The sequence below is a fragment of the Spinacia oleracea genome, chromosome 5, assembly GCF_020520425.1.
Source record: "Spinacia oleracea cultivar Varoflay chromosome 5, BTI_SOV_V1, whole genome shotgun sequence".
NCBI lineage: Eukaryota > Viridiplantae > Streptophyta > Magnoliopsida > Caryophyllales > Amaranthaceae > Spinacia > Spinacia oleracea.
Window position 1 is genome coordinate 10,677,326 of NC_079491.1, and position 141,723 is coordinate 10,819,048.

The window sequence follows — 141,723 nt, forward strand, 5'->3', positions numbered from 1 at the left end:
GTCATGTCGAACGGTGTTGGGATTTCATTAGCCTGTGTTTAGTTCATAGGATCGATTTTCATTGAATATAAATTATTTGGACTTAACTGATACTATTTAATTCCAAGTTATTTGTCTGAAAAAACTTACTTTATATTTGTGTTTAAATTGTCTTAAAATAAACTTATTTTGTACGAAGTGTGAAATTATCTAGAAAATAAAATATTTTGTCATAACTTATCTAAACAAATTTTGTTTGTAACAAGAATAATTTAAACGAGGTTGGAGAGGCGACATATACATGAGTACGCTAATAATTTCGCATCAGATAACAGGGGCACGGTATACCATTGTTCTTTTTTCTATACCGTTTTTTTTTTTTTTATACCATTATTTTCATTTCTGATAACATCGAAAGTTTAATGTATTTACAGATTTGTCATGTTATATATTTGTTTTGCCATAACAGTTATGCAAAAACAGTTCCTCCTCCCTAAATAGTTGTACCTACAACTTTTTTATAGTACAGTCAAGAAATTTCCTATATTCACACACTTCAATTTTCAAAGCAAGTCATATTCAACCTTAAAAGCTAGTGAAGTCCAATTAACTCTTAGAAAATTCACCTTATAACGCCTTATTATTTGTGAAGAGAACATAATCTTAATTAGTCTATGATCTATGTTGCCGTCTTTTATGTTACAAAGCTACCGACCTTTGAAAGTGTTTAAACAAAAAAACAAAGTAAATACATGAGTGAATGTGATGTACAACATCCATTAAAAATAGATCCATGGAAACTTCCATCAAACGGGCAAAGACTCATGAGTAACTGCTATGACATCTAGTGCTTGCATAGTTGCATGTATCTTAATATCTGTTATGGAGTAATGGCTTAAATGCTACGCTATAGAAATACATTAATCCGTAGTATGGTCGTATTGGTCATGGGACCATGGACGTCATTCCTTACCTTACCCGCTTACCGCCGTATAGTCGTACACACGGATATAAGCTTATAGCTTTAATTTGATCGAGTCCTCTTGACTTGTACTCTATTCAAAGTACTGCTTTCTCTATCTTTGATACACGAGCAACGCTAATAATTTGATGAGTTCATGCATCATGCGTGGAAGAGAAATACTACCTCCGTTCCTAAATGATCTTTACGGTTACTATTTGCACGGTAATTAAGGAATTTTGGTGAACATGTGATGGTGGGGTAACAAATGGAAAATGAGTGGCTATAAATTGTCCAACAATGTGAGTGGGTGAAAACTAATATTAAAGTATTGTGAGTAGGTAAGTTATGGTGGGCCAAATAAGAGTAAAAATGGAATAAAGTAGGAGTGTAAAGAACTTTCAGGAACGGACTAAAACGGAAAGCGTAAAGAACTTTTAGAAACGGAGGTAGTATATTAATATGAACTTATATGATAGACAAACTATCATACAAACTGGAAATATTTCAACTCAATAAAACCAGGCCACGATGAGCGCCTTGAAAAATGCTCTCCTTAAACTTCACACAACTTTGTACTACCTCCGTTTCAAAAAGATCTTTACAGTTACTATTTGCACGAACTCCAATGCAATATTTAACTACTAATATATCCAATTTCGTATGTGAAAAAAATATTAAATTTGATATTCTGAAAATACGTACCGAGACCAATCTAGCAAGATCTTACATGTAACATTTTGATTTATATAATAGTGAGAATTTACGGTCAAAGTTTTTATACTCTGGACAAATTTTCCAAAGCGTAAACAACTTTAAGAAACGGAGGTAGTAGAAAATAGACTTGATTAATGGGTCAGGTTATGATGAAATCTTATCAATAATAAACTAGTTTTTGAGCCCGTTCAATGAACGGACAATTATATAGTGGTTGTTAAGCCGTCTTTTAAAGTGCTAATTTTATCGGGGGCTTGCGTTTTTAGTGGGAATAGATGATTCATATAAAGTTGAAATTTGAAAAAAAAAAAATAGATGGTGAATTAATTTAAGTGTTTCAGAGGGAGATGGAGTGACCGAGTGGAAGCGATTGAATGAATATATGAATTAAATTGTGAATTGATGTTTAATGAGGAAGATGAAGTGAAATAGGTGTTGAAACTGTAAAATATTTCGTATTACAAACAACGAAATGAAAAATTGAAAAAAAAAAAAAAAAAAAAAACAAATTTATGGATGAAAGATATATGAGGGTGACATGTGTCAACTAATCATATATGGTAGGGTGATACGTGTCAACTAATCATATATGGTAGGGTGACACGTGTCAACTAATCATATATGGTTATCCTCTTTATTGACTAGGTATTGATTGACTAGGTATTGATGGGTTGGGACAAGACCGGTCAAGGTAGTTTGGCAAATGGACCGGTTTTGGTCAATCGACCGGACTTGGTCCGACCTATTAAGTAATACTCGTATACAAAGTATCAAATAAGTAATTATACTCTGTATTTTATCAAGCAATGTGTGTACGTGCAAACCAAGTACTCCGTAGCAAATATAACACATACCATAACAAACAGATGTTAGATTACCAATAGACACAAAAACATCTCGTTAAGGGCTGATGTATATACTTCTCCCATTTCAAAAAAAAAATGCAACACTTTTAGTTTTATGATTATTCATATACCAAATTTGACCAATATAATTTTACTAATTATTAAAGCAAGTGTTATCAAATAAAATGTCATTGAATTGATTTCATCATGTACTTTCATAAAATTACATTTTAAGCTTTTTTTAAAACAGAATAATTGGTCAATGTTATATTTTGACAAACGTGTTACTTAAAGTGTTGCAATTTTTTTGAAACAGAAGAAGTTTTATTTAATGGGACTGACCCGATCCAAGGCCCGTGAGTTCGAATATGCCTAGTTGAAAATTACTAAAGTTAAACATAATCTATTTTTGTTGAAGTCGTAGTCACTAATCTTTCAAGTTAAGGCTTGTTCTCTACATATTTTTGTAACTTTTACCCACTTTTTTGGAAAAATTGATGGATAAATCTTTAACGGGGTTAAAATAATGGGAAAATTACCTTAAATAACCCAATTTTTTGACGATTTTTCTACAATAATCCAATCTTTGAATTATTATCTAATAATCTAACCTTTGCGCCCAATTATCTTTCGATAAACGTACATAATGACTGGGAACTTGTCAAGAAGGTCAACTTTAAAAAAAAAAAAAAAAAACTTCCTCCTTCTCTCTTCCCCTCCCACCCCCTCCCCCCATTAAAAAAACCACCACGCCACGATCAAATTCGGCTACCCTCACAACTTTACTCACCTTTAGAATGAACCTTCTTCAACAATTATGTTCATGCTACAATCATTGTCCATGGCCAAGGACTCAATCTCACAACTCGCTTCTATACAGGCGGGTAATTAAGGAATAATCCATTTGGACACGTACTACCTTTATATCACCAAACCCACCCCATAATCGTGTCATAGACTCATTGTTGGTGTTTGGTAGAGAGGAAACAACATCGTCTTCCTTATTGGTGTTATTACCGAAGTGGAAGACGAATAGTAGAAGCAAGCGTAAGTCGACGACAAAGGCATTGAGGAGAGAGGAAAGCTTTCAAAAGTCTTGGACAATGGTGATGAAGATCGACGATCGACGATCGACGATGGTGATGATAATGTTGTGTTGAGGATGACGAATTGAAGAGGATGGTGCAGAGGAAGATGATGTTGAAAGCCACCATTTTTTCCAGATAAGTACGAGAAAGAGGAACAAGGATGGGTATAAAGGTGGTTAAATTTAAAGGAAAAACAAATATTTTATAATGGACTAATAACACATTGCCACGTAGCCCGGTAGTTTACAATATCAAGTTGGTGATCTGTTGGGTGCAATAAAAATTTAATGGGGGTGCAAAGCTTGAATTATTTTAAAAAAATGGATTATTAATGGGAAATCGTTGAAATATTAGATTATTTAAAGTAATTTCCTAAAATAATTAATTTTATACATTACTAGTTTTAAGCCTGTTCAATGCATAATTTTGTATAATATGTTGTATAAAACTTATAATACATATAAATATATCCGACTAATACTTTAACAAATATATCTGTTTTAACTATATACGTAGTATATTAAAATTGTGATTTTAAATGAGTTTTTTACTAAAATAAAAAAATTATCACCAAAAATTAGATTAAGTTTTTGTGTACCACTTATAAATTTCAAGTACGTGTGTTCCTATAATTTTTTTTTTTTTTTGACAACAAATAAAATCAATCTTGAGTTGAGTTCGAAGTTGGAAGTGAATTCCGGCTCGTGTGATCGTGTGTTAAACCAGTTCAACTGTTTCTATTAATTGGGCTTTTTAGGTTTCTGTAAACGGAAAAAAAAAAAACCCCAAATTCAAAATAATAAAAATAAAACCCTCTCACACCTTACCGCCTCTTCATCTCACAAACCTCTTCTAAAACCCTAAGAGAGAGAAAATCAACTATATTTCATAACCTCTCATCATCAATGACGTCTGAAGCAGAACCCGTCACAACGGAGGACATGGAGCTTGAGAACGCCACGGGCAAGAGAGACAGAGAAGAAGCGGGAGAGGCAGCGGCGGTGAACGGCGGTGATGCGAAGAAGCAGAAGGTGGAGGAGGAGAAGTCTGTTGAAGAGGAGAGGATGGAGAAGTTGGAAGGAGGTGAGGAGGAGGAGAAACCCGAAAAAAGCGGCCCGGTGATTCTCGGGCCGAAAACATTCGGGACGTCTGTTGAGATGTTTGATTATTTCTACAAGTTGCTGCATCACTGGCCTACTAATATTAATTTCAACAAGGTATTGCTAACTTTTTTTGTATGTTGTTGTTTTGATTATTATGTTTGTTATTTTTATGTTCTTTTGAAATTAATGTTTTGATTTGCTAGGTTTGATGGGTTTGAACAGCTTTTCTTTTTAATTTTTTTTTTTTGTTTGATTGGGAAGTTTGATGTTCGTTTAATATAGAATAGGGAAGTAAATAAGTTTTTAATTTGTAGAAAATGAATATAATTGTTACAAGTTCTGATTCTAAGATGAGCCAATGAGGTTGTGTAAGGGGAGGTGGTTAGTTGAAAATGCCGTGAATAAGGTGTAATCAGTAAAGAGTATTTCGGAAATTGGAGAATTTATACCTTCTTCGTTTGTTTGGCATTGTCGTTGATCAGGTTTCATGATACAATGATGTTAATTACTTGAATCGTTGTTGTCACTACTCACTAGGGCAACTAAGTTGGATTGAAGAATGCCTTATGGACAAGGGAATCAATTTTTAGTGTAATTTGCCTGGTAGCCCCTGTTTTTACAGGGCACCTGCTGATTGTGTTGGAGGAGGCTTTAGTAAAACTGAAGGTAGAATTAAATTAAAACTCGAATAATGGATGGCTGAACAACTTTTTTTTGTAACCTTATTTTTAAAAAGTTTTAAAGACTCCTACTTTTTTATTTGTGAATATGAAATTTTCCCCAATTATGAAACTTTTTTTCAAATTAATACCAACTTTATTCTGTTCTTCAAGAACTTGAGGTTTAGGTGTAACTATCGAAGACTCAAATCACTCATTTTATTTATGCTCTCTTTCTTTTTTTCATAGAAAATTATGTTTTGGGAAAGATATAAGATATCTTATCCGTTTCCACTGGTTCTGATTGTCATAAACTAAGGTTAGTAGTTCTATCTTAGACCGAATCAGGGTGAATGTGAAATAGATGAATCAATTTATAGGACATCTGATACATCTTTCAAATTTGTTTACCCTCCTCTTTATATCATGTTGGCATTCTAATTTCCTGTTAATAAAGGTAACGATCGGTTTATAAGGTCACTCTAGGAATGTTTTCAGTGAAATTTTTGGGGGTAGTTTTCTTTAGGGTGCAACAATAGTTACTGAATTTCTTGCCTGTTCTGTGCCTTTTCTTGTTTTTTTTTTCGAGCTTTTACATGTGCGACTATGCATGCTTCTTTCTTTGAGTATATCGGACCAAATTTCAGGAAATGGGACAAGCATGTCTTACCAGCGATGTCAATCCAATTCTTAATTGTAGTAAATTGGTATCGTTTTGTCTTCTTTATAGATACAGTAGTGGTTTTGTTTATTCCTAAATTACTTGACATATAGTTATCATTAAAGAGAAGTAATTGTATTACCTTTTTCATTCGCCTAACTTGAGGATGATGGCTAGTATCATGGGCTTGAATTATGCTGGTATTGACATGTGTCTTTGCGAGTGTTTATACCAACCTGTCTTCTGTGCCAGATGGTTTGGTTGTTGGCTAAGTTGATAGGAGTACTTGGCATGCATATTTTGGAGGAGTGTTAATTCAGTCTCTGATTTTGTGTTATGAATTCAATTTTGGTAAAAAAAAACCTCTATTCAGTTACGGACATCATAAAAGTCTCTTATCACTCTATTGCTTTCTTATTGCTAAGTTCTATGTAATCATCCGGTTCAAAGAAAAATGAGAACTGATAGGTTATTTTTCGGGAATACACTAAAAGGATCCAATCTAAACAGTAAAGTGGTGGTTCTTCTTGTCATCATTATTCACTTCTTGCTCAATTAGTTAACTTTGAACTTAATTTTTATTTTTTGTCCGAAGATTGGATTTTGTTGGCACATTCCTGAGAAGAACAAAATCAAAAAAATACTAATGGTTCTACGTACTTCTCCTGTTTCTGCATATTTTACTGATGTTGTCAAATTCCTTGGTTTTTCTCCCTTCAAGTATGAGCATCTGGTGCTGCTGGAGCTGATAAACAAGGGTCATCCAGAGCCAGAAAAGAAGGTCGGTTCAGGAATCAACGGCTTTGAGATTCGCCAACATCCCGAGTGGAAAAGTCGATGCTTTTTTGTGATAAGAGCTGATGAATCTGTAGAAGACTTCAGTTTCAGGAAGTGCGTGGATCACATCCTTCCTTTGCCAGAAAACATGAAGATTAAAGGTGATGTGAACAAGGCACTTGGTGGTGGAAGGAATGGGGGAAGAGGGGGTGGTCGTGGCCGTGGTCGAGGAAGAGGAGGCGGGGGCAGAGGAGGGGGTGGCAAGTTTAGAAGGTGATGAAACTGGCCTATAAAGCTAAATTTAAAAGTTTGAAGAGTTTTATTGCCAGATATGCTGGTGCTACTAGTCCTAAGTAGTGTTTTGTTGCACCAAATCTTTGTAATATCAAATTTTTGGCTTAATTTTATGAATAACTCCTTTCTTTTAGGTAATATCTTGTGTTATAACAAAAAGTGTTTGAACTTTGAAGGGTATATTACCCTGTCCTATTTTGGGAGCAGATTATTCATTAGGCATAAAGTTTGAGCAATTAGACAGAGAGTGCAACCTTGATTATTCCATTATTCCATTAAGCTCATATTCCGTATGATACTAGCGGTTACTTGTAATTAAGCTCATATGATGCACGGATGTGTCTATTGGATTTGATAAGTTTATGGTGCTAAGCTCATATAGCAGAGGTGTTGAAAGCTGACCCGATCTGAGTTTGACCCGACCAAACTCGTTTAGAACCCGACCCGGGATGACCTGGTCCGTTTTTACCCGAATTGAACTTGACCCAGATTTGACAACAATTGTCCTGAAATTGACCCGAACTGATTAGATCAGACCTAAACCCGATTTAACACTGGAACCGGGATAAAAGCTCTAACCAACTGAGTTATCCACCAACGTATGTCCATTGCGCTCACTTTACATGCATATATAAGATATAACTATAGCCATCCATCGTCATTAGTCCGTTCCGTTAAACACAATGATGGAACAGTGAATGCACGTAAATGCTCCATCAAAAAGGATTTGTACGTAAATGCGTAAAATTGCATGAGTGTACATTGATTAGTACAATTAATGCATTTCACAACCTTAAACAGCCAAGTTAATTAATTATTTTGAAAACCCAAAACAGTCAAGTTAACTATATACTCATTTGCAATTTGCAAATCATTTTCACATTTTCAATGCACCGAGAAACACCGCTTAAGTTGCGTTTTTTTCAACAGATGAAACCTAAACTTACACGAAGTATGAATTTATTGGAATTGAGTAAACTAGATTGACCTGATAGAACCTGATTAGACCCGATTAGAATTTATTGGACGCCTCCTTCAAAAAAAAAAATTATTGGATCCGATCAAACCTGATTTCAAGAGAGTAAACTTGAGAGAGTCAACTTATAGGATCTGATTGAAACTTACTGATCTAATAAGATCTTATCTGAGCTTATTAGACTAAAACTTTTTTTTTTTAATATGACGAGGACGCTCTCGGCTCCTTTTCTCTCTTGTAATTCCCAAATTTCATCCCCCATTGTAAGATTATAAAGTATTACTTAGGATCCCGTTATTTTACACTCTGTACTTCGTAGAACTGTAGAAGTGTTTAATTTGTACAAAAGATTTTAATCCATTTTTGACATACACGTTTAGGCCTTAATATTTAGCAATTGAGGAATTACTTGGAAAATGTTAGAAATTAATTACAATTGTGATCTAATGAGTAGTACCAATAATAATAATTTTAGTTAATGTGATGAAACTATCATTATGCCGTCACATAAATTTAATAACAATAAGCTCTTTATATTCCTTCTTCATTTAGTTTTTTGTGATTGTATATATAACACTTGTATAAATTCATAAAATACGACCCTTGATAACCATTTACATTCTGATGCTCTCTCTTCTTCCTTATGTGGAGCCATAATCTATCACGTTGGTCTCTTCCCAAAAATGATGAACTACTCTCTATTCAGTCTCATCAATATCTCGATCCCAAGTAATTCTTTTCTTTTTCCGCTTCTTTTTATATATTTTATGTACAATTCTGTTTATCCATTTTCCTATATCATAGTTAGCTTTTTATAATCTTATTTGTATGATCTTGATTATAACTTTAATTTTTTTTGTTGGGTGAAGTGGATATAATATCCCATTTGATTGGCAACATGAGCTTCCCTTAGAAATGAGCAGCATAGATGCAACTCCATTGATGGAATGTTTTCCTGATGATCCTTCTTATCCGTTCTATTCATCGTTGGATATTATGTCAACCTTCACAATTCCACATGTTATCCAAGGTATATAATCTTCATGCTAAAACATTGTGAGTACATTTGTACGTAGTACTTAATTAAAAAAAGTGACGACAAACTCTTGTAAAAGACAGTATGACAAGATTCTTATTTATCATATTATTGAAGATACAATATTAATGGAAAAATATTATTTCTTCCGTCTCTGTTTGTTCTTCACGTTTTCCTTTTTAGGTGTCTCAAAATATTCTTTACATTTTCTTTTATATTATCACATAATTGCTTTAATATTCTATCAAAATTTGTGTCCAATGATTATTTAAACCAATTAAATTCATTGGGTCATTTAATCTTTCACACTTTTCCAATGGGACATTAAATTTTTCTCATTTTACCAATATCATAATTTTGATAAAAGTGAAAACATTATAAACAAATGTAATTTTTCTTGTTTAAATAAAAAAATAGAGGAATCTCAATGCACATTAATTAGTCGTTAATAAACGTGTAAAAAACCAAAGGTAAAAAACAAAAAAAGACGGAGTGAATACTACTCCCTCCGTTTCTTATTGTTGTATCCGTTTCCATTTTAAGCGTTTCATATTGTTGTATCCATTTAGAATCTATTCTATTTTTGGACATACATTTTATCCTAAAATACCCTTACATTTCTATCTAATTACCAAAATACCTAAAGATTCTACCCATATTCCCACCTAATTTTCCCCACCCATAATATTTAATTCTTTTCCCTTCCCCATATACCCACTCTCTCACCTCCTTTATCACCCATCATTATCACTCCTCTCTCTTACCATATTTCTTTATTATTTTCTCACTCCTTTATTTATTATACTCTCTTACACCCAATCATTTCTCTTACACTCAATCATTACACTTATACCCATACAAATTAAGATTTCAATTTTCTTAAAAATCACACCAGATTCCAAATGGATACATCAAAAAGAAATGAAGGGATTACTTGACAAAAAAAAGTGACAATAAATTCTTGTAAAAGCCGATATGACATGATTCTTTTAAATTCTTGTCATAAATTCTTGTAAATTCTTGTTATGTCGTGGTGATGTGTGTATTTTTTTTTTTTTTTTTTCCATGCAGATACTAAAACCATATATGATGGCTACGGAAATGGATTCGAGGGGTTGCATGATTTGGAGTTAGAGAAAGCACCGCCGCTGCCGCCACCACTGCCGCCGCCATTGGGATTGTGCCATGATGATTCTAATCATCAAACCAGGGAAGATCTTGTTGAAAACAAGAATGTGTTTCAAGAGAAAGAAAATAACAACAATGTTTCAAAGACACTTACAAAAGAGATAATTAGCCAGTATTTCTACATGCCAATAACAAGGGCAGCTAAAGAACTTAACGTTGGCTTAACATTGCTTAAGAAAAGATGCAGAGAGCTTGGCATTCAAAGATGGCCTCACAGGAAACTCATGAGCCTCCAAACATTAATCAGAAATGTCCAGGTAATTTAATCAATTTTTTTCTAATTAATTAACCTACTTTAATCATGTTTATCATTTTGTTAATTATTACATTAATTCTACTTACTATTTAATTTGAACCGATCCTCCCTAAAATCTCGTACTCTATTTAATTATTTTGAGAAGTGTTAAATGTTCCTAAGTGGAATTGTAGATTAACTACCCACATTATTATGGTTTTGATAGTACATAATTAAGTTTGATTAAATGTGTATGGAGTGGATGTCAATTAATTATCTTAGTTGGTATAGTCTTGACTGAGAGGTGGTACCCCAAGCCTGAGATCAGTCCGTCTATACACAGCTATGCCATTTGATTGACGTATTACCTTTACAGCTCTCTCTCCACACTACACCCTTGAAAAAAGTATACATAGAAACGTGCAAGTAAAAGTATTATTGATAAAATACACGTTCAGAACGACTATATATAGGATAATAAAATGTACTAGTAGAATACATGCACTTATATCAAACTATATGTATTTGGATTTAGTTGTCGCATTACTAGAAATGTGATGATAATTTTGTCGATCTAATTGCGCAAACGAACGTATGCATGCAGGAAATGGAGAAGGAGGGAGGAGATAAGAATGAAGCAAAGTTAAGAGAGGCGATACAAATATTAGAGCAAGAAAAGAAATTGATGGAAGAAATGCCTGACCTACAACTTGAAACTAGAACCAAGAGGCTTAGACAAGCTTGCTTTAAGGCTAATTACAAGAAAAGAAAGCTAATCAACAACATGAATAATTACGATATTAGCCCTCAATCGTCTTCTTCGGCTAGCACTTCTAATGATAATGCTAATTACGAGATTAGCAAGGGTAATAATGATGATTATGGAGATGATGATGAGGATGTTATGGATGTCATGAACTTTCCTTACTTTTGTTCATGATTTATTTCTTTTAATTGGAAGGGATAATCAAGAGAGTTACATCTTGTAACTCTGTTTCAACTTTTGTTTAAGTTAATTATTACCATAAATTAGATGGTATAGGAAGAAACGATGAATGCTTCTAGTAATGTATGTAACTTTTATTTTTATTCCTAATAACAAGAATACGTGATAATACACGTTATTCTTAGGAGGTATAGCCGTATATGACTAAAGATTAAAGATGAAATATTTAATTTATGACTAGTATGTGCCCATGCTAATGCACGAGATTTCTATACACTTAGAAATTTAGTAAAAAAGGTTGGTAGATGATAGATAATATTTTAAACGATATAAGACAATTAAAAACGTTGGTAGATGCTTAAGGCTAGGAAAAATATCATTTAGATATATGTAGTTTGGTGTTTTTTTAATCAATTTCGTTTTATTATAGCTAGCTTGAAATAATCTTATTGGTATTGTATGATTATATTGGTGTGCTAGTCAATTTTTACTAAAGTAATATTTTTTTGATACTACGTATCTATTATATTATACTAAAACAAACATAAGGAATGACACATATATGTCACTTTCTTGTTCAAAATTTTCCCGCCAAAAACTCTTTCCTAAAAAAATACATATATACTTTATTCTTTTTTTTTTCCTCCTTTTTTATAAATGTTTATATATGGAAAAAAATTACAGGATTATGGAATATGACATTATCAGACAATTTTAGTAATATTCTAGTCAAATAGTCATATCAATAATAGAAAATATTATTACTCGATATTTTGGTCAAATTAGCATGTTAAAATTTATACTTCGTATAATGCGGAGAAGGACATAATTGTACGAAGTATATGATAAAATAAGTACGTTCGAGATTTATTAATCACACAATAGATTTAAGTGACAAATATTTCAATTAAAATATTTTATAAAAAAGATGATCAAATAATAATTTTCAATATCCGTGCATACACGGGACCTATTCTAGTCACATATGTTTACATGTCAATTGTTTGTTAAAAATATGAATTTTCATAATTATATTTTGATTGATTAATAAGATAGTCTAGATTTTCTCCCTTTCCCCTCTCTTACCCCGGGAAAACTTTCACTTTTTCCATCTATTTCATAACCATTTTGACCATCATTGACCAACACCTTAACTGTCCACCATCGCTCGACTTAACCACGCCGGCCACCAAAACCACTCAACTTTATAATCTTCCATCCAAAACCACATGATGCATGCACTTAACCACCAAGAAACTCTAACCAACCACCAGGAAATTCATCCTAGTTCAAACCATCGGCGAAAATCTATCAACCAACTCAACCATCCTCGATATCTCCCACCTCCCCCCCCACGACCCAAAAAACTACCCCCTTAAAACCACCTTATAAACCCACATCCACCACAAATCACCCACCCACTACCCTCCCTAAAAACCCATCCATAATCGCGGATTTTGGTTGCAAATGGTTATTTTCAACCTTGAAAACTCCGAGCTTTCATATTCGAACTTGATTTCTGAAAATGAAATTGGCCAGAGAGGTGTGAGATGACAATGCTAAGAGAGGAAGACGAAGTCGCCAAAGCTAAGAGAGAAGAAAAAGTCACTGAAGTTAAGAGATGAGAGGTTTCCAGTGTTGAGAGAGAAAGAGGGAGCAAGTTAATTTAGGACGTGATAATGTCAAAATGTTAATTTAGGACGTGATAATTTATTATGGCAAAGAGTACGCTTTGCTTTTCATTCCCCTTATTTCCTTTTTTTGACGGCATTTCCTTTCCTCTTTGAAAACCAAACTCTCTATAAGAAACTAAAGAGGGAAAAATATTTATAATGTTTTCTTATTGAAAAGGGTAATAAGAAAATATAAACGAAGTTTATAAGAAAATAACACGCTTATATAAAATTTTAATCGATTTGTATCGATTAATAATTTTCAAAATTTTAAACTTTTTTTTATGTATAACACATCGAATTAATAGAATCAAATTGTAGTAATGTAACTGATTGTATGTGCAAAAAGATCAATATTAATTCTATAGCTATTTTTATGAAAAAAATATCAATATTAATTCTATAGCAATGATGAATATGTAAATCTATATTAACAAAATTTAATTGACTCTATAATTTTTTGATTTCCCCAATTTATTTTAAAAGTTTTGAGATTTTATTAAAATAGTCAAACATTTTTTACTTGAATATTCTACCTTTTAATTATAGAGTATTTCTATAAGTTGTGAGATTCCTTTTATCAATTATATATATATTGATGATTTAATACATTGAATTTCCTTTTTAGCCGGTGCATGAGAATTGAAATTTAGATGTTTGAAAGCCTCACATTGACTAACACTCTGCTTTAATAATTCGGATTTTTCATGAAATACCCCTGAATTTTGGCGAAATTCACCAAATGCCCCTCGACTTTCAGAAATTCATAAAATACCCATTTTTCAATACTTAATGTACCAAATACCCTTATGACGTCATCAATTCTAATTAACCCATTTAACTCACCCATTAACCGATTTATTCCCAATTAATCCACTACACTCCTAATTAACCTATTTTTTTCTTTTCTCTCTCCCCCACTTTTTTCTTCCAGTTTCTTCCATGGATCTCCCACCTCTACTAGAATGGTCGACTTTCCATCCGCCATCGTCGGCGCCAATTAAGCAACAATAACAACATTAGCAGCGACGGTGGAAGCAGGTCGGCGACTGATTTTCTTCGGTTTTTGGCTGCACCACCAACTCATTTTCTCTCCCTCTGTCGCGACAAGTCCACTCCATCAACCCCATCAACAACTCCGACTAAAATTCCTAGAAAAGGGTGTAAGCAAGAGAGCCTCAAATCTGCATTTTATCAAAACAAGAGAGGCTTGAATTGGGGGAGAATTTTAAGGGAGAAACAACCTTTTTCTATTTGATGTTATTGTTCAATTTTCTCTAAATCTCTTCTAATTTCTCTTCGAATTTTGGTTTCAATTCTTCGAATTTCTCTTCGATATTCTTCAAATTTCTCTTCGAATCTATGGGGTTTGTTAAATTGATGAAATTCGTTAAATTCGTTCAATTGCTTTGACTTTTTTGTGTGATTAAATATGATGGAACTTGGTTTGGCTTCAATGGAAAAAAAAGTAGTCATGATTTAATGGTGAGCTGATGGAAGGAGGAAGGAAGGAGGAGAGAGAGAAAAAAAGAAAAATGGGTGGGTTAGTGGGTTAGTGGGTTAATGGGTGGGTTAATTAGGTTTGTTAATGGGTGGGTTAATTAGGTTTGTTAATGGGTGGGTTGATTAGGGGTGTTAATTAGGAATTAGATGGGTTAATTAGGCGTTAATTGGTCGATTATAGGTATGATGACGTCATTAAATATATTAGTTGTATTAAGTTTTGAAATAAGGGTATTTGGTACATTAATTATTGAAATATGGGTATTTTATGAATTTCTGAAAGTCGGGGGCATTTGGTAAATTTCGCCAAAACTCGGAGATATTTCATGAAAAATCCGTTAATAATTAGATATGATAAGTCAAGGTGTTGAGCAGTGGACTCAGCCTTCTTTTTCATTAAAAAAGTTCTTTTGTGTGTAGACTCTAGATCCCCTCATTTGTTTCAACAATTAAATGTATCACTAAAATAAGACAACTGCATGTATGGGTGTGCAAAAATTGGTCCTGACCGAAAAAATGGACCGGACCGAACCGATCCAAATCGGACCGGACCGGACCGAATTGAAGGTAATCGGTCCGGTCTTCGGGTCGAGAAATATCAATTTCCGGTCTTCGGTCCGGTCCGGTCTGGTTCGGTCCAAAATCCGATTTTGGACCGGATCGATTTTTTCTTAATAAAATATAAAATAAACTATTTAAAAATTTAATTATCTCCTTTAATATGTTGTAAATATTACTATATTATGATATATTTTATTTTAGCTTCCAAAAAAGGCCTTAAACAATTGGGTTTTTATACATATTTTTTCTTCTTCACCATAAATTTTAGAAAAAATAAAATATATAGAGAAATAGGTCTACAACCGGTCCAAACAAACTAGACAATAGATTAAACAAAGATGTGTTTGTTTAATAAAGACGTGTTTGTTTAATAAAGATGTGAAACAAACTAGACAAGAGATTAAACAAACACATCTTTATTAATAATAAGTTTTAAAAGATCTTGAAACATGAAAGTAATTTTAAAAGTTTTTTGGTTTGTAACTTGTTAATAGCTATTACGAGTGTTAAAATCCTTCAAACTCGAAAAATTCTGTTTACCAACCCGAATCCAACTCCGTCTTTAATAGATAGAGTCTATAGAAAAACTATGATTATCGCTCGAAAGTCGTTCTTTCATATTTGCTCCCCACATATAAGGGAAAACGTGAAAAGGTGCACCATACAACATTACACCCGGGTGCACTTTTAATGTACAAAGCTTTAAAAAAAAAACATGTAGGCGCCAAATATTACAGTCCTCTATCCCACCTTCGCGGCTACGCCTATGAAATATGAATCCAACTTCCCTCCTCCGTCGTCGTTCTTCTTCCATCCCAAATTTCTTCTCCTTCCTCTGCTTTAATCGTCTCTTCTCCACCTCCTATTCTTTCTCTCTCCTCGAATCTGCAACTCTTCCCAACTTGCTTTCTGCAAAACCTAGCATTGAAGAACATCATCAATGGCAGCAAAACCTAAATTCACACCTCCAGAAAAGAGAACACTTATTTTCTCTCCTTCAATCCTGTTCCCATTACACCCATTTCCTTCAACTACATTCCCAATTCACCCGCACCCATTTTATCCAACATCCTCGCCTCTCTCTCAAGTTTCTCGCTCGAGCTGCAAGAATTTGCCCTCAGAATATTTTCTATCTTTATCGGATTTTCACTCAGATTTCAATGCCTAATTTTTCGCATTATAATACCATGATTAGGGCATTTTCTCTTAGTGATTTTCCTGCTGACGGGGTTGAATTTTATCGGAGGATGAGGCGGGAGGGTGTAGTGTCAAATTATCTTACTCTGTCGTTTTGTCTTGATTGTTGTACTAAGAATTTTGGCTTGATTGAGGGGATGCAGATTCATGGGAGGGTTTTGGTTGATGGATATGTGAGAGATTGTGTTTTGATGACTTCTTTGATGGAGTTGTATTCCCTATGTGGGCGATATGATGATGCATGTAAGGTGTTTGATGATATGCCTCACAGAGATACCGTTGCTTATAATGCGTTGCTTTCTTGCTTTATGAACAATAAGAGGACTAGAGATGTTCTTTCTGTTTTTAAATCTATGCAGACCCTGGAGATAGATTGTAGACCTGATGAAGTTACTTGCTTGCTATTGCTTCAGGCTTGTGGTGATTTAGGGACACTAGATTTTGGTAGGAGTATCGTAGGTTACATGGAGAAATATGGTTATGGTAATTCGATGAGGCTAAATAATGCTCTCATTACCACGTATTCCAAATGCGGGAGTGTGGATGATGCATATCGAATCTTCGAGAGCATGCCTGCCAAAAACTTGGTCTCGTGGAGTTCGATGATATCATGCTTTGGGATGAATGGATATGGTAAATATGCCATTGAACTTTTTTGGGAGATGTATAGGATGGGCATTTCCCCTGATGCTAAGGCTATTACAGCTGTTTTATATGCCTGCAGTCATAGAGGGCTGCTTGATGAGGGTTTGTTGTTTTTTGAGAAGATGACTCGAGAGTTTGGGATACTTCCGAATATCCATCATTATGGGTGTGTTGTTGACATATTAGGCCGTGTTGGTTCACTTGACCGAGCATATGATCTTATAATGTCAATGGAAGTTAAACCGGATGTAAAAGTTTGGAGGACCTTGCTCACAGCTTGCAGAGTACACAAGAATTTTGGCATGGCAGAGCGGGTGATTGAGCATATAATGGAACTTAAGGCTCATGAGGCAGGGGATTATGTTCTGTTGTTGAATACTTATTCTTCAAATGGAAAATGGGATAAAGTGACAGCAGTAAGGAAGTTTATGGAAGAACAAGGAATCCTTACAACCCATGGATGTAGTACTGTTGAACTAAAAGGAGCAGTGCATGAATTTGTTGTTGACAACGTTTCACATCCACGCAAGGATGAGATATATGACATGCTCAGTGAAATCTTACAACAACTGAAGATTGCTGGATATGTGCCTGAGGTGTCATCAGAATTACATGACTTAGATATGATAAAAAAGGAACTCACAGTTTCTTCTCATAGTGAAAAACTAGCCATTGCTTTTGGGGTCCTCTCCACTCCGCCTTGCACAACAATTAGAGTTGCCAACAGTGGTCGGATTTGTGATGATTGCCATAACTTTGCTAAGGTTTTTTCTGCTGTTTATAATCGGAAAGTGATAATCAGTGATCCGAATAGGATTCATCATTTTAGAGAAGGAAAGTGCTCCTGTGATGACTGCTGGTAGTTATTTGCTGGGAAGATAGTTGTTCACTATGTTACTTGGATTCGACTCAAGTACTCCTGCCACACACGAATACATGTCCAAGTGACGGACTAGGATATATGCTGAAAAAATTCTTTGATTTTGTCCCGAAATGGAGTGTCAAGTGTCCATATGCATGTTGAAATATCAGTGTCATTGAGTAATGAAGAGTCCGAGTAAAATTGGTTTTCTACTATTAATGTTATGGCTAAAATACAGTCAGGTTCACTACCGCAAGCCTTTTGGTTGGCACAATTTGGACCAAAACAGAAATTGCTGGTTGGTTGGGGGTATCTTTGTCTTGGAGAGGCTTTTGCTTCACTAAGATTGAACTCAATTGTTTGGTGCACAAAGCACACTAGACGGTTAGGCAGAAGATGGTAGACTTGGAATTCCAACTAAAGCTTCTCGAGTACATATATGTGAACTTCGGGAATGTCTTGGTCATTCATAATTCAAGAGCTCCACAAATGAAGTTGATACTGAGCTGTATGGTAAGTTTTTGATACAAAAAGCCGAAAATTTTATGAAGTAATGAAACAACTTCATGATTACTCCTAGAATCAGTTACCTTGGAGTCCAAGATCTTGAGGATGATATCTGAAATATTCTAGTGAATTCATTCTTCAAATAGTAGGCAACTTGCTAACAGAAACAGAATTTCTTGGGTTGATTTATATACTGTAACTGTGTGTTGTCATGGTGATTCTTATAAATTTGGGAAGCATATATTCCAGAAGAGAAACTAGATGAATTGCAGCTTTCGTGCACTTTGTTTGGTGACTTGTATCTATATGTTTGATATCTCCAATGTGCAGATTCTATTTTTTCCGTTTGTTGCAGAGAAGACTAATATTTACAGGAATTTTCCACAGAAGAACAGGGAATTCAAATAAAATCAATCAACCAGAGGAAGCCTCTTACCGTGCTGCACAAGTATCAGGTGCTGCATGTTTTATTTACTTCTCTTCTAAATCAGTTTGATATCCGGACTGTGTGAAATGCTGACTGTTAAGCATACACAGTTCTAGGAGTCACAGGTATACAAATGAATTATCGCATTAATCTCCCTAAGTTTATGCAGCTACAGGTTGCTTGTGGACAAAAGCCACCCCTTTGTCAATACTAGCTTTGAGTTCAGGCTTCACAGCCTCCAACGCCTTGGCTTCAAACTCAGTCAATCCCTGCAACTCTGATGATATAAAAGCCTCAACCCCTTTCTTGCCAAGCTTAACTCGCGAGGCAAAGAAAGGAAGCTCAGTCAAATTAGACTCTACATAAGCACACTCATAAACATCGGCATCTCCATCCAAAGCCCTCAGAGATGACTCCACAAATCTTGCAGCAGCATATGCCATTGATAGCGTAGCAGAACCTTCCCCAGCCTTCGCCTCCACCACTTCTGTCCCTGCGTTTTGGATTCTCAGAGTTAATTCTTCCACTTCTTCATCGGTGAAACTCACTGACGGCCTCATTTTCGACAGGAGTGGCAAAATTGTGATTCCGGCATGCCCACCTACCACAGGAACATCAACATCAATCAGCCTCAAGTTTTTCTTCTTAGCAACGAATGTATTTGCTCTGACAACGTCCAATGTGGTAACCCCGAAAAGCTTCTTTGGGTCATAAACTCCCTTCTGCTTCAGCACTTCTGCTGCTATGGGAACCATGGAGTTCACTGGATTAGTTATTATGTGGATGTAAGCTTGGGGGCAATTATCAGCAACAACCTCGATCAAACTCTTGACAATACTGGCATTTGTGTTGAAGAGATCATCACGAGTCATACCAGGTTTCCGTGGGACCCCTGCTGGAATGACAACAACATCCACACCCTTTAAAGAGTCAGCCAGCTCAGAAGTCCCAGTAAAACCAAGCACTTGAGCTGGTGTATTGCAGTGAACAAGATCTGCTGTAATTCCTTTCACATTGGCTATATCATATAGATTTATGTCTGAAACTAAGGGAGACATTTTGATCAGAAGCGAGAGTGGCTGTCCAATTCCTCCAGCAGCACCAAGGATAGCCACTTTATAACACGATGCTTCAGGGTTTAACCGATATTGGGAAATCTTTTCATACTTTTGGGTTCTTGGAGAAAAAGTTCTTACTAAAGCTGTATTACTTTCCTTTCCTAAGAAAGAGGTTACTGATTCACAAGTCACATCAATTGCAGCAGCCTTGAGGCCACTGAAACCCCTGAGAGGGTATTGGGAATTTAGAGTTAGAGTTGCCGGCTTTATCTGACGGGGAAGGTTGGGTTTAGGATTGACATAGGTGGATGCAATTGAATAGGTAGCTGCTGTTCTTGTTGCCATTTCAAAGTCCTACAGAATTTAGAAAACCAGCATGTTGGTAGACATTCAGAAGCTAAATTGGTCAAGCATGGAATTACAGAAACTGTGAAACCTGATTACTACATCGAGCCACTTGTTGCTATTGGTAATACCTCAAAGCTTTCTCATTTCATATTATTTAATTCTGCAACAATGTATAATTACATGCCACTTTAATCTGCTAAAGCAACAGTACTTGTTATAGTTTTCCTTATCAATATAATTAGTCTTAAACTCTTAATATCTTGCCTGAATGAAAGTTGCAATACAATATTTCTATGCAAATTGCAGCTCATAAACGAAAAGAAAATCGACTGATGATGAAGTTTAAAAGAAGAGAGAGAGATAGAGAAAGAGGATAACCTGCTAAAGGCAAACCGTAGGCAAGGCCTTGGTATATCAGTGGCTGGAGACGGACCAACAATCTGGTAGCAAGATGAGCAACTACAACCCCCTGTATGTGTTACCCTTTTCAGCTCTACTAGTTTCTAAATGCCATTTATTTTTTTATTTTTATATGATGGAAATTTGCTGTCCATTGAATTTCGCTATCATGAATTATACTTCGTCTATAGGATAGAAGTTCATAACCATATCCTTTTTAGCTTCAATACCCAACCAAACCAAGCCCGGCCCAGCCCGGCCCACAGGTCCTCTTTTCAGCTAATGTAAACTTATGATTTGAACTTTAATATCTTCAATGCTTCTAATGGGCTAAGTTGGTAGCTTGGTAGGTAAACGTGGACCTGTCCGGATTAGATTTGCCTCGCGGTTAAAGCCGGTGAATTTTGGGTTGAATAGTGTGATCAACCATGAAACATCATTTGTTGCATTTGGCTCAAGGATGAGCCCTGGTGAATCTGATTAAACTTTAAGGTTTATTTTTTGATAGTTAAAGGATATAAAAAAGGTAGATAGTTTATACATGGTTGATCAACCATGAGAATGAGAAGTAGAGGTACAAAAATGCTAATCAGGTCAAGTTTTTGGTTTTAAGCTATTTTGGATTAGGAGATGGTTGTTCACGACTCATAAACTTTTAGGCTCTTTGGGTCAACCTAATGGAAGATAACATATTTTTAGGTGATCTTCGGTTGACATTAAAAAAAAAACCATGGGAAGTATGACTTTTTACTTCCTAGTGAGTGGAAGAGTGTTGGATTGTTTGCTTGACAAAAACATGGAAAATCGCACTTTTAGGAAGTTCAACTTCTCACGAAATGGAGGAAGTTGCTTACCTAGATTCCTGTAGGTAAGTGAAACTTCCCATGGAAATTTGCTTTCTATGTTTAACCAAACATCACTCACTTCTTAGAAAATGCTTATACATGGGAAAAAGTTCTTCATAGTAAATTATTTTTTCCATGATCAACCAAACGACCTCTTTGTGTGATCAACGCATGTAATATTTTATTAGTGCTTATCAGGTAGAAAATTCATGGTTGGTTGGCAAGAGTGTAAAGTGGAAGAGTGTGACATTGTTTAGTTGGCAATAACATGAGAAGTTGCAGTTCATATGAAGTTTCACTTCTCATAAAATAATGGAAGTGTTTCCTAGGTCTTAGATAAATTCAATTTCTTATGTTCAACCAAACATCCTCAACTTCCTATAAACTGAGTATATATGAGGAATTATTCTTCTTGGGAAATCTTTACTTCCTATATTCAAGTACTCAATCAAATGGCTTCTTCAAACGTGTTTGTATCATGATGGTAGCAACTACTTCCTCCGTCTTTTAATACTCGCAACGTTTGTTAGTTTCGCGCATGCCGATGCACAACTTTGATCATTTATATCTTAAATTCTCTTTATGCAAAAATTATAAAAAGTTGATATTTTGAAAATACACATTGAGACGAATCTAACAAGATCCCACATGACTATGTTTTATCTTATATAAAAAACACTACGAATAGTCAAAGTGAATTATATGAATAGTGGCAAAAGTCCAAACGTTGCGAGTATTAAAAGACGGAGGAAGTATTAACTATTTTAAAATTGGGAAAAGTAAAGAGCTTCCCGATTTTGTGGGAAGTAGAAATTTTGAGGACATTGAACAAACCCCCTTCGCTATATCCTATGCCGTAAAATTAGAGATTAGTATAATGTCCATTGATAGAGTAACCATTTTTCTTAGACCATACAAATCCTTGTTGAGTTTATATTTAAAAGATCCATTAGTTGAAGAAAAATCTGTGTTCCAAGTCAGACCAAATCTGTATCATACTGAACAGCCTTCTATGTATCAACCATTCAACCGTATGGCCGTCTTAACTTGCACAATCACTCTAGTAACAAAACCCAGTTTACGCTTGGATGCCAAAGAAATTTCTATGGATCAATGCCATGAATGATAATCTCCTGCACTTTACAATTTCCCCCACACTCAAAAGATTTTGTAGTTGCTGATTGCTGATAATATTTCAGTTTTGACTTGAAAGCTAAAGGAATCCCAAAAGTTGAAAATGCAAGATATACATAATTCATAACAGCTTAAGCCTTAAATATCCTGTTAAGAAAAAACAAGTTTCTCTACTTACATTACATTTTCATGAAGCACTCCTGATGAAATTAGCAGGAGTGCAATTGATATCACCAAATGATTCACGGCTCTCAAGCGTCTATCTTCTCCATCTCTCTCCTCAACCCATAAGCTCTCACCAAACTCCCCACCGTCCTCACTGCAAGCTTCAAGTCATCCAATGGATTCCCAGGTACCACAGTCTTGTACAAATAACTGTCAAAAGTCATCTTCTGCACATATTCATCTGCACACATCTCCACAAACGCTTCCCTTGCTGGATCAGACCTGTAAAACACCTTCTGCAACACATCCAACACCTTGTAAGTTGGCCAGTACTTCTTGTCCCATTTCTGCAAATACTTCCTCAAATCCCCTTCATCCACCAATCTCTTTCCATTCTCAGAACCCTCGACAATCGCCTCAGCACACATCCTCCCACTCTTGGCTGCAAAGTATATCCCCTCACCTGAGCATTTTGTCACGTACCCTGCAGCATCCCCAACCAAAGCTACCCGGTCTTGAACTCGTTTTGGGCGAGGGTGTTCCGGGATGGGGTGGGCTTCCACTCGGATGATCTTTCCACCCTCAATCTTGTCCATGGCTCGTGTTCTTGTTGCTAATTGGAACTTCTTAATGTCTGACTTGTGGGTTACAGTCCCTGTCCCAACTGCTACGTGGTCACATTTGGGGAATACCCAACCATAGAAGTCTGGTGAGACATCGTCCCCTACATACATTTCAGCTAGGTTCTCATAGTAGGTCATCTTCGCATCAGGTATCCTGATACGCTCCTGAAAATGAAGATATCATATATAAGACCACTATTCTTCAAATTGCCGCTTCTTATAATACATAAGATTATTTCCCACTTATTAAGGGCAGGGTGAGATTCACATTTTTCATTTTCGATACAGTTGAACATCAAATGTTGTTGGGTTAGCCAAATTGATTAGGACAACATGATCTAACCTTCCAATCTTCCATTATATCACAAGTAGATTATCAATATTTACCACTTACCAGCCACCAACAACTAATTAAGTAACCAATTTTTATGCATATATCAAATTGTAGCAACAAAGGTGTTCAGCAATTATGCTTACAACATGGTAAGTTCAATTCTAGCTTGATAATTATGCTTAATGTCCAAAATCAAAAATTTCCACAATACATCTTTTTACTTGAAATTTACAAGTACTAAAACTACCAACTACAATTAATCCAAGACAAAAACCAAACAAGAAGTTCTTGCTTCATCTACTTGTTTCTTACTACAAAGTTTAAGAGTGTAGATGGCAATTAGCTCATATACTCCCTCCGGTCCCGGAATAGTCGCAACGGTTTGACTGAACACGCTTGGCAATGCATAACTTTGACCATCAATATCTTAAATTTTATATTATAAAAACTTATAAAATATTTATATTTTGAAAATATATATTAAGATGAAACCAAAAATATATTATATTATATGCTAACATTTATTTTCATATACTATAAATAAAATAGGGAGTATTTAATTCGGGTAATGAGTAATTTGGTTCAATTTTGGATCACTTTGGCCTAGTCATATTCAAGTCTATTGACAATGTTAATCATATGAAGTATCAATTTTGGTCAAGGGTCTATACAGATAAAAACTTATTAGAATTGAGGCCTTAAAACAATAAATCAACTAACCTGAAAGGCAATAGCATACTCATAATCCCCAGCAGAAATAGACTTAGCAACCCGGGAATTGGCCCCATCAGCTCCAATCACAGCATCCACCTCCAATGTCCGCTTCTCACCAGCTGCACCAGTCTTACTATCATAAGCCGAATAATGCAACTGGTAAGGAGCATCTGATGTCTTGGGAATATCCATCTTCAAGAACAACCCATTGATTACAGTCGCACCTGAATCGGAAGCCCTATCACGGAGGTACGCGTCAAGTACCTCCCGTCTAACCATACCAATGTACTCATGCGGCTTTAGGGTTCGGCCAATGTCAACCGCCACATTTGATGGGGAAATCATCTTCATCTTGGTCACTTTCCTGTCAATTATGTCTAGTGGCAAATCGAACTCTCCTACCATACAAAGTGGGATTGCTCCACCACATGGCTTGCAGTTGTCGAGCTTTCGTTCGATTAGGAACGTCTCTATTCCTCCCTTGGCTAGTGTCTCCGCCGCAGCGCCTCCGGCTGGTCCACCACCAATTACTGCCACACGGAGGTTCCGGCCTTTCAACTGTTAAATAACCCAGAAGTCTAACCCATCAGTGAAAATTAACATAATCTATGAAATTTAAAATTAAATCACAGTAGGTGAAAAGATAATCCATGCAATTTAATACTCTATGTTTTGTACTGTCTTGAACACTCTAAGCATAAACTATTAAGAAACTAGTTTTTGGCGAACATTCTAAAATAGTATACTTGACTATTAATTGGAAGTATGAGAATTGACAATACCTTAGGGCTGGTGATGCTGGCCTTGATTTTGGGGGATATTTTGACAGTTTTAAAGAAGGTGGTGGTTTCAGGGGTGGTGGAAGGTGTTGATTGGCGGAGGCCGGTGAAGGGTTTGAATGTCATTGAGGAAGCCATGGTGGTGGAGAGAGAGAGTGTGGTGGAAGTGACAAGTGAGAGTGTGATCAATGTTGATGATTTTTATTTTTTATTTCAGTTGTATTTTTAGTGAATTTTCTGGTTTAGGATATGGTTTGGGATATTTGTGGGTTTTTGGACCGTTGGATTGTGGGGGATGGAGGGTGAGGATGGATTTGGGAGATTTTGGTGATGGGTTGTATAAAGTGTACGTTAGTAGATTTCCTGTGTCTGGGCCGGGGTGGTTCATATTTTGCCACGTTGCTAGAGGTTTTGCCCGAGCTCTGCAATTTGTCTTGGCTAGCATTGAGTTGAAGCAACCAATGCATGATTGCCACGTGTTAGGCCCTAAATCTATGTTGTTCTATTAATCCTATCCTAGCCATTTTAATTCTGGTGGGTAACGAGAGGGCTCGTCATAGGAAGAGGATTTTAACTGGTCCGTTTATAAATTTTTCGGATTTTTCATGAAATACCCCCGAATTTTCGCGTAATTCACCAAATGCCCCTCGACTTTCAGAAATACATAAAATACCCCTATTTCAATATTTATTACACGAAATACCCTTATGACGTCATCAACCCTAATTAACCCAATTAACCCACCCATTAACCCATTTTTCCCCTAATTACTTTTTCGTTTCTCTCACCCCCTTCCTCTTCCCTTCCTTCCATGGAAGTTACTTTGCTGCTACTCTGCCCTTCGTCTTCGTCGAACCCGCAGCCCAGAAACGACCAAATCACCTCCTCCAAACGATGGCGCCGCCGGTAATTTCGCCGCTAATCAGAACTTCCGTTGAGTTCACCGAGTCGAACTCACAGCAGAGGTGAATCACTCGATTGAACGATTCCGACCATTTTTCTTCAATCCTTTGCATTTTCTTCCAAAAAGAAACCCCACAAACTACCAAATCGTTCGAATTTGATTTTCTGTCAAAACGTAATCCCACAAACTACCAACAAATTCTAAACGAACTTCCCAGCTTTACCCAGAATTCACATTAATTAAAATCCAATTAAACACAAAGCTAACCCAAATTTCAAAATTGCGAAAACAGTAAAGAGGAGAAGAGGGTATACTATTGTTCCTATGATTAATCATCTCTAATGATGTTGTCAATAGAGGGTGATGAACTATATATCATCTACCATAACATGATCGACGGAAGAGATTCCTTCCTGCTGCTGTTGTTGGGCTGCTGCTACGGCTGGTTCAAGAGGGTTTCCATGTCCCGCATCCTAGTCCTGGGAACGCAAGTGAGAAGAAATATGGAATGAATTAAGAGAAAATTGAAGAGATTCAGAGAAAAAATGAAACGGTGGCAAGGTGGTGGAGGAATCTGGGTTGCTTGATTCGTGAATCGGGGTTGTTTGATGTTTGAGGGGTATTTTAATAGCAGTGGTGGTGGTTGTTACGGTGGCAGGAGGAGGAGATTTTGAGGGGTTAATTGAAGAAGGAAGGGGAAGAGACCAGTGAGTTAATGGAAGAAGGAAGGGAGAGAGAAAAGAAAAAGAAATTGGTGGGTTGGTGGGTTAATGGGTGGGTCAATGGGTGGGTTGTTAGTGGGTGGGTTAATTAGGGGTGTTAATTAGGGATTAGGTACTTTAATTACACGTTAAGGGGTTGATTATGGGGTTGATGACGTCATTAAGTATATTTGGTGTATTTAGTTTTGAAATAGGGGTATTTCGTGTAATAAGTATTGAAACAGGGGTATTTTATGTATTTCTGAAAGTCGAGGGGCATTTGGTGAATTACGCAAAAATTCGGGGGTATTTCATGAAAAATCCGTAAATTTTTTGTACTCGTAAAATCGTTAATGTCAGCTTGATATTATTTAAGGACTAACTATTAACAATAAAACCATATTGTTAACACGGAACCTATATTATAATTATTAAAACAAAAATCTCATATCAACACATTTTTTTATCAAAAAAGATAATTAAGAATAGCTACTTGATCGTTTAGTTTACGGTATGAAAGTATAATCCAAGTAATACAAACCAAATCCAAGAAATAATATGATAAAAATATTGTAACATTAATACGGGACGGGGGGAAGCATTATTTTTTGACTTATCGCCCTTGTCATACGAAAAATATTGTGGTGGTCAGTTTTAAGGAGGGACACAAGCTGTGGCGCCGTGGCGGTGTCAGGATTTTCTCCTTAAGGGTTCGAAATCTTCAGACGCATATAATGAAATCATAATCCAAAATCTAAATTACAACTAATAATTCGTGGGGCACATATTCTATTACAATAACATTAAAAAAATTACAATTAAACTTGACGAGTTTTCATATTTTTAGGAATTGGGGATTTTGGGTTTTGCTCTGCCTATTCGAGTCGTGGCTTTAAGTAAGTAAAAAAGAGAGTTAGAGTTACCGTTTACTATTTTCGAAAACCAAAAAAAGAGAGGAAAAGCCGAAAGAAAAATGAAGAAAGGGATTTGATCTCCTGGCCTTGGTTTGGTTAGTAAAGCAAAAACCACTGCAGCGCCCCGTTTGTTTGTGTCATATACTTTTTTTACGCATAGCACACCGGTTCACCGGAAGCTAAGCCCCGACTACATCCGTATCCGACCCGGGTCGCACACCTTGCTTATGGTGGGTGAGTCTTCCAACAAAAATTTCTGCATACGGCGAGACTCGAACCCGAGACCTCCCTTAAGCGGCATCAAGCTGCTTACCACTTGAGACAACTCTATGTTGGTTGTTTTGTGTCATATAGCGCGTTACTACTACTTGAACTTTTTTTTTTGAAAAAAAATCTATCAGATTTGTTTTTTAGCTAGTAAGGGTTCAGTTTAACCCACTGAACCGTTACTAGCACCGCCACTGGACACAAGGGAAGAAGCCCTTAGCGCATAATAGTTTGCGTTCAAAATGGCCGAGCATAACCCTTATTCAGTATTAAATAATGCTTAGTTGGTATTTCCTCCGTTCTTAAATAGGAAGTTAGTGTCTTGTTTGAAGAAAAACACGGCACGTTATTAAGAAAACTGAAAGGTGTGTAAGAAATATAATGATTGTGAGTGTTTTACGGGAAGGGAGAAAAGTAGATAGTTGTTTATTGATAAAGTATAAATAAAAGTGGATAATCGAATAGAGTTATCAATTAGAATAAACTTGTATTTCTTTGTTGTTACACAATTCAGAACAACATAACTCTAAGGAGGAATTCACACTTGTCTATAATGGATGCAAGTCACTAAGAGTTGAGCAACCCTTGCAAGAGGGGGTTGAAACTGAGGGAGTAGGCATGAAAGAGGGGAGGGGGTAGTTTTGAAGAAAATGTAAGACACTAAGACTAGGGAAGTGATAATTTAACAGAATATTCCGTAATTAGCATTTTGGGCAATGACTTGTGTATCACTTGTTAGTTTCCTACCTGAAATTTCCAGAAATGAAAACCTAATCCTCACACAAAATCTTTTCTCTAAAGTTTCTTACAAAATCATCCTAGTTCTTGCCAAATTATCTTTTATGTCTCCCCGTTTCTACATAAGTTGGTCGGACATTAAACTATTAGATTTTTGCTAACTAAACCACAAGAGTCATTAAGTCATGTCCTGTACGTTGTACGGAGTAGTAGTATAAAGATTGCATTCTGTTTTACAACGGCCGAAGTGTTCGATCGTATTAATTGCTCCGTATCAGATTCGACTCCGAATAATGATTGAGAGCCATACACAAAAAAGAGAGACTATAAGCACATTGCAATGAACCATATGACATAATTTTACTCAAATACTTGTAATATTATCTCATACTTCCCCTGTCACGTACTCTATCTAATTAATAAGACTGAGTTTATTCGTAAAATCCATCAGAAACCAGTACTAGGTTAGTGAATTGACAATTTTCCCGACATTTTTAAAATAGTACTTCGTACTTAGTACTCCATATTACGTGTATGTGACTATCATTTTCGTGCATAGAGTATAAACTAATATCAAAACTCTCAAATACGGGTAACAAAGATTGAAAAAAACCCACACAAAAAAATCTGACAAAGATGGGCGTAGACTATGTGGGTGTCGATAAATTACTGGTAGGTCAACTCATATTTCCTGGACCAACCTCAAACATTTACACAAACTTAGATCATATCAAATGTTATGTCGACCATTAAGACATTACTAAACATTGATTATTTCCTAAAATAACAATATTACAGAGTTTATACAAGTTTGACAAAAATTCTTTGAATTTCCTTGACTTGTGATGACGCCAACTTATTTTCTGCTCCTTTAATTATTTGCTTCTTAAGCAAAACACGCCATTCTCCTTAGTATTTAATTCAAGATTTTGTTAACATTTTACCTAAATTACCCATAATATATCTCATGAAAAATAATCTAGTTATTAAGGTTAGTTGTAGTAGGTTTGATTTTCTTAACAGTTTGTTCATCCAACTCTAGCTCTCTTAAAAACATTGTTACTTATGTTCAAATATTCTTGCCCATCTTTATCTTGGTTAGAAATGTCTTATCATTCTCATACATGTTTAAATTAGACCCCAATTCCCCCTCAAAAAAGCACAAACTTCATCCATACAAAGTTTCATTTCATTGACAAGCTATAAACTAAAGCCAAGTATGAAGTTTGTGGCGACATTAGCGTTGGTGATCATAACGATCCTAGGCAGTGTCATTGACGGGTATAATTGCAAGATTGTACAATTCATCTTTGGAGATTCACTATCGGATGTAGGCAATAATGAATACCTCCCTAAAAGTCTTGCAAAAGCCAATCTTCCTTGGTATGGTATCGATTTTGGTAATGGGTTGCCAAATGGAAGGTTTACTAATGGTCGTACTGTGTCTGATATTATAGGTATATATGTTATGTCTTGTACTACTATGTGTATGTAATACTTCTATTTCAATGCTTAACTATGAAGTTTAACGCGTTACATATGCAGGGGATGATATGGGTCTACCAAGGCCACCAGCTTTTATGGATCCAAATTTGGATGAAGATATGATTTTGAATAATGGTGTTAATTATGCATCTGGTGGTGGTGGCATCTTGAATGAAACTGGTGGTTATTTCGTAAGTGTTATCAACTTTTAATCAATCTTAATTAATACTTGTAAGATTTGCAAGCAAAACTGGTCTTATATTCTTGTGTTTGTAGATTCAAAGGCTATGTATGTACAAGCAAATCGAGCTTTTCAAAGGAACACAGGAGTTGATTGCTCGAAAAATTGGCAAAAATGAGTCTCGGAAGTTTTTCCAAGAAGCTCGCTACGTGGTTGCATTAGGAAGTAATGACTTCATTAACAACTACCTAATGCCAGTCTATAGCGATTCTTGGACGTATAATGACGACTCTTTTATGGATTACTTGGTGGGAACCTTAAGAGATCAACTCAAGGTAACTTTGCACTTATACTCGTATTACTCCCTCTGTCCCCTTTTGTTTGCCCCATTTGCCATTTTGATCCGTCCCTAAAATATTGTTCCATTACTAAAAATATACATGGGATCACAACTTTTACTCTCACGTAAACTACATTTGGTCCCACCTTTTTTGTCTCTTTTCAATTCCGCACACCCAACTCTTAATAAAGCATATTTAGAGCATGGAGCAAACAATTAGGGACGAAGGGAGTACGAGCTGAAGTACTTTAAGTCGAACTTGAATATGACTTAACTCAAAAATTAATGTGACTAATATGTACTATGCATTTTGTGTAATAAGAAAACTAAAAGTAGAACTGAACATGATCGACCCCAATAGACCAGAACCGGTAACCTAACCGAATAACTGATCATTATATCGGTTGTATGGATGTTTGTAGATGTTGCATGGCTTAGGAGTAAGACAGTTGATGGCATTTGGGCTTGGGCCCATGGGTTGCATCCCACTACAAAGGGTTCTGAGCACATCAGGGGGATGCCAAGATAAAACAAACAAGTTGGCCAAAAAATTCAATGATGCTACAGACAAGATGATGAGAGAACTCTCACCAAGCTTATCTGGTGCTACCTACAAATTTGGTGATGCCTTTGATGTTGTCAATGATGTCATTATCAATCCTTATAGATACGGTAAGTACAACTATAAACTATTTCCGTTCCTATTTAATAGGCCGTTTCTTTAGGGACGGATGTTTTGCGTAAGACCCTGTTCTTCTGAGCTTAGCTGAACTGAACTGAACTGAAATTAACTGAATCGAACCAAAAATAAGTACTAGTACCACTTTTTTGGTGTAGAAAGAGCCACAAGGCTAACATTTTATAACATAATCTGTCAATTCGAGTAAGCACAAAGTTGTGTATTTCATGTCATTTGTTGATCTCGGTCTAAATTGAGTTGGTGGGTTGTAGGTTTTACAAATTCAGATTCGCCATGCTGTTCCTTTGGGAGAATTAGACCAGCCTTAACATGCATTCCAGCATCAATATTGTGCAAGGATAGGAGCAAGTATGTATTTTGGGACGAGTATCATCCGAGTGATAGTGCTAACATGATCATTGCTAAGGAACTCATCAAGAAGTTCAAGTTTACTAGGGTTAACCAAGACGACAATGGTCAAGGCGCTCCTTCCCCTGCACCACAATCCGGTCCTGTTGCTGATGGTCCTGCTGCTGCTGATTCTCCCTCGGCATCTGATGCTCCCTCTGCTGCTGATGCTCCCTCGGCCGCTGATACTCCCTCTGCTGCTGATGCTCCCTCTGCTAATAGCTAATTAGTTTCCCTAATCAAGTAGTGCATTTTTAAAGTACTAAGTTTACTATAATTATTATTATTGATGTGGTTTGTTACTGGTAGGTCAACAAAAAAGGTCTATAAGTTGTAATTGAGGTATTATTTTGTGCAACTAATGTGTAGTTGAGCACATTTGGTGGAGTTTTAGTTCTTTACTCCTTGTCTTAATTTCAAACTTTATATAGGAAGCGAAAGTTATCGATCACAACGACATGACCTTACTTGAACATGATTTAATTTGTTATATTATACAGGATCATACCTCGGTTTTAAAGGAAGTTAACAATGACACAAATTCATAATACTTCGTATTAAATTAGTATGTGTCTAATACTGGGTTCCAAAGTCAGTTGATCCAGCTCAAAATTTGACAGATTCAACTATATATGAAGGGAAAACGCTTATAACCTACATAACGTAGCCACGTAGGTCCTAAATCATACACTTCTACTACCTCGATCAGTTTCAAAAAGATTTTTACACTTACTATTTGCACGGACTCCGATGCAATGTTTGATCGTTAATATAATCAATTCTATATGATAAAAGGATATAAATTTTGATATTTATAAAATACATTTTGAGACAAATCTAACAAGATTATCTCATGATAATTTTTTATAGATATAGTGGCGAGAATTTATGGTTAAAGTTTTGATTTTTGGGCACATTTTTCAAAGCGTAAAGAACTTAATGAAACAGATGTAGTATGTAGTATGTAGTATGTAGTATAACATACTCCATAAGACCATAACATTATTCTAATGCATAAGATATTATATGACGTATGACGTATCAACTATATAAGTTAACTACATCAATACCTAGTATTTAAAAAGGAATACCATGAATTATTAGATGACATGTGTCATCCCATCTTTCCTCCACTAATTTGATTTTTTTTTTTAAACATTTCCTTTGTTTCACAAATTATTTTATAGCTTAACACCACAATTCATCTTCCTCATTCAACATCAATTCACCATTTAATTCATATAACTTCTTCCACCCCATCTCCCACATTAACACTCGATACTAATCCACCGTCTAATTTGTATATTTTTTCAACTTTCAACCCACTTAAATTACAATCTCTCAACCATGGTTGTTAAACTCCCGATTCGGATCTTACGATCCTACGATTCTACGATCCATGCAAAAATACGCCACCGATCCGGATCTTAGGTAGGATCTTAATGTAGGTAGGATCTTACGATCCTATCTCGTTAAATTTTTTGAGTGGTGGGATCTTAATACGATCCTACGATTCTACGCTCCGATCCAACGATCCGATCCAACATACAATATTCCAGGATAATAATTTTTTTATTACTAAATTGTTCATAATAACATATCATTAGAAATATCATACTTTTATATCAATAAATTAGTTATAAAAAAATATCTTATTCACTTAAAAGTACAGAAAATTCATATAATTTCAACAACCTTGCACATATCTTATTAATTGCTCTTGAATCTACACAAGTATTAATCTTATGTGAGAAAAAAATGATATTAAGTATTAAGATTACATGAATACATGATTGTACATTTTATTTTAATAATATAACCATTATTTTTACTATTTAGTAGGATCTTACGATCCTACGATCCGATTCTACCGATCCGATCCTACCCCCTTCATCGATCCAAAGTAGGATCCCGATCATGACAACCTTGCTCTCAACAAAATTAGCACTTTAAAAGCGCTTAACAATCACCATATAATTACCCGTTCATTGAACGGGATCAGGAGCTAGTTATCCTAAATACGGAGTAGCTACGAGCCTACGACGTACAAGGATGAGTGATTTAACTCATTATTAACGATGTTACGGATGTGTATTTGCTAATTGCCATAACAACAAAGTGATTTCATAGTAACAAGAGATCAACACTTTTAGTAGGTTGCAATAGTTGACCATCTAAAGTAAAGTTGAAGACTTTCCTGAGTTGTTAGTCAACTACTTTAGAGGCAGATGAATGAAGAAATTAAAAGTCAATAATCATCATTATAGAAATTAAACTCAAAAGTCCTGCTCCCAAAAAAGATGAAGCAAGATCATTATGGTAACCTATTTATAATTATCAAGGTAATTCCATTGATTTTTTTTGACATGTGGTCAAAATAAATAATCAAAACAAGCGGGTGAAATGATGATTCAAAATTGAGGAAATGACCCAAAAGAATAAGTGCTTGGATTCTTCGGAAAATAATAATAAATAAATACTTGAATTAACAGGCAGTAAGTAATTTATTCTAGGTTAATAACTAAGGTCGTGAGTTTGAGATTTGGACACGCAACAACGTTTGTTGAGAGAGCTTTTCCCAAATAAGATGTCATTTGATTTAAATCTAAATTAGTCGGAATCTAATACAGGCTCTGAGTTACTTGATGCATTGATTTGCAAACAATAAATAGAGGCATGAAAGTGGTATGAAAATGCAACTTTAGAGTTCAGAGTAGCATGCCCAAAAGTTGCCGTGAAAAAGTTGCAACTTAAACTGCTCAAATTGTCATTTTGTTGCGCATTAATTTGCTGGCGAAAGCTGAACCGTTCTTAAAAAAAGGAAGATTTAGTTAAAGTTATGTTAATTTTCAATGGGTTTTGCCATGTTAGTGAGTGAGTTAGTGAGTGGTATAAAAAGCCTTGAGACAAAAGAAGACATGCATCATCGATAGTGGTCGCACATTGAGTGGATTAATACTCAATTTCCACCACTTCACAAATCTGTCACCTATGAGATCGTATATCGTAACCAACAGATATTTTAAATCACTTGCTTAAATTAATTATGGATCATATTATTACTAATCACATTATTAATAGTCTACACGACTACGCGCTATTTACTTGCATGCATATTGTGTGCGCTTCTGATCGACATAGGACTGCTATGGACAAGTTGATCAAGAGAGTTATTAGCCAATGTTTCACAAAATGCCAATTTTGTTTTTCATGAAGTTAGTTTTTTTGATGCAGAGAAATCCACAAAGTGTAAGACGATAAATGATATAGACGGGATTTGATCTCAAGTTTTAGACATCATCCCCTCAAAACTTAACCAACTAAACTAGTTGACATCCACATGAATTTAGATAACATAACGTACATGGACAACTCATGGATTTAATACAGAATAGGTGTTAGTTTTAAGGTATTTGGCCATTGATCACTTAGGTTATCAAGTTAACATGTCTTTCTTATGTTATCAAATTATACTAGTACATGATACAAATGATCCTATTGTTTTTGTAAATTTCATACAACCCTAATAATATCTAATCCTACTAATTAGTTCAATACTTCAATGTAACTTTTTTGGGAACTTAGTTTTATGTACTTAGTGAACCAAACAACATTTTTCATCATACTCAGCAATGAAAAGGAACTTAATTACTTGGTAACTTACTGAGTCCGGTAAATCAAACAATTAACCACACAATTATTGTGATCGGCATCCAAGTCATAGTTATAACTTCTATCATGATCTTAAGAGAAAGGTTGAGCTGATTTTTGTCAATGAAATGAAGCAACAATTACAAAATTCTCATAGCTTATGAGTTATGATAACAAACAAATAAAGCAGCACAAGTTTATATAACCTTGTGATAACAAGTACATATCTTTGCTAGACTCGACCAGCAACAATTATATGCTGATAATTAAGTAATAGCATTTCCCTAATATCTATCACTTCATATATTTACACACGTACATATGCTACATATTAGTATCTAGGCATTACCATACATGATAATATTAGTGGTAACAAAAATCACTACGTTACATATACTACTGCGTACGTACAATCGTTCTTACTAAATCACGTGGTACGACAAATTATTAGTATACATATGAAAATATATATACTTCCTAAGCTAGAAGTATATCATGGACCATCTCGTGGATGCATCTCAAACATTCAAACTAAGGCCTGGCCGGAGTGTGGCGGTTGTTAGCTCCAGATCCAGGGTAGTCTTCGAGCTGGACATCAGCCAGCTTTCGCTGTTCCATGAAAGTCCTCTCTTGCATTGCCTCTACAATATCCTGTCAGTTTGATATTACTGTCAGTTTTCAGTTTGATATTATTGCCAACTTATAAAACTTAATTTCTAGTATAAATTCAAATTGATGGCGTGTTTGATATTACTCTCAATTTTCAGTTTGATTTTATTGTCAACTTATAAAACTTATGCTTTGTTCTGTTCACCTTATTTCCACTTATTTCAGGAAAAAATAAGTTCAGATAAGATAAGTTCATGAAAAATAAGGGTTGACCAAATACAATCTATAACTAAAATAAGTTTTGATAAGTTCAAACAAGTTCAGATAGATTCAGATCGAAAATGATAAAGGTCGCTACATGCGACCTTTAAGCTGTGTACAATGATGACATGACATGTTTAAGATAAGTTCAGGAAAAATAAGTGAAAATCAGGTGAATAGAACGCACACTTAATTTCTAGTATAAATTCAAATTGATGGCATGTTTGATATTACTCTCAGTTTCAGTTTTTGATGCGAAGTATAAAACAAACAAGGCCTAAAAAGCAGGGAATTGAAACATAGTAAATCAGTCTGACAACAATAGAGAATGTGTGAATGAAAATATACCAGATGAGAATTCATGGAAGCTTGAAATCTTGGAAGATTTTCTTGCATTAGACTCTTTGTTCCTAGAAAATCACAAATACTAACTATAATTAGTTCATCAACAATAAACAAGAAATCAATCACAAGTTAGTATGATCAACATAATTATCGCCCTAATTAGTAGAAACCTTACTTGTTACTGGGACAGCATTTGAGCCGATGATGCAGCAAGAAAATCCTAGAACAAATATTAATAAAATTGCAAGAATAGTTTTTGACAATGCCATATTATTAGACTGTAAGAGTAAGCTAGTAGAAAAAACCCTTGTTGAGGTGGACTTTGGTGTTGGCTTTGATCATTTTTAAGGCAAAGTGGTGCAATTTATATACATTCTTCTAATGGGCTAAAGGAAGGTGACTGTTTGTTTGGTTAGACTAAGCAATCAATATCAACAAAAAAAAAAAAAAAGTCAAATAATAAAAGTTGTAATTATGATGATGAACATTGAACATGGCTATAGAAAGAGATTGTCTTAAAAACAAATCAAGCATTATAATTATTTTTCATGAGTTGATTTTTGCCAAATCTAGCTTTTGTATGGCATTAAAAAAGTCAAAGATGGGGTGTTAAATCAGCAAAAAAAGATAGTGTAGCCTTTTTAAAAAATGATAATGGTTGAAGATGGTGATGGAGCAGGCAAGATGTTAAAGTTGGTCACTCGTTATTCAAGTGGATCCTGACAAGAGCATGATGATGATGAATAATTCATGATGATGATCATGGATGTTAGTTTGCAACTTGTTGTTCACACTCTTTATCTCTCTCTATATGGCATGATTACTGATTAGGATCATTTTCTTGTGTTGCTAACTACGCGTACATCAGAGGTAGGGATGGCAATGAATCGGATTCGGATCAGATAGAGATTCACTGACATCTAACCATTTATCAATTCGCTCCACCCACATCAATCTATCACCCGCTTAACCCATCACCCACATCCACCCATCCGTCATCCGCGGAAGAAACGGGTGGATCGGGTGAATAACGAATGAATGTTTTATTTATAAAAAGAATTACATCAACTCTAATATATATGGAATAGTCATTTTTATTAATAAAAAAATATTTTGTATAAAAAATAATAACAAATGCTTTTAGAAAATTAATTTGCAACAATTAACCTTTCATGGATATATATTATTTTATTATAATTTGGTTTAAAGGTATATTAAACGGATGGATGAGATGATAAAAGGATAGAGCGATGGTCATTCGTATCCAACCCGTGTAGTTGGTCATTTGTCACCTGTCACCTGCATCTCATCCGTGTGGATGAGATGATAAAAGCATAGAGCGATGGTCATTTGTCACCTGCATCTCATCCGTATAGTTCGGGTATCCTTCCATTTAATAATTGCGGGTGGGTCGGGTAAATGGATATCCATTTGGTATGACCATCATATTATACCTTCTTGGGAATTTGAATAAAAGAATGCAAATACTAACAAATTGGATCAAACAAAGGTTATCTACATCAAAACTATGATAATTGAATAGATTGATATTGGAATGCAACAAGTCTCTCGCACGTAAATCCTTATAAATGAACCAATTATACAAGAATTCACAATAGGAAAACAAACATATGATAAACCAAAGAAAAGAATCTCACCATAGACAAGCGAATAGATTTATTGTAATGTATGAAAAGACAAAACCTGAATTAACCCAAGAAAAAAGGAAGATTAATATATTCTCTCAAGATATTTGAAATTTTCCACCTTCAAGACCAAAAAACAGTTAAACCCTAGAAAGAGGGGAGGGAGCCCCATGATTCTACTAGTATAATTTGATGGTTTATTTCCATTCATGAATTCTAGATCCATCAAAATTAAGCTTAAGATTCAAAGTCAAAAAAAACAAAAAACAAAAAACAAATTGGCATTTAACTTTCAATAGAATTTCTCGAGGGTAACACTATCTACTCCGTAATTATTAACCATACAAATCTTGTAACTTTGAAGGTCACAAGTTCACACATCGTTATCTGTTCATGCTGAAGTGGTTATTTCCTCGTCTTTCTCTTCTCTCAAATGTTGATTTGCGTCGTTAAACTGACTGGCCTACAAGTAGACGTTGGTTCAGTAGAGATTTTCCGAAAAACAAAACACTACTCTCTCTGTCCCTTAATACTCGATAACTCGAACCCTTTTAACTTCTTGCACTATTCACATAATTTATTTTTACCCTATTTTATTTCTAGTATATGAAAACAAATGTTAATATATAATATATTGTTGGCTTAATCTTAATATATATTTTCAAAATATTAACATTTTTATAAGTTTTTATAATATGTAGTTAAATATATTGATGGTCAAAGTTATACATTGGCAAGTGTGTCTAATAAAAAATGTGCGAGTATTAAGGGACGGAGAAAGTGTTTGATTATTGGACATGAACTCATAAAGGCTAATGTACAACCTGGGTCAAAGCTATTATGGGCCTGTGGGCCAAATTGTCCTTAGTGAAAAATCAGGCTTCTATCTATCTCTCTGTCGGCCTGCTTTGAACACTGCATGACACATTGTAACCCAAATCCCAAGGGCTAAGGCACGCATGGGCCGGGCCAAAATCTCGAATGTCCATTTAAAATCAACAAACGCTTATGGCCTTCAAACACCACATCGGCACATCCCATATAAATCATCGTGAACTAAATTATTAATCTAGTGTCTATGAATTACTTCTTCCGCTCTAAAATTATTACATGGGGAAGTGCATAGTTTAAGGGTATATTGTCATTTTTTTTTTTTGGTGCGAATCGATCCCAGTATCAACCGAAATCGGGATGAAAGCTCTAACCAACCAAGCTATCCATCACTCTCAGGGTATATTGTCATATTGGTTGCTATCGTATATTTTTCAAGAGAAACGTTGTTAAATACATTACATATTTATGAAACAGAAATTGACATTTGTATTAAAATACGAAAAACTGAAAAAGTGACGCAAATTCTGTTCCATGGCACACATGAAACACACCTCAAACTTGTAACTTTAGACAATTAGTATTAGGAGCACCATCTATTTATTTATTTATTTTTATTACTATATAATTCTAAGTTTCTAACACATTTTGAAAAGCATACATTTTCTAACACTACCCCCCCAAACCCCAATGGTTATTGTTGGGCCAGATTTTCTGTCAATAATTGTAATTTACCCAAATAAATACTCAAATGTAACATACATTTGAGGTTTGTGAATGTATTATAGAGGATTCCAAAACTTCTCTTAGCTATAATTGTTCCAATATTCTTATTGGTCATTTTATCCAATAAGATGACAATTAGTTAATATAGCCAAATAACATGGTTGGCATATCATAGCTTGAAATGCCACATCAGCTTTTTTAAGCTACGTAACTCTCAACTATTTGCTGCTTCAATAGTTAGTTACTTGTCGATGATTATTTTTACCCTTTTTTTAACGTTTCCAAGCAAAATTTTATTTCTTCCATATTTTCAAGCTAATTAGCTCTACATAGCTAATTTGCCAAATAAATTAAAGCTAATTTAAAAAATGTGCAACAATGATCTAGCTACTAGCTTAACATTTATAATATTTGCAAGCAAGTTGCTAAAAAGCTATAAGCAACCGTTAAATTTGATATTTTGATCTAACTAATACAAATAAACGAACATCTAGCAACTAACATTTAGGCATCGAGCGTCTAATTGTAAAAAATTTGATTTGGTGCAGATCAAAGAAACTACGTGACCTACATGGCTACATTAAACGCATGCATGCTTAATGTGTATATTGTCCCTTTTTACAAATTTGTACAAAATGTTTTCATTATCAAAAATTGTAAAGTCAATATATGAATTACAATTTATTTGCATAGTTTTTTATTTTTTGGAAGAATTTTTCTTTTGTTTTATTTAAAGGTAAGAAGAGCAACACCTTTTGTAGGTAAACCAACCCTCTTCAACCGGACAAATTAAATCGGAATTCTTTCGATCAAGAAATTGTACTATTAACGACGAGAAATCCCGTCGCTAAAAATCAACAATTGTTGATTAACGACGGGATTTTTCGTCGCGAACCCATTATAAAAGGGGGCCGTCGTTAATGGAAAATCCCGTCGTTAACCCGTCGTAAAAGACATTTGCGACGGTTATTCTCGTCTTTGTTGGGTTGTTATCCCCGTCACAAAAGCCCTTTTACGACGGGATTTTTACCCGTCGTTATTAGGTTGTCATAAAAAAATACAAATTCTTATAGTGTTAATTTTCAGACCAAGACAAAGTCCTGGATTTCGATTTCAATCTGGACCGGACCGACTTTGGTCATATGCACATTCTTATAGGTTATCGTATATATTGATGAAGTTAAATGTAATTTAAATTATTCCAATCTTGAAGTTCATGATTATCTAGAACTTTAACAAGTATGCTATCTAGCATCTAAAACAATTTATTTGTATACTTTAATTTAGATTTTAGAGTCATGATCCGATAAAAGATGTTCTTTACAAGAGGCATAGACAGCCGCTAGTATAACAACTTATCCAATCGATCTTAGTTCTCAATCCCACTGAATAAAATGTGTCATAATGAGATCTACCATTAAACATATACTCAGTCCTACATGGATTATATATACTTGGCTCACATGACTTCCAAGTTTAAAATAACCCTGTTCATTGGATTTTTTACCTGAAAGCAAACTATTATGTATGTATGTCAATATCAACTTTTCTCTTTAATTTCACACGCGGCCATCTCTTATCATCAACTGTAAATTTAATATTTTATTAAAATAATGACAATACCGTATTCAGACAATCTTATTGTATCAGACCGTCTAACACTTACAGAGTAATTAACTTTCAAATCATGCTCAATAATATGCTATCCATGCTGGTGTGGTCGTACGGTATAGGTACCCCTATCCATGTTGGTGTGGTCGTACGGTATAGGTACCCCTATCCATGCTGGTGTGGTCGTACGGTATAGGTACCCCATCCGGTACTCTCTATTATTGCCCTTTGGAAGCTTATCAATATTTATAATTTATGCAGTTACGTAAGTTTTGTTTGTTTCGTCTTAAAGAATAATGCAAACTGTCCCTATATAAGTAAAAGTTGATTTTTTTCATACCCAACACTCAAACCTGCGACCTTGGTTATTGTGCAAGAGACCATGCTCCTTAACCACGCACGGTAAACCTAGTCGGTATTACGCTGATGTGGAAATACACTTTTGAGCTTTGGAGTTATTGTTTCCATTAGAATAATATCTTGATTAACTAACCATGATTTATTAAAAATACAGCAGCTTTTCGGTAGGACCGCCCTACGGGCGCGTGTAGGAAAGACCGAGTGAGTCAACCACGCGCGCGTGGCCTCACGCGCAGTATAAGTAGATTTTTTTCTCTCTCCTTCATTCTTCTCCTGCAATACGCTATTCTTCATCTTCTCTTTGGTTTCTCTTTTCTCTCTCCTCCTCCTCCCACTCCCACCTCATTTTCTCTCTCTTCTCTTCCTCCTTCCATCGCAGCCACACCACCGTTGAAATAGTGGCGAAGCAACAGTGATGAAGTAGGTTTTCAGATGCCGACGGCGACGCAAGACCTAGATCCACACGGAGTAGCGGCGCTCGATGTAGATCGGAAAACTGCGGAAGTTAGGTCGCCGTTGAGGTAATTCTTCAATCTCTATCCAAGTCTCTCCTTCATATTCTTCACTTAGTTAGGTTTTTGATAAATTTTGTTGATTTTTTTCAACGTCTTTGGTGGGGAGGCTGAAGAAGGAATATGAAGAGTGAAGCGAAATCGCTTCGCGACGGAATCCACGGCGGTGGTGGTTAGGTTGGCGGAACTGAAAATGGCGAGGACGGCGGCGGCGTTGTCTCGGAATTAGGTAACTCTTTCATCTCTCTCCTTCATCTCTCCTCTATTCTTCAGTTATTTTAGATTTTGATTTTTCAAATTAATTTTTGAAATTAATTTAAGTGAATTTAGGTTTTTGATTTTAGGTCTTTTTTGCCTCTGATTAGTTGCGGTAGCGGTGGTGGTTTATCATCTGAATTCTTGATGAGTCATGGATCCATGATTAATTTGTTGTTGCCATTGTTTCTTCAGTCCCGCCAACCACCACCGGTGTATTCGTCGCCTCCACCGTGCTATCAAAGAGATTTCTCATATTTAGTTATGTTTTTGTTGTGTTTATTTTTCAGTATGAATTAGTTAAGTCATGGTCATATTTAGTTAAGAATTTGATTTGTTTAGTTAAGCTTTGTGGAAGTTGTGGGATTTCTCAATGATTTTGGGACAGACATGAACGTGGACTAATATCAACAAGAAGAGATTGACTGGTTCTAACCTAGTGAACTGGTAAAATTCAGGGGTTGTACTGATAATTCTTTTTTGTTTGTTTTAGTTATATTTTTGTTATACTTAGTTAAGAATAATATCATGTTAGTTAAGAATAATGTATGTTTAGTTAGGATTAAATTTGCTTTAGTTACATATTACAATTAGATTTGTTTTATCAATCTGGTAACTGATAATACACCCTCAAACTCCCAGAGTTCTGCAACTACACGCATTGTTGCTGTCAATTTGGTGTACAAGGCAGGAAGATGGATAATGATCCTTCCACATTGCAGCCCCGGCATGGACGGCATTACAGTGTTTGTGACCGAGCTATATTTGGCCACAGACCGAGTGATATCAGGCAACATACGACTCCATCATGAGTACTGCTGCTGCTGGTGCTGCTCTTTCTCTCTGCAGTTTTGTTACTCCCTTTGCAAACTGGAGAACATCCTGCAACCGTATTTCCCTTTCGATTTAGTAATATGGCAACTGCTGGAAAACCCTTCACCATTAAATAAAGTTAGGGAGTACATGGAACTGCACTAGCTGCACCTTCTGTTGGTCTGACAGAGAGTTCAGCAGCCTGGTTGGATAAGGAGTTGTCAGGTGGGCAAAAATTGGGAGGCCAGACTTTGAGTTGTTGAGATGATTGTTGATTTGGTCTGCCTCTTGAGCACTCTCTAAGCGTCGACGCTTCATCAAGCTTTAATGTGCTTGTTTTTCTTTAATTTCATTTAGTTATTCATGGAATTAGTTAAAAGATAAAGATGTATTGTTTTTAGTTATAATATGTTATGTTTAGTTATAAAATGTAATGGTTTAGTTACTTCTTTTATTGGAATTTAATTAAGTCACTTTGTTTTAGTTATACTTGAGTTATATTTAGTTAATAATAACTTTCGTTTAGTTATGATTAAATTTGTTCTAGTTAAGATTAGATTTGTTTTTAAGTTAGAATTATTTTGTTTATGGAATTGAGGACTATCATGCCGTTTAGTTTATTTCCGGGTCTTATTCCTCTTTTACACACCAAAAAAAAAAAAACTCAATTGCTTAACTAAAATGGTTTCATTGTTTAACTAATTGGTTTTATTGCTTACTTAATTGGTTTCATTACTTAACTAATTGAATTTCAGGTGTAACAAACTTTATATTTGTAAATTATTTAATTTGTTCCATTGATTAACTAATTAGTTCCAATGCTTAACTAATTAGTTCCAATGCTTAACTAGTTGTTTCTATTGTTTTAACTAATTTGTTCCATTGCTTAACTAATTCGTTCCATTGCTTAACTAATTATTTGTAGTGCTTAACTAATTGAATTTTAAGCTTAACTGATTGGTTTCATGGTTTTAACTAATTCGTTCCATTGTTTAACTAATTGGATTTTGGCCTTAACTAATTAAATTTCAAACTTCACTAATACTTTCATTATATATGTAAACTTATTGGTTCCATTTCTTAACTAATTGGTTTCGTTGCTTAACTAATTCGTTACACTGCTTAACTAATTGGGTCCATTGCTAAACTAATTCGTTCCATTGCTTAACTAATTGGATTTCAGGCTTAACTAATACTTTATTTATACTGTAAACTTATTGGTTTCATTGCTTAACTAGTTAGTTACAAAGCTTAACTAATCGATTCCAATGCTTAACTAATTGGCCTCAATACTTAACCAATTGGCTCCATTGCTTAACTAATTGGTTGTATTTCTTAACTAATTAGTTTCAGTGCTTAACTAATTGGTTCCATTGTTTTACTAATTGGTTGCATTGATTAACTAATTAGTTCCAGTGCTTAACTAATTGGTTTCTTTGTTTAACTAAAACGATTTCATTTTTAACTACAACTTTTGAAATCATAACTGAAACTTTAAAACATACACGGAGTAACAAATATTCAGAAAAGGTTAACTAAAACTATTTTAAGAAAAAAAAGTAAGAAAAATCTTAAACAGAACGAAATAATTCTTAACTAAACCTAAGAAAATCATAACAAAAACCCAGAAATTCTTTTTTCGAATTTCTTTTTTTCCGAACTTTTTTTTCCCGAATTCCTTTTTTAGATTATTTTTTAAAAAAAATTAAAGTTTTCAAACTTTTTTTGGTACTAACTAAACTAGTGTAAAACATAACTAGACTAGTGTAAAACATAACTAAAAGTAATAAAATCTTAACTAATCGAATAACAAAATAGATAAGGTACAAAGACAAATAGTTAAACGTATGAGTTGAATAGTTATTATTTTTAAACAAACTTATTATTAACTAAAACTCTTAAAATATTAACTAATTGGTTTAATAGCTTAACTAATTGGTTTCAATTCTTAACTAATTGGTTTCATTGCTTAACTAATTGGTTTCAATTCTTAACTAATTGGTTTCATTGCTTAACTAATTGAATTTCAGGCTTAACAGTACTTTCTTTATATCTGTAAACTTAGTGTTTTCATAGCTTAACTAATAGGTTATATTGCTTAACTACTTGGTTTCAATGTTTAACTAATTGATTCCATTACTTAACTAATTAGTTTAATTGCATGTTTAAAAGTGTGCATCTTAACTAAAACCATGAAATTCGTTGTCTAAAACTCAAAATAGCTAAATAAAACTCAAAAAATTTTAACTAATTCCTAGAAAATCGTAACTAACACTAAAGAAATCTTAACTAAAACTCAAAAAACCTAAAAAGTGATTATTAATTAAAACAAAAATATATTCTCAACCAAAATAAATTTAACCTTAACTAAAACGACAATATTCATAACTAAAACAAAATAATTCTTAACTAAAACTTCTTAAACCACGACTAAAACTCCGACAAATGGAACACAAAAAATATTAACTAAACCTCCCAAAATGTTGACTAAAATCATATGAATTTTAACTAAACAATTATTCACTTAAAAAAAATCAACTAAACCATTTATTTCTTAACTAAATACAGGAAAACCATAACTAAAACATTACAATTCTTAACTAAAACGAAATTAAACACCAACAACAGCATATCGACCAACAAAGTAGCGCTTCCTTCCAGCTACGAAACCCTAGCGAGGCTTAGCAGCTTCGCTTCGTTCGCCTCGCAGCCACCGCATGACTGAAGCGCGACTTCTCCTTCCTCTGCTTGCGGCAGCGGCAACCACCACCATCAACCAATGGCAAATCCGCCTCCTCCTGCCATGAATTCAAAAATCAAAAAAATCTAAATCAAAAGAGGAGATTGGAAAAACTTAATCAATTCAATCGAAACAAAACAAAATCAAATCTAAATCAACAAATCAACATGTCAACATGTCAAAGATAAAGAATCACCTCATAACGAACACCTCATATTCCTCATGCAATTTCCTAACCAGGTTGTCCGACGAGGAGCAGCAGCAGCCACGGCGACTCATCGCGCAACCTCCTCGGTCTCTCCTCTCCTCTTCCCGAACATCGCACGATCTCCTTCCTCCCGTCACCGCTGCTCGCCGGCCACCACATTCTCATCTTTCCGGCAAAATTAATCTACAAAATCAACAAAACTAAACAATAAAAAGGAAAATCAAAACCCTAACTAAATTAAATGAAGAATGAAGGAGAAATGAAGGAGACAGATGGAAGCCGAGTGAACAATTCTCACCTCCGCCCTAACCGCCTCGCCGGTATCCTCCGCCGTCGACCTCGATTCTCCAGAAACTGGCCTCCTCCGTCAGCCGAAATTTGTAGTTTGCTCCTACGAATTGCTACACGATTCGAAGATTGGAACCCGATTATCACCGGCATTGGCCGAGAGGTTTGGACGAGAGAGAGAGGGTCAGAGAGGTTTGGAGGAGAGAGAGAGGGTCAGAGAAGTTTGGAGGAGAGAGAATTAGGGTTATGAAAATAAAAATGAAAAAGAAATGGAAAATATGTAAATATATTTTTTGGGGGGAAAAAACGCTGACTCAGCTCATACATGACAGCTTGGTGACAACAAGGCGGTCTTACAAGAAAGACCGCCTTATACAAAAGTTTGTATTAAAAATAATATTTTAGAATTTATAATTAATCCACGTCATGTGCCCTTTTAACACCGAAAGATAAAAAGATAATGGCGACATATTTTATTTTATTTTGTCTATTATGAGGAGTTCCCACCGCGTTTGGCGAGTGGACTAATCTCTCGCGGTAGTTTGCATGGGTACCTCGATGGGCAGCATCCCTCCCAGTTGATATTTTTTCCATTCTCAAGGCTCGAACCCGAGATCTTGATTAAGGAACAAGAGACCCTTAACCACTCATGTCAACCTCAATTGGTATAATGGCGACATTTAAATTACACGAGTACTACTAATTTATACGAGTACAAGTATATTTTGTTTGTGTATTTATCAAAGGGACAAGTGTCATTATGTAGTGCAATGTACACTGGGAATGACTTGTTCAAACTTCAAAGTAGATTTCAAACACTTGGCTCCAATGACGACAGGTGGCTCTTGATGGAAAGTAAATCGCAAATGTTTGAGACTCAGGCGGCTCAACTCTCAAGGTCGTCTTTTTTTAAAAGAAAAATACAAATAAAAGAGGTGTATAATAAATACTCCCTCCGTCCCTTAATACTCGCACCGGTCAAACCGGTGCGGAGTTTAAAATATTTGAATTGACTTATTAATTTAATGGGTGTTACTCACTCTGTATTTTTTTTAAGAGATACACTTGTCTTTTCCGGCCGTATTTATTTAAGAGATACACTTGCCATTTTTAGTAACTTATCAACCCCACCATCTAATTAAATAATACATCTAATATACCCTATCACCCACCATCCTATTAAACAAATATTTTCATAAACCCACCCCACCCTCCACCCACCAAAATGACATGGTCCCCACATATTTAATTATTAAAATATCTATCCAACCCCACTTGCTTTATTATTTTATTTCATTCAATTATTCTTCTTAATACCCGTGCCCGGCCAAGTGTATCTCTTAAAAAAATACGAAGGGAGTAGTTGATAGTGGGGTATTTTTTTAATATAGTTAGTGGAAAATGTGTAAGAGGTGGAGAGTGGTGAGTGGGGGTGTGAATTTTTAAATGATTTTTTGTAGGAAATAGGGGTGTAGGTGGGGTTCGTAAGTAAGTGTGAGAAATAATATAATATTGTCATAAATTTCCATTTATAGAAGCGGTGCAAGTATTAACGGCCCGAAAAGGAAAGCGATGCGAGTATTAAGGGACGGAGGGAGTACCGTCCTGTAAAATGAAGTTACCTTTAAATATGATTTTGTCTAATGGTAAAATTAGGAAGAGATTAAAGTAGTGAGTTAGTGACCAACATATTTTATGTGAGAGTAAGATTTGCTATGGATCATAAAAGCCTTGTAAGTTGTAAGTAGTATTGGTAGAAATTATAGTAAAAGTCCATCTAATAATTCTCATTCGTAATCTTTTGTACTTTCCTTATTTGGTAAACGGAAAAAATTTATAATCTCTTGTAATCCCCTACTCTTAATAATTCTCATATGTGGCAATGATTACCTGGTAAATGGGTCGTTTGGATCGGATTCGGGTCGCGTCATTTTGGGTTATTTTTCCCGGATCGGTTTCGGGTATGAGTAGGGTCAATTTCGGGTTTCGGGTCACTTCGGTTTTTTATAATCGGGCCGGTTCTGGTTCGGGGCAAAATTTCGGGTCAATATCGGATCGGGTCATATCAGATCAGTTCATACCGGATCGGATTTTTCGGTTTATATCGAGTTTTTCGGGTTGGAACAGATTTTTCGAGTTTTGATCAGGTTATTTCTCTTTAGTTTTGGTGGTCAAACATTATTATTATTATTATTTATAATGTTATTATTATTACAAAAAAATAAAATAAGGGTCTAGACTTAAGCGTATACGGTTCGAAGTTTAATGGTTTATGGTATGAGAGTTATAGTAAACAATACTCTGAACATGAGACTAACTAGTTCTACTATTAATTTACGATCGAGAAAACGAGACTTGAGACATGTACAAATATAATACTCCCTAATTACTCTAGTATAACTTTTGGACATAATATTTTGATATAAGTTAGTTAGAGAACATTTCCTATGACTTTAGCCATTTGCTTAGTTACTTATCAATTTTTATCTGATAAGTTATATTCCATGTCAAATGGAAGTCTTGAATTTTTGAAGATATGATTTTTAAATCTAATTTACCATTGTTAATGTTGGTTTTATTTCCATTATTTTCTTATCATTTAATTTGTTAAATGATCTTAATTATATGAGCCAAAAAGAAAGAATTACTAAACTAACATATCATTATGCTATGTTTTTTTACATTGACATTGTCATAATATTGAAACATTTTTCCTATAACACAAAAGAGTATAAATTAATAAAAGGAAAATAATAATTATAATAATTATAATAATAAATTAAATAGTTATAATATGAAAAGTTAAAAAGAATTTATATTTAAACTAATTGGTAAATTTTAGTTGTTTTTCGGTTCGGGTCGGTTTTAGATTTTCGGATCGGTTGGGGTTGATTTAAAATTTACAGTTATTTTCGGTTCGGGTTAATTCGGTTTCGGGTGAAGATCAGTTCGGGTATTTCGGTTTGGGTCGTTCGGGTATCAGGTCATTTCAGGTCAAATCTCTTCCGGGTCGGTTTCGGTTTCGGGTCGGGTCTATTCGGTTTTCGGGTAATTTTGGGTCGTTGCTTCGGATCAATTTCGGGTTATAGATCGGGTCAATCGGGCCGGTTTTTCGGGTCCAGGTCAGTTTTTCCAGGTCTAATGATGCCTTTAACTTCTTTAATTTGTTAATGTTAAAAGTCTAATTAATTCCACGAGTGAGAATAACTAAGAGTTGGGAGTTTCTAAGAAATGCAATTACACATGGTTACCAATAAACTCCCGCGGAAAATTAGTCTACTCGTCAAAGGTGGTGAAAACTTGTAACGCCCCGACCTCTAATTCAAGAAATTAAGCAGCGGAATTAACCTAATTCGGTCGGGACATTACTGCCGTAACTCCCTCTTGGGAATTACAAGGCAACCATCATTCATAATCTATTAGAACTCCCAAAATAATATAATAGTCCTCAAAATAAAAGTACATAACTTACTAAAAGTCTTTAATTAAACTATTACAATATTAAGCATAAACTAAGTGGACATTATTATAGTAAATTCCTCGCCACTAAGCGTTTCCATCGTTCCCCGCGGTACCTAAAACAGAAAACAAAACGGTGAGCCGAAGACTCAGTAACGACTATCCTAGCAGCGTAAATTCATTTCAATTTATTTATTTAATAACACAGGGAGAATAGAATATAGTAAAACATTTTATAAAGTCCTTTATTTAATTCATTTATAGTTTTAGGGTGCACATGCTAGCCGTGGCAAGTATGACATGGTGGAACGTCTTCCACGATGGACCGCTGTCCATAAAACATGGGGCCTTGGCCCGAAAAACATGAGAGCCTTGGCTCAATGGGCGGATGCCCCGTGGGTACATGCATGACCGAGAGTCGTAACCTGTGAACATATACTGCCAAACGGGCTAGGTATTCCACTTTCATTTATCATGTTTCGTTTAATTTTACATTTTAGTCTTTTTACTTTAGTTGAAATAACATATTTCCTTTGGATTCATAAGATCAAACATCCTTTCTTTCATGGTTTCTTATAAACAACATTTTATAAGAAATTCAATCAATCATAATATCATTTTATAATCAATCATAAAATAAGGAATAATTCCATCAAATCATAATATAATAAATTATTCAATCAAAACATAATTCATTTCCCGCAACTCAATAAAACATGTCAAAGCATTCAAATCATAAATTCAATCATAATGTCATGATTTCACAAACACATTTGGAAGGGAATTGCGGGTACTAGCAATAGACGTTACCTCAACCGTAGTTTTATACTTCCCGTCTGATGGATCGTTCTTCCTGAGCTCCAAGTCCGATTTCTTTCAGAATATTAAATTATTGAATAGTACTACAACGGTAAATAATCTAAAATCAATATTTTATAAATAATAAATTTTATAAGCAATGAATTTATAATTAACGAATTTTAATAAAAAGTATAATTTCGAATTTTAATGAGAATATTATTATTAAACGAAATATTAATCGAAATATATTTATAAATTTCATAAATCGATTTACATAAAAATATTATATAAATTCGATTTTGCTAAAGCAAGCTAGTAATTTATTTTAGAAAAATTGATAATTAAACCTGAAAATAATAAATCATTTTATTAGTAAATAATTATATAATAAGAATTATTAAACATAAAAATGATAACTTAGAAAATCTGAAAATATAATTTGCTTTTTAACTCACCAAAAGGCCCAAATGAGATATAGCCCTACCTATTATGTGTTTAAGGAGAATCAATTAAGTTTCAAATTGAAACTTAATTAATTTTGGTTTTCTGAGCAGGCAGGGAGGGCACGAAGCAGGGGAGCACGAAGGAAGGAGGAGAGGAGAGGAGGGAGGGCGGCTGAGCTGGGCGGCGCAGCCACGCGAACCCGCGCCAGAGGCGACGGTGGTGGTGGTTGCCTTGCGGCGGAAGAACTACGGGAGAGAGGGAGGGGAGCATGAACAGGGAAATAGCAAGGGGGAGTTTGAGGGGTGCTTTGGGGTGGTTCTGGGAGGAGGCAGCGGGGGCTCGCCGGAAAATTTGGGACGGCGGATCTTGGTTCACCGATCGGTGAGGGTGACGGGGTGTGGTGGTTGCGGTGTGGTGGCGCAGCAAGGGAAACGAGGAAAAAAGGGAGGCAGGGGAGATGGTGGGGCGTGGTGCGACGAAGGAGAAGGAGAGCAGGGGGGAAGTACGGTGGTGGTCGGGTGGTTGGGCTGGTGTTAATGGTGGTGGGGGATGTCACGGTGGTAGTCGGTGGTTAGGTTGGTGGTGCGAATCAGGGAAGGGAATGAAATTGAAATTGATTTCTTTGAGTTCTGATTTTCGATTGTTTGAAACGTGGAATTTGTAAAAGAAGAAGAAGAAGGCAAGTTCGATTTTGCAATTGAATTGAGACTGGATTCAGGGAAGAAGATGAGTCAATAAGTGGAATTGCTTGGAGCTTGCCAAGTATGCTGGTTCATATGATCAAAGAGGAAGAAAAGAGAAAGTGAATTTGCTTTTTTGGTGATGTTATGGTTATTTTAGTAATTTCACTTAGTTAGGTTAAAATTCAGAAAATTGGTTGCTATTTTAAGAAATTGATTAAAATAGAAATGTTTAACTAAAATAATTCTTTATAAAATATCGTTAACGAAAATAAATTTAGTTTTCGAATAAATAAGAACGTTTCGAAATTATTAAAAATCCGAAATAAATTATAAAATAACTAATATTTAAGAAGTAGCTTAAGTTCGTAAGTTTGAAATTAAATCATAGAATCTGAAAAATAATAAATCGTGTAACAATATTAAAAATTCAAGCGCAATAAAATTTCGTTAATTAAAATAAAGTTCGAAATTAGAATTTAAAACGATTTTAGCTAAATAAAAATAATTAAGCATAATTAATCGAGTTTTAAAAATTCGGGGTATTACAAAACTCCTCGTAGTAAAACCAACAAAAAAAAAGAAAAGACTAATGAGAGTTTCTCAAAGAACGGGAATGATTAATCTCCTCCTTTGATATGTTGGAAAAATTAATACTCCGTATATTAAACAATTGTAGGTTCATCTTTTAAAACACTAGCTTAGATCTCGTGCACACACGGATTTTGATATTTTTTTTCACAAAATATTTAACTAAATATCTCCCTAACTACTGCATAGTTATAACATTTTTAACATACTCGTTTAAATTTATTCATCTAATATGCATATTTAAAATGCTAATATGACAATTTGACCAAAATATTGAGTGATATATTTTCCATTATTAATTAATATAGCGATTTGACTAAAATATTACCAATTTAGAATAATTATTATTACGTCGTATCTATTATTGCCATAATTTATAAACTAAAATTTGTTTCCATACATAAATAAGGAGTAGTTTATAAAAAAAGGTAGAGAATAAAAATAAAATAAAACAAATACACTTTTTTTGGGAAAGTGGTTTTTGGCGGGAAAAAATCGCACCAGGAATTGACACGTGTCATTCCTGGTGTCTCTTTTAATATATAGAGTAATAGATACTCTTAAACAATTACGTTTCTTTAATATTTTTTTTTTTCTATATATGCAGTACTCCATATATTTTGTAGACAAAAATAAAAATAAAAGAAAAGAGGTTTAAAGCCGGTCCAATTGATTTTAGTGGTTTATTTTATTTTGGATCCAAGAACGGTCCGGCCGATTCAATAAGATATGATATGAGTTTGGATCAAATAACGACCCTATCAACCGTTATAGTAGCCAAAAAAATACTACGTTAGACCTTAATACTTCATCATACTAGGTAACATGCTACTCATGACTAATAATGTTAGGTAAGACATATCTATTGACAACTTAAAATATAGCTCCCATTTCTTCAAAAAGAGAGAACATAAGATTAATTAAATAATTCACATTAATAAATTTAAAGAAATATCAAAGAGACAAGAGAGCATCTAGTACATATTATTGTTAATATAATAAATTTTAGGTATCTTTTGTCATGTGCTATTGTTATTTTTTAATTTAATTACTGCATACTTTCTATTTCATACTTAAATTAATATGCATGCAGTATTTTTATTTATAAGGATATTGTTTGACAATATTCTGTAAATAGTACTGTCCATAGTTAGCCTAATGTAATTATGTAAAGTAGGGTTACTTAGAATTACTATATATTGTGAATAATTAATGAAAGCCTCCTCAAGAAGAATTATGTCATTCTACATGGTATCAAGCCCTGACCCTAGCCACTGTTTCTTCGATCCTCTTCTCTGTTTTTCTCTCTTCCTGCAATCATGTCTAACGGTTCAGACCCTCCTACCCCTCCTCCTTCTTCTGTGTCCACGATGGTCAATGCCTTTCATTCGGCTTTGAGTGTCACAAACATTCGTGGCCTTGTTTCTCTGGTCCTTGACATTAACAAGGTAAAATACTCTCCATGGGCTACACTCTTCCGCACCCATGCCAAAGTCTTCAATATTCTCGATCATATTGACCCTACCGTAGCCCGTCCTACGAATCTCGGTGACGAGATGTGGGAACGACTTGATGCCACCGTTCTCCAGTGGATTTATGGCACTATTTCAACCGATCTCCTGTACAAAATTCTGGATGAGAAGGCTACAACTAGGGTGGCTTGGGATAATCTTTGTAACCTTTTCCAGAATAACAAAGGTAGTCGGATTGTGCATCTCGAGAACCGTTTTGGTTCTATCAAGCTTCAGAATTGCGCGTTGCTGGATGATTATTGTTCTCAGTTGAAGGATGTATCGGACCAACACTACAACAAAACGGAAAAATTCCGACCATCCTAAACAGTTGGTAAAAAGCTGATTTTGGTCGGTAAAATATTTACCGACTACTTTTAGTCGTTAACGTGTAGTCGGAGTTAACCTGGTCGGTATTTAGCTAAATTCCGACTGAAAAGTAGTCTGAAAAATTACCGACTACTTTCCCGACTACTAGCTGTCGAAAAATTAACGACCACTATAGTGGTCAGTACTTTACCGACCAAAATGGTAGTCGGTAAAATACCGACCACTATAGTGGTAGGTATTCTTCCGACTACTATAGTGGTAGGTATTCTTCCGACTACTATAATGGTCGGAGATTTTTATTAAAAAATTAAAAAAAAACAAAAAAAACCATCAATTGGGAAATACCAGCCGTGGTTTTATTTTAATCTCTTCTGAAATTAAAAAAAATTAATCAAACATATAATTTCATTCACACTGAATTAAAACTCAAAAACAATCAAAATTTTATATCCAATAAGAAGTTAATACAAGTACATGATGAATGATGAATTAAAGAACAAAACAAAATTCCAACAACGTAGATCTTCAATTCTTCAATTTCTTGAATAAAATAAAATATAATCATCAATTCTACGTGCAGCAATCTCAAAGTGGAATCAATTTCGAGAGCTTTATTCTGAGCTGGAACCACGAAATTTGATATCCATTTCACCACCCCAACAACCCATCAAGAAACGCTCTTATATTCCCTCTTCTTCGCCTTCGGTTGCTGCAAGCATGCAACATGTTCGACAAAAGTCCTCAATGGATTCGCACATATTTAAACAAAAAAATAACAAAGTGAACCAAACAGATCTAAATGAAACAAACAAAGAAAACCAATCAAATCCAAAAAAAAAAAAATCAATCCGAAAAACTTTGATGTGTTCGTACTGGTTTACCTTGAGTTTCTGAATTCACCCGATCTTCGAAATGATGATGAGAAGGGCGAGTTTCATTTTCAGAACAACAGATTGAATAATATGAAGAGGAACGGTTAGGAGGAGCTTGAAGGAAGAGAGATGTGAGAGAAGAGAGAGGAACGGCTGAGAGGAGGAGAGAGAGGGAGGTTAAGGTTCTCATTTATATGGGCTAGGGTTAAGGGGGAGAAAGCCCAAAGTAGGTGAGTGAAATAAAAATACCGACTACTCTAGATATTTTCGAAAATCAAAAATACCCATATGGTCGGTAAATGTAAAAATATAGTCGGTAATTTACCGACTACTCTAAAAATGGTCGGTAATTTACCGACGACTACCCTTAAAATAGTCAGTAATTACCGACTACACTTAAAATGGTCGGTAAATAAGTTTTTTATGACTACTTTTATAGTAGTCGGTAATTTCAGTAGGTAAAAGCCCGAATTCCTGTAGTGCAACTCGCTTCTATTGGTCATCCGGTGTATGAGAAACGGTTGGTTCTAGAGTTGGCTGCAAAACTCAAGTCTAAGTACAAGACGATGGGCACGATAATCCAAAAAAGTAACCCCTTGCCCACCTTTGTCCAAGCTTGTTCCATGCTTGATCTAGAGCGCCGCCAGCAAGACGAGAATGAGACTGTTGGGTCTGCTTCTCCGACAGTTTTGGTGGCTGCGGCGGAGAACTCGGCCGCGTACACAGGCGCGTCTCATCACCATTCTCACGATGGTCGGAACTCGCATGATAATTCCCGCAACGGGAAAGGGAAATGCAAAGGGTAGAAAAACTGGCACGAGAACAACAAGAATTCCGGCAACAACAATCACGGCCAGCAACTGCAACAACAGGTCCAACAATATTCTTTCCCTTGGGTTGGACCTTGGGGTCCTTACTTTGCTCCATGCCCTTATCCATCCCAGCCGGCCCAGTGGAGAAACTCAATGCATCAGCCACAATCTGGGCAGGGGGTATTGGGCCCTGCTCCAAGGCAGCCAAACAGTGCTTTCCTTGTTCCTGGTGGATCATACCAGCCTACAGACTTGCCAGCTTTCTTTAATACTTTGAATATTCAACCTCCGGACCAAAATTGGTATATGGATACGGGCGATACTTCCCATCTTATGAATGGTTCAGGTATTACTTCCTCTGTTATTAATTGGGGTAATTTTCATTCACATATTATGGTTGGTGATGGCTCTAAAATACTAGTTAGAGGTGTGGAAACTTCTTTGCTTCCTAAACCCCATCCTCCTCTTACCCTCAAAAATATTCTATATGCCTCTCAAATCATTAAGAATTTAGTTTTGTTCGTCAATTGACTTCCGATAATTATGTGTCTGTCGAATTTGACCCTTTTGGTTTTTCTGTGAAGGACCTCCGGACGGGGAAAATAATGACGAGGTGTAAAAGTTTTGGGAACCTCTATCCTGTGTCAACATCAACATCACCGCCTTCTTCTGCTTCTACCTTTACTGTCTTGTCTTCTTACGTTTGGCATAATCGTTTGGGACATCTCGGCGATCAAGTTCTTAGTTTTCTTAGGCATCATAAACGTATTTCTTGTAATAAGGGGAATAGCCTCACTGTTTGTCATGGATATCAATTAGGAAAACATTGCCGCCTTCCGTTTTCTCTGTCTCATACTAAGACTTATGCTCCATTTGATATTATTCATACCAATTTATCTACATTTCCGCTGAATAGTCATTTGGGTTTTCGGTATTATTTATTATTTTTGGATGATTTCTCACATTTCCTATGGGTTTTTCCTCTCAAAAGTAAATCTGATGTCTATCCTACTTTTGTGCGATTTCATTCATATGTCAAAACTCAATTTCTTACGTCTATTAAAGCTTTGCAATGTGATAATGGTCGTTAATATGATAATGTGAGTTTTACTCTATTTTCTCAAACCCATGGCATGATTTGGCGTCATTCCTGTCCTCATACGTCTCCCCAAAATGGCAAGGCCAAGCGTATGATCTGAACCATAAATAATATATGTCGTTCTCTTTTATTTCATGCCTCCCTACCTCCCTCTTTTTGGGTAGACTCTTTACATATGACGGCTTATTTACTTAATATCCGACCTACCCGTCTCCTTGATAACCTCACTCCCATGCACCTTCTATATAATAAAGCTCCCTCTTACGATCATCTTCGTACATTTGGTTGTCTTTGTTATCCCAACCTCTCAGCAACGACTCCTCATAAAATGAGTCCCTGCTCCACTCCTTGCATTTGTTTGGGTTATCATACTTCTCATCAGGGTTATTGGTGTTACGATTTAAATACTAAGAAAATCATTATCTCTAGACATATAACTTTTGATGAGTCTGATAGGTTATGATTCATATGACAAAACATAAATCATGCGGAAAAACCATAAAGCCAGGAAAGCATATTATTTACACATAATCATTTAGCATAGTTTAGATGCATACACTTTGTTGCGTGCCCTCCCTAGCTGCGCCCGAACCGAACAAGAACAAGTCTTTAGGACTCCAAGTGTCGTCCCTCCGTAGATAGTCCACAGCACGTCCGGATCCGCCTTAAGCTTGACCAACTAGAATCGCCCTTAAGGTAGTATAGATTTCGGCTGATTAGGGGCAAGAGAGTGGCTGATTTTTCTTCAAAATCCTACCTTTGGAATACTTCAATTGTATCTATAAATTGTAACCCTAGGCACCTATTTATAGAGGTATGGAAAAGGAACTGGAATCCTATTAGGATACGAATTAATTTAATTAGAATCCTGCTAGGACTCTATTAAATAAACTTTATCTAATAGGTTTAGGATTTAATCTTTTATCGAATCCCGATAGCTTTAGGATTCACACACGAGCATCGCACGAGCACCGCACACCCGCGCAGGCCTTGCGGCCCACGCTGAGCGCACAGCGCCTCGGCCCATGCCCGCTGCCTTTGTCCGCGCGCGCGCCCAAGGCCTTGGCTGGGCCTGGTCGAGGCTTGGCGTGTGTTGGTGATGCGTGTGGCTTGCTGGGCGATGGCCTGACTTCGTGTTGGGCCTTCGTCTAGCGAGCCTCGTCCGATGCTAATTCGTACGATACGCTTCCGATTAAATTTCCGATTCCGGAATTCATTTCTGATACGAACAATATTTAATATTTCCGATTCCGGAATTAATTTCCGTTTCGAACAAATATTTAATATTTCCGTTTCCGGAATTATTTTCCGATTCCGATAATGTTTCCGATTCTGACAATATTTCCGTTTCCGGCAATATTTCCGATTCCGGCAATATTTCCATTTCCATTAATATTTTCCGATACGTACCATGTTTCCGTTTCCGGCAACATCTACGACTTAGATAATATTTATATTTCCGATACGATCCATATTTCCGTTTCCGGTAAGATCATCGTTTCCGGAGTATTCTTTTCTTGCTTGTGACGATCTCAGCTCCCACTGAAACCAAGATCCGTTGATTCCGAATATCCATAGATGGAGTATTTAATGCCATTAAATACTTGATCCGTTTACGTACTATTTGTGTGACCCTACGGGTTCTGTCAAGAGTAAGCTGTGGATTAATATCATTAATTCCACTTGAACTGAAGCGGCCTCTAGCTAGGCATTCAGCTCACTTGATCTCATTGAATTATTAACTTGTTAATTAATACTGAACCGCATTTATTAGACTTAATATTAAATGCATACTTGGACCAAGGGCATTATTTCCTTCAGTCTCCCACTTGTCCTTAGGGACAAGTGTGCATTTCCTAATTCCTTTGTCGCTCGATTGCTCTTGAACATAATGTAAGAGTTTTCATCCTTATTATGTCCAGAGGTGTTTCTCGGTTTCAGAGTTCAACTGATCAAATAAACAGATAATCATAGCCTATGATTCATCTGAGCACGGCCATGCATTTTACAGTTTCTAGCTCTCCGAGTGGCCTTGTACAACTTTTAAGCATCTCATCCCGATTTATGGGAGGACAATCCCAATCTTGCGATCTTGAGATTAGACTTCGATTGATAGGTGATTACCTGAGCGTTGCCTTTATAGCCTCCTTTTACGGTGCGACGGTTGGTCAACGTCAAAGTAACCAGTTCTCAAACAAGTAATCTCAAATCACTCAGGTATTGAGGATTTAGTGTCTAATAATTTTAATGAAATTTACTTATGACAGATTTTCATCTCTTACAGTAAAGTTTCATAGGTCTGTCCGATAATAGTCTTCCCAAAGTAAGTATCTATGCAAATGATTATGACATTGCCATGTCCACATAGTTCAAGAAACAGAACTACTAGTCATCTTGCATTCTAGTCGTCTAACGTTTTCTATGCGTTCAATTTTATAGAAAACTCCGACCAGGGACCATTTTAACCTTTGACATTCAAGTTCACTTGATAGACATTTCTTAGTCACAGGACTGGTCCTGACAGTCTATCTTGAATATATCGTCAAATTGAAGGGACTCATCATCTAATAAACCACAAATTAAATGGAAAAAATGAATTCTATTCATTTATTGTGAATGATTAACCAATAATGTTTTACAAAGAATTAAACTCTAAAACTTTAAAACATTAAACAAGGACATCAAAGTCATTCTCCAATATGCTTGATTCCCATAGCTGCAGTGTGCGAGTTGTGCTTCGCCTGCGGCAGAGGTTTAGTCAATGGATCTGATATGTTGTCATCAGTTCCAATCTTGCTTATCTCGACTTCTTTTCTTTCAACGAACTCTCGTAGAAGGTGAAATCTACGAAGCACATGCTTGACTCTTTGGTGGTTTCTAGGCTCCTTTGCCTGTGCAATAGCTCCGTTATTATCACAATACAGGGCTATTGGTCCTTTAATGGAGGGGACTACACCAAGTTCACCTATGAACTTCCTTAGCCATATAGCTTCCTTTCCTGCTTCATGTGCAGCAATGTACTCCGCTTCAGTTGTAGAATCCGCAATGGTGCTTTGCTTAGCACTTTTCCAGCTTACTGCACCTCCGTTGAGGCAGAAGACAAACCCAGTATGTGATCTGAAATCATCTTTGTCGATTTGGAAACTTGCGTCCGTATAGCCTTTAACAATTAATTCATCATCTCCACCATAGACCAGGAAGTCATCTTTGTGCCTTTTCAGGTACTTCAGAATATTCTTGGCAGCAGTCCAATGTGCCTCTCCTGGGTCTGACTGGTATCTGCTCGTAGCACTGAGTGCGTACGCAACATCCGGGCGTGTACATATCATAGCATACATTATTGAACCAATCAATGATGGATATGGAATCCCATTCATTCGTCTATGCTCATCAAGTGTTTTTGGGCACTGAGTCTTGCTTAGAGTTATTCCATGAGACATGGGTAGGTAGCCTCGCTTGGAGTCTGCCATCTTGAACCTATCAAGCACCTTATTGATATAAGTGCTTTGACTAAGTCCAATCATCTTTTTAGATCTATCTCGGTAAATCTTGATGCCCAATATGTACTGTGCTTCTCCTAGATCCTTCATCGAAAAACATTTCCCAAGCCAAATCTTGACAGAGTTCAACATAGTAATGTCATTTCCGATAAGTAATATGTCGTCGACATATAATACTAGGAAAGAAATTTTGCTCCCACTGACCTTCTTGTATACACAAGATTCGTCTGCGTTCTTGATGAAACCAAAGTCACTGACTGCTTCATCAAAACGTATATTCCAGCTCCTTGATGCCTGCTTCAATCCGTAGATTGATTTCTTTAGCTTGCATACCTTTTTAGCATTCTTTGGATCCTCAAAACCTTCAGGCTGTGTCATAAACACAGTTTCTGTTAAAATGCCGTTTAAGAAAGCGGTTTTGACATCCATCTGCCATATTTCGTAATCGTAATATGCAGTGATTGCTAACATTATCCGAATAGACTTTAGCATTGCAACTGGTGAAAAGGTTTCATCGTAATCCACACCGTGGACTTGCCTGTAACCTTTTGCAACCAATCTAGCTTTGAAAACTTCAAGTTTCCCATCCTTGTCCTTTTTCAGTTTGAAAACCCATTTGCTTCCAATGGCTTGGTAGCCATCTGGTAAATCGACCAAATCCCATACTTGATTTTCTGACATGGAGTCTAATTCAGATTGCATGGCTTCTTGCCATTGCTTGGAGCTAGGGCTCGTCATAGCTTGTTTGTAAGTCGCAGGTTCATCACTTTCAAGTAATAGAACATCATAGCTCTCGTTCGTCAAAATACCTAAGTACCTTTCCGGTTGAGACCTATATCTCTGCGATCTACGCGGGGTTACATCTCTAGATTGACCATGATTCTCACCAGATACTTCTAAAGATCTCTGAGTTTCATCCTGAATGTCATCTTGAGCATTCTCTAGAGTTTGTTGTTCGACTCAAATTTCTTCGAGGTCTACTTTTCTCCCACTTGTCATTTTGGAAATGTGATTCTTCTCCAAAAAGACACCATCTCGAGCAACAAACACCTTGTTCTCAGATGTATTGTAGAAGTAATACCCCTTTGTTTCCTTTGGATAGCCCACAAGGATACATTTGTCAGATTTCGGATGAAGTTTGTCTGAAATTAATCGTTTGACGTATACTTCACATCCCCAAATCTTAAGAAAAGACACTTTTGGAGGCTTTCCAAACCATAACTCATATAGAGTCTTTTCGACAGCTTTAGACGGAGCTCTATTTATAGTGAGTGCAGCTGTATTTAGTGCATGTCCCCAAAATTCTAATGGAAGTTCGGCCTGACCCATCATTGACCTAACCATGTCTAGCAAGGTTCTGTTCCTCCGTTCCGACACACCGTTCCATTGTGGTGTTCCAGGAGGAGTCAATTCTGATAGAATTCCACATTCTTTCAGATGGTCATCTGTAACACCCCGACAATTCCCTCTTTTCTAAAATAACCTTTTTAGATAAAACATAGAGAATTATCAAGGCATTATCGCCCGTGTGAAAACGTATCGGCTTATTCAGAATTTTGCAGCGGAAAACATAATAACTAACTTTAATAAGTTAAATAAGTCAACTACGGAATAAAATCTAAAACGAACCAACAAAACAAAGTCAACGTAATTAATTAAAACAAAGTTCGAGTCTCTTTAAAACAGGCCAAACAAATTCAACATCAAACTTAAAACAAAACAATTTAATAACTACACAGCTCTTCAATCCCGAACCCCATGATGCATCACCTTCAAACCTGTAATGGACGATGCTTATTGATCCCTAGAGACTGCTCACCAAGATTGGGTCATCACAGGATCAATAAGGCATAGCCATGATCAACATGCACAAGCAAAAGCACGTAATCAGCAAAGCTGAGTACTACATACTAAATCAATAATAATCCTAACATGATTCTATTAAGCGAATAATCCTAACATCATACTAATAACGTAAGTAAGAATAACCAAGACACATTCACTTTCATATCACAGTTGACTAGACTAGACTGGACTAGACTTTCATAACATTAATATTATTTTAGTTGAAATAGACAATGGACCGAGTTGTCCGTCCAACAGTCTTCACTAAGGAAGACGAGGTACGGGCGCGACTCCGTAACCTCACTGACCTGCGATATCGAGGAACGTTTGAATAAAAATAGGACACGGTGATCAATCCGGTCCCAGAAAAGGCCATGGGCTACCACCATGAACCCCAACTCCTGTTTGTCCGTCACTTTAGACGTGCACAGTCTAAAGCTATTGCTACCCAGTTTCACTTTACATGATTTACAAATTGAGACTCTGTTATGACTCAACAATCACATAAGGCATACAATCCACATTTGTTCACAACTGTTTTTATCTTGGAATTAAGTAAGTGATCATAAAGGCATCAATCAAGACTCATTCCAATTTATCCAACCTTTCCTTTAACCATGATCAACCCCTGTATATGGGTGTAAAGTTTCAACTTACTAAACAAGGTCCACCGCCCTCATGAAGTAGTGAAAAGCTAAAAAGGAACAACGATCGATCAATCCAAACCAACATATATAGAATAATCTAGTGTTCCCAACCAACATGTTTGTATCAATCATCCATACTAACATGTTATAATTCTCATAATGCGATATAAGTTCAATATGTCCGTCCAACAGTATTAAACATGCAATTTCAACATAACCAAGTTCGTCAATAATATCAACATCACCAAGTTCAAGAATAATATCAACATGGTTTCAACAAATAGCACGCATTCCAAGCACACAGGTATGTACGTACCTTGTGTAAACAAACTGATAGGCCACTTTAACACTTTCAAAAGTCGCCTAAAGAGAATTCTCCGCCTAAAACAACCAACAAATAATCCCAATCAATTTCTAATCATTGACAACCATAATAAAGCATTCTAAATGCATCCTAAGCATATCTAGAACCTTCCCCAATATCAAAACTTAAACATTTGATTTCCTAGCATCATAATTATTGAACTAGTGATTGAAATTCGTTGAAAACTTTTTGCAAACATCGTACTTTAAATTTTCAGCAATATAAATTCATTTAAAAGCTTCACCAAGGTCAATCTACGTTCCTAGTATCTCAAAACAACAAATTCAATAATCCATACTCAACCTACCATGATTCATAATCATAAAAACCTCGAATTTCATACTTTAAACAATCAAAATCAATATTTCAAAGTAATTTGATAATCTGAAAATTAATAACTTTATTATATAATTTGCATAATCTGAAATTTATAATTTAAATCACAAAACCAATAACTTTAATTCAAGAAAACATAATTCAAATTAATAAATCATGAATAAGCCCTAACTTAATTTTTAATTAACCAAAACTGAAATTAATTGGTTTATAATAACAACACCCAAATCTGAAAATCATATTCAACAATAAAAATTATAAATTTGATTCAAGAACATAATTTAAATTAACAAACTTTAATTAGAATAATTAGTTACTTGGGATTTAAGAAATAACCAAGAATAAGGAGAGGAGGAGGGAGACTGCCGGCGAGCAGGGGCACGGCAGCGGCGGCGCAGGCTGGGCGGCGACGCGGGGGCTGCGCGAGCAAGGTGGTCGTGAGAGCTGGTGGTCAGCGACGTGGCTGTTGGCTCGGGCAACAAAACAACGAGTGAGAAGGAGAGTCACGCAAAAGGAGAACGAAAGAGAAAGAAAGAAAGAAGGAGAAGGGGAGAGAGGTTACCGGCGGCGTGGAGGAGGAAGGGTGGTCGTGGATGGCCGCGGTGGCGGCTGGGCACAGAGAAGGTGGTCGCGTTCGGGGGTCGAACGGTGGGGGTTGTTGCTGGTGACGAGAGAGGAAGAAACGAAGAGGGAGGGAGGATTGATGGGCGGCGCAGCATGGATTCCTTGACGATGCAGCGACTGCGGTGGTGCGGCGGCTGCGAGGTGGTTGATGCGCTGGTGGCCGGTGGTTAAGCAGCAAGCAAAGGTGAAGGAAACAGGGTTTGGAGGTTTTTCTAATTCACGTGAAAGAAGAAAGAATAAGGAGGGTTTGGAAGCTTTGATTTTTTTCACGTGAATGTTGAAACAAGGGTAGGAATATTATGGGCTTATTTACTTTGGGTTTTACCAAGTTGGGCTAAGATTAGAATTGAGCTTTAATGTTTGAATCCAAAACCGATTAGGATTGTTTTTCCAAATTCAATTGAACGTGTTTTCGTAATTCGAATTCTTTTCAACATAAAATTCTAAAATTATTCTTGATTGCACAAACCGTTAAAATATTTAGAATATATTTAAATAAAATTAAATATACATTAAATATATAATAAAGTTCAAAAATCGTTAAATATTTAGAACGTACTTAAAATAAAATAAATATACGTTAACTATATATTTATTACTAAAACTCATAAATTCTATTTAAATATAAATAATATACGTTAAAATATATTAATAAAATGGCAAAATTGCTAAAAGGGACCTTTTATAAGCCAGAATTTGCGAGAAGGGACCTTTTAAATTTTTTTTTGTAAAAACACACCTAAATGTAAAAATAATTTGCGAAAGACAAAAAAAAAGAATATTCAGGCATTGACTATTATTTGCCGGCGTTGACCCTCACGTGATAGTCACGTGCTGCTCTTTTTCACTCTTTGCACCCCTTTTCCCTCCAAAATATCAGGGTATATAAACCCTTTGATACCTAAAAAAAAAAATTCTGGGAAACTCTTCATCTCTTCTGCCATCAATGAGGTCTGCGCCATCAATGAGGTCTTCATTAATGAAGCGTCATCAATGAAGTTCAAAAAATTCAACCAATAAGCACAAGTAAGTCATCATCAATGGTCCAACTACTTAAATTCATGTTCTTTTTTCCATTTCTGGGCAAATTTTCTGAATTTCTCTTTCCCGTTTTTGTCAAAAATCTCTGCACCTTCTGCTCTTCTCTGCTACTGCTGTACTTCCATGGCTAAAAATGGAAAGGGGAAGGCGTCATCATCAAGGAAAAGGAAGAGGAACGAGACAATAGTCAACAACTACCTAAATTACAGAGTGATCCACAAGGACAGGTGAATTACCATATTTTAACTTTGAATATGCTGTAAAAATTAGGGCTTAGTTTAATAATTCATTGGTATTTGTTAATTGCTGGTAATATTATACTAAGTATTCCTAAAAATTCGATTAATTGGGATTAGGGTTTAATGTGAAAATTCAAGAAATTGATTCTTAATGTGGTGGTTTATGTTAAATTGATTCTGGGTGATTAATGTGGTGGTTTATGTTTGTTAAATTTATTCTGGTTGTTAAATTTGGGCCTCATTAATCTGGTTGCTTGATTAATTAGGATATTTTGGCACATTTTGATGAATGACTGGAATTTGTATTGTTGAATTTGTGTTGGCATAGCTGTGATTAAATAGGAAATTGAATGTAGTGTGTCGTTGTATGTGCATCAGGTTTAACGGTAGGATTCACGTAGAACAAAGCTGGTTTAAATTGATGGAGCCTGTTACTATTAGGTTGTTTCACGGGGGGCAATTTGTATCTAGAAATAACAAAACTACGTATGAGAGGGGTGATAATCCTAAGGCTGGTATGTCATTGCATACAAATGTGGAGGAGATATGTTACTTTGAATTTGCAGATTGGATTAGGAGGGAATTGGGATACAAAGAAGTAGGTCAGATTTGGTTTAGGAGGCGAGGGTGTAGTTTACATGGGAATGGAAGGAAAGAGATCAAGAGTGATGTTGAGATTCCCGATTTTTTGAGTGCACCCGAGAAGGATGGGTCGTACCAATTGTATGTGGTACATGGTGAGAAGGAGTATGATGATAGGAGTCGTTTTCCTACACATGTCAAATGGTATAGTGATAGTGATCTCCAATCAAGTGGTGGAGGGAGCAATTCTGTGAGTGGTGACTCATCACTGGGGGCCCCACTGGTGAATCTAGTCAGCAGTACAGTCAGCAGCACTAGTCAAAACCCTAATTCCAGTCAACACTCCACACATTGCCACACTTTTAAAAGCTTGCCTCCACACACAAATCAGTCCAAATCACTCCCACCATCCAATCTGTCCAGGGAAATCCCACCCCCTTCAACAATACCCCTTCATTCAACACCCAAATTTCCCAAATTTTCCCCACTACTAGAGCAGGCAGTGAGACAAAAAATTCCCACAGTGTCCCTTTTTAAGAGAACACTTGCTGAAAAGGAGGCACTGCTTAAACACAAATCAGCTGGGGGTGAGGGAAGAGTTTCTGTGAGTGAGGGAGGAGCATTTGGGAGTGAAGTGAGAGCTGAAAAAGGGCAGAGATCCAAATCAATTGTGGGAAGAGCTACTGTGAGTGTGGGGAGAGCTGGTGTGAGTGAGGGGAGAGTTATTGTGAGTGAAGAGAGAGCTGAAAATCTTGATCAGATTGTGGTTGAGGGAAGAGCTGGGGGTGAGGGAGATCAGGAGACAGCTGTTGAGAATGAAGAGAGAGGAAGAGCTACTGTGAGTGAGGGAAATGCTGCAGGAACTAAGGAGAGAATTGATGAGGGTCAATCTGATACTGACAGTGATGTCTTGCTGAGTGAGGGTGACTATGAAGATGAGAGTGATGATGACTTGTTCCATAAATATGTGGACCATGAGATAACTGAGGGAGTTGAAAGGACTTTAGGAGGACTGCAGCAAGCAGCAGGGGAAGAAAGGGAAGAAAGGGAAGAAAGGGAAGAAGATGAAGACTGTATTGAGGGTGGGCTAATTGGTGGTGATGATGTTGAGCTTAATGACAGTGATGGTGAGGTTGTTAGCATACTAGGATCAGATGATGAAGGACCTAATTACCCTTGTTTCAATCCTAGTGTAGATTTCAAAGTGCCAATTGAATTGTTTAAGGGGTTGAAGTTTCCATCAAACACTGTTCTTAGGAAGGCAATTAGGTACAATGCCATCCAGAAAGGGTATAATTACTACTACTTGCACAACAACAACAATAGAGTCTCTGTGTATTGTGCAAACAGATGTGGGTGTCCTGTGAAGGGTGGTAGATCTGTGCAGTGTGTGTGTAAGCAGAAGAGGAAGTGCAGATTTAAGATCCATGGTAGAAAACTAAAGGGTGAGAACAGTTGGCAAATAAAGAGTATTAGGCCAAAACATATTTGTGGGTGGCAGTTTGATAACCCTAAGGTTACCTCAAAGTACCTAGCTGAGAGATACTTGGAGGATTGGAGGGATGAACCTAACACAAAAATTAAGGGATTCATAAGACGAGCAAGGAGGGAAGTGAAATCTGAAATAGGATATTACAAAGCTTACTATAGTAGATCTTTAGCTATGAAAATGATCTTTGGGGATGCTAGCTTAGAGTATAAAAAGGTGTGGGATTATGCAGCAGCTATTAAGAAGTATAACCCGGGAAGCACAGCTGTGGTGAAGGTACAAGGCATAGAAAACCCACCTCCATTGTTTCAGAGGTTGTATGTGTGTTTGCAAGCTTGCAAAGAGGGGTTTATGGCTGGCTGCAGGCCAATAATAGGAGTTGATGGGGCACATTTGAGGGGATCATACCCAGGTATCTTGTTGACTGCAGTTGGGAAGGATGGGAACAACAACATCTTCCCTGTGGCTTGGGCTGTAGTGGAGACTGAAAATGCTGAAACTTGGGCCTGGTTCTTGGAGCTTTTGAGAGCTGACATCATCACTGTGGCTGACTCTGTTACTTGGGTTCACGAGAAGGAAGAAGTGACCTACATGTCTGACAGACAGAAGGTACAATCTTTCCCCTAATTTTTTTCATTTTTTAACTTTATCGTACCCGAGTCTAGAATTATTCAAAATTGTATATATTTGTCATTTTTTAACTTTATCGTATCCGATTTCAAACCCGAGTCTAGAATTATTCAAGATTGGACATAATTTGTCATTTTTTAACTTTATCGTGTCCGATTTCAAACCCGAGTCTAGAATTATTCAAAATTGTATATATTTGTCATTTTTTAACTTTATCGTGTCCGATTTCAAACCCGAGTCTAGAATTTTTTTAAGTTGGACATAACTGACTTGTGATCTCCACATCTGACTTGGTCATTGCATTCATGGTTGCCTGGTGTGCAGGGTTTGCTTGATGCTTTCAGAACAGTTCTGCCAAATGCAGAGACCAGATACTGTTGTAGGCATATCTGGGCTAACTTCAAAGGCAAGTTTCCTGGTGTTGTGTACAAAGAGCATTTCTGGAAGGCAGCTAGATCTTCCACAAAGGTATTCTTTTTCTGTACTTGCTTTCTTTGAGTCTGCATATTCTGGTATGTCTGTCTGTCTGCTATACATTGATCTAACACAATGCATCTGTTGTTGCCAGCACCATTTCAACACTCACATGGCAGCCATAAAAGAGCTGAATGAAGAAGCATTTAAGTACTTGGATGCCATCAACATAGCTCACTGGTCTAGACATGGGTTTAGCACTACTTCTAAGTCAGGAATGCTACTAAACAACTGCTGTGAGAGTTTTAATAATGTGTTGAGGGAGGCAAGGGCAAAACCAATCCTACAGCTGATGGAGTGGGTTAGGAGGTATGTCATGGAGAGATTCAATTCAAAAAGGGAGGGACTGAAGGGATTTAAGGGTGTCATTATGCCTTCTGTTGTTAAGATGGTTCAGCAAGGTCTTACGCAAGTGCATAACATGAGAATCAGGCAAGCTGACTTACATGAGTTGTCAACTTACAGTCCAAAGTATGTGGATGCTACAGATGGAGTCTTATGGGAATTCCTTGCTGGCATGCATTGGCATGTATTCAAACAAAGAGGCTAAACTACGAAGACTTCATCCACCCTGCCTATCATGTTCAGACTTATGCCAAGTCTTATGCCCCACCATTCAAAGGCATGCCTAGTCAGAATCAATGGGATCAAACACCCTACCCTGGTCCATTGCCTCCACCTTACAGAAAAATGCCAGGTAGGCCAAGCAAGCACAAGAGGCATAAGGCAGCTGGAGAGGATGAAGACAAGCAGCCTGTTAAGAGAGCAAAGAGGCAAAACAAGTGTAGCAGATGTGGTGGACTTGGACACTACAAACCTAAGTGTGCTATGCCTGCACCACCTGGTGAAACAGTCGCAGCTTCAACCCCTGGTCAGATTGCAGCTCAAGAACCTTCTGTGGTTCAATCCTCCCAAGGTGCTCCTCAACTTCACCCAAGTCAACAACAAGAATAGATTAGATTAGTTGTTAGTCAGTTGGAATCCTAGTTTTTGGTATTTTGTAAGTTAAATGAATACAATTGCTGATTGCTTGCTTGTCTCTGCTTGCTTGTCTATAGCTCTTACTTTGGTCATGAAACTGAAGTCAACTTTGGTATGCTAAAGTCAACATTAGTCATTTTGACTACTTTTGTAAGATTATGTCAATTTGACAAGTTATAAAAGTGTATTTCTCTCCAATTTGTCATCTTATATAAGTCCATTTCATTTTGGTCAAGAAACAAAGTACCTTAAACACGACACAATACGGAAACAAAATACGGAAACAAAATACGGGAATAAAATACGGAAACAAAATAAACATCAACTTAACCACGACACATTATATTAAACATACCTTAAACACGACACAATATATTCAACTCGACGGCTACAAAAATAAACATCAACTTAACCAAATACGGGAACAACATACGGAAACAAAATACGGGAAGATTCATACCAACAAAACAAATAATTTTGGCAAAATAAAGGAGGCAAACTTTTCATTCATTCTAAACCACAATGGTTTGATTACAACAACGAATGCATTAAACATAAAGGCATTACAACAAGGAATTAAACCAAGCCTAGCTTCTAATTGCCTAACATTCCTTAAACAAAGTTCATCCTACCATCTATCCAAGTACCTTGATTACAGTGAAACTAAATAATACAGACACAATTGCACACACACAAATCATCCCCATTAGCTGATTCTGACCCAAGCCAGCCTTCTTAGACCCCAAAACACCCATCATCATGCCCTTGTTCTTCTTCAATCTGTCAACCTCTTCGACTAGCCTAATCTTCTCTTGTTCAATGCAAGCAAATCTGTTCCTCAGAATTGCAAGATCAGTGGACAGCCTATGTTTTTCAGCAACAAGCACATTAGTAACATCCCTTTGCCATTCAACAATATCTTCATCAAGCCAATCAAATTTGTTGCACCCCCTTTGCCCAGTTTCAGGATTGTAGAATTTGCAAGCAATAAACTTTCTCCCTGGGTTTTCATGAGTCCAAGCAGTCCTCTTGGCTACAGGAAACCCACACCCACATTTCACTTCATTCCATGGAGCCATAATTACTGCAACAAGTAATCAACAACATCCGATTCAATTGATTTACAAAATTGGGGGAAAAAACCCTAATTTTTCGACATTCAAATTCCACAAATTTAGAAGGAATTCTTACCAGATAATTCGTGCCCAGACTCAAATCTTGATGGAGATGCTTGCAGTATTCGTTATTCAACTTAATTTTGCAGAGGGATTGAAATTTTTTTAGAGCATGGGGTGGGGGGAAGAAGAAGAACAGAGGAAGGAGAAAGGAGAACGTGAAATGTGGGAAAAGGGGTTGTGATTTCTATTTGGAGGGAAAAGGGGTGCAAAGAGTGAAAAAGAGCAGCACGTGACTATCACGTGAGGGTCAACGCCGGCAAATAATAGTCAATGCCTGAATATTCTTTTTTTTTGTCTTTCGCAAATTATTTTTACATTTAGGTGTGTTTTTACAAAAAAAAATTTAAAAGGTCCCTTCTCGCAAATTCTGGCTTATAAAAGGTCCCTTTTAGCAATTTTGCCTAATAAAATTTATAAATTTACGGGGGATTACATCATCAAATTCATAGCTCAGATATTCACCGTCTCTATCAGACCGCAGTGCCTTAATCTTCTTGCCTAATTGATTCTCTACTTCACTCTGAAATTCCTTGAATTTGTCAAAGGATTCAGACTTATGCTTCATTAGGTAGACATAACCATATCTACTGAAGTCATCAGTGAAAGTGATAAAGTAACTGAAACCACCTCTAGCATTTGTACTCATTGGTCCACATACGTATGTATGGATTAAACCCAATAGTTCAGTTGCTCTTTCTCCAACTTTAGAGAAAGGTTGCTTTGTCATTTTGCCAAGTAAACATGATTCGCACTTACCATAATCCTCTAAGTCAAATGGTTCTAGAATTCCTTCTTTTTGAAGTCTTTCCATGCGTTTCAAGTTAATATGGCCTAATCGACAATGCCACAGATAGGTGAGATCTGAATCATCATTTTTGGCCTTTTTGGTATTTATGTTATAAACATGTTTGTCTTGATCTAATAAATAAAGTCCATTGACTAATCTAGCAGATCCATAAAACATCTCTTTAAAATAAAGCGAACAACTATTGTTTTTTATTAAAAAGGAAAATCCCTTAGCATCTAAGCAAGAAACTGAAATGATGTTTTTAGTAAGACTTGGAACATGGAAACACTCTTCCAGTTCCAAAACTAGCCCAGAGGGCAACGACAAATAATAAGTTCCTATAGCTAATGCAGCAATCCGTGCTCCATTTCCCACTCGTAGGTCGACTTCACCCTTGCTTAACTTTCTACTTCTTCTTAGTCCCTGTGAATTGGAACATAAGTGTGAGCCACAACCAGTATCTAATACCCAAGAAGTTGAATTAGCAAGTATACAGTCTATAACGAAAATACCTGAAGATGGAACGACTGTTCCGTTCTTCTGATCTTCCTTTAGCTTCAAGCAATCTCTCTTCCAATGCCCCTTCTTCTTGCAGTAGAAGCATTCAAATTCAGAAGTGGGTTGACTGACCTTCCTCTTTTCAGACTTGGCGCCAGTTTGCTTAGTTGGGCTGGCCTTGTTGCCAGCTTTCTTAACATTCCTCTTCTTTCCAGATTTCTTGAACTTGCCCCCACGCACCATAAGCACATCCTGCTTATCACTTTTGAGCGTCTTTTCAGCGGTCTTCAGCATACCGTGAAGCTCAGTGAGCGTTTTGTCCAGACTATTCATACTGTAGTTCAGTTTGAACTGATCATACCCATTATGAAGAGAATGGAGGATGGTGTCTACAACCATTTCCTGAGAGAATTACTGATCCAACCGACTCATATTCTCAATGAGTCCAATCATTTTGAGAACATGTGGACTTACGGGCTCGCCTTTCTTAAGCTTGGTGTCAAGAATTTGCCTATGAGTCTCGAATCTTTCGACTCGAGCCAGATCTTGGAACATGTTCTTCAACTCACTGATGATTGTGAAAGCATCTGAGTTGATGAACGTTTTCTGCAGATCTGCACTCATGGTGGCGAGCATTAGACATTTCACATCCTTGTTGGCATCAATCCAACGATTGAGGGCTGCCTGAGTGACCCCGTCGCCTGCGGCTTCTGGCATCGCCTCTTCCAGGACATACTCCTTTTCTTCTTGCATAAGAACTATTTGCAAGTTCCTTTGCCAGTCAAGGGAGTTTTTCCCGCTCAACTTCTCCTTTTCGAGAATTGATCGAATGTTGAATGAATTGTTGTTTGCCATAATTAAAACTACAATTGAAAAGAATAAACAAATAAATAATCATTCACAGTTTCTCTTAATAAACTTAAATTCTAGCATACATGCATAATTCAATGTTCATTAAGCATTTTATTCAAGTTATGTGTTCCGGCAGGTGTGAATAAAATGATTCCAAGATCCTAAAATCCATTGAAGAATTAAGCACATTATGTATTTAGACTCAATTCTAAAATCTTTTAGGTAAGCAAAAGCCTTTTGCTAATAGTCTAGAAACTACTCTTGGTTGATAGGTACGTCTAAGAACTTATTAGGTAAACCTATCGATTTTGCCACGACATAAAAGGACTCCTTACTTATATCGTTGAGTTTCACTAAAACTAACATGTACTCACAATTATTTGTGTACCTTACCCCTTTAGTATCGACAAGTAACACCTCGCTATGGCGGAAAACTATTACTAAGATCGATATAAAAGATATCCAAGTAAGTGTTATTTTGGCATGACACCTTTTAACTCAATTTTTAAGTTTGGAACTTAAGGCTCTTACTATGTTGGTTGGATTTTAAGTGAACTAAAATCCTTAATCATGCAACATAATCAAGCCACAATCTCATGCATAATTAAGACATATTTAAAGCAATAAATAACTTAAAGCATGCATAAGATAAATGTGATCTAGTATGGCCCGACTTCATCTTGAAGCTTCAACTTCAAAGTCCGTCTCGAAAATGGAAACTTCGTCTTGAATTTCACCGTGGGAGGCGCCATTTTCTCCAAATAGGATAAGCTATAATTAAAACTAATTACAACTATTTGATGGTACGCAGACCATATTTAAATTGAAAAACAAATTTGGTACTTTAGACCAATTACATTCAAATTAATGGTACGCAGACCATATTTTCTATCCTATTTGGGCCATACTAGTCACTTCATAACCTGCAAAACAGTACATATACAATATATACCATTCATCCATTCATTATCATGAATGGCCCACATAATTGGTTAGTTAAAACACATTGTATGCATCATATAAACATTTGCAGCAATTAATCAAGGGCACCAATAATCTACCAATTATTCAGTCCTTATTAATTCTAATCAAGTTGTTTAACCTTAAAGGATTTGTAGACCTAATCAAGAGTTTATGACTAAAAGGGGCTCCCACTTAAACCAATAAATTCATATGCTTTACTAATTTTAAACATAAAAATGTAATTCTAGTCTAACCGGAAACATACAAATTTAATTAAAATTTAAAGCTCATATAAATTTATAATTGAATCCATTTATTTAATTTATTTTTCAGTCGAATTTTAAATTAATTCAAGGTTTTTAATTTTAGTAAAATAATTAGAATAAATTAAATTTATAATAATTATAATATTCAAAATTAAAATCCAAGAAAACAATTTAAATTATTAATTTTAAAATTAATTAAAATTACATGAACTGAAAAGTTCAAATTAAAATTTAAAACTCGACAATCGTAACATGACGAGCACTTAGGCTTGCGCCCAAGCCCCATCGATTGCACGACCATCGCTGGCCCATGGCACATCATCGCAGCAGCCACGCGCAAAAGCAGCAAGCCAAGCTACGCTTGCACGCAGCCTGCCTGCCCATAGCATCGCAACAGCCACGATGGTGCTCGCTCGCTCGCTCGCGCAAGCAAGCGCTCGAGGCCACGCGTGTTGGTGCGCTGAGCTGCGACCGCTGGGCGACCAACTCTCGCCCTCGCGCGTACGCGCCTCTTCTCGTGCCATGCCATCGCTGCTCGCCCATCGCCCACATGCGCGCAACACTCGACACAAGGCAGGGATGCTGCCTTGTGCTCGCGCGCCACTCGCCTTGCTCGCTGCATTCGTACCGCATGGGCGACGAGCTCCCTTGCTCGTCGTCGCATGCCCGCACTATACAACACCCCTTAAGGGTAACACGTAGCGTCCATTGTTTTGTGCGTGCAAGTTTTATGAGCGATTGCATAAAAATTTAAAAATTTTAATTCAAAATTAATGACAAATTAATAAAACATATTAATTTCATAATTTTAGGGCGAAAAATCGGAAATTTATTAATCAATTAATTTCCGATTAATCATGGATTCAAATCTAGGTCATTAAAATTTAAAATTTAACACAAATTAACAATTTTTATGGTGGTTTTTAATCATAGGTTTCTAATTAAATTATTAATTAATTATGAAAAACAAATCAATTCTAAATTATTCGAATTTCAACAAATTAATCATAATTACAAATTAGATTGTATAATTAACAAGGCTAGGCATTCAAACTTGTTAAACATATACAGTAGGTCAATCAAAAATTCAAGATTTATCAACAAGAATCGCAAATATTTAATTTAACATCTTAAATTTACAAACTTTTGCGTTCGAAAAACTAAAACCTCCTAAAAGTCATAGTTTGGCTTCGAATTTGGGAATTCTGGGTTCGGCCAAATTTTTTTGTTTTTGTCAAAATTTTAGTATGCCTTTTACATGCGGAATTGACACAAAAATCACTCGATTTGGATGAGTAACGAAGAAACTGCCGAAAAACTGCGTACATATAATTAAATAAACGCAATTTGCAATTAATTAACAATTACGAAAATTAATCACCCCTTTTAATTCCTTGCAAATTTGTAATATTTAACCATGTTTATGCAATTTAGATTATGAAAATAATAAGAGGCTCGTGATACCACTGATAGGTTATGATTCATATGACAAAACATAAATCATGCGGAAAAACCATAAAGCCAGGAAAGCATATTATTTACACATAATCATTTAGCATAGTTTAGATGCATACACTTTGTTGCGTGCCCTCCCTAGCTGCGCCCGAACCGAACAAGAACAAGTCTTTAGGACTCCAAGTGTCGTCCCTCCGTAGATAGTCCACAGCACGTCCGGATCCGCCTTAAGCTTGACCAACTAGAATCTCCCTTAAGGTAGTATAGATTTCGGCTAAATAGGGGCAAGAGAGTGGCTGATTTTTCTTCAAAATCTTACCTTTGGAATACTTCAATTGTATCTATAAATTGTGACCCTAGGCACCTATTTATAGAGGTATGGAAAAGGAACTGGAATCCTATTAGGATACGAATTAATTTAATTAGAATCCTGCTAGGACTCTATTAAATAAACTTTATCTAATAGGTTTAGGATTTAATCTTTTATCGAATCCCGATAGCTTTAGGATTCGCACACGAGCATCGCACGAGCACCGTACACCCGCGCAGGCCTTGCGGCCCACGCTGAGCGCACAGCGCCTCAACCCATGCCCGCTGCCTTTGTCCGCGCGCGCCCAAAGCCTTGGTTGAGCCTGACTTGCGCTGGGCCTGGTCGAGGCTTGGCGTGTGTTGGTGATGCGTGTGGCTTGTTGGGCGATGGCCTGGCTTCGTGTTGGGCCTTCGTCTAGCGAGCCTCGTCCGATGCTAATTCGTGTGATACGCTTCCGATTAAATTCCCGATTCCGGAATTCATTTCCGATACGAACAATATTTAATATTTTCGATTCCGGAATTAATTTCAGTTTCGAACAAATATTTAATATTTCCGTTTCCGGAATTATTTTCCGATTCTGATAATATTTCCGATTCTGACAATATTTCCGTTTCCGGCAATATTTCCGATTCCGGCAATATTTCCATTTCCATTAATATTTTCCGATACGTACCATGTTTCCGTTTCCGGCAACATCTACGACTTGGATAATATTTATATGTCCGATACGATCCATATTTCCGTTTCCGGTAATATCATCGTTTCCGGAGTATTCTTTTCTTGCTTGTGACGATCTCAGCTCCCACTGAAACCAAGATCCGTCGATTCCGAATATCAATAGATGGAGTATTTAATGCCATTAAATACTTGATCCGTTTACGTACTATTTGTGTGACCCTACGGGTTCAGTCAAGAGTAAGCTGTGGATTAATATCATTAATTCCACTTGAACTGTAGCGGCCTCTAGCTAGGCATTCAGCTCACTTGATCTCACTGAATTATTAACTTGTTAATTAATACTGAACCGCATTTATTAGACTTAATATTAAATGCATACTTGGACTAAGGGCATTATTTCCTTTAGAGTCCGTTTTCCCAAACTCTTCAAATTACACCCCTAAATCTAAAGACTATGAATTTCTGGATATTGAATCATTAACCCCTCCCTTGCTCATCCACACGGTTGGCCCACAACCTGTTACTCCATCCCATGAGCCAATTTCCTCTCCTTCTTCTATTTGTGGGCCTAGCTCACCTATTTCTTCTGGTCATTCCTTGGACACACCTGGGCAGAATAGTCCACGAATGGTGTGTGGGACTGTTCAATCAGCCACGTGTCATCCGCGGGTTACCCAGCCAAGCGGACCGGATTCCGAGATCTTGGACCAGGCCCAGCAGCGTTTCCACTCCACTTCCCAACTTCTCTAGGGGATCTTCCTATCTCCAATCCCATTCGTGAGCCATGTGCCACTGATGGGCCTCCTCTCCAGCCCAACTTCACTCATACATCTCAATCTCATCACTCTATGCAAACTCGGGCCAGATCAGGGATCTTTAAGCCCAATTCGAGGTATGCATGTCTAGCACATGTGACCTCCTCCACCCCTAAAATTTCCCCTATTCCCAAGTCTCCCTTGCTTGCCCGTAAGGACCCTAACTGGTGTAATGTTATGTGTGATGAATATAATGCCATGATTAATACTTATACGTGGGATTTGGTTCCGCGTCCCACCAATGCGAATGTCATTCGTTGTTTGTGGGTGTTTACACATAAGGAAAAATCAAATGGTGACTTTGAGCGGCACAAAGCCCGGTTGGTTGCTAATGGAAAGAGTCAGGAGGTTGGTATTGATTGTGGTGAGACTTTTAGTCCGGTTGTAAAACCGACTACTATACGTACAGTTTTGAGCTTGGCTTTTTCTCGAAAGTGGTCTATTCATCAGCTTGATGTGAAGAATTCTTTTCTTCATGGTCATCTACAGGAAATTGTCTACATGCATCAGCCCCCCAGGTTTGTTCATCCTGATAAGCCTAAGCATGTTTTTCTCCTTCGCAAGTCTATCTATGGTCTAAAACCGGGCCCTCGTGCCTGGTACCAGATATTTGCCACCTACATTCTTTCCTTAGGTTTTGTGAACAGTAAGAGTGACACTTCTCTGTTTATTTTCCGCCAGGGTTCAGAGACTGCTTATTTATTACTGTATGTTGACGATATCATTTTGACATGCTCTTCTAATAGCCTCAGGACTAGAGTTATTTCTCTTCTCAGCTCTGAGTTCGCCATGAAGGACCTCATGTTAGGTTATGAATAATATAACAATATAATTCATGCGGAAAAACCATAAAGCCAGAATCCAAATTAATTGCCACATAGTCAATTAGCATAATTTAGGTGACATACAATGTGATGCGTGCCTTCCCTGTGTGCTCCCAAACCGAACAAGAACAAGTCTTTAGAGCCCCAAACGTTTCCCCTCCGTAGAAAGCCCACAGCACGTTCCGTCTTAGGTTTAACCAACTAGGATTTTACTTAAGGTTTTATGTATTCGGGTAGGCTTGTATTATGTTCTCCCTTGAACACAATGGGAATAAAGAATATGTTTTCAATTTAATTGATGTGTATAATTATGAGGCCCTAGCCCTATATTTATAGTGTAGAAAATAAGGAATTTGAGTTTTACTAGGAATAGAATTACAAAACCTAATAGGATTGAAACTCTTATTCAATTAGAATTGCAACTATAATTAAACTCTTAATTATTTGAATTCTAGTAAAACCAGGAATACTTAATCCAAGGTTACTTGGGAATTAAGCAATCGGATATTTCTTGGAGCCCAAGACGAACAACCCCACGCAACCACAAGGGCCCACGTGGGTTGCGCGAGCTGCCTCGGCCCACGCCTCGGCAGGCCTCGCAGCTGCTGCACACTAGCTGGGCGCAACCCATGTGCTGCTGCCTTGCCGCAAGCTTGGCGCGGCCCATGAGCTGTTGCCTTGCTTGCAGCTTGGCGCGGCCCATGGGGCTGCTGCCTTGCTTGTAGCTTGGCGCTACCTCATGGTTGCGGCCTTTGCTTGTCGAGCGATGGGCCGGCTCGCTTGCCGGCTTGTCGCTCGTCGAGCTTCTGATTCGTTTTCCGATTCCGAAATCCATTTCCGTTTCGAACAAATATTTACATTTCCGTTAATATTTCCGATTCCGGAAATAATTTCCTTTTCCGACAATATTGCCGATTCCGGTAATATTTCCGTTTCCGGCAATATTTCCGATTCCGACAATATTACTATTTCCAATAATATTTTCCGATACGAACCATGTTTCCGTTTTCAGCAACATCTACGACTTGGATAATATTTATATTTTCGTCATGAACCATATTTCCGTTTCCGACAATATCATCATTTCCGGAGTATTCTTTATTTTGCCTTTTGACGATTTCAGCTCCCACTGGAACCGAGATCCGTCGTTTCCGAATGTTCATAAATGGAGTACTTAATGAATAATATATTCACTTAAATACTTGATCAGTTCACGTACTATTTGTGTGACCCTACGAGTTCCGTCAAGAGTAAGTTGTGGATTAATATTATTAATTCCACTTAAACTGAAGCGACCTCTAGCTAGGCATTTAGTTCACTTGATCTCACTGATTTTATTAACTTGTTAATTAATACTATTTATTAGACTTAGCATTGAATACATACTTGGACCAAGGGCATTATGACCTGCCATGACCTTAAGTACTTTCAAGCGTTCACCTACGTAGTTGGCTTGCCATGACCTGTGAAAACTGTTGGTTCAATAGGATTGTTCTTTTTGTCAAATAAAAAAAAAATCTTGCAAAAGAAACCTTTTAACCGTATACAACTTATACAAATTTTTGTATAAGGCGGTCTTACCGTAAGACCGCCTTGATGGAAGTCCAGCTGCTGCCTTGATGGCAGTCCAGCTGCCAAGTAGGCAGTGACGTCAGCGTTTAAAAAAGAAACAAGTTCAAAAATATATATACCTATTTATGATTTATTTTCCATTTATTTTCAAGCCTTTTCTCTCTCTTCCTCATTTCTCAGATTAGGGTTTTCTCCCTCCTCCCTCCTCCCTCCTCCCTCCTCCCATCACGTTTTCTCTCTCTTCCTCCTTCCATCACACACATGGCGGCGGCGACAGAGACGATGGTCGTCGTCGTAGCAGAGAATAATTTCCGCCAGAGTGGAAGAGCCGCATCGATGTGGAAGCAGGGAGCATAGGTGTCGAGACAATGTTAGGGTTTTGCGATGGAGAAGAGAGACGGAGAATTCGAGAAACTTATGTTGCTGCGGCGGTACGAATGAGAATGCGGCTGAATTTGGTGGTCGGAGGTACAAAGGCCGGTGGCTGAGGCGGAGGTACGAATGTGGATACGGAGGCGAATGAGGAGGCAGAGGTACAAAGACATTGGTTGTGGCTGCGGCGATACCTCTCTTCTTCTTCTTCCCTCCTCCATTCTTCCTCATGTACAAAGACATTGGTTCTGACTTGTATTTTCGATCGATATTCTATTAATTCAGGTTTTTGTTTATTAATTTGGCGATTTCAATTGAATCGCAATATCTAGGGTTTCTCTTGCCACCAAGACCGCCTCAGCCACCGGATTCCGCCTTCAAAACAGGTTAGATTTTCTACAATCTGTAGATTTTTATTTTATTTATATGAAATTAGTATGTTCTTATGCTGGAGTTTTTGATTTCTGGAGTTTTTGATTTTTTGGAGTTTTTGATTTTTGATGTAATTAGGTCAACTCTTTGATGTAATTAGGTCAACTCTTGCGATTTTTGAGGAGGAGGCTTTGCGGTGGTGGCGGTCTGGCTGATGGTTGTGCAGTGTTGGTGCTGCGGTGTGATGCCGATTATTGTGATAGAATCGCTGCAAACTGATGATTCGTAGCGGGGAAGCACTGGTGTTTTAGTTTTAGTTAAGAATTGTAATATTTTAGTTACACTTTTTTGTATTTAGTTAAGAATAATTATGTTTTAGTTAGTTATATTTATGAAATAATGGTATTCTCAGTGGAATTGCTGGACTGATTTTCTATGTTTTAGTTATGAATTTTTAAGTTTTAGTCACGATTTTTTTGTTTTAGTTAAGGCTTTTTGAGTTTTAGTTACGTATTTTTTAGTTTTCATTCAGGGCTTTAGTTATGATTTTTCGAGTTTTAGTTATGATTTTACCAGTTTAAGTTACGATTTTCTTGGATTTAGTTAACATTTTTTGAGTTTTAGTTATGTGTTTTTGAGTTTCAGAACAAATAGTTAAGCAATGTAACATATTAGTTAAGCTTCAGAACCAATTAGTTAAGCAATGTAATAAATTAGTTAAGTAATGTAACATATTAGTTAAACCGTGTAACCAATTAGTGAAGCACTGAAACCAATTAGTGAAGCACTGAAACCAATTAGTGAAGCACCAGAACAATTAGTTATGCACTGGATTTAATTAAGTTATCACTGGAACTGATTAGTTAAGTTTAAAATTCAATTAGTTAAGCAACGAAACTAATTAGTTATGCAATGAAACCAATTAGTTAAGTACTGAACCAATTAGTTAAGCACTGAACCCAATTAGTTAAGCAATGAAATCAATTAGTTAAGCATTGCAACTAATTAGTTAAGATTTTATGAGTTTTAGTTAATAATAAGTTTGTTTAAAATTAATAACTATTTGACTCATAAGTTTAACTATTTGTCTTTATACCTTAACTATTTTGTTATTCAATTAGTTATGATTTTTTTTACTTTTAGTTATGTTTTACACTATTTTAATTAGTACCAAAAAAAATTGAAAATTTTAATTTTGAAAAAAATTTGAAAAAAAATAATTTAAGCCTGAAATCCAATTAGTTAAGCCTGAAGTCCATTTAGTTAAGCCTGAAGTCCAATTAGTTAAACCTGGAAAATAAAATCAAAAAAAAAATTTCAAAAAAAAAAATTTAAAAAAAAAAATTCAATTTTTTTTTACATGCTGACGTCAGCATGACCTCAGCACACGCGCCGACATGGCTGCCAGCAAGACTGCCAACAAGGCGTTCTTTCCTGTGAGGCGGTCTCACACAAAAGTTTCTCTACAACTTAACCTTGAGTCAAATTCGATTACATAGCAAAAATAAATAAATAATATAATTAACACGAATGTATGTATTTATGTACTATAATATCCAAGGCTTTGCTTCACATATACTGATGACCTTCCAACCATCCAAAAGCAAAAAACATAAATAAAATCTTAAAGTAACATTCAATCATGCAAAAAAAAAATCAATACATTTTACGAAAGAAAGTAAAAGATGGAATAAATAAAAATAAAAATGAAACCAAAAAGGTCAATTTCATCCTAGTGGGGCCAATTGTATGGTGCCACATCTATCTCCAGGCACAAATATTTAATTCGGCAACACAAGATTTTTTTTATAAAAAAAGGAAGAACATAAAACAAATTAAAAAAATATTTAAGTATTTATAATTATATTTTATTTATTTATTAAAAAGTAAGTGGGGACTAGGAAAAATATATGTGGCTGAGAAATGCTGACATGGCATCCAATTTGATTTTTAACCGATCAAAAACCCAAAACCTGAGAATGCCAAGTTTGCACACCATCTTTACTCCCCTCTCTCTCTTACTCTCTCTCTACAATAACTATCCAAAACGACAACCAAAGACTCACTAAACGACTTGAATTTGTTCCTTCTTCCGAGGCGCGAAATTTTAGGAGAGGAAATAAGGGCGTGTTTGGCTTGGTTAAAATGATGGATCCAGCAATTAAACTCTTTGGGAAGACTATACCAGTTATCGGAGATGAAGAATCTCCTCGTTATGAGTCTACTAATGAGAGTTCTAATTCTGAGCTTCATGATGTTGATGATAAGGTATAATTTTTACTTAATTCTAGTTTTTATGATCCAAACATATTATTCCTAAAGTACTAGTTCGTCTATCGGAAAATAAGAAATATATAGAGGAAATTAATTATACTGTTTGATTTTTCATGAATTAATCTGCTCTTTTTACCTGTTTGTTGCTCAATCTTACTTGCTTGATTTTTAGTTGTAGCTTTTTATCTTTATTTATTTTATAGTTTTTCACTAGTTCTTGACTAGTGAAGAATTTTTTAAGAGATAGAAATGTATTTTTTAAAATAATTAATAGTTCCTCGTTTGTTAATTTATTGGGAATAATAATTATTTGTATATCAATAATAAAAAATTGGATAGTATAAGGAGTTTCATACTTTTCAATTTTTAATTATTAATTTAATTTAATTTAATTTAATTTGACTCATTTTGTTTAATTTTGATGATTTTTTTGGGAAAGTGGATGATCTTTGGTCTGTAATGAAGATGGGATTTATGCGTGAAGGTTAATTGTTAAGAAAAAAAGTTAGGTTTTAGAAACCTATTGTTTGGTTGAATCTTTTGACATCAAATTGCCATTCATTTTACTTTTTCTTAAAAAAAAGAAAAAACTTAGTACATATCTTCTCACCTACTTAGGTCTCCCTTAATTTTAGACCATCTTACTTATAATGTAATTCATCCCTAATTAGGATTTTTTGGGGATAAAATTCATAGGTCCATTTTAATTAATAGGACTTAAAATAGTATTTACATGATTAGCGCGATTAAAGACCCTAGTTAGATACTAATGATGTCTTAGCTTAGTGGTTAAGATTGTTGGTCTGTGTATGGTAGGTCCTGCCTTCGCGGCTCATTCACACACACACACAAAAAGGACCTTTGTTAAATGGATATTAGAGATTTAGAGGTGTGGCCTTACCATGCCTAATTCCTTCGTAGTTGTCTTTATTTTTTGGTTTGTTTGTTTGCTTTTCCTTGAAGCCTTGCTTCCACATTTGAATAATAATAAGAAGAAAAACCTTAGTTAGATCAACAACAATTAAGGGTGTAGCTTGTTTCACATATTGTGGAACATCCCCAATTTAGCTATCACCAAAATCCTTTCCAACATAACTTTGGTCGTATAAGACGGTCTTACCAATAACTTATTCGAAGTTTATCATATAAAACTTGATTCACCACATAAGATTTGATAACCAAATCCCTTTCTATTAAAACAAGTAGTTGGTATTTTGTACTGAACAAGTATTGACAGGGAGAACTTTTTGAATTTCAGGATTTCACAGAAGATAAGATGGAGATCATACAATCTGATGATCCTGCACCACCATCTGAGGAAGACTCTACTAACCCACAAATAACGTCGAATACTGATGACAATGACAATGACAAAGCATCTGATTCCGAAGAGATGGATGAGAAGGATTCAAATGATCAGAAAAATTCACAACAGAAAACATTGAAGAAACCAGACAAGATACTCCCATGTCCTAGATGCAATAGCATGGACACGAAATTCTGCTACTACAATAACTACAATGTCAACCAACCTCGACACTTTTGTAAGAGCTGTCAGAGGTACTGGACTGCTGGTGGTACTATGAGGAATGTTCCGGTAGGTGCAGGAAGACGGAAGAACAAGAGCTCTGCACCACGATACTGCCACATCACGGTTTCCGAGGCTCTCCAAGCAGCTCGTCTTGATGGCCCGAATGGGATACACCACCCGGGCTTGAAACCCAATGGAACAGTTTTGACCTTTGGACCAGATAACCCCCTTTGTGATTCAATGCTTAACATTGGTGATAAGAAAGTTTTGAATGGAACCAATGCCACTACTACTAGGAATGGGTTTCATGACATCGACCAAGTTGTTCGTAGGAGTAAGGAAAACGGGGATGATCGATCATGTGGATCAACGGTCACCACGACGAGTTCAATGGATGATAAAGCAAAGGCGGGCCCACAGCAGAACTTGAATGGGTTCACGAATCAAATGCCGTGTTATCAATGGCCTTATGTTTGGAATCCGGCAGTTCCTGTACCACCATTTTGCCCTTCAGCTTTCCCCCCTATGCCATTTTACCCGCCTCCTTATTGGAATGGTGCAATGCCATGGAACTTTCCTTGGAACTTTCCTACCCAAAGTAGCCCAGGATCCAACTCGAATTCACCTACTCTTGGGAAACATACTAGGGATGGAGAAATGGTTAACCAAAGTGAAAATGAAAGGAGTTTAGGAACGTCTACTGTTTTAGTACCGAAAACATTGAGAATTGATGACCCAGATGAGGCTGCCAAGAGTTCTATATGGACTACACTTGGGATTAAGAAGGGTGATTCTAAAAGTAAAGGAGGAGGTTTCTTCAATAGCTTACAACAGTCCAAGAAGGTTGTGGATAATTCGAATTCACACAATATTATGGATGCTTCTCCTGAATTACAGGCTAACCCTGCAGCTTTACAACGATCGATGAACTTCCAAGAGAGTGCTTGAAGGTGAAAAATAAGTGAAACTCAATTGAAGGAGATGAGTTTTCAGAAATTTCACCAGCAGTTCAGCACATATGGCTCGGAATATTTGTTGATGAGCCTTTTTTATAGATATATTAGTGATCATGAACCAGGAAACCGAAAGGAGGGAAAGATTTTCAAATTAGGGGTAGGGTTGGAGCAGAAGCAGCAGCAACCAGATGTAATACCATGGTCTTGTAGAATTATTCAGTGTTTAAATTTCTTGTCTGTAATTCTGTAAATAACCTCTTTTTGGAAGTGTTCTGAGATATAAATAGAGTGGGTGTGACAGATACATTTAGCTATACTTAGGCCTGTTATTGTTTGTAATATATTCAATCCAATAATGGAAAAATGCCTTTGTTTCACTCATTTACACCTTTCAGATGTTTCTCAAGTGCCACATCAACAGATTTCATTACTGATCAACCTCTGCCCTTTCTTCAGAAAAGTCCTGTAATTTTTCAGTAAGATTTAATGAAAAATCTGATGAATATGAGAGCTTCTTTCAATCTTTGTAAATATTGTAAATAGATTATTATCCAGAAAGAAAATAATGAAAATCTAAAGAGATTTAAGCAGCCAATAAACGTAACAGCAAGTACTGGGAGATTGAGAGAGTACTCTGAGTTACAGGTGTGTAAAGAGGTTGGACAGTCTGTTGATAGCTGCCAATCAAAATAGGATGTTAACTGGTTGAGTCCTTTTTGCAGGGTTTTGCTATCTGTCTATCTGACATATTATGGCCCCAGCTTACAGGAGTAAAGATACTTTGAAAGATATACTCATTTGCATCTCTAAAAAATTGTCCCATTTCACTTTTCACCGTCTCCAACACACGAATTAATCTTAAATATCTCTAATTCAACACGCGTAAAATTGAAGACCCCATATGACTGTTATTTCTTATAGACTAATGAGAAATAGTGGTTAAAGTTTAAACCATAATATTATAATGGGATAATCTTTTAGGGACAGAGAGAGTAGGCTATTTTGTTTAAGAGTCGAGTTAAATTGGGGATCAGACAATCTTTAAGGAGCAGAGAGAGTAGTCGCTTAACACTTTACCTCTTCACTTCAATTCAAACATTAAATATGTAAAGGAAAATTTTGTCCATTTTTATATTTTCAATATTAGCCACCTAATATAAATAAGATAAGACTGACATGTTTTTGTCAAAAAAAGAAATTTTATGTTTTTGTATTTTCTTCACCTATCATTTTCTTTCTCTATCTTCATTCATTAGATGAAGATAAAAATGTTATTTTGGTAAATATTACACCCCTAATGTCATTTGAATTGTTAGATTTTTAAAACGTTACCGCATATTTTGGTATATATTGCGTATGAATAATGGCTATATAATAATATATATTTGTTCTTAAAGAATATATATTGTTGCAAACTCCATTCAAATTTGTGATTTCCTTAGCAAAATTTTGTACGATAGAATCTTATTACAAATTTTAAGATCTCACAACAAGTTAATGGAAGAAGGTATTTTTTAAAGCTTGTCATTAGTATTTTCTTTCCCGGTGTAAATGTAGGAGAAATGTCATACGATTATTAGATAAAACAAAAAGAAACTCGTAAAAGAAAATGTGAATCATGAAAAACCTCGCAACATTTACACATGTGTTACATTTCCTACCATGTTTATACTTTGATTTAATTAAGATACAAATACGATTGCCCATCCAAAAACCATGTGAGCAAAACTAGTCAATAACTTAATAGCGTATATAATCAGAAAATAGTCAAATAGATAAGGGTATCATGGTTTCCCTAAAATCTTGAAAGTATGATTTGTCATATCCAATCCCTTGTGTCTTCATTCAAGCCAAAAGATTAAGATTATTATTCATTCAACCATGAAATTGATGAATATTCCTATGCAAAAATTGTGAGGCAAGGATATGATATGCCAAATTAAAGTGGTGAATTGGGTATGTGACCCAAATTAAAAAACACAGAGATATTTTTCCAAGTGTAGGCAAATGTAAGCCACAATTTGGGATTAAAAATATTGTGTAGTGGGTCCCAAGCACATAACTTATTCATAAGTGCTTTGGCTTTTCTTTAGCTTTCTTTCACTTTCTCCTTTTTCTCTTGCCTTTTTAATTATTTTTTAAAAATTTCCTTTTCTCCTTTTTTCTATTGGCTTTTATTTATTTATTTATTTATTTATATATTGCCTTCTTAATTACTTTTTATGTGGAAAATGTGCCCTCTCGCTATCATGGATATATCATATGTCCACTCACTTTTTCTTTTTCTTTTTCTTTTTTAGTTTTTTTTTTATGTCTATGTATAGTTTTTCTTCCCTTTCTTTTTGTGCATTTTTGCTTGGAAGTTTTCCTAGTACTTGATTGAGGGAGAAAGTTCAAGAAACTTGAAAGAAAATATCTGCATTGACAAATTGTGTTTTTTTTGTCCTTTCTACATTTGATCTATCTTATTTTTTCATTTAAAAAAAAAATTGAAGAAAAAAAAAAATCATATTTCCCAAATATATTATACGAATATAAGAAAATAGGTGGTTATAACCAATATAACTCACTGATTGGAGTTTAAGTGAGTAACTGTTTCACAAATATCGAAAACACATCGAGTTTATCTTTCAAATTTAATTAATTTTCAGATTTATCCTAAAGATTTGGCAAACACTAACATATAACAGTCTAAAACGCTAAGTAGTTTTTCTTGGCTTGATTAAATTAAAGCCTAATAGCGTCTATAGATACGTTTAAAAAAAAAATACTCCGTAAGAAAGGATATAATTTTGTTAAAAGAAAAAGAAGAGGAAGTACTCCGTAAATATCGGATAATAAGATGAAGGAAAAATACGTGATGTGTTAAAAGAAGAAAGAGTAATATTTGCAAAAACAATCTTTAAATGGAATTCAAGAAACAATCTCTGAATTAATTTTGCAAGTGTGAATTCAATCTTTTACAAATTCATGCTCTATATACACAACGTTTGATAGGTGCCACTGCCAGATAACGATAATCTCCTAGTGAATACTTAACTAACCTAATGACCATTATTCCATTACAAACATAAAACTTTAGAACCTCTTGGTCATAACCTCGATTCACACTTGTTACATAATTTTACATCCACCTGAATCTTCTCCTCTACGAACATTACCAAACGCGGACAATTCAAAGAGGTCCATGTCACGGCCTGCAAATTGGTTCCAGAAACAGTAACATTTGATGAAGTTTCAGTCATTTACTTAACATGATTCAGCCTAGTACTATTAAAATTCAGAGCAATGTACAATTAGAGTTTTACAAATATCAGCTGAAAATCCAAAAATATAAAAACATCAAGTAGGATAGAAGAAAGACCATCTATCTGCTCACAAATTGATAAATGACACATTCATAATGCAAATTGATTGCAGACAGTGAAATACCTGAAACTCGGCAATAGGAACTTCTTTTAATCAGATCTGCTCTGGATATGTCAGTACGATTCCCTTTTGAGCGATTAACAGTAGCCTGACACGATAAATACACGATCAATGTGGTAAGTGATAGTGAGAAGATTATGAGAACTAAAATTCTGAAGAACTCATTTCAACTTTCAAACACGGGGAAGTGCCTAAGTGGAGGGAAAACAAGTTCAAAGGGTGCATGAATTATGAAAGGAAAGTGACGTGATAAGCAGCCACCAGAACCTTCATTCTTTCATCAACAACATGCACACAAAACAAACTAAGACTCACCATTGATGGAGCTGTCACACTGAATTTATGGGAAGGACTAACCAGTATGACCCTTCAATGTCTTTCTTTCTGAATCCATGCAAGTTGGCCACAGTTTAATGTTAATATCACAGATGAAGGTTAAGAACGAACCGCACCAAAAGTTCACTTCTGAAGGCTTATTTCCTTAATCCAAAGGTACATACTCCCCCTTGTCCGGAAATAGTAGACACTTTTGAAAATATAAATATTATTTAGGATGTCAGGGAGAAAGGTGTCACATTTCCTAAAATAGTAATTGCTTGAAATACTTCTCTATCTAGAGTTGGGAAGTCTTTGAGCAAGTTCTTATGTCATTAAATTAAATTGTTTACATGTAATATGCCTCGATCCATACCCAAACACCTAACAAGTAGATTTGAGTAGCATAGTCTCAACTCTCAACTCTCAACTCTCAACTCTCAACTCTCAACTCTCAACTCTCAACTCTCATCTCTCATTTTTGCTTCATTGGTGCCAAATCCCTATTTCAGATTTCCAGGGGTTACTGTCCGGTCAACCAACTTCGTGGTTACATGACGTTCTGCTCATCAGATTTACAGGATAATCTAAGCACACACAGTTTTCAGACGTGTAATTACTAAAAGGGGGAAAACTAATGCACGCATATTATGTGCAACACAAGATTGGAAGATGTAAGAAAAATGCAATGACATTTCCATATACACATGATTAGACAAAGGTAAATACATGTAAGTTCCATACGCACAGGATAAGAGTACCTGTAAAACTTGACAATTCTCCAACGTACTCTTCCCCCCCTGAAAATAAAAGCATCTGATAAGAAAAAAATCCCATATAGAAAATGAAAAATAAAATGTAGCTCGTAATAAAATCACCCCTGCTGCCAAATACTCCGTGTTAACGATATCTCCCAAATAAATAACAAAGATCAATTATTGCCTTTATTGGTATTCAAGATAAGAAATAGATAATAAGGCCTGTTCACAATTGAAAAGGTAGTACTAAAGGATGCACCAATCAAGAAATACCCTGCCCAGTTAAGGTAAGCTTAGGCCGGAAATAATACCTGCAATTATTTAGTACAGAAAAACTCAAACTAGTCACTCGCTATAACTGCCTAAAAGTACCGTACACAAACACTTGAAAAAAATAAGATTGTGGACAGTGCTACGGCATTGGAGAGTCATCAGAGAGGAGTACACTTTTAAGTTCCAATCAACGATTTAGACCAATATCAGAAATTAAATTAAAAACTAGTTTTCACTATAGTCACTGGAATCTCTAGATATAAAGTGCAATAGTCTTTGCAAAGTCTCCCAGAGTCCCCGCACCCCCTCCCAACACACACAAATGACCTGTAAATAGGCTACTGCCACACATATGGTCACACTTTTGAAAAATTATTGCACTACTGAAGATCGTTACAAACTCAACAAAATTTTAAAATTTAAACATTGGGTGGTATTCGAAATAACTTGGTGACTTGATGTTCTAGAGCATGTAACCTTTTTAAAATTAGGAGAAGTATAAGGTAATCTTACTGTGCATCCACTGCTCCTTAATCCTCAGGAAGCAGTGAAGCACTATGGCTGGGTAAGAATAACACAATGCGACAGAAAAATTCAGTTGATAAAGATATACCTAATAATCAACTTATTACTATTTCTGAGTTTTGATGTTACATCAAGTCTATTTTGGCTAAAAATGTTGGCTTAATTATGATTGTCTATACGAAGTGCTAAGCATCAATATGAGGGGTAAGTGCACTTTAGAAAGTAGCATTATAACTAAGTCGTAATGTAGCTTGAAGAGGAAGATAGTTAGTTGTTAGAGTAGTAGCTCGATCTATATATAAGGAAAATCAATGAGAAAAATCATGTTGAAGATTGATAAGAGTAAAGAGGCATTATAACTTTGGAGAGCACAAACCTCACAAATGTTGGCTAGGTTAGTAATAGGTTTTCCCTAATTTCTACATTAATTCTACTTAACCTCTTCTTAAGTTCTACTGTTCTAGTAAGAGATTAGCTAAGGATCATCTTGATCATAGCACAATATTTGATTCGCGTAGATGTCTAGAAAGCCAGAGATTTGAGAAGTCGTGCTGCCGGAGATTCGAGAAGTGGATGATCCCTTTGGATTTGAAGTTTTTCAAATGAAACTGATACAAAATGATGTCAAAGTAACAGGCTAAACTCCATTTGTATGTTCCATTTGCAACAAATGTTTTGGATGTGTTGAATGAAATTGATAAGGTGACTCCCGGGAGCTTGAGTTTGTTTAGTTCAGGCAAAGGGTTGAAAGGCTACCATGTTCACCCAATATTGCATTTCTCACTGTGCCATTTTATTATCGTCATCTTTAGGATCAACATAATTTTGCTAGCCTCGACATTTTCATTTGTTAGGTTGGAGTTCAGAGGTTTACAATTGTCGTCTTTAGTTCGTAGTACAAATTTCTTGACTAACCTTATGCACAACCTTTGATGCCAATGAAACATAAGATGGCCTTTTCCCATACCTAGACGTACCACTATAACATTGTATCGTACGATGGGTACATAATCTCTTATAAGATGGAGATCATTTATGAATTGAGCTAAATAGACAATGGACTCTAGCTGACTACAATTCTGTAATGCCTGTGAATACATGATCCCTCATTTCATTTTTTACTCATTGCAAATGATCTTCAAGATTTCCCTCAAAATTCCACCTAACCGTGTGGGGTGCTAGGTCAACCTTATATCCTCTTTTACTCCTTTCATACAGTTCATAACTCTCCTTAGATTCAGCAAGGATGAATTGATAAGCTATTAGATAACTAAAAGAAACAAAATATACATAATGAATGTCAATAAAACGAAATCACAATAAACCCCCAATACGTTTCCATATACAATCATAACAACTTTTCTAGTTTGATTTCAATTCTCGTTTTATTTGAACCTTTAATTAACTTTGACTATTTTTTCAACCTTTCCTAGTCTTATTTACCACTTTGAGATAAACCATTCATAAACACCAGCAACTCACCAAAACTCCCTAGATAATTTTTTCACTAATATTCTGTTATAGTGTCACCACAGTACCTCACTTTTATAGTTTGATCTTAATATGTTGCCTCTTCACTTGGCATTACCCTTGCATCTCCACCAAGTTTGACTTGTCGTTTCTAGTACTTCTCCGATCTATTTCCTCTCCATCCGCGGGGGCTTTCCTTAGTACAGATTTCCAACTTTTGCCATTGAAGAAAAATTCTAATCACTATCTACTTTGAACCTACAATCAAATGTTCTATGTCACAAGTCATAGATGATAGAATCAAACACCCAAATCACAAATTCATCTATTACATTATCCGCGACAAACCAAGCTGTCAATCAAACCCAACATCCACACCTCGAATGTCACAAGCTAATCTTATTCACAATTAGAGACCAAAAGAGACAATTATGCAAAAGGGGTCGAAATCAAATTCGATTTCGGAGAATCAACTCAAAGAGTAGAGCCATAATTGGTTAAACAGCAACAACAACCTCACAATGCAATCAAAATCTAAGCAGTTGCCCACATACAAGTAAAAATCATCTCATGTATAATATAATCAGCCAACAATAGCTCAAATTCAAGAGAACCCCATTAAATTAGAGTGACAAATGAAGCTAAATAACTCACTAAATTGAATAATTATATTAAAAAACTGAACATAACAACTAAAACATGGTGCTTTTAAAGGAAAAATTATACCTTGGAATAAGGAACAATGTGGTCATAATCATGGCATAAGCAACCAGGACAACCAACAAGCTTGCGGAAAATGATGTTCCCAAGTGGGTCCCTCCTCCAACGACTAGGGTCTCTCCCCTTCACTTTCTCTGCCTTTTCCCAGCATTGTTGCTTCACACTGTAAGGGAAGCTTCGTGGGTTATAGTCGGAATTGGGTGTGATTCGGAGGTCTTCGAATTCAGTGATGAAGTCGGTGGTGGTTTGGTCGGTGAGAGAAGACGACGGAGGAGAAACTCTGGAGCCGCGCGGCCGTTGTGGTGATCGTGGGGTGGTGGCGGTGTTTCGGCCTCTGCTTCTTGGTGGAGAGGATTGGGGTCGTCTCTCCTCCCTTTTTTGCCCCATTTTCACACTAACTTATGCCATGTTCTATGCACCTTGTTATTGGCCCGGTTTCGCAATCAACGGTTAGCGGTTAACCGTAGCGAATTGTATTAGTTGATTTGACTAGCGGTTTCGTATTAGCTTAATGACTAACTGATTGTATTAGCTGGTTGCATAAAAGTGTTTGGTAAATAATTGATTGCAATAGTGTTAAGATCTGACCCATAAAGCATCACGTGCGAGAGTCCCACATTGACAAAAGAGAAGAGAGTTAATCACTTAATAAGACCAAGGGGCTACTCCCCTTATTGCCATATGGTTTTAAGGTGGAACCTCCTACGGTCTTGTTAGGTGGTCTGATTGTGTAAAATGACTAATAACCTTTGCTTTTCTTATGACCTACTTATGTTTTGCAAAGGTAACAAACAGTCTATGCAGCTAATGCTACATGGTTTTCAGGTCTTTTCTGACAGGAATGGCCTTATGGCTAACCCTCATAAATCATCTCTCTATTGTTGTGGGATCCCTAATAATCAGGTCCAAGAGTTCACTGCTCTGTCTGGGTTTAACCTGGGTTATCTTCCCTTCAATTACCTTGGGGTGTCTGCCAGTCCATGGAAAATGAAGGCTAGAGACTGTGATGCTCTCGTAGACAAGATGACATCTAGAATCAAACTCTGGAACTCTAAGAATCTCTCCTTTGTAGGCAGAGCTCAATTGGTTAATTCTGTCCTAATAGCATCTGTGTTTATTGGGCTCAAATGTTTTTGTTCCCTAAAGCTGTCCTCAAAAAAATGAACTCTATATGTAGGCCCTACCTTTGGTTTGAGAGCTATGAAGATAGCAGACCTGGTCCAGTTGCTTAGGAGAAATTGTGTCATCTAAAGGCTTAGGGTGGTCTAGGGTACAGAAATATCCTCTTGTGGAATCAAGCTGCAGTTGGAAAACAGGTTTGGGCCATTGCTAAAAAATAAGACAATCTCTGGGTTGGGTGGATTCACACTATGTATGTGAAGGATAAAGAGTGGGATCAATTCACTGCACCTATTGCTGCTAGTTGGGTAGTGAAAGTCATTTGTAGGGTTAAGAACAATTGCACTACTCAACTCCTCTCAATGACTGAGGTCAAGTAAGTACTCTACCAAAGAAATTTACAACCAACTCTGCAGTCAAGGCACCAAAGTGGAGTGGCAAAGCTATGTTTGGAATAGACTGTCTGTTTCCCATACATAGATTCATTTTATGGCTTGAATAGACTGAAAACAAAAGATAGGTTGTCTAAGTTAAGTATTGGCACTGATGAATCTATGTATGGGAAAGGCATAGGTCTGTTTTGGCTAAGTGTTTTTAGCCTTTGTTGTTTGCTCTTTGTTTCCTTCCCAAGGTCTCAGTGTAGTTAGGTTGTAAAATGTTTTGGTGATCAACAAAATTTAGTACTTGCTTGCCAAAAAATAATTAATAATTTTTATTACGGAGTATTTATTATTTATTATATATTGTTGAAGCTCAAAGTTCATAAGTCTCTAATTTTTTTTCTGGGTAAATTATTTCAAATTCAATAACAAATAAAACCCCTAAATAACATAGAATTATGCATATTAAGCTCACACCATGATGTAAACAGTAAACTAATGCATTTTAAGCTCTTGACATGGTATAAACTTAAAATGCATAAGTATGTATCATGGTACAAGCTTAAAATGCATAAGTATGTGATTTTTTTTTTCAGACAAAAAAAATCGATGGAGGTCTTTTCTCCGAACAAATGCGTGACAATCGGTGGTGGTTGGCTGGTGAACGGTCGGTGGAGGTCTTTTCTCCAATAATGAGAGAGTTGAAAGTTAGGAGGAGAGATAAATGAAAAGCTAAGATAAGGATAACAATGTAAAATAGTGGGGCGGTTTTGAATATGGTAGAGAGACTGTGAGCTTTATTCCTCAAAAGTTAATTGACTCCCATCCGAATTAAATCGAATAACGAATAACGAATAACGACAGTCCACAGATTAGCCATAGGCGGTTAATGGTTTTGCGCAACTCACCCAAGAAAAGCCAAAAAAAAATGCGCAGCAACCGAAAGAAAGAATGGTAAATTGAGGATCCCAGTCGGGGAATTGTGCGCACCATAACACAAGGAGGATATGGCAAACAAGACCTTCACTCTGCAAACCATTTACGACCTCTGCAAGAAGACGTTCTCGCCGATTGCAACAGCGCCTCCACCTGCTTATGTCGTCCAGAAACTCTCTTCTCTTCTGGGTATCTTTCCATCACCCCTTTCTCCCTTTTCCGCCAACATTTTAGAATGATTTGCAAATGGGTTTTCGCTAATTACATTGGAGTTTCTGTAATACACTAACATGATAGAATTATTTTGCTATTTATTGGAAGAATTTGATGTTAATGGAATAAATTGTTCAGTGAAAATTGTTTTTTTGCATGTGGGTATTGTTAATTTAGCAGGAATTAGTAGTTTGATGTGCAGTAGGCTGAATTTTGGTTGTGATGTGTGGAAAATTTGATGTTATGTTATTAAGTATGTTGCTTAATGGGTTAATGTATACTTTTTTTTTCCTGGCAAATGAGTAGCTAAATTTGTGAAATGCTGTGGATTTTTGCATAACATTTCGAGTTTGAACTTCTATTCCACACCATTCTTCCGGGAAAAAGTTGTTATAAGAGGTCATTTCCCTTTGAACTTCTATTCCACACCATTCTTCCGGAGTTTGAAGAATAAACGGGTTGGTAAGTATTGAATGGAATTGACTAGAATTTGATTCTTTTGTGGTGGGTGTTTGATTGCTCATGTGCTTTTGGCGTAGGGGGTTTTTCTCTAAAGTGATGGCGCTGTACTGTTAAAGAGATTTTGAGGATATTTGAATGTTTAACCCTACCCTCCAAGTTTCTGATATTCGTGATAGATTACCGATAGATTGTTAATCCGGTTACTCAGAAAGATAGCAAAAAAGTTATGTTGGAGTAAAACCCTTCAATTATATCCTTCGAAATCCTTTGTTTTCTGTTTATAGTGTTTGAAAAACGATAATTTAGCCTTTATGCCCTTCTTTTTACAAAAAAATGAAAGTAAACACTGGGCAGTTGGGTTTCTAGTTTATATAATTGGACTCTTAACTGCCATTGAAGCCGGTTTTCTTAGAAAACTCATTTTGATGAATCAAAACACTTTCCGAGCATTTATTTGACAACTAGTGGGTGTTTATGGTTCCAAAAAAAACCTTATGTGAACTGCCCCCCTATCATTGGTAGTTCCCGAGACCAAATATCAGAAATCTTCACATTTATGTCAATAGTGAATATTTCGGATCCGGAAATGTTAGACTCTCAAATGTTTTCCATGGACCACATGAGGCTATGGGAGGTAATGTTGGCTGGTTAGAACCATCTAATCCCGCTCTTAAATGACATTCTAGCCAGTTGTCTTACAAAACTCATTTTGTTAAATTAAAGTCATTATGAGCCTTTTACCTTTATGTGATCAACTAGTGGGTGTTTATGAGTCCAAACAATCTTATATGACCCCCAAATGCCGTCCTCGAACTTTTGGGGTTTCCGAGACCTGGTCTCTGAATCTCCAAAATTGGTTCAAAATTGTGTATTATAAATATAACCTTCATATTTCCTCCGTTCCAATATTATTGCATCATTTTCATTTTAAGGAAGTTTCACAAATATTGCACCATTTACATTATAGGAAATAAAATAGTTGTTTTCACACCACAAATATCCAATAAACCCTTACATCTTAACCCTTTTTTATTTATTTAATGATTGCAATCACATGGGCAAGTTTGTATTTTTGTCTTTCCTTCTCTTCTTTTTACCCACTACCACTTTTTTTGACATAACCAACATGATGCAATAATATTGGAACGGATGAAGTATTTAGGAAATATGTTACGGAGTACTTTTTTGAAATCAGAAAGGTTAGAGCCCCTGATGATTTCCGGTTACCACATGAGGTTCCGGGAGGCATATTGGGTGGTTAGAATCATCTAATTTGGCTCTTAATTCTTAAATGACATTTTAGCCAAATTTCTACAAGATGAATTAAGACCGTTTCCAAACCTTTATGTGATCAATTAATAGGTGTTTATGGTTCCCTACAAACCTTATGTGACCCCCGGGTACATTGCTCGAACTTTGGGAGTTTTCAAGACCGGGTCTCTGAAATCCAAAAATTGGTCCAAAATGATGTATATAACCCTCGAATGCTTTCCCCAAACTTTAAGAGTCTCCAAAATTGGCCAAGAATGCATAGTTTTCTTTTTAAAGTGAGTTTTCTCTTCTTTGTCCTGGCAATGGCATGCTTTGCAATTCGGGAGCAGAGTCTGTAGGAGTTATCACAAGCCCTAGGTTAGTTGATGAAAGAGAATCTTCATGCAGCTGGCTCCTATGCAGTCCTGGCATTTGTTGAAATTACATATTTTATGATAAGATAGTTTTTTTCATGGGGAATTTGAAATAAATAATCCCTCCGTCCCAATTTAGAGTGCCCCCTTCCCTTTTCATCTGTTCCATTTTAGTTCGCCCCTTTCTATTTTTGACAAGGGCCCACTATTACTTTATAACTTCCCTCTTCCCACTAGGGTCCCACCCCCTCTCGCATTCAATTAAAAGAAAATATTCCACTATCTTTTATTCTACCTACTTTCAATAAAATAATATTTGATAACCACACTCCACAACTCTACCTAAAACTATGTGCCATGATAAGTGGACACTTTAAATTGGGACGGAGGGAGTACATAATAACTAGTTAGCCTCACTTTTATTTCCTTTCCATCTATTTATTTGTGAACATTAAGGCTGTAGAAATGTTTGTAAAACTAATTTTGTGCCAGATGGCATCTTTTTTTGCAGCATCTGGACAGTGTGACCTTCCTCTTACAAGGTATCTAGCTTTAGAATTGTGACTTGTGACAATCTTCTCCTTGCAGACACTGTGACCCCTGCTAATGTTGGTCTGAGGGAGGAAAATGGGGATGATGACCGAGGATTTGGTCTTTCTTTGCTTAACCGATTCAACCGAGCACCTAGATGGGCCCAACCTATAACATATGTGGATATCCACGAGTCTGATAAATTTACAGTAATGTCGTATCTCCTTTTCTCCATCATTCTCATAGTATCATGCTCCATCAACTTTTCATGCATCTTTGTCCTGGATCTCCATTCAAGTTGCAGTTCACACCAATGCATCATACCGCTTTTACTTAATTTATTTTTGTTCTTCTTGTTCAAATGCCTAAAACTTTACTTGTAATTGCACTCCTCTAGTTGACTGATCCTTTTTTCGTTATATTTTTGTTTTGAAATTATCCTATACAAAGCGGAAAATAATGTGTACAGTTTAAAAACAGAGAAAAGCCACAATTTGAAACTTGAAAGTCTTATGCTTTAGCCATCTATCAAATCTGTATTTTGTTTCAGATGCATTGTGACCAGGCTTTCCGTGGATCATGTAGTATGAACTATGTTAAGAAAATAACCATCCCATGCAGCTTTAAGAACGAAGTGAATATTGTCTGTTAATGATTAAAGTGGAATAGTGAAGGAAATGAAGTTGGAGGATATCAGGGACATTTGAATGACCGAAATTGGTTAGGGGATCTTTTTTCCTGTTTAATGTCATTTCTCATTGGAGGGGGTCTTTGAGATTTTCGGCCAAGTAAGGAAATGGGAATTAGTAACCTTGTTTGTCCGGAAACTTTTTGTTGTGTGCATTCCCATTGTGCAATGTCGGCCCCAAATCATTAAGAAACCATCTTTCAGGAGGACCAGGACCCAAAGAAGAAAAGGAAATAAAGTTCCAGTTAATTGTTTGGTGCATAGATCCCTCTAATCTTTTGAGGGCACTGCTCTCTGTAAGTAAATGTGTGACATACTGACATGTCCCATGTAACTTTTTTTTCTTCTTCTAGAACTACTATTGCAGTATGCAGCTGCTTGCATTTATATATCCTTAGGTTTTCGCTTCAGGGTATTGAACCAATAAGAGAATCTCTATTGGAGGAGATAATTGAAGGCTTTCCAGTATTCTGAACTCTTTTTTAACCTTTCTCAAATAATTTGGGCTCAAGCCCCTCTACAAGGGGACATTTCAATCTTCTGATTTTTTTTGCTATTTTCAGAGACACAATCTATTGGGGACTAGCTTAGCTTTTTATTTTACTCTTATAAGAGACAGCAAAACCTTGTCCAATTTGACTCCCTTGAGGTCGATATCCCCTTTCTTGAGTTCTTGTAGAAGATTATAATCATATCCATAAAGAGAACTTGTTGTTTCTGCAGTTATCCTTATATCGACTCATTAGGGCTGGAAGGATATGGGATCTACATAATGTGGAAAGGTAGAAGTATTCTCTAGTCTATAGTCTCTACACCACCAAAAAAATAAGGTATAGTATTAAAATTTATAGGTTAGTAGATAGTTTGAGTTGCTTCTCCATTTGTGTAAGGATTCAGGATTGATTGCTCGAGTCCATTTCATCAGTTATGAATAATTGTGAATTAGTTTTGTGTTGTCACCATACCGAAGTTCTTCAACTTAATTATTCAGGATGTACCTCATTAGCTCTCAACTTGAATTGTGCATTCTAGTCACCAATATGCGCTTAAAAACTGAAATAAATATGCAGATGTGTATATTTTGCTTCCCGACGTCTGCAGTTATTCCGCTTCATGATCATCCTGGAATGACAGTCTTCAGCAAACTTTTGTATGGATCCTTGCATGTAAAGGCCTATGACTGGGTTGAACCTCCGCAAGTTGTGAAGATCAATGGATCTGAAGATTCTCAAGGTACTGTCATGAATTGTTTTTTTATGTGGGATTTATGTACTGTTAGCAAAAATAGAAAAGATAGTGTTGTATGCGTGGGAAGGTAAAAATAGAAGTTTGCCAAAATAGGGGAAAAAAGAAAAAGTGTAACATTCGAAAGGAAAAAAACTACCTTATTTCAAATAATGCTAACGAGGTCTGCATGTTTTTGAATGTACGTATCACTTTAAGATAACCAAGAAAAATAACTTTTCTAAAAATACAAGCTAAACACTAGAGAGTCTGAAAAGCATTCCAGAATGTGGGTGATTTTAATATCAGTTTTCTTTTATTTAGACTAATGATCCTCATGAATTGAATGCAAATTGAAGGAATTTTTGCAGTAGATTGAAGTTTCTTTGAACTGAGAAAAAAAAACATAAGACCAAAATTTAGCCTCAAATATTACCTTTAATTTTATAATATTGTCAGATGATTTTCTTTTTCTCCGTATTACGTTTATTTCATCCTCCTACATTATGTATTGTGTATGTTTAGTTGTTGACAGCTTCAATGATGAGACAAAAGGTATCTAGAAGGGGGATTCCCTGCGTTATTAGTAGTTTTTTTCTTCCTTTAACTTTTTTTAATCACCCCTCTTACGATAATTTACCATCTATTAGATAGATTTAGGGTTTGTATGGTTCAACTTATTTTGACTTATTTCAAACAAAATAAGTTTAGTTAAGTTAAGATAAGTTTAGACAAAATAAAATTCAAACGAAGTAAGTTTTTTGTAGATAATTTCACAGAAATAATACTTCAGACAAAATAATGCTTTTTCCAACATAATACGTCAGGTAAGATAAGATAAATTCTGACAAAATAAATTGAACCAGAGTCTTCTTGGAGTATGAAGTATCTCTTGCAAAATGCTGGCTTGAATTCAACATTTCAACCTCCTACTAACTACTCCATACTAGCATTGTGACCATAGCATGAGAAGATGCACAAACAAGATCTTTGAATTGTTTGCTTCTATTGTTTTTCAGTAAGATGTCTGCAACGAGGAAATAATATTTCCAGTTTGAGATCACCATAGGTTTTGTTCTCTTCTTAAACACATCAGAAAAAAATGTGAGCGCCCATTGAATTTTTTGGATGTCTCGGCGATGGGGGAAGTGAGTTGTGGTTTTCACTGTTCAGGAACAGTATTGGTTTTCATTAGAACCCTTGATGTTATAGAACCAAGTTATGGGTATTAGATGTCTTTAGCACTGAAAGACTGTGACGTAGAGTTTACCCTCGACAACATTGAAACTACTGACTAAGATGTTTGTTTTTTCAGTGAGGTTAGCGAAGTTGGCGGTTGACAAAGTCCTAACAGCACCTTGTGGGACCAGAGTCCTATACCCCAAAAGTGGGGGAAATCTACATTGCTTCACCGCACTCACCCCTTGTGCTGTGCTTGATATTCTCACACCACCATATTTGGAGGATGCAGGCAGGAAATGCACTTATTATCATGACTATCCATATTCAAGCTTCTGTAAGTTTCTTATTTCCCCCCTTCTTTTATCAGAAATCTTTGATTTGGCAAATTTAAAATTGAAAAAAAACGAACTTGTTTCAAACTTGGTCATTTTCAATTTGCTGACCCTTCTAGTTATGTTATTTCAGCTACAAAAGGAGCTGCTATAGATGGGAAAGAGGAGGACTATGCATGGCTTGCGGAAATAGAAGCACCAAACGTGTATATGCGTCCTGGAAACTACGCTGGCCCTTCCCTTCAGTTATAAGCTGGTCTGTGTTAGAGACAACTTTTTCAAATGTATAAATTTGAAGCATCTGAGATAGCTGTTAATAGATCTGTAGGTGATAATCATTGTAAAGTTGTTTAACAAGTAATAATCTTGTTTTATGGTTGTGGTAAAATTGCAAAAGGGATGATGATGAGAAGAGGCAGAATCATACACAGGACCGGGGCCACAAATTAGAAGGTGCACATTTTTACAATTAAAAGGCACATTTTTTTTCAATTTAAAAGCACATTTTTACAATCTAAAAGCACACCATTTTTTCAGAAAATTCTTGTTATTTTAGCGATTGTGTTGTAATATGTTCTTTTAAAGAGGGTGTGTTTTTATAATGTGCTTTTAATCTGTAAAAATGTGATGTTAAACAATAAAAATGTGCTTTTTTTTTTTAAGGATTAAAGTACAAACGACTCGGTTGCATGTAATAGCTCTACATACAACCGCGTGTACCTTCTACCAATCGGGGCCGGGGCTGGATCATCCTGATTGATTTTAGCAACTCATTTCACCCACAATGACAGATTAATAATCTACATAGACATACATTATCATAATGGAGAACGAGCTGAGGTTGTTCAAAATAGACCATGAAATTAAGTAGAAGTCCTATGTCCAAAAAAAAAAGTAGAAGAAGAATGAAATGCAACATGGGAATAAATCCATCCTTCATTCAACTCTTGGGTGCACCTCTGTACTAGAACTTGCTGCTTCAGTAGTCTCGATGTTGTTATCAATAAACACAAATTTGCTAGCGAAGAAGGTGAAAAAGAAGTAGTTAACCACTCCTAAACAAGCAACAATGGCAAACAAGTAATCAAGCCTGTTGTGGTTAAGATCATTTCCACCCAACCATGACCCTTGATGTGTGTGTTGAGTTATCTTAGTAATGATGTTTATAATAGCAATAGATATATAACTAGCCATAGCCAAGTTAAGGAAGAAGATGGAGCCAGACAATGATCTCATACTTTCAGGCATCTGTGTAGTATAAAACTCCATTACTGTAACCCCAGCAAAAGCTTCAGTTAACCCACAAATAACTTGTTGTGGCGCTAAATATCCCACGTGCAAAGGCGACGAATATGAGTTGTTTTTTATGGCTAACTCACGTCTCTTGCACTCAACCACAGCTGCAGTAGACGTGCTTAAAACTGACATAACTATTCCTATTTTGATCCTTGTATTGATTGACAACCTCACGTCGTTTTTCTTTGTTATTTTCTTTGCTAAAGGTAGACATATACGCTCATAAGCTAGTATCCAAAGCGATAGAGACGCCATTGACGCGAAACCTATCCATGCCGCCGGGATTTCAAACCCTTTCCGTGTAAATCTCCGATTCATTTGCATTGCTTGTAGTATACCGTAAGAATTATGTTGATCAATTGACACAAAACAGAAAACACCAGTTAACCACACTGGTAAAATTCCAAACAGACACTTTAGTTGCTCCACTTGTTGAACACTACAAAGACTCCATTTGTTTATAGCTAAGCCTGAATTGTTTAATTCTTCAGGCTGAGTTATCAAAGAAGCCTTATCTAAGTAGATTAGTCTGTTGGTTCTACTTAGCTTAGGCGGTGCAATAACGTCATTACTGTTACTAATACAAGGAGGATCATAGATCGTTTGATGATTTTGTACGTTTCTTTTTCCAAAAGCGGCAACAACGACCCTAGCCATGTCAATATAGATGCTTCCTTGAGGTTTCTTGTTGATGAAGGTAGGTGAACCAATCAAGAAAATGATGGTTGACGATGCGAAGCAGACGGTTGCAACCACACAGGCGATAGCCCAACTAATGTGGACTTGGATCCAAACTACTCCGATGAGTGCTACCAAGAGTGCAAATGTGAAGGAGAAGTACCACCAGTTATAGAAACGGGCATAGGAAGCCCTGCCTTTTTCTGTTGTAACGTCGAACTGATCAGCACCGAACCCGATGTTGCACGGCCTTACGCAACCGCCTCCTATGGCTACTAGTGTTAGACCTGCGTAGAGAATTGCTAGCTGCCAAGACTCGGATGGGAGACATTCTGCTGGTGGTTCACATTTTGGAGGCTTTAGTTTAGGTACTCCTACACTTACTGTCAATATTCCCATTCCCTGTAATATAATGTAATGTAATTTCACCATTAATTCAATCCCATTTATTTTTAGAAACCGACTGACTTAAGTATTCATTCCGTTCCTAAATAAGTGTCCACTTTGAGAGAATTCACGCTATTTAGCAAAACTAAATATTGTGTAAGAAAAACAATGACCGTGAGTGTTTTTTTGGGAAAAGATAAAGTAAATAATTGTTTGTTGATAAAGTATAAATAAAAGTGGTTGAAAAAAATGTAGAATGTGTAAGAACAAACAATCATGATTTATGGAAAAGTCTATGTCCAAAAATAAAATTAGACACTTTTTAGGGAACATTCGAAATTATGTGGACACTTGTCTAGGAAGGGGAGGATTTCTAAAACTCAAGCAAGTGATCCAAATACAACCATCTTGAGTACCAACACATAATAGGTCAGTGCCAAAATGCAAAATTGCTTAGAAATACCACCAATACAAGTCATATTGTGTTGTTGGTATTCACATATTTTCAATTGGTACTAACTTATTCTGCATTGGTACTCCACATTCTGTATTGATATTCACTTGTGTCCATATGGACACAAGCCGGCCAAGACTGAGAGGAGAAAATTTTAAGAAACTTACCATGGTAGAAATGATGGAACCAATAAGCAAAGTGGAGAACCTACCAAGGTAGGTGTCAGACAACACAGCACCTGGTATTGTTAAAAAGTTGGAACATCCTGACCATATTCCTTGTAGATTAAGTAACGCTATTCCTCCTATATGGTAATTGGATCGTAAAAATAATATCATGTTGCAAATCAAGCTCATTGATGCCACCTTATCAAATGTCTCATTCGCTGTTACACAACATTTTTTACCAAACAAAATATTTGTTAGTATAAAAAATCTTGCGTGTAACTGGTGTACAATAAATATATGAATGTATTATTATAATACTCCGTGTTAATTACCTAAAATATATTTTACGGCCGTCCATCCACCTTTCTTCCTCTGATTTGTTGAAGAAAGTTGATTATCATTCTCCTCGTCTTTCCCAGCTTCAGTCCCCATTTTTTAATGGGTATTGCAACTTTCTAATATTGATTGATTTATTTATTTATGTTTTTTTTGAGAGTTAGAGAAGAGCAAAAGAACTTCTTTTTTTGTAAATTTGGTAATTTTTATAAGCAAGGTTATGTTTTATATTTAGGAATTTTAAAGCAAACAAGTTGACATAAGGACCCAAAAAATCCGCAACACAAGTCACAACAAACTATAAGACAGATACACCGTGAAAATTAATTCTTGTGAAAGAGAGTGAAAAATAGACAAACAGCTAGGAATATTAGTTTCTCTTAGTAATGTATAATTTATTTTGAGGGTGCAAAGGTAGAAATCTAACGGTTTGTGTCCTACTCAAAGGAATTGAACAAACTCAACAACATGACGTTCATTTTAGGAATGTGCAGCAATCATAGTGGAACATACAGTAACATATTACAACAATATATAAGAAGGGCAAAGATTATGCTATCTATACTATATATTAAAAGGCGTTTAAAAGAAAGTTTATGTGATACGTGGCGCTCTTCTTATGGGTGGTTTGCTCAATGTAATCTTCATACACATTAAAAAAATATCAAACATGGTTTCTTAAGGTTTTAACCCATGACCTTGAGTTTAAGCAATAAAGCCTTTACCACTAAGCTATTACATGTGTCCATTTTATCATTGCAAAAAAAAAATATAAGTAAATATAAATGTCATTAATGTAGTAACCCGGGACATCGCCCGGACCCAAAAACCAGTTACTACTAACATGTAAAAAATTGTAGTGAGAAATTGTGCGCGTGATTTTTTTACGTAAATGATCATGCTTAAGGATCTATGGAACCAATTAAATGTAATGCACGAGATGCTTGTAAATGATTAAAGTTGTGTATATATTGGTTTATACGTCAATTGAGCAAAACAAAAATTAATAAAGCGATAGAAGCTTAATCCATGACGGGGAAGCAGAGAGCAGAATTAAGACCCTTTTGACTTTTGAGGGGGAGAGAATGCATGGTAATATTAGGAACATGTTTTGAGATTTGATAGGAAAGTTACTTGGAGTTCCTTAGGGTGCATTAGAATTTTTTAATCTTATCATGAACTATCTTCCTAGAAAGGGTTTGTAATTGGTTGGGGCGTAATTGGGTAAATGAGTTGAAACTCTCAATAAATAATTTGAAATGGACTCGAATATGTAACACCCTGACCCCTATCCAAAGATTTATCCCAGCCAAGTACGCTTAACTGTGGAGTTTCTTAGGAAATTAGCTCCTTAAAAGAAAGACGCGTCTTGTTGTTATGAGTAATATATTAAATCTCATTAAAGCAATCATGAGGGGTCTTATATGCACTCGAGATATTTCAGAACTTTAAATTATTTTATTGCAACTAATCACCAAAAATAACATGCCACAAAATTTGTTCACAAAGTTCATCTAAAGAAAAATTTTACACCGTGTGCATTTTCACGGGATCTAAATAGTTAATTCCATAACACTAATAATTCAATATTCATAATTAATTCGTAATCAAACTAAGAAAAACAAAACAATTGTTCCGTTTAAATAAAGTAAAGGTCCATACAGTACTACTGAAAAGTCAAAATCCCTTGAAAAATCACTCAGTTGCCGTTCTCTATTCTCTGTTGCTGTTGCTGTTGCTGTCTGTCTCTGTCTGCAGGTGGTCTTTTTTTTTTGTAGTTTGGCTGGATTTTTTACTGGTGCTATGTCTGCACAGAAGAAACATAATTCATAACAAACTAACTGAATTAAACCTTAGGAACACTTAATCAATCAAAGAAATTAGTTTCTTTTGAACTAATTAGTCATCACATACACATGCATCCTGTAAAATAAACACGAACTCCAATAACACACCAAATCAGTCTAGAGCATCACTGCTTTCCTGCAAAATCCAATAACTCACTAAATCATCCAGTAACTTGATATCTATCTCCAGCAACAATCATCACTCAAATGGCACAAAATGTATCTCCAGTAACTTGATATCTATCTCCAGAATTACAACTTATTAAAGGATAGAAGAAAATCAATTTGTAGAAGAAAATCAATTTGTAGGAAGAATGGACAGTAGAAATACCGAAGCATGGACATATGGCCAATATGAAACTGCTCCTCACTTTCCCAACAAACAGTTTGGCTCCCGGATCCCCAGCTTCTGCCATGACCAGTTATCCCTTTTTTGCAAACAAACATCAAGTTCTAAACAGAACAGCAACAAAGTTTCCTGCAAGTTTGCTTTAAATCCTAAGCAGATAAGCTTTTCCTTGCCTACATCATCAAGTTGGCCTTCAAATTTTCAACTGCTAAATAATGATGCTAAAGGTGTTCATCATTATTTACATGAATATATAGCCATACTAAAGGTGTTCAAATGCTAAATGTATTATTCCTGCAAGCTGAAATTATTAGGCACCATGCGCATCAAAGGCAGTGGGAAGCTGAAATTCAAAGAGCAATCAATTATAGATCGCAATCCACATCAGGCAATCCTTCTGATACAACTTGCAGACTCGAATATGGATGTCAAGAAACATAGTGATAGTATTCTACTGATATGTTAGCTAGGTGCCTGGACCATGTTTGTATGCCTGTATAGCAATGCCCTGCACTTGGATAATGGCGCTAACAAATTGAGTTTTGGAACGACCAGTTTCAGGAGCTTTCGAACTCCCTATATGAATGGGATGAGTTTCAGCATTCTATCAGTGACTGTTGATTAAATGCTACTTGCTCACCATTTCTGATAGGGACAATATAAAGTACTAAGCAAAAGCTTTTATCTTATAGAATCTACAAATGAGGTTGTTTCTCCTAGCTGGAATATCAAAGATTTTATCGGAGGAACTTAAGTCAGTTGTCTAAATTTCCTTACAAAATTTGATATGATGTGATTAAAGTTATTTGTGAGGACTCGCTGGCTTGGTATCAAATTTAGGATTTAGAAATCCAATCCATGCCTTGAGACATGAGTTTACTTTACGAATAAGCCTATTTGGTTAGCAAATATCTGAATCAGGTTGGAATAAGAAAATCTCATTCCTGCTGTTTGCTTATGCCATTTTTTATTTTTTTGAAAGTCTAATACCTTAAATCCCCCAAGTATCAAACTAACACAAACTTATGAATCTGGGATTTCTATTAAGATTGTAGCTAGTACGATCTGAAAGTTTGTGATGTAAAGATGATCAGAAGTTTGTGACTTTTAGGATTGCTGTATAAATATCACTCTGTAATTAATTGATTATTGACTATGAATTTCACTCCGTAATGAATGGAAATTATTCTTTTAGGGTGTGTTTGGTATTATTACCAGTTTTTAGTCTCTAGTTTTAGTAAAACTTAAAACTGTTTTTGATTTTGTTTTGTTATTAATTGAATAATGCATCTCCGATTCTATACGTTGGTTCACACGCATCAGAATTGTAGCTATTTAAGCTCATACTATACTGTTGGTTTAGACTGTCACAATCAGAAGGAAGACACCATATAGCAAGATACATTAATGTTGAACCTAATACGAAGTATCAATGACGAAAAAAGAAAAAACACCGGGACAGTCAGAAAGAGAGGCTAAGAGCTGCTTAAGGATTCTGAATTTCTGATGTAAAAGTGAAGTTATTTATAACTATGTAGTTTCTGTTTTTAAATAGAGAAAAATTCAAAAACAGAAACTACATAGTTATAAATAAGCCAGCTGATAATAGGAAAGGGTGAAGTCTCTCCATTAAAAACGGATATATGCATACAGATGCAAAAACACCCACAAAGCAGTTTTTTAAATGAGACTGCAAAGCTCCATGCCACGATGAGAAATGAACATAAGAGAGCTTAAAATCAAGTCACCTGGTATGACAATTTAATTAGATTGTTGAAAGACAATACAGAACTTTTAACAACCAAGAAATGCAAAGACAATTTAACATAAAATCTACATAAAAAAGGGAAATCATGTTATCAAGAAATCCAAGCTAGAAAGACCATTGCCAAAAGGACATAGAGAAAGAGATGAAAATACCATGAATCTAATCAAGATGACAACTCAGATCGAAAAGTCTTTCAGCTAAGCCTTTCTTCATGATTGGTGGTGCAGTGGATATTAAGCTACTGGCCAGAGTCTTTCCATTTGTTCTAGAGATATGTAGCCTTAAAGAGAGAAGGATCCATTACCCTTTCACAGTCTTCAAAACACGGTCATTGTCACAGAAGCTCCCTCTTTAAGCAGACCATGGCACCCAGCCTTAATCACAGTCAGGCTTAGACCCTGTTCATGTAAAACAAACATTTCAGTACTCAAAATAATTTAGAATGTGAAACACTTTCTGAAATTCAAATAATACGAAGTACATGTTACAAAGGTAAATCACATATTTTAACCATCAATACTCAAAATTGAGTATCAGGTAGCAAAAAGTATCACTAACCACAAATATCATGATGAAAGTCCGCAACTATTACTATCAGCATGTAACACATTATCCTCATCTCACACTGGTAAAGCAAAGAGTAGTTGAAAATTTCAGAAATTTATACAAATAACACTCGAATGAAAGTTGAGAATTTTAATCAAACCCACTTCCAGACTACATCTTTAACATGTATAAAAAGTTCAAAAAGAAAAACCCAGAACAGATAAATCTTGATCTTCAAAACCACACCAACAATGGTGGACCTCTTTCTAACACCACTTCGTATCAACCACCCATTAAAGTTTGCTCAACATACTCTTTCAATCTCATATAGAATCATGGACCGTATGGGGTTTAAAGGGGAACACTAAAAGTGGTGTTACTAAAATAACCTCAGTTATTCACTTATATAATGGAGATTAAATCTCAAACACAACTTTATAATATTCCAAAGTAAATCAAATGTTAAAATCCAATAGAACATTCTTTCTCATCATATCTGTACTAAAAATAAACAAACCATCTCAGCATTAATTCAAATGAGCAAGGGTTTGCAGAATGACAACAACTGAGATCATTATTTCAATTAATTCCCAACAAAAATATTATTGAGATTGATTTCATTGCAAAATCAAAGCAAACATCACTCTAAACAGAACATAATGTTACACAAAATCCACAAATTTCACGTCATTAAAATAAACTACTGAGTCTGCCAGCAGAGTTCATTAAAAAAGAAACTACTGAGTCTGCCAGCAGAGTTCTGGTAAGCATACTTGAACCCTCCCATTACCCCGATTAGCCCGCCCGTCACCATTGAAGGACCTTTAATCCCAGGCTTAATCCCTAAATCACAAAAAATAACCCAGAAAAAAAAATTAAAATACAATAGAGCAAATTGCGAAATGGGTATTTGATAAAAATGAGGATAAAGGAAAAGGGATTGCCGGAATAAGTGGCCAACGGTGACAGAAACGCGGGTAATAGTGACGAAACGAAGGTAATCGAGGGAGCTGAAATTGCCGACGACTTTGGTGAATGGTGGATTCCGATTATCGGAAAATACAAAACCTTAAACCAATTCAATTAAACTCATGATTCTTCAGCTAGAGAAAGAGAGGGAGAAAAAAACGCAAAAAAATTACCTTAACGCTGCTTTGGGACGCGATTTGGTGAGGGACGACGGCGAGGAATCGTAACCCTAGAAACGACGGCGACGGGGACGCGATTTGGTGAGAGAAAGTGAGGAGAGAGAAAAGTGAGGGGGAGAGAGGATACAAATCGCGTCTGAAATGTGAGAGGGAGAGATAGGAATTGGATGGTACAGGCGTGTGCACGTAGCTCTAGGTGCACCGGGATCAAAACGATCAACATTAAACATAAAACGCGCGTTTTTATTAAATTCCCAGAAAAAAGAACAATGCCCTTGAACAAAAGAACAATTCCCCTAAACAAAAGAACATTAAAGGCTCGGTTCTTTTCAGCTATGTTTATCGCGTTTTTATTTGATTCGTTGTTATTTTTGCGATATATATTCTTCTGGGTTTTATATTTTGAATTCAAACTATGAAGACGAGAGAGAAAGTGTGAACTAGTTTTTCTTAAATGGGTTTTAGAGAGAGAAAGTAATGAAAATCCCCAAAAATTCGTTGATTTTTCTGCTTCAACATCAAATTAAATTGATTTTTCTTCTTCAAACCTGAATTCTGCAGCTGGTAATCTAATTTTGGGAGGTAATTTTTCAATTTTGTAATAATAAATGGTATGTTTTGATGATTTTGATTTTGTAATAATTGTGTTTTTGATGATTTTGACTATGTTGATGATTTTGATTGTGTAATAATCGTGTTTTGATGAATTTGATGATTTTAATGAATCAAATTATGTAATAACACGCTGATTTTGTTGAAATTGCTGATTTTGAAGATTTTGATTACGTAATTACGATTTTTTTTCCCAGAAAAGAACATTTTTACCTATTAAAGGAACATATGTTCGTATTAAAAGAACAGTTTCATTATGCTCGTATTAAAAGAACAGTTTCATTATAGTAGAAAAATAGACTATTTGCGTTTCATAATTTGTTCTTTTATTTTACTGTGCTCTTCTTTTTTATTATTTTCAATTTTATTTGCGTTTCATAACTTGTTCTTTTTATTTTATTGTGTTATTTTTCTTGTTACTTTTTATTTATCCTTTGTTTCTTTGATTGCGTTCTTTTTCTTGTTTTTATACATGTTAACCTATTATTTTTTTCAGATATTAAGAATAATGTGCTTGATAATTCATAACAGAATGATGAAAATGATGATTCCGAATCATATGTTATTGTGGGACAAAGTACTTGACTTGTTCCTTTTAGTCTCTATATTTGTTCTTTTAGTCTTTTCATTTGTTCTTTTTATAATACTCTGTTAAAATAACAAAATAAAAACACGTGCACAGTTCTCATTATGCACTCTTTAACAATTTTTCCTTTCTCCTTCTTTGTTCTTCAATTATTTGATTCTACTTCCTATTTGTTCATTTTCTATTTTTCAGCAACTATATATATAATAATTGTACTTATGAGTCATAACCATTAGTCATTTTATAAATACATTTTAGAGAGAGAAATAGAAGATGATTTATATTCTCTCAACATAAGAGAGATTTTTTGAAAGAGAAAGAGTTAGATGGTGAGTGATAGAGTAAAAAAAACATTTTCTCCTTATTCTCTCTCTAAAATTCCTTCTGAATGTTTCTTGTTTGTTGAAAATGAGTGAATTAAGAAAAAACACTAGTTCAATTTGGTTAGTTTTCGAAGCAAGAGAATCTCTGGAGAGCGTGATATTTTCCGAGGATTGAGATCAGTTTTTTAAGATTTATTAAAAGATATTGATGTTCCTGATACATGTTGATCAAGTGATTAAGGTACGTTTCCTTGTTCTTTCCTCTAATGTTCTTTTTCAAGTTGTTATGTTCTTTTCACAACTTTACTTTTACTGTGTCATCAACATAGTTTGTTCTTTTAAATCAACATAGTTTGTTCTTTTATATCAACGTACATAGATTGTTAAAAAAGAACATATAATGGTTTGAAAAGAACAAATAGCACTTAAAAAAGAACATAGTCCGATTTGTGGTAAAAAAACAAAAAATACTTTTTAAAAAAATATAGATTTAGTTTTAAGTGCATCAAAAAATCTTCGTTTCGTCTTTTTAATTAGAACATAAAATCGTTTGAATAGAACAAATAACACTTAATAAAAGAACATAGTTCTGATGCGTGGGATAAGAACAAAAATACATTTAAATAAAAATATAGATCTAGTTTTAAGTGCATCAAAATATCGTCGTTTTTGTCTTTTTAATTAGAACACTAAGTGGTTTGAAAAGAACAAATACAACTAATAAAAGAACATAGATTTGTTGTTCTTTTCGTCCCTTTCATTCTGTTCTTTTGTTTGATAAGGAAAAAGAAAATGTTGTTCTTTTCCATGTGTTTTGTTCTTTTTTCTTCTGTTTTGTAAAAAAGTTGTTGTTCTTTTTTTAATTATTTTGTGTTCTTTTTAACTTATTTTTGTTTTTTAATATTTAATAACATTATCGATAATATTTTTTTTTTGTTTTTCTGTTGTATTTTTCACACGATGTTCTTTTTGAAAAATAATTGTTCTTTTTATAGTTTATCAGGAGAGAGAATATGTTATTTTCATTTTTGTATATTTTCTTTAGTTTTTTAGCATTAGTGTTCTTTTCAGGTTTTAGTTAATGTTCTTTTCGTTTACTTTATTATGTTCTTTCTGTTTAGTTTGTTATGTTCTTTTTCGTTTTCTTTTAATGTTTTTGCGTTTTGGTGCAAGTGCACGTAGATTTACGTGCAGGCCCCTGCACCATCCGCGCGTTGGGCTCAGCAAGGAGCGTTGATCAACGAAATTAAAGGGTATTTTTGTCTTTTACTTTGGGGACACGAAAAGTGTGATTACCAAATTAACCTCAGCTGTTCCTTTATATAATAGAGATAAGATATTATGCACGCGATGCGTGCTTATTATTTAAAACGCACACACATTAGTACTTTTTTGGTTAATTACTTTTTGCTCTTTTTATTGATGTTTTTTTTCTTAGTTTTAATACTTGTTGATTTTAGTAAATATATTTTGAATTAATTCATTTTTACGTCGTAATATAAGATGTTTTTGCATTTAATTTGTTTTTATTTTACTAATTTTAATAAAAGAGTAAAATAGACAATCACTATTTACGTCAACCTCGGACATTCCCTTATATAATAGAGATGAGTTGAGTTTGAACAAATTTTAAAGCTCGTTTAATTTTAATTAAAAACTAGTTATGAGTTTGAACATGAACATAGTTACGTAATTATGCTTAGCTCGTTCATTTAAATTCATGCATGAATAACTAGGGATAGCAACGGGTCCAGGACCCTACCCAGACGATGTTGGACCCTACCCTAAAATTAGGGTATGGGTCTTAAATTTTTAGATCCTATAGGGTAAGGGTATATGAGTTATTGGATAGGTTAGTGTAAGTGTCCAATTTTTTCAGACCTAGATCCTACTCAAACGCTACCATAGACCCTTAAGACCATACCATACCCAAACCCAAAACTAAAACCACTCAAATTTTATTTAACAAAATATATTATATAAAAATAACACAAAACCCTCATCCACAAAATCACGTATACTCCTCTAACAATATACGGAGTATCAGCCAACACGTACTACCACTCTCTAAGCCAAAGAAAGCTCTAAAATTGGCGTTGTGTAATTGAGAACTTGATATTTTATTTTATTTTTCCTTTTTACCTTGGTACTTTAAATTGTAATTTGTTCATGGAAAGAAAAGGATGATTTTTAGGTACTAGCGATTTATTTGTTTTAAAATGTCAAATTAATTGTTGGTTTTATTTTTTTTTATTTCTTTTGCGCATTACATACATATAATTGGATATAAAAAAAGTCGATAATATTATAGAAAAATTAGACAACACCAGACCCGCTCTAGACCTACACCCTACCCATATCCTACTCCCTACTGGACCCATATATAGGGTCCAGGTAAGAGTCTTTTCATTTTAGACCCTTTAAAGTAAGGGTAGCGTATAAGTCAAAAAATTAGAGTATGGTCCGGATATTGCTAGACCCTACCCATTTGTTCAGAACAAAAATAGTGTCGTTTAAATTTAGGGCAAATAGAGTCGAATTTTGCATTTTTGACCAGAGATAATAAATATGGTCGTTGAAATTTGAAAGCACAAAATAAGAGTTAAGCTAAAGGTTGGGGTCCAACCTTTTGGTTTTTTCACCTTTTAGGACCTCAACCTTTTTTTTCACCTTTTGGGGACTCATATTCATTTTCCGGCCAGTTAACCATAGTTTAACTCACCATTAACCATACTATCACTCAAATAATAAATTAAAACAAAGGTTAGGGTCCAACTTTTTGATTTTTTCACCGTTTAGGACCCGAATATTTTTTTTCACCTTTTGGGACCTCATATCCATTTTTTGTATACCAACGTTATTTACTATAAAAAAAAAACTCAGAAAATGCAAAAAAAAACAGTTAGCGCTCAAATTAATAATTATAATAATAGTTATTAATATTTTATTTTTATTAATTATTATGTAATAATTGTTATTAATATATTTAACAATAATAATAATAATAATAATAATTCATCTTTCCCAAACCCCATCATACAATTAAAACTACATAGTACTCTTCTCCAAACATCATAGATAATCTTTACTCATTCATAAGACCTTTAAAATTAACCTATTTTTATTATTTTTACCTTTTTGTGTGGACATTATTAATATTCTTCAAACAAACCACAAATAATTGTGAGGATATACCATCAATGGCGGATCTTCCTAACAACTTGGGTCCCGGGGCGGAAAATTCCGCAGTGTATTTTTAGTTCCACCATCCCCTAAACCTTTGAGTATAATTGTATGAATATCGTACTCTACTATATAAATTGTTTAACTCTTCTATTGTCATTGGACACCATAACCGAATATATAAAATATGATCAGCTTGTAAATAATTATTTGCTTCTTTATTCATTAGATTATTTGATACCCAAATCATATGGGCTAAGTTTATGAATTAAGTTACATATTATTTCAATTTAAGCCTATTATATGTTAATGATTAGAAACTTTAATAATTGAATTGGAATTACATAAAAACTTGAAAGAGGTCTTAAAAGGTGAAAAAAGAAAGTTCAGGTCCTAAAAGGTGAAAAAACGAAAAGGTTAGTCCTCAAAATTTTGATTTACTTTAACTTTTAACCCAAGGACCTAAACTTTTAATGTACTCTAGTTAAATTTGGCCGGAAAAGGGGAATCAGGTCCCAAACGGTGAAAAAAAAATATAGGTCCTAAACGGTGAAAAGTTCAAAAAGTTAGATCCCATTTATTAACTTAACTCCACAAAATAAGCCCAAAGCTCCTAGATCATTATTAGAAAATCCTAATATCTAGCGTCTTAGTCGTAAACGTAGGTTATAAATAGAGCTCAATTTCGCGGTTGTGGTTATGAATTTAAAAAAAATTAAAAAATCTTTCCCCCTAAACACTTGTCCCGATTCATGAGTGTCAATTATTTAGTGCTTGTTAGTTCACTTCGTAATATGAACTTATGTTTCATTATAATTAGTTTTTGGCCCGTTTTATGCACATGCTATATTTTAGGAAGCTCAATATAAAAAAAAAGATAAATTGACATAGCAAAATGATAAAGGTATAAATGTATAAGACTTTACTAAAAACTTTCACTAATGATATTGATAGTACGTAGACAAACTAAAATTTCCAAGATATATGGGGTGGAAGCATTACTTTTATGGAATATATTATGAGCTCCCACAAGACCACAAATACATTCTTAATTAGGAGTATATCTTTTTATCCAAAGGGTTTCAAAAAAATGAGAATAAGAGAAATATGCAAGTACGGAATAACTAAGTTAAGCATATGTATTATTTGGATTAAACCAAAGAAATCCACTAATCTTCAAAATGCTATGAAATTCACCATTGTTGTTTATTGGATTAAAAACTATGTTTCGGTTGCCAAGTATACATGAAGTTTCGCACCCTATCCTTTGCATCACAATCAAGAAAACTACCAAAAAGAAAATTACCTAAGAATTAAGAGTTGTAGATCAAGCTAATCAAATGTGATATGTCAAAATTCTGGAAAATATCAAAGATTAAACCTTTTTTTAAAAACTCGAAATTATGTTTATAGAGTTAGGGGTGTGGTAGTAGTAGATGTCATACAGATTTCAAAACAAAAATGCATCCATGTTTATCGGTTTTTAAGTCGTTTGTAAAAGAACTTGAAATATGATTACGATTGAGACAAGTCAGGCAACGGGATGCAAAGAAGATGCACTGTTGAATTAAATGGGCTAAAAAATGAATATAATGATAACATTAACTAATACCAGCCTCATTAGAGGAAATATTTTTTTCCAGAAAACAATGGGGTGGGCATGTTTAGAAGTTTATAACATAGTTTTAACTTCCACCCACCTATAGGAAAATAGTAAAATTCTTCAGAATGAAGAAATTTAGCAAAATAAGTTAGGGAGGAATGTCGGTCTATAAAAAATTGTAAACATGTACGTTTAATAAATAGTCAAATTCGTAACGCAAGAATTATAACCATCTGAAACTTTTCTCATTCTTGATTTACCATAACCGCCAATGTATGATTGGAAAGGGAATGAGAAACGTTTATGAATCAATGTCTGAAACGTTTATGAATCAATGTCTAACACCATAATCATTTAATTAAATTGTTCTAAACGGTTAAACCAAAATTGGAAAGGGATAGATGAAATGTTGAGGTGACTTATTATGTATTAAATGAAGAATTGATTATGTATTCTTGGCCACGTGTCTTCAAAATAGTGTTGCTTACGTGTCTTTAAAATAGAGTTGGTTTTCTTTTTTAAATACTAGGTATTGATTATTTCTCTTATACAACTTTTTAGTGTTAACCAAGGGTCCACACACAATTGCAGTTTTCCTAAATTTTCATAACTAATCAACAAGTCATGTTTCTACGAATTGCTTGTTGGTTCAGTGGTGATTGAGGCCGAACTTGGTAGGGAGGACCCGTGTTCGATTCCCCGCAACAACAATTGGGAGGAGACTGGAACCTATCAACTCATAACTCGCCCCAAATCCGGATTAGCCCTAAGGGTGAACCGAATGGTACACCCAAAAAAAAAAGTCATATTTCTTTCTTTAGAAACCCTAACGAGTTTACAATATTGAGTAATACTTATTTACTTATGTTATTTTGTTAGTTGCAACGTATTGACTTTTGCACATTCACATATTTTACTTTGATTATATTTAATAATTTATATTTAAGGGAAAATATATTCTTTTGTGATCTTGCAAGATCCGTGTCTATTAGGGATGAAGATATCCAGTGGATGATCCATTAACCCGGTCACCCGCTATAATTAAAAGTGCGAAAACCCGAAATAAGTGGATGAAAAGCGGGTGATGGATGCGAGTGATGTTTTTTATCCATCACTCGTTTATCACCGATCCTATACCCATTTATTTTAAATATATTATTTATATTTGAAATTTTTTGTCAAAAACTATCTTATAAATTTGGTTTTTTGCAAAAATATTACCTAAATAAAAAAATGTTGTAATTAACTACCTTATACTAAAAAAAATATGTTGTAAGATACTACTCCCTCCATTTCTTTTTGATGTATCCATTTGGAATCTGGTGTGGTTTTTAAGAAAATTGGAATATTGGTTTGTATGGGTATAAGTGTAATAATTGGGTGTAAGAGAAATGATTGAGTGTAAGAGATTATAATAAATAAAGGAGTGAGAAAATAATAAAGAAATAAGGTAAGAGAGAGGAGTGATAATGATGGGTGATAAAGGAGGTGAGAGAGTGAGGGTGCGTTTGGTTGGGGGTAATAATCAAAGGGAATGAGAATGGATTGTAATCATTCCCTTTGTTGTTGTTTGTTAGACCTCTTTTATCATTCCCTTTACCCTTTTTTCTTTTTGAGTTTACCCTATAACCCTCTACACTCATTCCCCACCCCCCCCCCAAGACTTTTGCATTCCCTTTCCTCTCTTTACTTCCCCCACCTCCTCTCTCTCTCCTCTAACCCTAGATCTAAACTCCGACCACCCGACCACCAAGCTCCGGCTGCCTTCACCATCGTCGACCACCGTCACCGACCATCTACACCGACACATACACGCCTTCTCAGATCAACCACGCCGAAGGGAGGGGGAGGGGCGACGACAGAGGGGAGAGGGAAAAGGAGGGGGAGTGGCGGCGACGAAGGGGAGGGGGAGAAAGAGTGGCAACGACGAAGGGGAGGGGGAGAAAGAGTGGCAGCGACGAGGGGAGGGGGAGTGGCAGCGACGAGGGGAGGGGGAGGAGTGGACAGCGACAGAGGGAGAGGGAGTGGCGGCGACGTGGGGAGGGAGAGAAGGATAGGACATCGACAGAGGGGGAGAGAGAAGGAGGGACGGTGTCAGAGGAGAAGGGGACGGAGGGCCGGCGACGGCGGCGGGCGGCGACAAAAGGGTGGTGAGAGAGGAGATGAATGAAAAATGAATAAAACCATCCCAAACAATTTTTTACATCAAAGGGAATGATTTCCATTCCCCTTCTATCCCATTCTTGATTCCATTCCGTTTACCCTGTGCGAACCAAACGCACCCTGAGTATATGGGGAAGGGAAAAGAATTAAATATTATGGGTGAGGAAAATTAGGTGGGAATATGGGTAGAATCTTTAGGTATTTTGGTAATTAGATAGAAATGTAAGGGTATTTTAGGATAAAATGTATGTCCAAAAATAGAATAGATTCTAAATGGATACAACAATATGAAATGCTTAAAATAGAAATGGATACAACAAAAAGAAACGGAGGGAGTATTACCTTTTCTCGAATTATGAACGTTGAATTAAAATTGCGGGATTGACTTTATCATATGTATCCCTTGTGTCATTTAATTACCCATTTCCCACATGAGATGCACCTATTAAAGTCAATCCAGGAATATTTAATCAATGTTTATAATCCGACCAAAGGTAGTATCTTACAATATAATTTTTTTATAATGTAGTTAATTAATCACAACATTTTTTTATAAGGCAGTTTTTCGTCAAAAAAACCGAATTTATAAGGTAGTTTTTGACAAATTTGCCTTTGTATTTATAATTAAACATAAAATGTGTTGATAAATCCATTATTTATTAAAGTTAGTGCTTGTTTAATTTATTTTTTTTGGTTATAAGTTATGCGTGATTAGAAACAATTATATGTTTTGGAAATAAATGTAGCTATATTAACCTTTTTCTTTTGGCTTATTATTATACATTTATTAGGTGGTGAATAATTTTATGTTTAATAATTTTCACTCGATCCACCCGGTTCACCCGTGGGTGATGGTTGGACGGAATGCGGGTGATGAGTAAAGATGGTAACAAATGGATAGGGTAGAGCGGACGGAAGCGGGTGATGTTCCACCCGATCTAAATTCCACCCATTTCCACCCCTAGTCTCAATACGTCAACTTTTGTAATCTTTCTTATTGATAATTATATATTAGAATAGAGTATCGATAAGCGTAAAAGTATAAATGTTTCAACTAAAAAGACGGAGGAAATATATTATACGTACAACTATTTGGGACACGCTATAATGATTTAGAGTGTATATGTATTCCCCTGCTCTCAAAAGAGGTAGGTATAAAATGAACGGTCATGAAATTATTTCTCTTTGGTAGGAAGCAAATGTTTGTGAATTGTGAATTGTGAATTGTGAATTGTGAATTGTGAATTGTATAAAGTTGTACATGTTTTCCCTCGTTGTATATATAGAGGGCATCATGAAATAAGCGCCATAAAAATATTTTTCTTTTGCAAGTTAAGAAGAAATTACATTACTCGTACAACTCTTTAATTTGCAACTCGTTTAAGTGCTTTACATGTATTCCCTCGCTCTATGAAGAAGGAAACATAAGATGAACAGTGAGGAAAACATATTTCTTCTGTTTGGAAGAAAATACATTACTCGTACAACTCTTTGCAATTGGCATTGGTTCACTATATCGGTGTCCACACTTGTATTATATCAGGAGATCGCAGGATCACATAATGTAGGAGCATAATGTTTCTCTACATGTATTTCCTCGCTTTGGAGAACTAAACTGAATTGAACTTAACGTAACTAAACTAAACTAAATATTACTGAATTGATATAAACAATAAACAACATTCCAAACCAATTAATTCTCCATTAAATTGGCTCACTCATTCAACCTTTAAATTAAGTGTATTTATTTTAGTTAAAAATGACAATTACTTCGTATTAGTATTACTAATTTACTACGGAGAGTACTATGTACCAAATCACATCATGTATATATCGGAGATGAATAATAGAAGTATGCACAAAATGTTTATTTATAGATCCTTCATTGATTTGAATATCAGTTAAAATATCATACGAATAACTTTATTAGAGTACTATATACTGTATTTTCTTATGATGTATGATGTAGTAGTATGATTACATGATGGTTAAATATTTGTACATGACTGTAGTGAATGATGTATTTTAGGACACATGGAAATAGCGAGGTTCAAGTTTGGGCATGAACAAATTCACATATTACAAAATTCGCATCAACGTTCCTCAAGTGCCTGCGTGGCTGCGTTATATTTGTCGAAAAATTCTTGTACTTTATTTTATTTTATTTTATTTTTATGAGGAAATAAAAATTAGGCGGATTATCTGAAATTATCCTTACGGATGAAATACAATGACTCCAAGAAAATATTTTTCTTAGAACTCTTATATAAATACGAACACATGTAATACCTTTAAGATAACTAATTTTTCCATAAAATAAAGATGTTTTAGGTTCATTTCATAGGTGTATTTTAGTGTAGTTATAACCTATTTTGGCTAAATTACATAATAACTACTAAGCTCGTACTACTTATAACAATAAAACATAAAAACTAAATACGAACACTCACCAACTACCCAAATATTAAAAAAACAATAACACACATAAGATATTCTATATCCTAATATTATCCCGTGCCTTGCACGGGTCAAACGACTAGTTATTTATGTTAAAAGTCCAATTTCCTCTATCTTGTTTCATATTAATTCATAAATACATTTCCTGTTTCGCATAAATTTTGGTTGAAAATCCATATTGTCTATGTTTGTTGTTCTAGTTACAAATGTTGGATTTTTGTAAAGATAGATTGTTTTACTGGATGTTGTTAGTAGTTGCCTTTCGTGTAGGGCTTTTGGGGATACTATATTGATAGATTGTGGATCATATTCCAATACCACGATTGGGGATCAGGAATTCATGGCAGATGCATATTACTCGAGTATTTAGTAACCCCACACGAAATGATTTGTAATTGTTCTTAGCATAATGATTCATTAATGTATCAGACACCAAGAGTTTTTTAACGGAAAAACCAATTACAGGTTTCCAATTGACAAAGCAGGAAGATACTTTATAAGGTTATACTTCTATCTTTTTAGTTGTAACGGTTCTGATTTAAGAAAATAAAAATTTTCGATTTCTGTTGGCCGGTTTTATGTTCTCAGGGACTTTAATCCTCCACGATACGCGGTCATTAAAAAAATTTCTGTCAATAATATTTCGAGTTATCTTGAGATATTATATTTTTAGAACCTGCTGATGATTCCATGACGTTTTTCAACACATACATTAGAAGTGGTGTTGGTTCCTGATACACTGATCCAAAATGACGTCATGTCAGTTCCTCTTGTTGAAACCTTCATACTACATAGAGCTTTTGAAACTTTGTTCTGAGTAAATATGGGAGGGCCATTTGCCAGCTACAATAATGATCCCGAAAGTAGTGGTGTGGCAAGTCTGGCAACAAAAGGCCACGCACCATTGGCAGTGTATGGTAGTTGTAGACGGATACAAATTCTGGATAATCCTAGTGACAATTTTAATATAACATGGAAGTTTGATATCGGTCTGGGGTTTCGATATCTTATCAGGTTTTACTTTTGTGATAACATTAGTAAGAATTTGGGTGGGGTGTATTTCAACGTATATGTTAATTCATGGACAATTTTTGAAAGCTTAGACCTAACGACTTTGAGTAAGAGGGTCTTGGGTACACCAGTTTTCTTGGATTTTCTTACCCTACTACCATTGATAGTGATGAACTTGTTGTACAAATTGGACCACCTATAGGATATCAGAATCAATGTGGTGGTATTTTGAACGGACTTGAAATAATGAAGTTGAACAACTTCAAAATACTAAGACATTGCTCATTTGAGCTGAACTGAACTGAACTTAACTTAACTTAATTGAATACTACTCGTATTACTGGATTGATATCGAACAATAAATAATAAATACTATATACGGAGTACTATATAATATATATTATATATTATATAATATAATAATATATAATATATAATATAATAAATAATAAAATTACTCCATAATTAATTTCCTCCATTTTTTTTATAATTGCACCATCTGAGATTTTACGCTTGCCAATGCACTATTTTAACCACTAATATCTCTCATTATACATTTGAAAAATTTATAAAATTTTGATAATTTGAAAGTACATTTCGAGACGAATGAACAATATCCCTAATGAATATATTTTTTCTTACATACAAATCACAAAAAAAATAACTATTCCGTATATAAGAATATGAGAATAGTGCTGAAATTTAATTGGTGCAATTATTTAAAAAAGTGGAGGAAGTAACTGAATAATAAATAATTAAAAATACTTAATTAATTACTAAATAATAATAATAATAAAATATATAAATTAATAATAAATCAATAGTAAATAATCTCTATTATATAAGTCAAGAGGAGAGGGTTATTTTAGTAATCACGCTTTTGGTGTCCCTTTAGGATTTTACTAAACTACCCTCTATGTTATTTAAGCATAGCTATTAATGAAAATACCCCATAAATATAACCATTAATGTCAATATGTCAGAATTTGTAATCCTTCCGTATCTCATGTAATTAGATAGGTGATTAGACGTTACCTAAGTTATACTCCGTAACCTATAATTACGTAGATTAGTTTGTAAATATGTTGACTTATGTCATTCTCATCAACCAGGAAATATCGTCTAATAATATATATGGCTAAATATGATATAGAGAATAATATACTAAATATGTGTATAATCTATCAGTCAAATTTAAATTAAAAAGGGTCGGAAGATAAATATTCGAAAAATTAAAGCTTCATGCATGATTTTACACAATTTTATTTTACAATCCCCATTTGATATTGTGAGAGCTTATAATATTGTACTTCGTATTCGGTTGTCAAACAAAAAGAATGTAAAAATTCTATATGGTTCATTTTTTTATATATTGGTTGATCACATTTCGCTGATAATTTTTCTTTCTTTTCGATGGTAGTCATCCCTCGAGTCGTTCATAATCAAATTAAAATATACAAATCAGAGAGAGAAAGTTTATTTTCTAACAAGGGCGCATTAGAGGTGATACGAAATAAGAGGGATACATAGTACTATTCTATTATAGAATAGAGATAATATGTAATCTCGCACGCTTCGCGTGCATATAAGACTAGTAAGTTATAAAGGAGTATGTAATAATAGTAAATAATAAGAATAATAATAATAATAATAATAATAATAATAATAATAATAATAATAATAATAATACGTTGAATTTAACTGAATTTAACTCCATTTTCTCCCTGTTGGAGGTCTTTTTACCAATTTATTAGGTTATCTCTGCCAATTTATTGGGTTTTATCTCTCTCGTTGAGAGAGTTTGGGGATATATTTTAATTTTGCAGAGAAAGTTAATTCATTGATGATTAGGGATGGGCATGGGCCGGGTTTGGGACAGGTCCAGTGAGACACAGACCCATATATTTTATGGATCCAAACACGACCCAGATTCATTGGGTCTGAAAAATTCAGACTCTTACCCGAATCAAATGGGTCTGGCGGGTCTTGGATCTAAAATGGGTACGAAATGAGTCTTGATTTTTTATTAATTTTTTTTTGTCACTAAATTATTTTCTGGACCATTAATCTGGCCATAATTTTTCATCATATTCGTGTATAAAATATCATAAGTTATTATAAATTACTTTCCATACAATATTATGTAAAAAATGTGCCTAAAAATAAGTTAAATTAATATATTTATTATTTTATTAATTAAATGGGTCTATGGGTCGGATATGGACCGGGTTTGGGTCTAAAAGTATTGGACCAAGATCCAGACTCGTTTATGAACACATGGACTCGTTTATAAATTGAAATATACTTCCTCCGTTCCGCAAAGGATGCATCATTTCTATTTGCACGTATGCCAATACGCTTCTTTGAACATTAATATCTCTAAATGTGTATAAGTAAAAATTATAAAAAGTTGATATTTGGAATCCTTGCATTAATACGAATTTAACAAGATCTCACTTGACTACGTTTTTTCTTACACAACAGTGAAAAAATGATTGTCAAAGTTGATTGATGAATAGTGCGCAAATGAGAAACGATACATCTATTGTGGAATGGAGGAAGTAGTAAACTGATGATTAATTTGTATGAGAAAGTGGAATATAGTACATGTAAAAAGGAATAAAATATTTTTTTGTGTGATCCAAAATGAGGGTAATATGAGAAGCATTTTATATTCAAATAAGAACACATGACTATAATTATAGGATGCTTAATTTAAAATATAAGACTGTAATTTTGGGACACGGGGAATACGTAGTATTTAAATTAAAAAAAAAAAGAAAAAAAAAGGACCTTTACTCGTACAAGTCTTTGCAACTCGCTTTAGCTCACTACATACACAGATACACTGATACACACCGACGTGTTATATATGTACAGGAATGTAGGAGCAGAGCAGGGCGAATGTTTCTCCGGGAAAATCGGCAATTGACGACGATGAACAGGTACTTCGAAAATTGAATAAGGAATCATAGAAATGGGTATATACAATGCATCTCTCTCTTCCTCTCCTTGTCCAACTGCATCTCCTTCTCCAATCTCCCTGTTTCACTCTTACCCCCAGCGCATACACTTTCTCACACCCCCGATTCTCCTGCCCCGTAATCACAGCTCTGCCTTTACCACCTTCATTTTCTCTCTCCTCCTTTCTTTTTCCCCATCTTCATCCTCATCGTCATCCCTTCCCCTATCTTTTGATATATCACATTACATTATTATCTATACCATTTTTGGGTTTCTAATTTTTCTTTCTCTTCCCCTTTTTCTGGGTTTTCCCTTTTTTTGGCTATCTATCTTTCTTCCTATGGTAATCTCCTATTTTTTTTATTCTTTCTTTTTTTAACTTTTTTTTGTTAATTTTCCTTTCTGGGTTTTCTCTGTCTTAGGTTAATTTCATCTAGGTTTTCGACATTTGTAATTTCAATCATTTTAACAATCAGTAATTATGATACGCGAATGATAAATCAATTGTCAAATCATCTATGCAATATGTAATGGAGTATTGTAGAGGGTGGTACAATCCCCGAGACTTTAACCAATTTATAGATGTTCATTAGAGTTGTTTACCTCATGAAATTTGTGGGTTGTTTTGTTATATTGTGGTACATTGTGTTGGGAATTCATGCTAATTTTGCCAAGTTTGAATTCTTAAGGATGCGTAATAAAAGAAGGTGCGAATTTGATTGGCCGGAGGTGGTTGTGGCCGGAGAGCGTTTGGTGATCAGTTTGAAGGATGGGAAGGGTTAAATTGAAGATTAAGAGATTGGAAAGTAGTAGCAATCGTCAAGTGACTTATTCAAAACGGCGTACCGGAATCATAAAGAAAGCTAGAGAGCTGGCTATTTTATGTGACATTGACATTGTTCTGCTCATGTTCTCTCCCACAGGGAAGTCGACGTTGTTCCTTGGAGAGCGTAGGTATAGTTTTATTGCTAACATCTTGTGAATGATTATTATTTTGTTTGGGTTTTCTTTGCATCAATGCATTGATTATTATTTTGTTTGGGTTTTCTTTGCATCAATGCATTATGAATTTATGATGTATTAATGTTGTGATAATAAGAGTTGAAAAATATGAGAATGCATACGTAATCATGTTTTATATTATGAACGAGTAAATATCTGAAACTTGATTAGCGACCTTATTAGAAAGGACGATTACGAAACTAGAAAACAATAGTTGTTTGGTTAAATATAAGCACTTGAGTGAAACTTGTACTAGTTAGTCTCTTGTGCATCCTATACGATCTTTGTGACAATGCCATTCACCACTTTGTAGAAGATTGCTTTTAAGTTGTTAGGAAGACGCTTTGACTTGTGAAGGTTGAACTGCTTACTTGACCGATGATAGAAATTTGAGGACGCACGTGGAAGTTTTGATGGACCTGATAATATAACAAAATTGCATTGTTATCATTGATTACATTAATAAGAAATGTACAACAATATTTGCTTTGGCAGAAAACTTGTTTCTACCCCTCATATTTTGTGTCATATTTTGTGTGGGAGCCCTCTTAATTAGCTCATCCCTAAACTTATGCAAATACAACCTATTTATAGTGGTTGTATACTAGTGCCTAGATTTTTCCATACTTGTCATTTATCTAGATTCTTCTTGACTAGATATTGATATTTCTGAAGGAAATTCTATACATTGTTTTAGTTAGATTTTTCTACACACTTTACTACTAGATTTTTGTATAGTACATTCTAGATTTAGATTTTTCTAGATTAACATTTTAACACTCCCTATAATCTTGAAAAAATCTTGTACTCTAAAATGTTTATCTTTCAAAAATCTCGTTGGTGCACTTGTCACCAACCACCAATCGATATGAATTATTGAGTTGCAATGTTGGCACCCGTGTTACCAACCTTCATCTTCTCGATACGTTTTATTAGTCTTGATCATCTTCTCGTTGGTATCCTTTTGTTATTTGTGCTCATATCACCAACCATCCCCAACAATTTTGTTCTTCACATCTTGCAGATTTTCAACTCTGTGTGTTGGTACCCTTGTTACCAACTTGCTCCAGTGTCTTTCTCCCGATTTATCTTTTGTTGTGGTGCTCATGTCACCACCTAGCACTGCTAATGCTCATGTCATTAGCAAACTCCAAATTTCTCTTTGTGAATTTTGTTTTTCTTCCTTTTTTTCTTATTTTTTTTGTCTCCAATCTACTCTTCAAAACATATTTTCTTCTTTCATCTTTTTCCATCATTTCTCATTTTTATTATCAACTTTTATTTTCCTCTATTTTCCTCCATAAATTTCTTCTAGTTTAATTTTCCCATATTTGTTATCTTCTTTAAGAAATTTTAGATTTAGAACTTACCTATTTTCTTTTCCATATTTTCTTCAAATCTTGTAACCCTTCACGTCTTGAGGTCTTCGGTCTTCAATTTAGTTGTAATCACTTTTTCGGCTCTGATACCATGATAGAAATTTGAGGACGCACGCGGAAGTTTTGAATTGACCTGATAATATAACAAAATTGCATCGATTACATTAATAAGAATTGTACAACCATTTGCTTTGGCAGAACACTCGTCTCTACCCCTCATATTTTGTGTGGAAGCTCTCTTGATTAGCTCATCCCTAAACTTATGCAAATACAACCGATTTATAGTGGTTGTATACTAGTGCCTAGATTTTTCTATACTTGTCATTTTTCTAGATTCTTCTTGATTAGATATTTCTTAAGTAAATTCTAGACATTATTTTGGCTAGATTTTTCTACACACTTTACTACTAGATTTTTGTATAGTACATTCTAGATTTAGATTTTTCTAGATTAACATTTTAACAACCGAAACTTTATACAGTCCTGTAGCTAATAACAAATTGTGTAGATTGCAAGCATATAGCTGAGCCTTTTGAAATAACAAATCTTGTAGAATGCAATCAGCTGATATTGTCAAAGCATATTGTATCTACGAAGTATATGTTTTTAAAATTCTGAACTGTTGTGCCTGTATGCATTTTCAGCAACCTCGAACAAGTCATCACCAAGTTTGCTCAATTAACTCCACAAGAAAGGGCAAAAAGGTTTGAATAAATTTATGCAAGATCATCACCATTTTTTAGTTTTTGATTTGAAAACCGTTTCTAAATGTTAGCTTTGTTTGTTGCAACAGGAAATTGGAGAGTCTTGAAGTAAGCAAACTCTTTCGACAAGTTTTGTTATCTAATTGTCTCTCGTGTTAAAGATTGACTATCATGATGCTTTGAATTTGTGCTAAGTTATTTCTTTTTGTTGCTTTTCCTTCTTCAATGGGTAGGCACTAAAGAAAACTTTTAAGAAGTGTGACCATGATGTAAATATAGAAGACTTTGTTGCTTCAAGGTATGCAATCATTAATTTGATGTATCTTCATTAGAAAGGCAAAACTTGAAAAGATCTGATTATATGTTTTCTCTTGCAGTAGTCAAACGGCTGAGGTATGATTGGTTGCTGATTCAGTTGATGAATGATTTACATGATACCTAGTTCTTTCTCTGTGCTTAAGTTGCTCATTATTTTAATAGGACCTGGCTAACCAAGTGGGACTATTGCAAGCACAGATTTCAGAAGCGCACAAGCGACTGAGGTGCACCTTTAGCATTTAATTGTTCAAGTATTGTTGTTTTCTAAGCATTTTCCACCAGAAACTGAAGAGTAAAATGAAAGCAACACTTAGAGCAATAATATTTGAGAGAAGGGAAGAAAACTGTTATATTAAATCTGATAAATTACATTTTCTGCCTTTATTACATTTATAGCAGGAGTAGTATGAAGCATTGTGCACTCACAATCACACACTTCTCATAGCTAATCATTCGGTGACATCATTGTTAATGATGCCACCCTAGTACGCCTAAAGGACAACTAGCAAATCTGCTGATAGGACAGCTACATTAACGGCTAGCAAAGAAGAAAAAGACTAGGGAAATTCTAGGAAGTTGCTGATTTATTCTTGGACTGATTTGCTGAGCATGCTTCATATGATCTGTATGATCATCATTCTTCAACACTCCCCCTCAAGCTAGCAGTGTAGTAGAGGAGGCTGCTAACTTGGACATCTGACGCAGTAGAGACTTAGTGAGTATATCAGCCAGTTAATGCTCAGATGGTATATATTGAGGTTGCACAGTGCCATCTGTAACTTTATCCCTGATAAAGTGAAAATCAATCTCTACATCTTCGCTCTTTCATGCTTCACAGGGTTTGCAGCAATGGCTAGCGCAGCCTTGTTATCACATTTTAGAACAATACTAGGTAGGTTTTTAAGGTTTAAGTCTTTAAGAAACTTAGATATCCAGGTTACTTCACAAATGGTTAAGGCCATGGCCCTATATTCTGCCTCTGTGCTTCTAGCCACAACTTGTTTTATGGACTTCCAGGAGATAGGAGAGGACCCTAGCACTCTAGCAGGATGGATGCACCATAAACCAGTAGTAGATCTTCTAGATATGTGACAACCAGCCCAATCACTGTCACAAAATGCAGTTAGCAGAGTTAGATGCTCGGAGAGTTCCTTGCCCTGTGCTTCCGTGTAGGTATCTTAGCACTCTCTTTGCTGCTTGCAGGTGAGCGTTAGTAGGTTTATGCATAAACTTACTCAATGTGTGCACAACAAAGTTATTGTCAGGTCTAGTTATGGTCAAGTATATCAACTTGCCAACTAGCCTTTGATAAGTAGTGATAGTGTGTAGATCATCACCCTTGTCATGAGTTAGCTTCACCATAGGGTCAATTGGCAGCTTGAGAGGTTTAGAACTTTGCATGCCATACTCTTTTAGCATGAGTTGAGCATATTTCTTTTGAGATAGAAAGAATCCTTGCCCAATTCTGTCAATTTTTATTCCCAAAAATTATCTGATGTTTCGTAGATCTTTCATGTGAAAACTTGTTGACAGGAACTGTTTGACCTCTTTTTATTAAGTCTTCATTGTTGCCTGCTATGAGTAGGTAATCTACATACACCAACACTGTCGCAAATCTTTCTTTGACCATTTAGTGAATAGGGAGTAATCAGTCGACAAAAGTTGAAGGCTTTTAATGCAGATGAGAGCTATGCAAACCACTGTCTAGGTGCCTATTTTAGTCCGTAAAGGGACTTTTGCAGTTTGCATACTCTCCTTACACTTCCTACTTCTGTGATGTCTATTCCTTTCCCATATCCAATGTAGCCAGCAGGGAGAGTAATATAGACATCTTCAAGTAAGTCCCGATGTAAAAAGCATTTTTTTTACATCCATTTGACTCAAAAACAAATTTTCCATTGCAGCAATTGCCAATAAGGACCTTACAGTTGTCATTTTTGCAACTGGTGCAAATGTTGCCTCGTAGTCTATTCCAAACCTTTGTTTACTCCCTAGAATCACCAATCTAGCTTTGTGCCTTTCTATTGACCCATTAGGATTGTATTGTCTTATAGAGCCACGTGCAGCCTATTGCCCTTTTTCCTTAAGGCAGGTCAGCCAAGGTCCAACTATTGTTGCTTTCCAAGGCCTTCAACTCTTCATTCCTGGACTCAATCCAACTTTCATGTTGAATTGTTTCACTGAAACTAGCTGGGTCTTGTACTTGGGTCATATTACTCAGAAATGCTGCAAATTCTTCCTGTATTTCTGAGTTGAGGTTCTATGAGTAGCCTCTGCATTGTGTTGAAATCCAGCAAACCAACCAGGTGGTTGTTGTGATGTGTTGGTTCTTCTGAGAATTTGACCAACATCATCTGACTGTCTTTGGTGACTGCATTGTTTCTTCAGTATTGTCAGCATTATATCATCTGAGTCACTTTCTTGGTATATGACTTTAGTATCTAGCACTGGTGCAACTGCAGGCATATCTATAGGCATAGGTGACTGATAGGTTATGTTTGGATCACTGTTGTTGAATGGGAAGATGTGCTCAAAGAATATCACATCCCTAGAGACGAATCCTTGTTTTGTTTCCAAGTTGAGCAGCTTGTAACCCTTTTGAGACTAAGGATAACCCATGAACACACATGGTACTCCCCTAGCTGAGAATTTATCTTTATGAGTTGCAGGATTGTAGGCAAAAGCCAAACAACCAAATGTTCTCATGTGATGTACTCAGGTTTCGTGATATGCAACTTTTCGTAGGGTGAGACATTTCCTAGAATGGGTGTAGGGAGCCTGTTGATTATGTCTGTTGCTGTAAGCATACAATCACCCCAATATTTCAATGCCAAACCAGCTTTCCTATGTCTCCTTTCAACTCTTCCATTCTGTTGGGATCTTTGGTCTTTCCACACATGAGGTCTGATGAACAATGCCAAGATTCCTAAATATTTGTGCATTTATCATCTTGGAACTCAAGAGCATTATCTGATCTTATTGTCTTAACACTTGCATCAAAATGATTTTTAGCAAACAAGACAAACTTTCTAATAGCCATGTAGGCATCAGATTTTAGTCTTAGCAGGTTTACCCAAGTTGACCTAGAGAAATCATCAACAATAGTAAGTACTGGTATGCTATACTCTTTGTTGCACCATATAATTGCCATATTAATAATATTATAATGGAAAAGATATAGAGTCTGTGAGCCTTAATTGTACCAACAAGTTTGAATGCGCACACCATAATGATAGTCAATTTAATAATATCGCCTTACTGTTAACAAATGCATTATGATTTATGAGTACATTGAGCTTAGTTTCAAGTCCATAACTTTTTTATTGGTAATTCTTTTGAACAGCTGTTGGAGTAATCCTGATAAGATAGACAATGTCGAGCATCTTCAGCAGATGGAAAACTCCTTGAAGGAATCACTTAACCAGATTCGCTTACACAAGGTATAAATATGTTGCCCCTGAATTTGCTGTCGATTTACTTTACCTCATCATTTCTGAATTATACTACGACTTCTGTCTTAAAGCTAATTTTACATTTCTCTAGAGCATGGAGAATAAGGAGGGAGAAGTAGAGAGAGAAATAAGGGTGGGTGTGGGTTCCAACTTCCAACTTAAGAGATATAGTAGAGAGAACGAAGTGCCAAAAGTGGTATGTTAACTTAACAACAATGCATGCCAAACTGGTAAAATGGTAAGCTAACTCTAGGACGAAGGGAGCATTATAATTGCTTTACATTTTTAATTCTTGGTGGAAGGTGGAGTGAAGTTATGATTGAAGGTATCCTATTCTTAGTATACATGGACACTGTGCTAGAAAATAGTTGCAGAAGTTCATTCTTATTGGTGGTAAAGAGATGATTAGAATGTTAAAAAGGAAAGGCCCTAAATATGTTTTAAGATACTGAGTTACTGCTAATCTCGTGGATTAAGGCATAACAAAAATCCTATAAACTGACTGATGATATTCATTAGGAACTAATGCTTGGTATTCACCTAACAGGATAATATTGGAAAACACCAACTTCTGTCTCTAGACTGCAGTAACCAGGTACATATATACATTAGATGATAATCACTCTATTCCTTGCTGGCATACTTTCTTTTAAATTGAATGATTATATAACCAGTGCTCATAATCCAGTTCCAGAATGGGATGCATATGCCGTTAATGATGGGTGGTATACAAGAATGTCAGCCATTATCATGGCTTTCGAGTAATGAGAATCAACAAATGTTGTTGTCTGAGGAGCCAAACTTTTTGTCTCACAGGTGAAAACATCCTATTTCCCCAATGCCTTGATATTATTATTATGCAGAACTGTGTTGTAAAATAAATAACATGATTAATTCTTTTAACAGCAGCAGTATTCTCTTCTGCCTTTTTCTTTCAATAAACTCACGTCTGTGCTACTTTATCGATGTTTATTTAGAGATATGAAGTGCACCAGCGATGCTTCTCTTTCTGGATATTCTGGATACTACGGCGATGTCAAAATAGAAATGGATAATGCCAGACAATGTGAGAACACAAGACAGGAGTGTAGTAGCTTAAATGAGCTGACTAATAATGCATGCATGGGAGTTCAAATTGGTGAGCAATATCCATACTCCCCATACGGAAATATAAGTCTGCCTGAGGAGAAGAAAGTGATGCCAGATAATGGAATCAATTTTCAAGGCAATCCAGTGGAATACCAAATTCCTGGTCATTTTGATATGCCTAGGACTATGTATGATACAAGACCTCAACCATGGGTTCCTGCTGCTTTGCAATGTCCCATTCCTATGTTCAATGAAAATTCATACCCACAGGTTGGTTCTCAATAGCATCTGATGTTGTGTTTGTTGATTCCATGTCTGTTATCTTGATCTTTGCCATTCTTTTTTAGGTTTCATGTTAAAAGAGTTTAATGCTTTTAGTGGTGTACGATAATGCGGTCTTAAGAACTTTCTTGGAGCTCAATTGCTGTCATGTGGCTCTCTGGTTTGTCCTCATAAAGTTCCTTTCTGTTCATCCTTTTTCCTGAAAGCAGGTTACTGTTATTTATTCTGGGTTTCCAAAGTCGCTTCAAATTACTATGCTGTCTTGTCATTCTGTGAAAATCATGTTATCTGGTTTTTCACTAAAGACCACAGGGGAAAGGCTGCCATTCATTGATTCCATTTAATATGTTGATCACATTTCTTTCTCTTTAGACCCTTTGTTTTGGCTTAAACTCTTGCTTGCTTTTTTAGTCCAACTTTTTCTAACATCTAGAAGGATCTGGTTCGCTGATAAAAAAGGATCCTGATCTCCCTCCCCTTCAAACTATACCTCCACCCCCTTGTATCCTAATTTCCTTGTCTTTGAATTGATTAGTCATTCCATAAGCAGAGGATAAAAAAGTTCTGTCATGATTCATGATCTTGTCCTCTATATCATCAGTAATCTACATGATGATTTGCATCTTACTGGGATATCTTGATTAAGAGTTCAATAACTGCTTGATATCATCTTACCATATCATGGTGAAGGGGTAAAAAATCCCAACATTAGTATACGCACATACATAATTATATATACTACTCCCTCCGTCCCAAAATTATAGTCCTGCATTCAAATCGGGCGTCCCATAATTACAGTCTTGTTTCCTTATTTGAACATAAAATATTTTCCATATTAACCTCATTTGGGACCCAAAAAAAAATATTGAAAACCTTCCCATATACTATATTCTCCTTCTCCATGTACTTTATTCCTTTTTACATGTATTATATTCTACTTTCTAATACAAATTAATCATCATATTTCAATTTCCTACACACTATATTTTACTTTTCTTAAAATCCGTGTTTTTAGTCAAACAGAACTATAATTTTGGGATGGAGAGAGTAGTATACATGTTAAAGATGACTTGGATGGAAGGAGATTAGAAGGATATGAAGAATTTGGGTTTACAGGAGCATATTACGGTCAATAGAAGGGAATGGAATCATGGTTACAGGAGATGAAGTCTTGGTTCATGTAGACGACCCCCATCATTGGGATCAAGGCTTCGATGTTGTTGTTCAAAAGTTTTATCTGCTGTACATGTCTGTGTTTAGTGTCTACATGAAACATGATGCTCATCAACTAAATACTGTTTTTTCCTTGCTGCAGCCTAATTTATGATTGAGGTACTGGCTCCTCCACAATAGCCACGAAGGATAGGACGCTTAGTAGCAGAAGCTTAAATCCGCAATGAAGGTCAACTGTAGTAGCATAAAAGCTCAACTAATCAAATCTTATGTTCTGAGATAACGCATTTTAGGATGTCTGATTTGGTGGGTTGTTCGGCTTACCGTAACAATTTCTGTATAGTATAATGTATAGAAAGTATAGGTGGATACATGTAGCACATTCTTTACAAAAAATACAAAGAAAGTCAACTGTGAATAGGGAATTTTTCCCCCTTTCATCCCATTTTTTTTTTATCCTCCCATCATCTGGGAAATTTTGCTGAAGGTTTCTAGTGACTGATCCTGTAAAATTAGAATCCTGCACTCTGCAGAGTTTTACTGTAATCTTAAATTTATACTCTGAACTACAGATTCAATTTATTCTTTCTAGCTGATAAAGGATATTGGCATAATGCAATACACAAGTATGATATTGTTCTTCTCTACGCGTACTTCTTAAATTTAAACCCTTTTAATCTTACAGTTACAGCTAACTCAGTGTCAGTATCAGGACAAGTATATGGAACTGTCAGGGTCAGTTCGGGTTAACTCAACTGGTGTTTGGTTATTCAGTTTTGGTTGAGGTCGGGCCAAATTCAAATTGGTTGTCAAAAGAATGTTAGTGTTGCTCATGAGAATAATGAAATTGATATCAGGAAAGCTAAGATTTAGAAAAACAGAAAGTGCCAACTTTAGTTGTCCTGTACATTGAAAACCCTTGAATAATTACCAGATAAGATCAATATTATATAGTCCACAAAAGATTTGATTGTTACAAAAGAACTATGATAACAGTGTTTCCATCTAGTAGTGGAGTTGGACTTAGTTACCACCAAATGTCTGGATAATGGTGTTGTGCCATGGGTCTGATAGATGCTGCTGAAGGTTGTCAAAAGGCCCCTTTCCAGTCACATTGTGTTGCACAATGAACCCTAAGAATGCCAACATAGCCAATCTCCCTGCCAAATTACAACAAAAAAACACAGTAAAAATCAGTAAGAGGTAATTAAAGAAAAGAAAAAGAGTTGCAGATTGTAATTAAGGTTAACTAATTAGTAATTACCATTAGCAAGCTCTTTCTCCTTGGCCTCAGTAGTAGGTGCAAAGTTGAGAGGGTTAAATATGCCACCAGGGTAACCACATTCATTAGGAGGCAAACTGTATTGCTTGAAAATAGGGTCTTGGTTAACACAACCAGGGTTCTTAATGTCTTGCCATCTTCTTATCTCAACATAATGGAACAAGATGAATTCAATCACAAACAAGGTTGATGATGATGCGAAGTACTCTGATTTCCCTGCATCATACCATTTTGGTACGTCAATGATTCCGATACTTGTGAACACCTCCGGTAGCAACATTCCGGCAACACCAAGCATCGCCCACCGCCCATTCACCAGCTCGGCTTGCACAAACCACCTCAAGTTTTCTGGGTCCTCTGCTAATGCCAAGGGATCAAATCCATTGTCTCCTGGAAGACTGTATGGTTCATAATATGGTACACAAAGAAAAGTGTCAACTTCTCTTTACAATTAGTAGATAATTTATACATAAAGGTCTGTTTTACTTCACTAAAATGTCATTTGCTTTTCTCCATCTCAATCAATTGGGGGTGATTAAACAAAAGCCACAATTCTCAATTCTCAATTCTCAATTTTCAGTTTCATTCATGATTTTAGCATAGCTAATCACATTAACCAAGTTCGACATCAGTTCTTACATTGTCTCAAACCTCAAATATAACTATACAAAGTATAGGATCATGTGATACTACACAAATATGTGCATAATAATTGTGAGAATCCCATCACATAATTTAAATAATTAAATAAGGGTTATAGTAGAAAACTCAATCATTAATCATCACTTAAATTTCTTTAGGAAAGCCAGGAACTTTTTCCGGACATTCTAAACTAGTATTCCTCTGTTACTCTATATGGTTATATTTTTATTGGATTAGAAATATTGATCCACTAATAATAAGTTAAAGATTTTACATTAAAAAAAAGGGGGATAAAAGTGTAATTACCTGCCAGTAAGGTAGCCAGGAGAAGCCAAACCAGGCAACCACTCACCCTTCTTAGCTTCAACCTTGAAAGAAGTAGTTGATGAAGTTGATGGTAGCCTAACACCACTTGATTCCTTGTTAAGCTTACCTGGAACACCAGTCAAAAACCTCGGTTTCGACGCGCATGGACGGAATCCGGCGATCGATGCCTGTGTTGTAACTGCTGCCATTATTTTTCCTTATGAATAATAAAAATTATTGGATAAATTGAAAGAAATTTAATTGGGTTGTTTAGAGAGTGTAACAAAGTTGATACACCTTTGTTATGTGTTACACTCTCCCTTGTGTTTTCATTTCTATGCAAAGCCTTGTGGCTCATGTTTATTGACACTCATTTTGGATTTTATTTTGGGTGGGGTAATCCAACGGCTGTGATTGGCTTATGACTATGAGATTAACCAATCAGAATTGTTTTATGCTATCCTTATCTAATGCCATATCCATATATCTATTGCTTTGTTTCTGTTGGTTTTTATAGATCATATGGGTCCCAATTACATGCCACGTTGGAAGATTTTTCACAACTGGAATCTTAGTTAACCATTGAGAATTAGACATCTGGTAGGCTGTATTTCTTTCTTACAATAATATATCTGGGATGATATGTTAATGTCCCTCCCTATCGTGATGAGAATTAGGTAGGATTTGGAGTTTGATAAATTGATTTGTGTAATACAAAATACAAATTCTTATCAAAGACATTAAGCTAGTAAGTATATCAGACAATCAAATATGAGACGAGCAATATAAACATAATCATACACAAAAAATCAAAAAGAATACTCCGTAATAGTCCTCTTATATCAAGAGACTGACCACATACAAACTCAAAAGTGTTTTATCATAAATCTAATTGGCTACAAAGGAGTAACTCACTAGTTTTATATTTGGTCATTATTCCTATATTTCCACAAAACTGGAAAATTAGCATCGCTCGTGCCACATTGCTTGTTGCAGGGTCAATACGATGGTAGGAGTCTGTGTAAGGACGTGCCCTGGTTGCTTCACTATCTCTTCTTCTCTTCTCCTGTGCATAAACATAGGTTACATAGTGCACTCATTTAGCCCAAGGACTCCCGTCTCGGAATGTCGTTGCTATTTTAAAGCTTTTAACGAACATAAAGAATGGGAGTTTAGACTCATCCTGGACTCGAAGCAACTTAGAGATACCTCTAATCCTCCATCAAATCACTCCACACCCTCTCCTACGGTCCTACCACCTCCCCTCCCATCCTGGTGAGGTGGCTTTCGCCCCCCTAAGGCGCCTTTAAACTCAATTTCGACGGTTCATGCAAGGCCCACTCTTCAGCGGCAAGCATCATCATCATAGACAACAACAACACTTCAACACTTCAACACAACAATCTCTTTTCATTTGGGTACCACTCAGGTTTTTATGGCATAAACAATGGCGTTACACAAAGGAATTCAGGAACCAATACGTCTCAACATCGCAGATTTATTCATAAAATGTGATAACCTCTTAGTTATTTATTTAGTTAAAGGGGTTTGGAGGATCCCTTGGAAACTCCACATTATAGTCAATGATATGAAGATCCTCCTTCAGCAATCCAAGAGTGTTCATATTCAGCATATATTCAGGGAAGCAAACACAACAGCAGAGTGGTAACAAATGTTGGTCATCTTATTGTAGATTCTATGCATATCATTCCTTATACTAGTCCTCAGTTAGAGTCAATTGTTAGCAGCGACTGCTTAGGAGTTACCCTAGTCCGGAGAGGCTCCTAAATTTGTTTTCCTTATCTTCAAAAAAAAAGAATTACTACTACGTACAAAAGTACTCCGTATTAAGGAGAGACCAAGCGAGTGGTAAAAGGGAAACAAAAAAAAATGAGACATCAAGTATTGGGCCTGGCATGATTGTTCTAGAATAGTTGAGCCCAATAGCCCATACCATATTAGCTAATGGGTTGAACACACTTTTTTACCATACTATAGAAGTAATAGAAGGAACTAATCTTCACCTTTGTGGTCTGAGTGAGTTATGGCATTACAAATTATAAACATGAGAAAATTAGTGACCTATAATAAATTAATAATGAACAATTATTCAGTCTTTGCTACTAGAACCAAACTTCATTGTTACCGTAAACAAGTGTTCTAGTGAAGCTAACATGGTAGATTTCCTAGCTCGGTTGAAACGAATTATGAATAGACAATCAAATATCAATATGGAATGGAGATAGTACACACTACGACGTTCAAATAAATTTACGAGGTAACTTTAATGCTAGGGTTGAAGGGTTCGAATCATTGACATGCTAGATGAACTTCACGCAGGCGTGCACAACTGCACATCGACAGATAAGAAAGTAGTTCGTAATCATGCATAACAATAAACACATTAATTAACAATAATGTAAATGACTTTCAATCATAACATAACAACTAACAAGATCTCTTGATATATAATTAACACTTGAAACACACTCACAAAGTACATATCTTAACTGCAAAAGCAGTGATTACACTTGATTTTGCTTAAACACCAACTCCAACAGACAAACAGACACTAAACCCAAACCTAAATTACCAATTTGAAAATTGGCGGGTGGTAAAAGCCCACCCCTGCCCTAATTCTGTCCCATTATAATACCAGGACAGAAATATAATAACCCATGACCCATACTTGAAATTTTTTAAAATGAATGAAATGGGCTTTATGTGATAAAAACAAGCCCAAGCCCAATTCCATTTATTTTCTTTTAATAATAAGGGCTACAATAAAATTAGCCCTTACTATTGTGGAATGTGGACCCCACACTATTTAAAATAAAATAAAAAACACTACACTTTATAGTGAACTATGGTCTAGTAAAAAAGAGTCAAAATTGGGGACCGGTGTAAGTCTGACCAAAGGACCAAGTAGGAGGAGCGACGTTGAGAGCGGTGACGGTGCGGCCGTTGCTGGTGGTGACCTTAAAGGAAAGGCTTTGGCCATTGAGAAAAGAGTTGGATTGCCAATTTTGACCCCAGTTTCTTGACATGGATTGCCAATTAGTTTTGGAGCCTTTGATGGAAGCTGCATGTACATCCCCTGCACCTCCAACGTTGGTGATTAATACCAGGTTGAAGTATGAATGACCGTTCACTGTGAATCTGATTCCTCCTTTCTTCATGCATGGTACCCTGCACCCCACCCACACAGGATTATATTAAATGCCTTGTTCTTTACTATACTTTAACATTTTCTTTAAAGAATTGAAATATAATTGTTCTAGATTTTAGGGTTAAATGCCTTGTGTTACCTTTCCAAGGTGGATAGAGAGTTTTATGACAGGCACTTATGCAATAATAAAAGCATGCATGGAATCAATTAAGTTTTTTATATCTTAATCTTAATATCTTGAAAAGTTACTTCTATTATTGTCAATTGATTTTAACGTGGAATTGCTATTGGACTTATAAGACTATTGTCAGTTGGTTTTAATATGGAATTGCTATTGGGCTTATATAACTATTGTCGGTTCGTTTTAATGTAAAATTGTTATTGGGTTTATAAGTGGATCGAACTCTCAAATAGAGGAAATACCTCTACAAATTATGTTATCGCACAATTTCAATTATAAAAATCAATCTCAATCATGACTAAGCCAAGTTCTATATGCAATCAAGTTTCCTTTAAAAGAAATTAGGAGTTTGGTGTGTACATATACATATGAGACTTTTTAGATGCATGAATGATGCAACATGCATGCCAAGTTTATGAAACAATTATTGCTCACATAAATATAAACTTGTATGAGTATAGAGTAACATAAAATTAGCTAAAAAGATGAGACTACTAGTAATCTTTTGACTTAATTATAATAAAACATGCCTTTTAAGATAATGTTAAAAAGATATGTAGTCTAACTAATTAAAGAGAGGAAAAGTAAAGGATGGGAGCAATTACAGTTAAAATGAAATTAATTAAGTAATTAAACAAACCATGTAAAGTACTCGGTAGTTGATAATTAAATAAACAAACCTTCTAAAGGAAATAGGGACAATTCCAGCCTTGTAGTGAGCAATTTGCTGGAAAATAGGCTGAGCAAGGTCAAAGTGCCTTAAAGGAGGATTACACCACCCTCCTGCGTTGTTTGGCAACGCATTGTTTGGTGGGCAGAAATTGGTGGCCGTCACAATTATTGACCCCGGCAGACACCACCTTGCGTCATTCACGCACCGCATCTCGTAGCACGCGCCGCAGCTTAACCCTCCGT

General features: G+C 35.6%; 16 protein-coding genes and 2 long non-coding RNA genes across 29 annotated transcripts in view; 9 read left to right on the plus strand and 9 right to left on the minus strand.

Moving 5' to 3' along the window:
• The first annotated feature begins 4,353 nt into the window (after positions 1-4,353).
• On the plus strand, positions 4,354-7,359 carry LOC110799422 (protein EMBRYO DEFECTIVE 514). Its single transcript, XM_022004691.2, has 2 exons — positions 4,354-4,807; positions 6,735-7,359. The coding sequence occupies exons 1-2, from the start codon at positions 4,496-4,498 to the stop codon at positions 7,065-7,067; spliced, it is 645 nt and encodes a 214-aa protein (XP_021860383.1). The 5' UTR covers positions 4,354-4,495; the 3' UTR covers positions 7,068-7,359.
• A 1,616-nt stretch (positions 7,360-8,975) lies between these two features.
• LOC110798975 (protein RKD1-like) lies at positions 8,976-11,459 on the plus strand. Its single transcript, XM_022004172.1, has 3 exons — positions 8,976-9,090; positions 10,168-10,541; positions 11,124-11,459. Exons 1-3 carry the CDS (start codon positions 8,976-8,978, stop codon positions 11,457-11,459), a joined length of 825 nt encoding a protein of 274 aa, XP_021859864.1.
• Positions 11,460-15,777: 4,318 nt separating this feature from the next.
• LOC110799429 (pentatricopeptide repeat-containing protein At3g47530) lies at positions 15,778-18,881 on the plus strand. Of its 2 annotated transcripts, none has more exons than XM_022004700.2 (2): positions 15,778-18,419; positions 18,801-18,881. In XM_022004700.2, exon 1 carries the CDS (start codon positions 15,976-15,978, stop codon positions 17,905-17,907), a length of 1,932 nt encoding a protein of 643 aa, XP_021860392.1. In that variant the 5' UTR covers positions 15,778-15,975; the 3' UTR covers positions 17,908-18,419; positions 18,801-18,881. The 2 variants fall into 2 exon arrangements, with proteins under 2 accessions (XP_021860392.1, XP_056684238.1); XM_056828260.1 differs by having other exon boundaries at positions 18,744-18,870.
• On the minus strand, positions 18,813-21,348 carry LOC110799436 (malate dehydrogenase, chloroplastic). The gene is made up of 2 exons (XM_022004711.2): positions 20,625-21,348; positions 18,813-20,252 (listed from the first exon to the last, which is right to left on the minus strand). Exon 2 carries the CDS (start codon positions 20,241-20,243, stop codon positions 19,002-19,004), a length of 1,242 nt encoding a protein of 413 aa, XP_021860403.1. The 5' UTR covers positions 20,244-20,252; positions 20,625-21,348; the 3' UTR covers positions 18,813-19,001.
• Positions 21,349-22,721: 1,373 nt separating this feature from the next.
• Positions 22,722-25,635, minus strand: LOC110799455 (geranylgeranyl diphosphate reductase, chloroplastic). Its single transcript, XM_022004724.2, has 3 exons — positions 25,243-25,635; positions 24,467-25,018; positions 22,722-23,577 (listed from the first exon to the last, which is right to left on the minus strand). The coding sequence occupies exons 1-3, from the start codon at positions 25,375-25,377 to the stop codon at positions 22,876-22,878; spliced, it is 1,389 nt and encodes a 462-aa protein (XP_021860416.1). The 5' UTR covers positions 25,378-25,635; the 3' UTR covers positions 22,722-22,875.
• Positions 25,636-29,844: 4,209 nt separating this feature from the next.
• Positions 29,845-32,310, plus strand: LOC110798710 (GDSL esterase/lipase At1g74460). The gene is made up of 5 exons (XM_022003899.2): positions 29,845-30,220; positions 30,309-30,439; positions 30,525-30,764; positions 31,192-31,441; positions 31,721-32,310. Exons 1-5 carry the CDS (start codon positions 29,983-29,985, stop codon positions 32,080-32,082), a joined length of 1,221 nt encoding a protein of 406 aa, XP_021859591.1. The 5' UTR covers positions 29,845-29,982; the 3' UTR covers positions 32,083-32,310.
• A 3,362-nt stretch (positions 32,311-35,672) lies between these two features.
• Positions 35,673-37,126, minus strand: LOC110798719 (uncharacterized). The gene is made up of 3 exons (XM_022003908.2): positions 36,898-37,126; positions 36,726-36,787; positions 35,673-36,158 (listed from the first exon to the last, which is right to left on the minus strand). Exons 1-3 carry the CDS (start codon positions 36,989-36,991, stop codon positions 36,039-36,041), a joined length of 276 nt encoding a protein of 91 aa, XP_021859600.1. The 5' UTR covers positions 36,992-37,126; the 3' UTR covers positions 35,673-36,038.
• A 4,922-nt stretch (positions 37,127-42,048) lies between these two features.
• On the plus strand, positions 42,049-42,791 carry LOC130462008 (uncharacterized). 2 transcript variants are annotated; one of them, XR_008922103.1, is made up of 4 exons: positions 42,049-42,137; positions 42,276-42,417; positions 42,518-42,637; positions 42,739-42,791. It is a non-coding gene; the product is annotated as an uncharacterized lncRNA (long non-coding RNA). The 2 variants fall into 2 exon arrangements; XR_008922104.1 differs by having other exon boundaries at positions 42,049-42,131.
• An 11,215-nt stretch (positions 42,792-54,006) lies between these two features.
• LOC110798980 (uncharacterized) lies at positions 54,007-54,525 on the plus strand. The gene has a single exon (XM_022004185.1). It carries the CDS (start codon positions 54,007-54,009, stop codon positions 54,523-54,525), a length of 519 nt encoding a protein of 172 aa, XP_021859877.1.
• Positions 54,526-70,698: 16,173 nt separating this feature from the next.
• On the minus strand, positions 70,699-71,631 carry LOC110798728 (uncharacterized). The gene is made up of 2 exons (XM_022003913.2): positions 71,255-71,631; positions 70,699-71,147 (listed from the first exon to the last, which is right to left on the minus strand). Exon 2 carries the CDS (start codon positions 71,140-71,142, stop codon positions 70,699-70,701), a length of 444 nt encoding a protein of 147 aa, XP_021859605.1. The 5' UTR covers positions 71,143-71,147; positions 71,255-71,631.
• An 11,349-nt stretch (positions 71,632-82,980) lies between these two features.
• Positions 82,981-86,150, plus strand: LOC110799461 (cyclic dof factor 3). The gene is made up of 2 exons (XM_022004735.2): positions 82,981-83,276; positions 84,541-86,150. Exons 1-2 carry the CDS (start codon positions 83,154-83,156, stop codon positions 85,759-85,761), a joined length of 1,344 nt encoding a protein of 447 aa, XP_021860427.1. The 5' UTR covers positions 82,981-83,153; the 3' UTR covers positions 85,762-86,150.
• A 2,526-nt stretch (positions 86,151-88,676) lies between these two features.
• On the minus strand, positions 88,677-93,665 carry LOC110799473 (uncharacterized). Its single transcript, XM_022004745.2, has 4 exons — positions 93,266-93,665; positions 90,275-90,313; positions 89,202-89,286; positions 88,677-88,966 (listed from the first exon to the last, which is right to left on the minus strand). Exons 1-4 carry the CDS (start codon positions 93,644-93,646, stop codon positions 88,884-88,886), a joined length of 588 nt encoding a protein of 195 aa, XP_021860437.1. The 5' UTR covers positions 93,647-93,665; the 3' UTR covers positions 88,677-88,883.
• Positions 93,666-95,611: 1,946 nt separating this feature from the next.
• On the plus strand, positions 95,612-102,339 carry LOC110799481 (plant cysteine oxidase 3). Its single transcript, XM_022004751.2, has 5 exons — positions 95,612-95,883; positions 98,583-98,734; positions 100,284-100,446; positions 101,753-101,953; positions 102,085-102,339. Exons 1-5 carry the CDS (start codon positions 95,766-95,768, stop codon positions 102,201-102,203), a joined length of 753 nt encoding a protein of 250 aa, XP_021860443.1. The 5' UTR covers positions 95,612-95,765; the 3' UTR covers positions 102,204-102,339.
• Positions 102,340-102,824: 485 nt separating this feature from the next.
• LOC110798997 (protein NRT1/ PTR FAMILY 2.8) lies at positions 102,825-105,365 on the minus strand. The gene is made up of 3 exons (XM_022004200.2): positions 105,266-105,365; positions 104,934-105,151; positions 102,825-104,327 (listed from the first exon to the last, which is right to left on the minus strand). The coding sequence occupies exons 1-3, from the start codon at positions 105,363-105,365 to the stop codon at positions 102,888-102,890; spliced, it is 1,758 nt and encodes a 585-aa protein (XP_021859892.2). The 3' UTR covers positions 102,825-102,887.
• A 1,342-nt stretch (positions 105,366-106,707) lies between these two features.
• Positions 106,708-111,081, minus strand: LOC110799496 (uncharacterized). 6 transcript variants are annotated; one of them, XR_008920721.1, is made up of 4 exons: positions 110,922-111,081; positions 109,386-109,631; positions 107,184-107,638; positions 106,708-107,076 (listed from the first exon to the last, which is right to left on the minus strand). It is a non-coding gene; the product is annotated as an uncharacterized lncRNA (long non-coding RNA). The 6 variants fall into 6 exon arrangements; XR_008920719.1 differs by having other exon boundaries at positions 107,184-107,252; positions 107,448-109,631; XR_002536396.2 differs by lacking the exon at positions 107,184-107,638.
• A 14,572-nt stretch (positions 111,082-125,653) lies between these two features.
• On the plus strand, positions 125,654-135,875 carry LOC110799503 (agamous-like MADS-box protein AGL65). Of its 5 annotated transcripts, XM_022004779.2 has the most exons (13): positions 125,654-125,810; positions 126,519-126,783; positions 128,855-128,914; positions 129,004-129,022; positions 129,148-129,212; positions 129,292-129,307; positions 129,395-129,456; positions 132,576-132,672; positions 133,232-133,279; positions 133,373-133,500; positions 133,662-134,043; positions 134,121-134,215; positions 135,371-135,875. In XM_022004779.2, exons 2-12 carry the CDS (start codon positions 126,599-126,601, stop codon positions 134,130-134,132), a joined length of 1,074 nt encoding a protein of 357 aa, XP_021860471.1. In that variant the 5' UTR covers positions 125,654-125,810; positions 126,519-126,598; the 3' UTR covers positions 134,133-134,215; positions 135,371-135,875. The 5 variants fall into 5 exon arrangements, with proteins under 5 accessions (XP_021860471.1, XP_021860464.1, XP_056683931.1 ...); XM_022004772.2 differs by lacking the exon at positions 134,121-134,215; XM_056827953.1 differs by lacking the exon at positions 134,121-134,215 and having other exon boundaries at positions 129,295-129,307.
• A 221-nt stretch (positions 135,876-136,096) lies between these two features.
• LOC110799524 (chlorophyll a-b binding protein 4, chloroplastic) lies at positions 136,097-137,809 on the minus strand. The gene is made up of 3 exons (XM_022004795.2): positions 137,459-137,809; positions 136,493-136,908; positions 136,097-136,388 (listed from the first exon to the last, which is right to left on the minus strand). The coding sequence occupies exons 1-3, from the start codon at positions 137,665-137,667 to the stop codon at positions 136,252-136,254; spliced, it is 762 nt and encodes a 253-aa protein (XP_021860487.1). The 5' UTR covers positions 137,668-137,809; the 3' UTR covers positions 136,097-136,251.
• A 2,086-nt stretch (positions 137,810-139,895) lies between these two features.
• The window catches only part of LOC110799534 (expansin-A1), a 2,523-nt gene continuing 695 nt past the window's right edge, over positions 139,896-141,723 (minus strand). Inside the window, exons 2-3 of the mRNA XM_022004802.2 lie at positions 141,489-141,723; positions 139,896-140,647 (exon numbers count right to left, since the gene is read on the minus strand). The exon at positions 141,489-141,723 is cut by the window's right edge and continues 78 nt beyond it. Of these exons, the coding sequence (XP_021860494.1) occupies positions 140,344-140,647; positions 141,489-141,723 (539 nt within the window). The 3' untranslated portion in view covers positions 139,896-140,343. The remainder of the gene's footprint in view (positions 140,648-141,488) is intronic.

What these genes read in the sequence shown, in the direction of transcription:
- LOC110799422 (XM_022004691.2), top strand. Translation starts at nt 4,496, where the DNA reads ATGACGTCTGAAGCAGAACCCGTCACAACGGAGGACATGGAGCTTGAG. An exon ending in CTAATATTAATTTCAACAAG is followed by an intron (nt 4,808 to 6,734) that starts GTATTGCTAACT and finishes TCTCCCTTCAAG; the next exon opens with TATGAGCATCTGGTGCTGCT.
- LOC110799455 (XM_022004724.2), bottom strand. Translation starts at nt 25,377, where the DNA reads ATGGCTTCCTCAATGACATTCAAACCCTTCACCGGCCTCCGCCAATCA. An exon ending in CCAGCATCACCAGCCCTAAG is followed by an intron (nt 25,019 to 25,242) that starts GTATTGTCAATT and finishes GTTATTTAACAG; the next exon opens with TTGAAAGGCCGGAACCTCCG. An exon ending in AGTATGCTATTGCCTTTCAG is followed by an intron (nt 23,578 to 24,466) that starts GTTAGTTGATTT and finishes CTTCATTTTCAG; the next exon opens with GAGCGTATCAGGATACCTGA.
- LOC110798710 (XM_022003899.2), top strand. Translation starts at nt 29,983, where the DNA reads ATGAAGTTTGTGGCGACATTAGCGTTGGTGATCATAACGATCCTAGGC. An exon ending in ATGAAACTGGTGGTTATTTC is followed by an intron (nt 30,440 to 30,524) that starts GTAAGTGTTATC and finishes TTGTGTTTGTAG; the next exon opens with ATTCAAAGGCTATGTATGTA. An exon ending in CCTTAAGAGATCAACTCAAG is followed by an intron (nt 30,765 to 31,191) that starts GTAACTTTGCAC and finishes GGATGTTTGTAG; the next exon opens with ATGTTGCATGGCTTAGGAGT.
- LOC110798719 (XM_022003908.2), bottom strand. Translation starts at nt 36,991, where the DNA reads ATGGCATTGTCAAAAACTATTCTTGCAATTTTATTAATATTTGTTCTA. An exon ending in AAATGCTGTCCCAGTAACAA is followed by an intron (nt 36,788 to 36,897) that starts GTAAGGTTTCTA and finishes GTGATTTTCTAG; the next exon opens with GAACAAAGAGTCTAATGCAA. An exon ending in CTTCCATGAATTCTCATCTG is followed by an intron (nt 36,159 to 36,725) that starts GTATATTTTCAT and finishes TCAAACTGACAG; the next exon opens with GATATTGTAGAGGCAATGCA.
- LOC110799429 (XM_022004700.2), top strand. Translation starts at nt 15,976, where the DNA reads ATGAATCCAACTTCCCTCCTCCGTCGTCGTTCTTCTTCCATCCCAAAT.
- LOC110799436 (XM_022004711.2), bottom strand. Translation starts at nt 20,243, where the DNA reads ATGGCAACAAGAACAGCAGCTACCTATTCAATTGCATCCACCTATGTC.
- LOC110798997 (XM_022004200.2), bottom strand. Translation starts at nt 105,365, where the DNA reads ATGGGGACTGAAGCTGGGAAAGACGAGGAGAATGATAATCAACTTTCT. An exon ending in GGCCGTAAAATATATTTTAG is followed by an intron (nt 105,152 to 105,265) that starts GTAATTAACACG and finishes GTTGTGTAACAG; the next exon opens with CGAATGAGACATTTGATAAG. An exon ending in GTTCCATCATTTCTACCATG is followed by an intron (nt 104,328 to 104,933) that starts GTAAGTTTCTTA and finishes ATTATATTACAG; the next exon opens with GGAATGGGAATATTGACAGT.
- LOC110798980 (XM_022004185.1), top strand. Translation starts at nt 54,007, where the DNA reads ATGTCTAACGGTTCAGACCCTCCTACCCCTCCTCCTTCTTCTGTGTCC.
- LOC110799503 (XM_022004779.2), top strand. Translation starts at nt 126,599, where the DNA reads ATGGGAAGGGTTAAATTGAAGATTAAGAGATTGGAAAGTAGTAGCAAT. An exon ending in TTGTTCCTTGGAGAGCGTAG is followed by an intron (nt 126,784 to 128,854) that starts GTATAGTTTTAT and finishes ATGCATTTTCAG; the next exon opens with CAACCTCGAACAAGTCATCA. An exon ending in CTCTAGACTGCAGTAACCAG is followed by an intron (nt 133,280 to 133,372) that starts GTACATATATAC and finishes CTCATAATCCAG; the next exon opens with TTCCAGAATGGGATGCATAT.
- LOC110798728 (XM_022003913.2), bottom strand. Translation starts at nt 71,142, where the DNA reads ATGGCTCCATGGAATGAAGTGAAATGTGGGTGTGGGTTTCCTGTAGCC.
- LOC110799524 (XM_022004795.2), bottom strand. Translation starts at nt 137,667, where the DNA reads ATGGCAGCAGTTACAACACAGGCATCGATCGCCGGATTCCGTCCATGC. An exon ending in CCTGGCTACCTTACTGGCAG is followed by an intron (nt 136,909 to 137,458) that starts GTAATTACACTT and finishes TGAACCATACAG; the next exon opens with TCTTCCAGGAGACAATGGAT. An exon ending in GGAGAAAGAGCTTGCTAATG is followed by an intron (nt 136,389 to 136,492) that starts GTAATTACTAAT and finishes GTAATTTGGCAG; the next exon opens with GGAGATTGGCTATGTTGGCA.
- LOC110799473 (XM_022004745.2), bottom strand. Translation starts at nt 93,646, where the DNA reads ATGGGGCAAAAAAGGGAGGAGAGACGACCCCAATCCTCTCCACCAAGA. An exon ending in AGAATTGTCAAGTTTTACAG is followed by an intron (nt 89,287 to 90,274) that starts GTACTCTTATCC and finishes TTATCGTGTCAG; the next exon opens with GCTACTGTTAATCGCTCAAA. An exon ending in TTCCTATTGCCGAGTTTCAG is followed by an intron (nt 88,967 to 89,201) that starts GTATTTCACTGT and finishes ACCAATTTGCAG; the next exon opens with GCCGTGACATGGACCTCTTT.
- LOC110799461 (XM_022004735.2), top strand. Translation starts at nt 83,154, where the DNA reads ATGATGGATCCAGCAATTAAACTCTTTGGGAAGACTATACCAGTTATC. An exon ending in TTCATGATGTTGATGATAAG is followed by an intron (nt 83,277 to 84,540) that starts GTATAATTTTTA and finishes TTTGAATTTCAG; the next exon opens with GATTTCACAGAAGATAAGAT.
- LOC110798975 (XM_022004172.1), top strand. Translation starts at nt 8,976, where the DNA reads ATGAGCAGCATAGATGCAACTCCATTGATGGAATGTTTTCCTGATGAT. An exon ending in AATTCCACATGTTATCCAAG is followed by an intron (nt 9,091 to 10,167) that starts GTATATAATCTT and finishes TTTTCCATGCAG; the next exon opens with ATACTAAAACCATATATGAT. An exon ending in CATTAATCAGAAATGTCCAG is followed by an intron (nt 10,542 to 11,123) that starts GTAATTTAATCA and finishes GTATGCATGCAG; the next exon opens with GAAATGGAGAAGGAGGGAGG.
- LOC110799481 (XM_022004751.2), top strand. Translation starts at nt 95,766, where the DNA reads ATGGCAAACAAGACCTTCACTCTGCAAACCATTTACGACCTCTGCAAG. An exon ending in GAAACTCTCTTCTCTTCTGG is followed by an intron (nt 95,884 to 98,582) that starts GTATCTTTCCAT and finishes TTCTCCTTGCAG; the next exon opens with ACACTGTGACCCCTGCTAAT. An exon ending in ACGAGTCTGATAAATTTACA is followed by an intron (nt 98,735 to 100,283) that starts GTAATGTCGTAT and finishes ATAAATATGCAG; the next exon opens with ATGTGTATATTTTGCTTCCC.